The 144,179-nt window shown below is 47.9% G+C and overlaps 1 protein-coding gene and 1 pseudogene across 4 annotated transcripts; one reads left to right on the top strand and one right to left on the bottom strand.

Annotated features, from left to right (window-relative positions):
• Positions 1–30,113: 30,113 nt before the first annotated feature.
• On the bottom strand, positions 30,114–131,711 carry LOC147641351 (zinc transporter). 4 transcript variants are annotated; one of them, XM_086820795.1, is made up of 12 exons: positions 107,088–107,241; positions 106,664–106,856; positions 106,489–106,574; positions 100,133–100,217; positions 99,956–100,034; positions 99,734–99,870; positions 78,343–78,429; positions 47,049–47,161; positions 31,130–31,260; positions 30,806–30,926; positions 30,603–30,634; positions 30,114–30,559 (listed from the first exon to the last, which is right to left on the bottom strand). In XM_086820795.1, the coding sequence occupies exons 1-11, from the start codon at positions 107,222–107,224 to the stop codon at positions 30,619–30,621; spliced, it is 1,185 nt and encodes a 394-aa protein (XP_086676921.1). In that variant the 5' UTR covers positions 107,225–107,241; the 3' UTR covers positions 30,114–30,559; positions 30,603–30,618. The 4 variants fall into 4 exon arrangements, 3 of the variants coding, with proteins under 3 accessions (XP_086676921.1, XP_086676926.1, XP_086676919.1); XM_086820800.1 differs by lacking the exon at positions 107,088–107,241 and adding an exon at positions 131,476–131,711 and having other exon boundaries at positions 30,114–30,634; XM_086820793.1 differs by having other exon boundaries at positions 30,114–30,634; positions 107,088–107,240.
• Positions 52,707–54,391, top strand: LOC147641352 (uncharacterized; annotated as a pseudogene).
• Positions 131,712–144,179: the final 12,468 nt, after the last annotated feature.

The following is a 144,179-nucleotide window of genomic DNA, read 5'->3' as shown; positions in this document are numbered from 1 at the left end:
GGACTCAGATGGGTAGCAGATGCAACAAAGAGTTTTTATCAGCACACAGGCCTTCCCATAGCAGGGACTCTATGAGGTACTTGCAGGATTCGCAGGGTGAGGTTCAGATTGAGCCTGATAAGGTGAGGGATATTGCTTCAGAATTTTATCGGTCTTTGTTGACTGCAGAGGTGCCCTCCCCTCAGAGAGATGTGGCACGGCAGAAAGTTTGGGAGTGCATGCCCAGGCTCATTACAGATGCTATGTGTTCGTCCCTGGATGCCCCGTTCTCGAAGGATGAATTCCATCACGCACTGCATGCTCTTTCCAGTGGTTCATGCCCCGGGGATGATGGTCTTTCTCCTGCCTTCTTTATTCTTTTTTGGGATCACATTGGAGATGCTTTCATTGTTGCCCTTCAGGAAATGTGGTTGTCGGGTATGATGCCTCCATACCTCACGGAGGGGCTGATTCACCTTATCCCCAAGAGTGGGGACAAGACTGACCTGGCCTCCTTGATGATGGCTCTCAATGTAAATATATGGTCTAGTGTGGAGTATGCCTTCCTGAAGCCTGCCTGCCCAATCGCCCTATATCCCTGTCTCTGTGCAAGGGAGTTGATCTTTGACTCTAGAACAGATTCATAAAGATTGGCCAATGTATGACAAATCATATAATAGTCCTCTGTATGAATTCATCCATTGTGACCTTTAAGAGGTAGCACGTGTAAAACTGCATCTTCAAGGGTAGCTTCAGTGGTGTGAGCCATCTGGTGTGGGTGTGTAGGCTAAGGAGATCAGATCGGATGATCTGGTTGGTATCCTGATTGGTGAGATGAAGGAAGGGGGCATATAGGGTGTACAGGAAAGGTGCTAGGTGGTCCACATGGTTCCCTTATGTGAGGAACGAGTTGGTGAGACTAGCATACCAGACCCAATCATGCCCTTTCTCAGCTAGTTGTCGAGAGGACTCCCAAGAAAGCCTCGGTGGCTGTCGAGGGTGTGGAGGCTATGTATGTATGTAACCATGTGGAAAATTGCACCTATTATCAAGGAGGCTGCCCCGAACACTACTAGTGTGGTATCGATTTTCTTTGGATTGTGTGGAAGAACATCATGACATAAAGCCTCTCAATTCTCCTCACCGATGTTAAGAATCATGGGTATCTAGAGCATGCAACAACGGAAGCAATGGAAACAAGAGGAGTGCAAAGCATAAAAGAATGCACAAGCATAAACAACTTACTGAATCATCATGGAGACTCCATAGCTTGAGAGAGGACACAAGATGTATAGAAAGCTTCTTGTATTACTTTCTATTTCAGCCACTCCAAGGTTGGCTTGCCCTTCTCCTTCATGTTGTTACAAAAAGTAGGGTCTCTTGCCCTTTATTAGACTCTACCAAGGACTAACCCTAGATCCCTTTTCCACCCACATGCCCACTTTATCTAAGTGTGTTCACACCTCCATTACCTCTTCCCCTCATCCTTAACCTTGTACATCATATATTTCAACCCCCCCTCTTAATGCCACCATGGAACAAGGTGAGCATTGGACATACAAGTTCCCAAAAAAAGACCCCCTCTCAACCACAGGATAGAAGAAAAGGTAGATAGCCTCTATATGATAGGATTTTACAAAAGAGATGTTATAGAGTAATGTGGTTCACTTTCAACTCCAGCAAACATGTTTCACTCCTCGACTAGAAGAGTTTCTCGCCATGTGAGGAACTTACATAATTTCCCTCAACCTTAGTGATATCTTTGGTACATTCTCTTCCAAAATGGTCTATTTCACCACGCTTGTTACATTTTCACTTTGATGGATCTTTCTTGAAGCTTTGGGCTTCAACATGCTCCCCCTTCTTGCAAAAAATACATTTCAAGTGGGATTTGGACATACCATGTTTCATCACAAAAGCTTGAGTTTTTGATGTAGATTTAGATCCACCCTTTTCTTTGACCCTTATATCTTCCTCAAGAACTGACGCAACAATACCTTCAAATATTGAATCAAGGAGGTGCTTCAATGTGGTTACGAGGCTATCGAATGACGGGGGCATGCTCTTCATGCTCTTCAAGAGCACGGCAATAGCATCACCTTCTTCAACTTTGGCATCAATGCTTGCAATGATGCTATTCATCTTGCTGACAAAGTCTCCAAGAGAGCCACCCTCCTGCATCTCAAGACCAAAAAACTTGACCTTAAATGCAATCTTTGAGTGCTTTGCATTCCAAACCGCTTTTGCTAATCTCATACTTGCCACAAGATGAATGAGTTTCTTATGAATATGAAGGGAAATAATGGCATGAGCGCTCTCATCATCTTCTACCACCTCCGGATCTTCAAGATCCACCTTCTTCGTGCCTTTTAACAAAGGCCATAAACCTTTGAGCATGTATTTTAGTTGAACTTGCCCAGTCTGGAAACCCTCACAATCAAGGCTGCCATCTCCTTTGACATGATTGATAGGGGTAGGAGAGGTCTTACCACTTGCCAGAAAACAAGGGCAGTGTCTAACTCCAAAACAATTCAAGTCTAAAAAATGGTGTGCTTGAGCGGGTTAAAACGCAAACAAATACTATGCACTTTGATGGGCAAAGATGAGTGAGATCACTTTGGCAACCTTTGAGAGAAAGGTTTGAACACCTGAGGTAAACGACCTTTGAAATCAAAGTTGAATTTTTTTCTTTTATTTTCTGAAATGAAAAAAAAAACGCAGCTCACCAGATTCGTTGGATGTTGCTACAGGTCCAGTTGCGCTATGTTGTTGCCTGCCAAAGGAGTCATTGCAAGGCCCTCTACCGTTGGCTCTAGTAGAGGCCGTGGCTGCAGGTCATGTTGCCGGATTTTGCTGCAGGAGCCGTTGTTTGCTATAGTCAACGTGCGCTGATTTTGCGTTGCTGTTAACACTGTCACTCTGCACTGCAGTGAGGAGATGACACTACTGCAAAAGGTCATTGCTGGACTTGCTGCAGAAGGAGAACTTCTGCTGCAAAGGCTCGTTGCTGGATGTTTTGCAGTGAGCAAGCGCTGCTGTTGAGATGGACAACACTGCAGCCGATGTTGAGTTGTAATACCTCCAAACCTCGCGTTTTGGCCACAACAAGGCTCCCTTGCTTGCATTTTGGCTGAGGCAACCTCTTGCTGCCGTCGTCGTTGAGTGTGTTTGGGGCTGATATGCCTCCAACCCCTTGCGTTTTGGTTGAGGGAACCTCTTGCTGCTCTATACGAAGCTAGGCTTTGCGTTTTCCACAATGTCCCTCTGTTGCTTGCAGTTTGGGTCACCTTGAGTAAAACTTGAGTTTAGGTAAGATAGCTCTTTCTTGGCTCACGTTTTTGCAAGATAGCATCTCTCTTGTTGTTGCATTGTGAAGATCTCCTTGCTTTATGGTGCTCCTCTTCCTCCTCTCCTTGGAGGCCTTTTCCACCACCACACCTCTTTTGCCTAAAGAAGGCTAAAGTTTTGAGAATGTCTTAGATTGTGAAGAAGAGATAGAGAGGGATCTCAACCATACATGGCTCTAATACCACGTTAAGAATAATGGGTATCTAGAGCATGCAACAGTGGAAGCAATGGAAACAAGAGACGTCCAAAGAGTGAACAAGCAAGACCACTGACTGAACCCGCTTCGCCTGCGAGCTCCGCTCTCCCCCCCCCCCCGCTGCTTCCCGCCATCGCGCTTCACCTTCCCCCCCCGCCAGCCCTCCGCGGTCTCCTCCGCCCTCTCCCCCGCCTTCCTCATCGCACCCCTCTGCGCCGCCTCCCCACCGCCTTCTGCGCGTTTCTCCCCCGCCTGCACCCCCCCGCCTCCACTCCCCCGCCTCCCTCCTCTTCTTCGCTTTCTTCCCCCCCCGCCTTCTCTTCCTTCGCCTCCCTCCTCGCTGCATTCCCCGCCTCTCCCCCCGCCGTTTTCTTCCTTCCCCATTCCTTCTTCCTCCGCCTCTATCATCCTTCGCCTCCCCCTCTCTTCTCTCCCTCGCCACCTCTCCCCCCTCCGCCCTCTTTCTCCTCCCTTCCGTCCCGCCCCTCCGCCCACCGTTAACTCCTCCCCGCCGCAGCTCCCCCCCCCCGCGCCCCGCCCCCGCTATCCTGTAACCCGCCGCTTCTCTTTTTTCCTCGCAGGGCTGTGTCCCTCCCGTTGGTGACCCCGGTTTCTGGCTTTTTCCCTCTGGAGGACTCCATGGAAGCCGCTCCGACTAACCCTGCCGATTCCGGTCTCCGTCTGGAGTTCACAGCTGAAGATCTTCAGTTGTTTGTTTCCACAGTTTCCGCTCTTGAGGCCTCCTCCTTGGTCTGCAAGATAGTGGGTAGCCGTCCGATGCGGAGAGAGCTTCGCGACCTTCTGCAAGGCAGCCTTGTTGGCGTGCCCGCCAAGATCGTCAGCGTGGATTTTTTGGGACGTGGCTACTATCAGGTGGATTTTGAGTCCCCACAGGCAGCTCAGATGGTGCTGGCTCGGAGCCCCATTGCCCTCCGCTCTTCCCGGGCGTTCCTGGCGCGATGGACTCATGGTTTCGACCCCGCCTCTGACCCGCTAGCAGGCGCGACAGGTTTCCCCGTCACTATCTGTTTTCCTGGACTCCGTAGGGAGTACTTGCCCCTCTTGTCATCCATTGGCAAGGCGTTCGGGCAGGTGGTGGAGACGCCTCAGACAGCGGCTTCAGTGATTGCTCGGGCAGCAGGACTCCCGGCCATTCGGGTTGTGGTTCCGTCACCGGAGTCCCTCCCGAAGACGATCCTTCTCCCTTGTCTTTCTGGAGGACATATGATACAGCGCGTGGAGTATTCGGGCCTCCCCGGCCAGTGTTACATATGTCGGGAGATGGGCCATCTCGCACGCGCCTGTCCCCGCAAGGGGGCTCATCCTTCACGTTATGCCGCCTCCGGACCCCCTGCAGGAGACCCGAGGGGTGGCCATCCACTTCAGAGACCGGACATCCCCGGCTCGTCACAGCAGGCGCCATCATCTGACGAGCAGGCCCCGGCGGAGGATGCCGTGCAGTCCCAGGAGGCTGGCGGATGGCAGGAGGTTCGCCGGCGGAAACGCCCGGCCCGCAGGGACCGTCGTCGCAGACGCCAGCAGGCAGCACAGGCTGGCGGACAGGCGACTCCGGCTGGCGTACAGGCACCTATCCGCACTTATGCTCCTGTCAGGGATAGGCGGCCAGCAGGTCCCACCCCGATGGACGAGGATTCAGACTCAGTGCCCGTTGAGGCCGCTGGTGGAGCCTCCCACGTGGAGACCCCGCTCCCACCTCCCCCCGCGGGGGGCCCCCCACCCTCCTTGGAGCAGATTCCTGAGGATCCTGGGCCGCACTCTTCGACCCCCGGCTCCCCTTCCCCTCACCCGGAGAGCACTCCTTCCACCCTTCCTTCTCCCCCCCCAGCCCCCCCTCTCCCGCCTCCCCCGGCGGCCCCCCCTGACACCTATCCTCTGGCAGATGCCTCTCCATCCTCTCCTCGCTCCCCCCCCTCCTCGCCACGAGCCCCCATCCCTCCCTCGGCCTCTCCAGGATACTTCGCCAGACCACCCACTGCCCCGGGGCAGCGCAGCTGGGTAGGCCAGAGCACAGTCCAGCGGCTGTTCCACCGCCACTCCGGGCCGGTGGAGATGGCGATCCTCGCCTCGCCCGCCACAGAGTTCTCTCCAGCCTCCCCTGGGGGGCCCCCGCGAGTGATGGGGCTACCAGTGGATTACGGTTTTTTCAGGTGCCTCCAGCTGGATGCTGGCCCGTTCGAGACACTGGTCGCGCCCTTGCGAGTTTGCGTGGTGTGCCATCCCTCTCGTTCTCCCTCTGTGGTGAGCAGCATGGTGGCTTTCTCCTTTCCTCTCAGTGTTGCCCCAGACACAGCATGGGATTGCAACTCTGTAGAGGAAGTTTTGCGTGATCAGATACTGGAGTTTTCTCATCACTTCAGTGACTTGGGGCTCACGGACCTATTGCAGACCCGATTACACTCAGCCCGCATGAGCCTGTTTGGTATAGGAGACTGGCGGGCGGATCCGGTCCACACCTCAGTTGAGGCGGTGCTTCTGATTCTCCTCCATGCCGCCCCGAGGGTGCAGCCTACCTTTAGATACATATATGCAGAGGATTGGTCTCACGCCTATGCCCTGGACAGGGCGAAGGCGGAGTGGGGCTGGACACAGAGACAGGTCACCCTCTTTTTGGAGAGACTCCGCACCCGGACAGACAGTGATTATTCTCCCTCCAAGCCGGCGCCCAAGACTCACAGAGTGGAGGGCAGATCATCCGGGCCGGCTGAGAGGGGTGAGCCAGTGGAGGCTGCTTCACTTGCCATAGCTCATCCATGAGGATCCTCTCATGGAACATCCAGGGTCTCGGTGGACATCGCTGCTACATTGGCCGGGGCAGACTTCGCCAGGAGATCCAGAGGGCTCTCGTTGGAGGACCCATCGATATCCTTTTCATCCAGGAGCACCACCTTTCTGCGGGGCGTACCCGCACCTGCGGGAAGATCTTGCCAGGCAGGAGTCACACTTTTTGGTCACCGGCATATGGCTCCCAGGGGAACCAGGGTGGAGTATGCATCTCAGTCAGCGAGCAGCTTCTATCTGAAGTTGTGGACTCTGGCATTCTGGTCCAGGGTCGTGCGCAGTGGATCATCCTTCGGGTTGGGGAAGACCGCATTGGCTTCCTCAACTTCTACGCCCCCAATGGGGCGACCGGGAGAGCCGAGTTCTGGAGCACCATTCGGCAGTCCCTCCCCTTGGCAGACCACTGGTGCCTCGGAGGGGATTGCAACATGCTGGAGGATGCAGAGGACAGGATGGGGGGCAGCCAGGAGACCATTCATGGGCCGGAGCTAGCTGCCTGGGAGGAACTAGTGCTTCAGGTGAGAGGCCAGGATCCGTGGACTCTCCCGGAGTTTGGCAGGTTGCAGGGGAGCCTATCTTTCTCGCGCTCGGATAGACGGGCCACAGGGGTTAACCTATCCCGCATCGACAGGTTTTACATTGATGAGTGGGCCTGTGATAGAGGTGGCACAGTGGGCATACTTGCAGGCTCCTCGTTTTCAGATCACTATCCAGTGCTTCTCCAGATTGAGGACCCCACGAGAGGAGAGCAGAGCCAGAGCGTCCGGATTCCAGATTGTCTCATAGAGGAGCCCGAGATCGCGATCGGAGTTGAGCAGGTCTGGCAGGAGCTGCAGTTCAGGAGAGGATCGGCAGCCAGCGATCTTGCCAGTGGCTTGCAGGAGATTAGCCAGATGCTCAGACAGGCTGCCTTGGACCGGCTGGAGGCTTTCAGAGAGCAGGAGAGGAGCCTACGGAGGAGTCTAGCGTCCCTCCAGAGACTCCAGGAGAGGGATCCTACGAGCCCTTGGATCTCAGAGCAGATGGAGTCAGCTCGCACGGAGATCAGATCCATCGAGGAGAGGAGGGTGGAGTTCCGATTCCATGCTCGGGCTTCCTTTTGGACACAGGCTGGGGACAGAGTGACTCGAGACTTCTTTGAGGCGACAGGGCCTCGCTTCAGACGAGAGGGTCTCAGGCGTCTCCGGCAGGCTGATGGCCAGGTTGTGGTGGATCCCCCCAGGGTTCGGGCTATAGCCACAGATTTTTACAGGGACCTTCTCTCTGCTGAGCCAGCAGATGACAGGGTGAGAGAGGCTCGGGAGGCAGTCTGGAGCTTCACGAGACCGGTTGTGCCGGCCCATTTACAGCACTCCCTTCTCTCCCCCTTCTCGGATACGGAACTGGAGGAGGCTCTTCAGGCATTACCTCGGGGCAAATGCCCAGGAGAGGACGGTCTTTCGGTGGCTTTCTTCCAGAGGTACTGGGGCCTCTTACACAGGGGCTTCAGATTGGCATTCCAGGAGATTATGGAGTCTGGAGTCATGCCGGACAGCATGGCTGAGGGTTTGATCCACTTGATCCCCAAAGAGGGAGGAGACAGACTGGAGATTAGACAGTGGAGACCGATCACCTTGCTAGGCACGGCCTACAAGGTCCTAGCTAAGGCGATCAGCAGGCGGCTTCAGCCTCACCTTCCGGACATCATCCACTCCACGCAGACTGGCTTCATCCAGGATAGGAGCATTCTGGATAACATTTTCTCCTTCTGGGAGGCTACGGCTCTGGCTAGATTTCGACAGGAGGATCTGGCAGTGCTCCTTCTCGACTTCGAGAAGGCATATGATCAGGTGGACTGGGCCTTCTTGGAAGGCACTATGGAGAGGATGGGCTTCCCCCCTCAGTGGATCCGTGGGGTCTCTGCACTCTACTCATCGGCTCATAGCCAGGTGCTGATACAGGGCGTGCACGGAGAGAGGTTCCAGCTCTCGCGCTCGGTGCGGCAGGGGTGCCCCTTAGCGCCCTTTCTTTTTCTTTTTGTGGCGGAGGCCATGAGCACTTTTTTGACGGCACAGGATACAGGTTTGCGGGGCCTCCAGCTTCCCATCCGTACCTCGGAGGAGCTCCTAGACTCGGAGTTTGCGGATGACACTGCTGTCTATCTTCAGGGAGGTGAGGAGAACCTCCGCCGCTTCGCCTTAGCCATGGACAGGTTTTGCAGAGCTTCGGGCGCTTTGATCAACTGGCACAAGTCGTGTGGGCTGTGGGTCAGCTCTATGCCCCCCCCGACTTGGAGGCCAGTTGACGGTTTTCAGTGGCTGCCCCCTGGCACTACAGTGCATTATTTGGGATGTTATGTGGGCATTGACATATCTCCGGAGCAGCAGATAGCCCCCCTTCTTCTGAGCATTCGGAAGAAGCTTCTGTATTGGAGTACCGCTCGTTTATCTCTGGCTGGCCGAGTAGTTGTGGCCAACCAGGTTCTGCTTGCTACTATGTGGTACATCACTTCCTGCTGGGCCTTCTCTCGGGCATGCATTGGCCAGGTGCAGCGGCTCATCAGGAACTTTCTTTGGTCCGGTGGCGACGGGCGGCCCGCCAGGGCCAAGGTGGCATGGGCGGTGATCACTCAGCCGAGGGAGAGAGGCGGCCTGGGCATTGTTGATCCTATTTGCCAAAGCCGAGCATTGCTTGGCAAGTTGGTAGTTCGTGGCCTCCTGCCAGGCGCTGAGCCGTGGAAGGAGTTTCTTGTTTCCAGGATGCTCAGCCGCACCCCCTCTCTTAGCGGCCCCTGGACCCCCAGCATTAGGTGGATCTTTACCGAGCAGCGATCCAGAGGAGTGGGCCTTGGCTTCGAGGAGCGTTTTGCAGCTAGCCTTCTGAGGGCTTGGTCGCATCTGAGGCCGTCACTCTTCCAGACTCCTCCGGGCACCGATGAGGAGCGCCTGAGGCAGCCATTGATCTGGAACCCCTTGATTCGACTTCCCAGTGGCCATATGGTTGGATCGCGGTCTCACGTGTCGTGGGGCCCTTTGAGCTCCGGCCCAGCCCAGTCCCTGGACGACTGGATATGTTTTCAGCAGCTGCCTCTAGAGGCCCAGGAGAGGAGACTCAGTGGGATGAGGGGCAGAGAGTTGATGAGACAGGACATTGAGGCGGCCATCCCCCGGGAGTGGCGGACCCCAGTACAGGACCCTCCACCTCCACAGTGGATGGGTGTCTTTACTCGGCATGAGATCCTTCTAGCGGTCTGCGGCACAGCGGAGAGAGTTGCCCCACTCACTTTCGAGGTGGGAGAGGGTGGCCAGCTTCAGAGGACACGACTAGATTTGGATGGGCTCCAGGGTTGTATTCTTCAGAGGGTGCGGGTGGTCGGCTTTCATCAGAGACAGTGGCATGTAGACCCCTCACCGGCCTCGATAGGAGAGGACTGTTCTTGGAGATTATGGGCTTGGGACAGCAGGCCTCTTATTCGCCTTCAGTGGGATCCAGGTGAGTGGTTTTGGCGAGATCCCTACTTGGCCCCTACCAGCCCAGGCATCCCCTTTTTTCAGTACACAGCGAGGCTGGGGCGGCGGATTCAGAGGCACAGGATAGCGAGCACCCCGGCGGCGGCCGAGCATTGGCGGCGACAGGGGCTCTCCCCTGCCTTTCTTAGGGACTTCTGGCAGCGCCTTTGGGTCAGCTTCCGGCCCCGGAAGGTGACGCTTTTTCTCTGGCTCACAGCGCATAGAGGACTGGCTGTGGGGGCATGGCTAGCTTTTGGCAGACACCCAGCGTCCTGCCCTCGGTGCGGCCATGCACAGGAGTCGCAGCGGCACTGCTTATGGGATTGCCCACAGGCTCAGCAGGTCTGGCAGCGCGCTCTCAGGATGGTTTTTGCAGGCTCACCAGGTGAGATGCTGGTGACGTGGGGTGCGGTGGCTTGGGCCACGGACAGCGGCCCGGCCCTTGGATATGAGGACGTCCCTGGCAGCGCGACCATCCAGGTCTCTGACAGGGCGATGGCGGTGGTTCCGAAGACAGACTTCTCATCGGCAGCCCCTCAGGAGGGGGTCGGGCACAGATGGGAGATGATCAGCAGCATGACGGCTTGGCACATATGGAGAGCCCGATGCAGGGAGGCCATTGACCGCCAGGCGACTCCACCGGCGGAGGTCATACAGGCCCTCTGGGTGGACATCATTCACACATTGAGAGGACACTGGGGGAAACTCCAGGGCGACTCGGATCGCATGAGAGGGCGCCGCAAGGCTTTCCTCCGCACTTGGCACCCTGGCCCTTTCCTCACCGCGAGGGGCGAGGATGTCACTTGGCACTACAGGCCTCCAGTCTGGCTTTTCTCACCTCCCGCATGTACTACTAGGTAGCCCCCCCCAGAGAGCGACCAGCCACGGGGGTGGAGCTCAGGAGTTCACTGTGTTTTATCCCTCCTTGCGAGGTGAGCTTTGTAGCCTTATGGCGTTTTCTCATTAACTAATAGAAGGATCTTTTTCCCGGAAAAAAAAAAAAAAAAAAAAAAAGAGTGAACAAGCATAAACAACTTACCGAATCATCATGGAGACTCCATAGCTTGAGAGAGGACACAAGATGTATAAAAAGCTTCTTGTATTACTTTCTATTTCAACCACTCCAAAGTTGGCCTACCCTTCTCCTTCATGTTGTTTCAAAAAGTAGGGTCTCCTGCCCTTTATATAGCTTTACCAAAGGCTAAGGTTGGGCTAATCCTAGATCCCTTTTCCACCCACATGTCCACTTTATTTGAGTGTGTTTACACCTCCATTACCTCTTTCCCTCATCCTTAACCTTGTACATCATATATTTCAACAACCAAGGTCTGCCCCCGAGAAAGGGGGCCCATACATCACATCTGGGATTTACCAAGGTATCAGTGAGACATCCCTTAGTACTAGGCTTTTGGAATCGTGTTTGAGAGAAGTCTCTCGTGAGTAGGGCTAGAGCTACATAGCCTCTCGTCAATCTAGCCTAGGTTGTAGGACGCTTGGTGAAAATCGGGCCAAAGAAAGTGGATACATAGGATGTGACAGTATCCAGAGGGTCTCCCATGTAGGTGAACTAATGCCTAGATGCTACTAAGTGAGGTGTTAAAGATCATCACACTGATCTTTGTTTTGTACCTAGTACTGATCTTTATGATGTGACAGTATCCACCGGGTCTCCCATGTAGGTGAACTAATGCTTGGATGCTATTCAATGAGGCGTTAAATATCATCACCTTGGTCTTTGATGTTGTGTACCTAGTACTAATTTTTAGGATTAGTGGTCTAATCCAACAAGGTTAGGGAAGCCTTAGGATTAGAGGAAGTAGGCTAATACAGGTGGCTAAGGCTCATGGTTAATAATACCAAGTATGCTGGCTATCTATGACGCGACAGCTATTTATAGCAGCAATAGCCACTATATAAGTGAGACTTGGGTTATTATTGTTCACAAAAAATTATTCACTCTATGGTCTGTGATAGACTAGGATTACCGTTTAGAACATGATTGGATTTGATGGATCACGGATGGTCTTGTCAAAGGCCTCAACAAGCAGATGTTGGTGGTATACCAGTGCTAACTGGTAGGGTTTGTGGGATTGAAGCCGTAGCCTTTGGTTCGGGGTAGGTTTGCGGACGCGAACCTACGGTTGGGCGGTGAGCTAGCCCGAACCCCTCTTAAGGGGTTTAAACTAATCACTCATGTTTTGCGTTTAGGAGATCCGTGGGATTGCAACACTTGGTATCAAAGCAACCTAAATGCAGAAGATCACACAATGCACGGGCGAAGTCTCTGGTAAGCTTTTTCTATTTGCTTTTGATGGTTCCTTTCAAAGACTTGATGGCTCTTTCCCCTCTGTTAGAGGGTTCTGTGGGTTTCACGCCCACGAGGAGAAAACATAGATGGAGGTAGTTTAGTTTGCTTAAGTACCGGGAAGTTGATTTTTGATAGCTTGTTAAATTGTACTTAGTTGAACATGGACGAGGATTCTCCTTGATTGCTCGAATTCATGGTAGACCGATCTGAAAAACTAGATTTGGTAGATAAATATGAAGGACTAGATCTAGACCATGCACGGGTCATCTGAGAGAGAAATCCAAGAGTAGTTGATCTCTTGGAAGGTTCAAATGGAGATACGTATACCTTGGTGTCCCATCTGGTACGCGATATCAGACAGATTATTGTTGTGGATATTTAAGTGGGTCCAGTTGTAGAAGGGTGATTTTCTTCAGGGAAACAACCCTGACTTGTAGAGAAGAATTTGTTGTAGAGAATTCATGCATGTAGAGTTAGCCTTAGTAGTACGTATGCATAAGTAAGCATTGCATTGCATTGCCTGTGGGCTAGCCAATGGGCCAGCCCATGGCCTCAAGAGCCTGTCCAAGGGCTGTTCACAGCCCTAGACAGCATATAGGGCCAGCCGACGGCATTAGGGGGGCACCATGCTCCAGTTGGTCAGTAGTGGGACCATAGGCACAGCAAGTCGGGTCTATAAGTGCAGGCGGCCAAGCATTAAAAAGGGACATACTGAGTGTGCAGCATTAAATGCTGAAAGGCATAGCATTAAATGCTGAAAAGCGCAGCATCCAATGCCTATTATTGGTGTTATTTGTCCACAGCCACTGGCCGACGATCAGCCTGAAGCCATATAAAAGCAGCGCTTCATCCGTCATTCCATCATTCAGTATTTTCAGCCAAGTACAACAGCAGTTCAGCATCCAATCATCTCCACGCTATCATCCAAGGTCCTCTTCAGCATTCAACCAGCATAAGTGCAGTCCTACAACTATCTAGACTTGCATCAGTGGCCCGAAGAGTCTTCAGCAGAGCCTTGGATTGGTGGATACTCCGTCGACGTATGGTCTTCCCCGTCCTTGCGTTGGGCATTCATATCGCTTGTTTACTCGAGCATTGTGCAGCATTCTCCAAAGAATAATATAAGCAAATACTCCTTGCAAAGGGGCCCCTTCAGTTGGTATTTGGGACCCAGTAAGGTGTCATCTACTTCACTCTTTCATTCTCTTCTCTCTCTAATCTCTGAATTGGATGCTAAAGATTCTCACCACATAAAGGTATAAAGAAGGCCATGTTGTGTGTTATCACGATCAACCTTAGTGCATGTAACATTGGTATCAGAGCATCAGGTTGGTGACCCAACTCGACTACCTCAAAAGGTGAGAGCATCTGGTGGATGGTAATACTACGGTCCGGAAAAAACATCCAGGCCTCCACCATGTCGGGAGAGAAATCACATCAAGAAGAAAGCCACAAGAAGTTATGGGGACACAAAGCGTCCAATGTGACACACTAACACCAACAAAAAGTACGCTTCCGCCAAGCATAGAAGAGCTCCTGAGAATAATGATGGAGTAAATAAATTCTCTAAAGATACAACTTGCCGCATAAAAAGAGAAGCCCAAAGAAGGCATCTCAGATAGATCCTCTTCATTATGGAGGAACAAAGAAGAAAAGTCGAATATAGACGTGAAGAAGCAGAAAGAAAAGACGAAGAAAGACGTGAAGAAGCAAAAAGAAAAGCAAAAGAACAAAAAGAACAAAGATGTGCCAAGGAACGAGATAAGCCACACGCAACTATGAGGATGACCAGCGCCATCAAGAAATTGCCGACCGAGAGTTTTAGCAAAGACTCGTCTGGGAGGCTATGTCGAGCATCAGCAGACGATGGCACAGATTCTGACATCTCCCCCAGCCGGCTCCAAATTCCTCGTCCTCCAGCACCCCTACCACCTCTCTCCAAATTTTAGCAAGTATGATGGTAAGTATGATCATGCTGTTGTTACTCAATGTATTCATCAATTTGAAGCACATTTTCCATTAGCTAAAATTACAGATTCACAAGACAAAGTCCATGTGGCAGCACCCCAACTCACTGGGGAAGCTGTTACTTGGTGGCAATATTGGTCACAACTTCACACATACCCCATCACAGGCCAATTCCAATTTCGTTGGCCTACCTTTGTGGCTACCGGGCTACCCTCAAAGGCCGTTTTCTTCCACCACAATATATGACCAATCTTGAGGACAAGTTTTACAAATTCACTCAAGATGGTTCCCCTATTTTGACCTATTCCAACAAGGTCATTACAATGGCCCAGCAGTAGGGCATATCATAACATTAGGTACCTGAAGGGGGCTCAAAATAGCAAAGACCAAAAGGACCCAAAGAAAAACTGTCAGGGTCAATTGGGCAATAAGAAGGATTCTATGCCCAAGAAAACTCCCGAGGAAAAAGCTAAGGAGGGCAACACTAGAGGTTATCTCCAACCGGATGAATAGACACGGTATAGGACAGAGAACCGTTGTTTCTCCTGTCACACTGTGGGGCACAGGAAGAAAGATTGCACTAAGTTGCAGGCTGAAAAGTCTGCTAAGGCATCCATTTCCACAGTAGCAACCGTAGCAGCCCCACCCAGACCTCCGCCATCAACCTCTAATGCCGTTCAGCTTTTGCCCACTTTGAATTCAATACCACCAGTGGTATTTGATGGTAAGCAGGAGGGTGAGGCTGAGGGACAAACAAAGGCTCTCATCCATACCTATCGCACTACAAGGGGACAACATTTCATTGTCCTCTTTGACATGGGCAGTTCTTAGATGACATCCTTATCTTCTTAGGGACTGCAGAGCAGCATGAGCGAGATGTGTCACAGGTTTTGCAACTCTTGCAGGATAATGAGTTGTTTATCAATGCCAAGAAGAGTGAGTTGGAGTACTGGAAATCCATCACCTACGATACATCATCAGTTCATGAGGTATTAGCCTTGATCCTGAAAAGATACAGGCCATTCTCATTTGAGATGTTCCCACTACAACCCAAAAAATCCACTCATTTGTGGGTCTTTGTTAGGCCTACAGCACACACATGGACAAGATTTCTGACCTTGCAACATCTCTCACTGACTTGCTCAAGGGTGTTGTCAAAAAGGGTCCGTCACGGGCAAGCCTTTAGAGGCATTCCAGGCAATGAAGAAAGTTGCCTCTGAGTCACCCGTTCTTAAGTTGGCATCATGAGATGATCCTTTCAAGGTGATTACCGATGCGAGCAGTAACTTGGCCATTGGAGCTATTTTACAACAAGATGGTAGGCCAGTGGCTTATTACAGCCGCAAGTTGAATAATGCCGTTGTATGACAAAGAGCTCCTGGGGCTGATGACCGCTCTTAAGCATTGAAAGCACTTCCTTTACGGGAGGGACTTCATAGTTAAGACAGATCACCAGGCACTTAACTGGTTGCAAACCATGCCCATTGCCCAATGGAGTGACAGGCAGTCCAGATAGAGTCAATTGTTCTAACAATTTGGAGGAATGGTTGAATATGTCCCTGGCAAAAACAACCCCGTTGTCGATGCTCTTACTCAAAAAGGTACAATCCAAACATTGCAGGAGTCCACTATGCTAGAAATTCAAGATAAGACTTGGCCACCAGTACAAAAGCACAGTATCAGGATTCAGAAGAGTTTGGGACTCAATATCAGTTGGCCCTCAATTTAGAACCAGGCCACTACAGTATACAGGATGGTTGGTTGTTTTTCACGAACCGACTTTGTGTACTCAAAGATTCTCTTGTTGGAGGTCATAGGGGTATCAACAGTACCTTAGAGAAGTTAGAGAGGTCATTCTATTGGCCTAAGATGCGACAAGATGCCTACCAACACATCCAATCATGTCAGATATGTCGAAAGGTGAAAGTTCCTCATCCAAAACATGTAGGGTTTTCTTCAGCCTTTGCGTATTCTTGAGGGACCTTTTCACAACATCAGTATGCTGGATCTAGAAACAATGTATGACAATTGTGGACAAATTCAATAAGTTTTGCATGCTCATTCCATGCAACCAGACAGTCACAACCAAGGCCATAGCTTGCTTGTTCATTCGGTTTTGGTATCCCATTGGTGATTTGCCACAGACAATCACATCAGATGGAGATCCAAAATTCACGTCCCATTTTTGGAGAGCATTGTTGACAACTTTGGGACTAAGTTGGAGCTATCCAGTGCATTCCATCCACAAACAGAAATATACAATCAATTGGCCTTTGACGTTCTCAAATCATTCTGCCATGACCAACAGTCGAAATGGGAACAATACCTTCCATTGTTTCGGCAATCCTAAACGATACTCACTCATTGAGTATTGGCTAGATGCCTTATGAGCATTTGGTCACCGGTTCTCATCTCTTTTGACAACACAAGTGTCACCATCTCTTGAGTCCAATAAAACCATCGAGAAATTCTTGGAAATCATGGAGTCAGTTAACGAGCGCCTTGCCAAAGCTCAGGAAGCATATACTAGGCAAGCCAACAAATCCAGGCCAGATGCTAACTTTAAGGAAGGGGATTGGGTATATCCCCGCATCATGAAACAACGGCTAGAGAAAGTGGGCAAGCGTTGTCCCAAACTTTCATTCCGAAGTTTCGGCCCATTTCTAGTCATTCAGAAGTTAAGTGATGTCTCTTTCCTGCTGCAAAGTTAAGCAGGAGGGAATGTCAAGTGCACCCTCTGGGGTACATAGTGACACACTAGCATGATCATCAGTGCACCATTTTAGTACCTTTTGTAGTAATATTTGTCGTACATCGTGACCCCATTGTGAGCCCTTAGTCCAAGGATAGTCAGGCACAAGCTACGTAGGTCAGCCTCCGAAGCCTTAGAGGTCAGTCCTCTTAACCCACTTGGAGAATTCATCGGGTAAGTGCATGTAGAGTCAGCCTTACTGGCCGACTGGAGCATGGTGCCCCTTAATGCTGTCGGCTGGCCCTATATGCTGTCTAGGGCTGTGAACAGCCCTTGGACAGACTCTTGAGGCCATAGGCTGGCCCATTGCCTAGCCCATAGGCAATGCAATTACTGATGCATAATAGGCAGCAAGTCGGTTCTGTAAGTGCATTCGGCCAAGCATTAAAAAGGAACATATTGGTTGCGCAGCATTAAATGCTGAAAGGCATAGCATTAAATGCTGAAAAGTGCAGCATCCAATGACTATTACTGGTATTATTTGTCCACAGCCACTCGCTGACGGCCCTAGAACTGGCCAACCAGCAGCTACAACATCTATCACTGGAGATGTGTCGTTTTGCTAGAAAAGCAAAAACTGGAAGTATTCCCAGAAGACATCTCCATGAGATAGACTCTGTTTGAGAGGCAACTTACAACCCCAAATCATTCGAAGTCTTTGTATCCACCATTTGGTTGTCTTATGCAAATCCCATAAAGCATCAGCATGAGGTTGAATCCAGGGTGAAGGAAGCAACACTTTGTACACATTGTACACATTACTTTGTACACTTTGTACACATTATCCAGGGTGAAGGAAGCAACATTTTGTACACATTACTTGCCGAAAGCGTATTCAATCGAAGAGTGCTAGTATGACCAACAAGTTGCCAATCATGAAGTCTGTCCTGATCAACCAAAAGTGGGATGGGTTCAAAAGGCCGCAACAACATAGTAATAGTTTTCCACACTTGCTTCTGATGCAAACCCAAGTTAAGGAGAGAAGTAAGTTAGCAGGGAAGAAGGTGAGAGCTTAGAAAGAGAGGAAGAGGAGGGGTGGAGGGAAAGAGGAGGAAAGAGGAGGGGTGGACTGAGGAGGAGAAGACAGAAAGAGGAGAAGGGAAGAGGAAGAGGAGGCATGAAGGAGAAGAAGAGAAGGAGGGAAGAGGAGTGGAGGACGAGAAGACGAGGAGGAAAGGAAATGAAGCAGCGGGCTGCAACAAGATGCAACCACAGTCAACCTTGGGATGCGCTAAGTGGCAACGGGTAGCAAAACAAGGGGCGCAAACAACGGCCAAAATTCACTTTTGCACAAAAAAAAACCTTCCGCCCGTTTTTCAACCTTGACATTGGGCAAAACATCGTTTCCATGGAGAGGTTTCGTTTTGTTTCACAATGTTCCGTGCTAGAAACATTTCGTTCCGTTTCAAGAGGGCGAAATGCATTTTTATGTAACCATGGCCCAATCTAGCCCAATATTGAGTGAGCATTAGGGAGATAGTGAATCCTGGACTTCCAACCATAGTAGAAAGCCAAAGATCAGATGCGTTTGTTTGCAAAATGAAATTGTGATGCTCAACATGTAACATATGAGAAAAGCCAAATGTATTATCCTCCCTTTGTGGAGAGTTGTTAAAATCTCCACAAACAAAAGTCTTTCCAGTGGATCCCGAGGGGCACTCCAGTTCGTTATCTTGGTTGAAAAGTGGGCATTGATATCTCTCCTGAGCAGCAGCTTGCCCCTCTTCTTTTAAGTATTTAGAAGAAGCTTTTATACTGGAGTTCTACGAGGCTCTCCCTGGCAGGTACAATGGTGGTCGTGAACCATGTACTTCTTGCCATCATGTGGTACATCACTTCCTGTTGGGCCTTCTCTCGGGCATGTATTGACTATGTACAGCGATTGATCCGGAACTTCTTATGGGCCGGTAATGATTGGAGGCCAACCAAGGCCACGATGGCATGGAGAGTGATTATTTAGCCACGTCGTAGAGGGAGGCTAGGCCTCATTGACCCTGCTATTCAAAGTCGTGCCCTGCTAGACAAGCTAGTTACTAGAGGACTCCTTCCCGGCAGTGAGCCCGGGAAGGACTTCCTCTTGGTCCGGATTTCACACCGCACCTCGAGTCTTGGGGGCCCTTGGCCGCAAGCCGCAGAGCACCAAATGGATTTTCATAGAGATGTGGGCCCGCGGTTTTAGTCCAGCTTTTAAGGATAGATTTGTAGCTAGCTTACTTCGAGCTTGGGATCATCTCAAGCTCGCCCTTAGACATATAGCTCCGGCAGCCTCAGAGGAGCGGCTTCGGCAGCCTTTGGTTTGGAACCCCTTGATCCGTTTACCCAGTGGCCACATGTTGGGGGCCCGGACCACATGTATCATGGGGCGCCTTGAGCATAGGACTGGCCATGTCCCTTGGAGATTGGATCACACAAGCAGTTACCCCCGAAGGTGCAGGAGAGAGGCTTGAAAGGGGTATGGGGTAGAGACAGGCTTAGCATTGACATCGACTCAGCTATCCCTCAGGAGTGGTTGATTCCTATCCCAGACCCCGCCCCCAGTGTGGCTAGGTGCGTTTAATATTCTCGTGGCGGCGGTCCACGAATGAGATGAGGACAGTGGTCTTGCTCACTTTTTCTATTGGATCCCATGGCAAATTAGAGAGATCCGAGCTCCCCTAGATGATTTCAGGGGCTGCACCTAGCAGAGGATGAGGGTGATTGGTTTTCAGGCATAGGAGTGGCACATATACTTACCACCGGCCAAGGTGGCCACGGAGAGATTCTGGCAACTATGGCTATGGGAGTGCCGACCTCTCACATGCCTGCAGTGGGACCCGGGAGAGTGCACTTGGCATGACCCCGCTGATCAGGAGGAGACTCTGGATGCCCCCTTCTTTGTATATATTGTGCGGCTAGGCCGCAAGATCCAGATGCCAGATATTGATGGCATCCCAACAGCAACAGCACATTGGCATATCACAGCCCCACATGCATATCACTGGCCACCAGGCTCATGCCAAAGATGGGAGATTTGCAGCAACTTTGCAACCTGGCACATTTGGCGAGCTAGATGCAACGAGGCCATAGAGGGTACTCATACTCCGCCAGCTGAGTCCATCAGGAGCATTTGGCTCGACATGACCACATGCGAAAGCGGTGGGAAGCTTTCTTGAGGCTCTAGAGGACTAGCCCTTTTCTCACAAATAGAGGTGGTGACCCCACTTGGCATTACAGACCACCTGTGTGGCTGTTTCCCTTCCCCTCCCCCTGTATGAGATAGCTTTCTCCTCACAGAGCAGCCAGCCGGAGGAGAAGTGTCTCTTCCCTTTATGATCATGTGATTCCCGCCCCGTACATCAAGCGAGTTTGTATCTAGCCCTTTGTGGCTGTTTTTCATTAACTAGTAGAAGAATCATTTTCCAGGGGAAAAAAAAGTATTTGACAACCAAGGATAGGAATTGAAGAAATTCCAAATCCTTGGCCGCTCATGGGAAGATTGAGATGATACACTTCTGCAAACTAGAAAATTTCACCTTGCAAAGTACATTGCACAATAATACGTTGGCCCAATGAATCATTATATTCCAATGCTGGCTCTAGTTCATGTCTCAAAAGAAAAGTAACACCCGAGAATTGTTTACGTGCGGCACAGAAAATGTCATATCAAGCAAAATGGCAAAATTGGCCACCATACTCATGCTGATTGTGTTCTTGCAAACAAACTATATCTGGTTTCAAAATATCTACATAATCCCATAAACAACTCCATTTATGAGGATTGCAACTACCCTGTACATTATAGGTGACACGCTTTATTGGAAGCTTCTTATGTACATGACAGAGAAAGATGAAAGGGGCGCAGAGATGGAAGTAGCGAAGAGAGAAAGATGCAGGGGGAGAGGTCGGCACTCCCATTAGAGTGGTGATTATGGAGAGGCGCTCTTCATGACGGCGCGAGACCTATGGGACTACACTCAAAGTCGCTACTTGGAATTGTAATGGATCTCGGTTGCTCTCATGTTTCTATGTTCTTAGTATTCCATGATGAGTTTCCATGGACAGTTTTGTATCACCCTAGTGAGATAGCTATGTTTATGTTTTCTTTCTGTTTTATTTTCCATTCCATGATGAGATATGCGATGGACATTAATGTATCACTTCGGTCTCATAGGCCCATTGGGTCTTTAGTAGACGCTTAATATATCTTTCTTTCTTTCTCTCTCTCTTACACACACACACACACACAAACACACTATTTTTTATTTTATTTTTGTAAAAAGTGATGTTCTATTACTTCATTGTACAAGGAAAGAAGCCCTCAAAAGTGAGGGAAACTTCTTCAAGATCAAAAACAGTGGAAAAACATGTCTAACTACAGCTCATCCATTTCCTTGTAGTCTGTGGCAATCATATACAAGCATTACAGATGTTATCAATGATTTATCTTTGACGTAGAAACCATATTGGGCTTGATGTAATCCTCTGTGCAGTATCTTTTTGACTCTCCGAGTTATCTTAGTGATGATCTTATATATAACAAACATGAGGGTAATTGGATGCCTAGCGGATCATGGTGCGGATGAGGGTAAGGGTGATCGGATTCCATGTACATGAGTGGCACATTGACCCACCACCGTCCAAGGTGGCCAAGGAGAGACTCTTGGCTTTTATGGATTTGGGAGAGCCGGCCCGTCACGCACCTCCAATGGAACCCAGGAGAGTGGACTTGGCGTGATCCGGCAGATAGGGAGGAGACTCTGGGTACCCCATTTTTGGCATACACCACACGGCTTGGCCATAGGATCCAGATGCCTGAGGTCAAGGGCACTCCGGCAGCAGCAGGACACTGCCAGTCCCAGGGCGTTTCACCGCACTTTCTTTGAAGAGGCTATGGGACTGTTTTCGACCTTAGAAGAACACTCTCTTTTGTGGCTACTGGCACATAGGAGTTTGGCCATTGGAGGTAGATCAGCATCATGCCCGAGATGTGGACATCCTCAGGAGTCTCAGCGACATTGTCTTTGGGATTGCCCAAAGGCTTAGCAAATTTGGCAGTGGATTCTTTGCATCTTCACTATGGACAAGGCCTCCTCCTGCACTATTACATGGGGAGGCCAAGATTGTCATGGCTTACGAGAACAAAAGTGTGAGACTAGCCCTTCGGGTCTCTCACCTTCGCATCTCGGTAGTGCCAGTTCCAGCCCCATCGACTGGTCACTGGACTCCTGGTTCCAGCCAGAGATGGGAAATTTGTAGCAGCATTGCCACATGGCACATTTGGAGAGCTTGGTGCAACGAAGCCATCGAAGGCACCCACACTCTGCCAATGGAGTCCATCAAAAGCATCTGGCTCGACATCATTCATACCCTCCGCGACTAGTGGGGGAAGCTTCAGGGTGGTTTTGCCCATACGTAGAATCCTCGGGAAGCCTTCTTGAAGCTCTGGCAACCTAGTCCTTTTCTCATAGATAGTGGTGGAGAGCCCACTTGGCACTATAGACCACCCATGTGGTTATATCCGCCCCTGCCCCCCCCACATTGTATGAGATAGCCTTCTCCTCATAGCCAGCCAGAGGAGAAGTGCGTCCTTCCCCTTTTTCGTTCTTTGATCCTCGCTTCGTACTTGGAAACGAGTTTTTACTTAGCCTTTTAAGGCTATCTTCTGCTAACTAATAGAAGGATCTTGTTTCCGGGGAAAAAAAGAGTAATTGGATGCCAGTCTGAAAGATTGTGACAGAGCTGCTTCTTTGGTACTAATCTGACTAGTCCTTTCGAAGATGCTCGCATCGCACACGACTGCCATGATTGATTAATCATGAGTAATAATGGATTCTCAAGCAGGTCCAAGATTTGCAAACAGAATTCCACAGTCAACCCATCCCATCTAGGAGATTTCCATTTGCCTAAGGTCTTGACTACATTGTGTATCTCCATAAATAGGCTTTCTAGTTCAAAGGCTTCCTACATATCTATTATTTCTTTGACATTCTCGCGCAATTATGTACATGCATGTGTCAAAGAAGGGGTTTCCACAGGAGGTGATGCAAAAACTTGCTAAAAGTGAGTCACACACATTCAGCAAGAACTTGTTGAAAGTGAGTCACACTGCACTACATTTTGTGTTCACTATCCGTTATCCTTTTGCACTCATGAGATGCATTGTTTTTGTCTGCTAGTTAAATGTAAACTTTTAAAAAAAGCTTTAGATGAGCAACCCTTGTCCAAGATAGGCTTCTGTTTGGACCTGACTTGCCACTTTTGCAACTTTATATAATTATTCAATTCAAATTGATGCTATTTGGCCCTCCTCCTGAGGAGACAAAGAATGACCATGGCTAATTTTTCAGCTGCTGAATTTTCTCTCCTCACCCATAAACCATTTACCATAACCTATAATCACCCCTTGCATACGGGATGCAAAATGGTACCAAGCAATATCCGTATCTTCATAAATTTCAGCTATCAAAGCAAGGACTACATCATCAACCATGTCTCTAAAATACTGATGAGTCCTCTCTCTCTCTCGGCCACGATCACCTCATCAACTCCAGATCCAGGACATGCTCCACCGCCATTGAGCTACCTTTCCACGTGACATAGCTGAGGGAGACCTCTCGGTCATACTCGTCAACCCCATGCTTGACATTTTGGAGAGTGGTATACCATCTACTCGGAGCTGATGTTGCTCCCATGTTTTTATGTTCTTAGTATTCCATGACGAGTTTCCATGGACAGTTTTGTATCACCCAAGTGAGATAGCTATATTTATGTTTTCATTTTGTTTTATTTTCCATTCCATGATGAGATATGCCATGGACATTATTGTACCACTTTGGTCTCATAGGCCCATTGGGTCTTTAGTAGACGCTTACTATATCTTTCTTTCTTCTTTCTTCTCTCTCTAGCACCATTGGTGTGAAGCAAGGGTGCCCGCTCTCCCCCACGCTCTTTGGGCTCCATATTGATGAGGTGGTCGATTACATCACACAGGGAGGAGGCTCTGGGGTTGAGCTATCAGGTATTATTGTCCATGTTATGCTTATGCTGATGACATCGTCTTGGTATCCGACACGCAGGTTGGGCTTCAAAGACACCTTGTGGCTCTTGATGACTTCTGCGCACAGCAGGGGCTCACAGAAACCAAGGTTATGATCTTCCACACTTCACCCGCGCTCAGGAGCCACACTACTCTCACATTAATAGGAGGGCGGGTCGAGGTGGTGAGCTCTCATGTTTACCTTGGCATCACATTTACTAGCTCAGCTGGACGCTTCTCCATGGCTCAGGCAGTCCGAGACAGAGTGACCCGGGGGTATGCAGCTCTTGCTGGCCTTGAGCGTCAGTGTCATCAGGCACATTTTCAGGAACCCCGCACGAAGGGGTGGCTCTTTGATACATTAGTGACACCAGCCTTAATGTATGCAGCAGCGGTTTGGGCACCAGGGCTTGCAGCCTCCACATGGGCAGCTGGAGAGACCACAGATCTTGATGCTCTCGAGGATGATACGCAGCAAACCATCCGTCCCGCACGACATTGTTCGAGCTGAGTTTGCTGCACCACCTATGGCAGTGGAGGCATTGTTTCCAGACGATCTCCTTTATATACAGGATGAGGGAGATGCCCACGGAGAGATTATCCCGCCGAGCTTTTGAGGCATCCAGACAGCTGGCCGAGGCTGGACAAACTGGATCTTGGTATGCACAGATGCTACAGTGGTTCTCACATCATGGGATAGACATTGAGCGATTGCCACCTTTTCAATATGATCAGTCTGCTCCACGAGGTTACCTCTCTCTCAATGAGAGGAACAGAGTGATGAGACAAGACATATGGCAGCACTACATACAGGAGACATGGATAGCACCAAAGAGCCCACTACCACCGAAGATGCTGTATTACAGAGACCACTTTATGAGCATCTCAGGGGATGGGTTTATACATCGACCGCGGTACATGGATGTATACATGCCACAGCTCTCGCGTTGCTATTGGACAGCTACGAGTCTCATCACATCAGCTAGAGATAGAGGCTGGGAGAGCGGCACGGGTTCCCAGAGCTGAGCGGATATGCAGATTGTGCCGCGAGGAGGTGGAGAATGAGGATCACTTTGTATGTAGATGTAGAGCCCACCAGGGGGTCAGAGATAGATATGCAGGATTGTTTGAGGAGCACTCTTCACTACATCAGTTGATGGAGGCCTCGGACCAGCGACAGCTTGGCAGACTACTACTAGAGCTTCATAGTTCTCGAGAGAGACTCCTCCAGACACCCGCTCCCACTAGGGGTGGGAGACAGTCCCAGCTCACAGATTTCTTCCAGAGAGCTATGCTAGTGCCAGCTGATGTACCACGTGGGGTGACCGCACAGAGCAGAGGAATTGAGAGCCAGGAGGAGACCTAGACAGACTGGACATAGAGCACCCCGACTCCGTCACCGAGAGATAGCAGCTATCCGAATGAGGCACCAGATGGAGACACAAGAGAGGGTAGCTCGCTTTCATTCAGACTGAGGGTACATGTTCACGCCATTCACAGCCTCAGCATCGGCGATGTATGATATCTTATATCCCTCTTATGGCACTGGATGGAGTTAGACATAGATCTGCATAGCATGCTTGTACTACCCCTTCAGCATATAGAGATGCATCTTGCCTTAGCACTCCATCCACATCCCCACCCCCCCTTATATTGTTTGTATATGGGCTCCATCGATCCATGATGATTCACAATTGTATCCAAACACATGCACACTTTTTCTTTTCTTTCTTTTCTTCCAATGACCGGAAGAACACAGTAGTATTATTTTTTGTCTCCTAGGCCGACTTTGGCCTCTCGTAGACGTTAATATATCTTTCTTTCTTTCTTCCTCTCTCTCTCTCTCTCCCTCTCTCTCTCTCTCTCTCTCACAGGACAGGGTTATATACATAGCTCTATGTTACTTTTCTCCATCAGGATCCTCCTACGTCATTACAGAGGACATGCCACAGGAGGAGGAGATAGAAGCCTCGCCATACACAAAGGAGATTATGCATTATTCTACACTAGGGGAAGTATTTCTTACGGGCGACTTCAATGCCCACACACAGAGCAGACAGTGTGAGGTGTATGACTATGATGACATGGAGATCCTCCACCCTGTGGATCCAGAGGAGATAGGGGCTAGTCCGGCATCAGAGGACACTGGACCAGACAGAGGGCATTATGGGGACCACTTACTAGAGTTGGGAGCCAGGCATCGTCTCGTTATTTATAACGGGATGCTACAGTGGCCGGGATCAGGAGGGCTGACATGCTTCCCACATGGGGGTCATACACGGACCGGAGGCACGGTGGTAGACTACATTATGGGGTCTTTGGAGGCATCGCAGCTTGTTACCTCATTCTCCATTCCACCTCGTCCTATTGGGGCAGATCATACATACTTGGCATTTTCACTAGCCGGATCACCAGTATCACCAGCCCCCCATATACCGACGCCACACACTACCATCTACTTCACACATGACATGGCAGACATATACACTGGCAGAGTAGAGGATGGGCTCCTACTCATGGATCCCCTGGCATCTATGGATACCATTACAGCCCAGCTCGCATCACTCCTACACACGGCTGCATTACAGAGCTTCCCACATCGTGTACACTCAGGAGAGCCTGCGAGACCTGGGACTATGCCCCAGAACAGATGGTATGATGACGAGTGCAGAGCCCTATACTCACGACTCCGCATACAGAGAGCCTTGGGAGCCATCACAGAGCAGGAGTCGAGGAGAGAGATGAGGAGACTTACTCGCCGCAAAAGGCGGGCCTTTGCAGAGATACAGGAGCTAGAGATCTTTCATTTCTTCATGAGTAGAGATAGCCCTGTCTCATGGCGGCACTTCAGAGAGCCCCGGACCCCGACACCTATTGCAGACCCACAGACATGGCACACATATGCAGAGGGTCTATACCATGCCCCACAGCAGCCACCTATACCTCAGCCACAGGAGCCTCGACCTACCACAGCTAGCTTCTTTACCCACTCGATGGTACAGGAAGCTATCCGCCGCCTACAGCATGGACGGGCCGCCGACCATATGGGCCTGCAGGGTGAGCATCTCATATATGCAGTAGATTCTTTAGCTCCTTTTCTTGCACACCTGTTTAACAGGGCACTAGCAGAGGGTTTGCCTGCGGAGTGGACGATGCACACCATTGTGCCGATTCACAAAACAGGGGATATGCTCGATCCGAGCAACTACAGGACGGTTATGGTTGGCCACGTGCTAGCCAAACTCTATGGTGCAGTGCTGGAGCAGGAGCTTAGCTTATATGCTGAGCGAGCAGGTTTACGCTCATCAGGGCAGGCAGGCTTCAGGAGAGCTTTCTCTACCACTGACCATGTATTCACTTTGAGATGTATGATTGATCAGGCCAGAGTGAGGAAGAGAAAGCTCTATTGCTGCTTTGTGGATTTCCGCAAGGCATTTGACACAGTACCACGAGAGAGGCTCTTTCAGCGCCTACAGTCTCTTGGCATACCAGCAGATATGACATGGGGCATCTATGCATTATATGAGCAAGTTTTTGGGCGAGTCAGATGTCCAGGAGGTATGTCCGAGACTATTGCTAGCACCATTGGTGTGAAGCAAGGATGCCCACTTTCCCCCACGCTATTTGGGTTATACATTGATGAGGTGGCTGACTTCATTACACGGGGAGGCGGAGATGGAGTTGATTTAGCAGGTACCTCAGTACATATTATGCTCTATGCTGATGATATTGTATTGGTGTCTGAGTCCCCAGGTGGTCTACAGCAGCATCTACATGCACTCCATGATTTCTGCACACAGAGGGGTCTTACTGTGAACCTTGGGAAAACCAAGGTTATGGTCTTTCATACATCGAGACAGGGCAGGAGTCAGCTGACATTCACTCTCGCAGGATGCCAGGTGGAGGTGGTGACATCATACGTGTACCTAGGGGTTACCTTCTCTGCAGCAGCCACACGCTTTACCATGGGTTCAGCAGCCAGAGCTAGATTGACACGGGGATATGCAGCATTGGCTATGCTAGAGAGACAGTGCCACCAGGCGCATTTTCAGGAGCCCCGGACGAAGGGGTGGCTATTTGACACATTAGTCACACCGGCATTGATGTATGGAGCAGCAGTATGGGCGCCAGGCCTTGCTACTCATTGGTGGACACAGATAGAGAGACCACAGGCCCTCATGATGGCACGCATGATACGCAGCAAACCGTCAGTACCTCATGACATTATCCGAGCAGAGTTTGCTGCGCCTCCTATGATGGTAGAGGCCATATTTCAGACTATATGCCTGCTAGACAGATTCAGAGAGATGACACAGGACAGATTATCATACAGAGCTTTTCAGGCATCTAGACAGTTGGCTGAGGCAGGAGACAGAGGATCATGGTATGCACAGGTCACACATTGGTTCTCACAGCATGGCCTAGACATGGATCATCTACCACCATTCCAGTATGACAGGGATGCACCACATATCCGTCTCTCTCATAGTGAGAGGAACAGAGTATTGAGACAGGATCTATGGCAGCTCTATACACGAGAGACATGGATATCGCCTACAGAGCCTCTTCCACCGAAGATGCTATACTACAGAGATCACTTCATGAGTATCACTGATGATGGATTTATAGAGAGGCCTAGATACATGGAGGGCTTTTTACCACACGGCTCCCGAGTGGCTATTGGTCAGCTCAGAGTTTCATCACACCGATTGGAGATTGAGACTGGCAGAGCAGCACGGATCCCCCGAGAGGAGAGGGTATGTAGATTGTGCAGAGAGGAGGTGGAGAGTGAGGAGCATTATGTATGCAGATGCAGAGCATATACAGCCATCAGAGAGAGATATTCCATTTTATTCAGAGAGCCACATTCCCTACGCCAGATCTTTGAGACAGCAGACCAGCGCATACTGGGGAGATACATTCTAGACATACAGCGCCACAGAGAGACATTATTACAGGCTCAGACAGCTCCAGAGGGGGGGCGACAGACACAGATTACTACATTTTTTCAGAGATCCATACCCCTCCCAGCCCCTACACGGTAGGGAATTACTCTCCAGAGAGCAGAGACACTTAGAGCCCGCAGGAGACAGAGGACACCTGGCTTTCGGACACCACGCCTATACCAGAGAGAGATGACAGAGATCAGAGCTCAGTTTCACAGAGAGGGTGCGGAGCGACTGGCTCGCTTCAGAGCACACCCAGGCATGTTCTTCAGGGAGCTGTGGACACCCCCTTCACTGATGTATACCATTTTATACCCCCAGTATGGTACAGGATGGAGCTAGCTAGGTTGCATATCATGATTGTATACTCCATGCATATAGCTTTGCATTCTCCTAGTAATAGAGCTCCATCCCCTGCACACCCAGATTCAGCTTTTTTATTCAGTACTTTTTCATTTTGTTGGGATGACAGAGGATACCCCATACAGGTACTCCGATTTGTCTCATAGGCCGAGTTCGGTCTTTTGGAAGACGTTAATAAAATCTTTCTTTCTTTCTTTCTCTTTCTCTCTCTCTCTCTCTCTCTGGACATTATTGTATCACTTTGGTCTCATAGGCCCATTGGGTCTTTAGTAGACGCCTCGTGCTCGTTGGCCACGCCCACCAGGATCCCGACCACCGCATCCTCACCATCGCCAAATCAGAGCCATTATCGGAGGCGCCTACCTCGCTTCTACGACCTCTCCACTCTAGACAGCCCCATGGCGGAGATACTTGATCTAAGGAGAGGGCAACACTTCAACTGATCAGCATACATGGATCTACCTAATATACATTTTTCAGTATTTTCCAGTATTTTCTACTCAGTATCATCTCGGAGTCTCAGAGTTCTTTTCTTATATTTGTAGAACAATCAGTTTATTGTACTTTTTAGTCTCATTTAGTTGTTCTCTTTGATGAGACACCAACTTCAGATGTACTCTCAGTTTTGGTCTCATAGGCCATTATGGCCTCTTAGAGACGTTAATATATCATTTCATTTCTCTCTCTCTCTCTCTCTCTCTCTCTCTCTCTCTCTCTCATAGCCATCTACTTGAAGCTCATGCTGCTCTCATGTTTCTATGTTCTTAGTATTTTCCATTCCATGATGAGATATTCCATGGACATTATTGTATCACTTTGGTCTCATAGGCCCATTGGGTCTTCAGTAGACGCTTAATATATCTTTCTTTCTTTCTCTCTCTCTCTCTCACACACACACATGCACTACCATTTCACCATGCAAGCTTTCCGTGAAAAAGGAATAGCACGTTATTCAGCATTCGAAAGACCATGCAACATATATACTTCGGGATAAGTGGGGAAATGTATGTATACATTTTGGTGCATGTAAAAAACTGTCCATATCCATAGACCTGTGTTCTCGTACTGTATACAGAGGCTTGAGCACGCCTTGTACATAACTCCAGCTTTGATTACAAAAACCTACAGCTGCATACATTCAAACACGTTTTGTGTTCTCTTTCTTTTCTAAGAACTTTTGTTGAGGAGTGAGCCTCTCCGAGGGAGTGCAGCCACACTTGGTTAGTTCTCATACTCAGGCTAAGCAGCATCTCCAATTTGGAAACCTTGATGTAAACTAAAGTTCAAACCTTCAGAGTGTTTGACATTGCACTGCCAACCTGAACTCAAAGAGCTGCAGAATAATTCTTTTTCTTTGTTGATGACGACATCACAGCTCAGATGTTACCTTGAAGCATTGTCACTGACTTTGATTTTGATTCACAACAAAGGCTAATTTGGGCAATAACAGGTAACACTACTGTTTTCCAGACCTGCAAGCACAGCTCAAAATGGGACATCGTATGGCTAGGAAGCTCTCTACAAGGCTAAAATATTTCTCCTCCACAATCTCACCATAAGAGGGTTTACATGTACCTCAAAGAACGTGTACACCTATACTTGTTTTGTTTTAATAAGTAGAAAAGGTCTATGGGAAGACATACTTGAGATCGAAAACTGGTGACATAATGAGAGAGTTATGTGACTCAGCAATGTCATCAAACAGCGTGGGCAACTGTACAGGATCTCTCTGAATTTTTTCCAATGGTGTAGACTCAAAGATTCCTATAAACAAACATTTGGACATAGAAAAGCAATCAGAACAACGGCACATAGGGGTTTTTGTTTTGATACATTCAACAGAGACATAATTAATGACAACAGAAAGCCAAGCTCTAGCATTTACAGTCTCCATGCATTTGGAGCACAATGCATATAGCATCTCATAAATTTTTTGTCGATAAAGTTGGTAAAGTTGCTTCACGAACCTATCCCAAGCAATGATGCACAGATGAGAAAGCCTAGAAAGGAAAAATCCATTCCATAAATCCTCTCGAGGATGCTTATGCAGCCGCTTGTCACCAGAAGATGTTTTGGTGAGGCAACAGGAACGTGCAATCTGCACCATACAGTAACCCTGATTTAGAATCCATTGATAAATACACACAAGGTTCAGGTAAATATTACTGCCTTGACATGCAAATGTATGCCACCACAGTGGAAGGCTGCAAAGATCAAATGTACAGCCTACCTGTCTAAAATGCAAGTGTTGATCAGAGACTATAGAACAGCGGGAGTCTCAGACTAAAACAAAAGCATTCACAGATACCTTAACTGCTGTATTATGGGATCATCTGTCTCAAAGAAGGGTACCTGTGCACATGCGGTGCGGGCATTGAAGTCTCCAGCCAGCACGATGTCCCCTAGACTGGAAAACTTCATAATGTCATCATAAAGGGGCAGGTACGGGGATTCTCCATGGGTGGCATATTTAGAAGTGGAGGGTGCAAAGTAGCACACTGCAAGGTCGATGTCCCGGGCCCTTTTTGTCTCAAGAAACCGTGCAGCCTCATCCCACCCGACCACCTGTATCACATGCTGAAGCTCCACCCAACCACCTACTTTGGCCCATCACCGCCACCCGAGATACCACTTCACAAGAGAGACCTCTTCCATCTATTCTGATCACGTCTACCGTGTCCTCTCCGATCTCAACCCCCACATCCAACTTGATGAGCTTACCACACAGCTCGCAGCCACCGTCCATACGTCCCTTGCAGCCGCCTTCCTGCACTCCAGAGCCACCCCTACATCACCAAGAGGGACTGTCCCACAGAATAGCTGGTACGACGAGGAATGTCGTGATACCCGAGCGCGTCTACATCGGGAGATGGCACTAGGATCCACCACTCACCAGCACGCATGAGTGGTCTTCCGACGTCTCACACGGAGGAAGAAGAAAGCCTACCTACCAGGCTTGAGCAAGAGCTATACCAGCTATTTCTTGGGAGGGACTGTAAGGAGGCATGGACGCTCTTCCAAGATCATCGCATACCGACTCCGATTACTTCACCCGGCACCTGGCACACCTATGCTACCTCTCTCTACCATGCCCCCGAGCAGCCACCTCTCCCCCATCCACCCAAACCCCGTCCCCCACACTCTTCCTTCTTTCACCTAAGCATGGTGAGAGATGCTAGTGACAGGATGCACACTGGGAGAGCACAAGATCATGATGGACTCCTCATCGAGCATTTCTCTCATGCTAGGGACACGCTAGCCCCTTTACTGGTTCACATGTTTAACAGGGCTCTATGTGAGGGCTTCCCCGCCAGCTGGTCATCGAATACTATTGTACCTATCTTGAAAGCAGGTGACCCCATGGACCCTAGCAACTACAGGACTATCATGATTGGTCACACCTTGGCCAAGATTTATGGTTTGATTTTGGAGCATGAGCTTAGTAGATGGTCCGGGTAGCAGAGACTCAGAGCACCAGGGCAGGTAGGCTTTCGGAGAGGACACTCCACACTAGATCATGTCTTTACACTACAGGGGATCATTGAGGAGGGGAGAGCTCACAAGCATTGGATATATTGCTGATTTGTGGATTTCTGCAAAGCTTTTGATACCGTCCCACACAGGCCAGACTGATGAGGAGACTGCAGGATATGGGAGTACCAGCAAAGATGCTTTGGGGGATCATTACACTCTATGAGTTAGTCACAGGCAAAGTACGGTCTCCAAGAGGTGAGTCAGAGATCATACATAGCACTATCGGGGTGAAGCAAGGCTGCCCCTTGTCTCCTACTCTATTTGGTCTATACATTGACGTGATCTCGGATTACACAGACAAACAGGGAGGACCATGAGCACATTTAGCAAGAGTCCTGATACTGATCCTCTTGTATGCAAATGATATTGTTCTTATTTCTGATTCACCAGAGAGGCTGCAAAGGCATTTGGATGCATTGCAGGCCTTTTGTGAGGACCGGGACCTCACTATGAACCTTGGAAAGACCAAGGTGATGATCTTTAACACCTTCCCACACTGGATAAGTAGATCTGCAATACAGTTTGCATACAGTGGAGAGCCTGTGGAGTATGTTACCTCATATGTATACCTTGCGATCATTTTTGTTGGACCTCAATTTTCGTTGCGGAAGGCGGCCAAAGCTAGATTGATGTGGGGATATGCAGCCCTTGGCTTGCTAGAGAGGCAATGCTCACAAATACAGTTTTAGGAGCCGAGGACGAAGCTTTGGCTATTTCATACTCTAGTTACACCTGCACAACTGTATGGTGCCCCCATTTGGGGTCCCAGCTTATACCACAAGAGGAGATAGAGGAGAGCCGAGACAGATACAGAGGAGTTATATGATGGGTGGAAGCCGATGGAGAGGCCCCTAGTAGCGATGATCTCGTGCATGATTAGGAGTAAGCCATCAGTGGCATATGAGATTATGCGGGCAGAGATGGGGGCTGCACCGATAGTGACAGAGGCTCTGTTCCAGACAGTGACATACTGGCACAAGCTATGGGAGCGAGCTTCCATTAGATAGATACCCCCGCCTAGCCCTAGAGTCCTCGAGACAGCTGACACTCGAGGGAGATACAGAGTGCTGGTATGCATAGGAAGGCAGCACTTGGTTTGGCATGCACGACATGTAGATGGAGGCACTCCCCCCCGTTCCAATACAGCATAGAGGCCTCGTCTTTTGCTCTCAACCGCATAGAGCGGAACAGGGTTATTAGGAAGGACATTGTCAGACTGGATACTCAGAGGACATGGAGTTCACCTAGTCATCCACTGGGGACAAAGATGGCCCTCTATAGAGATCACCTCCTATGCCTAACAGAGTATGGCTTCATCATCCGCCCACACTACATGGACACACCCCTATCTTTTGGGGTGAAATGTGCGATCAGCCATCCGCAACTCGTCCCACCGGCTGAGAGTGGAAACTACCAGATATGGGCCTAGGGCGGCCGCACTAGAGGATAGGATATGCGAGCTCTGTCACACAGTGCCCGAGACAGAGGATCATTACATATGCCGATGCCCTGTATACTATGAGATTCGGGGGAGGTCCCATCACCTCTTCCGAGGTGGGTTCAAACCACTTTCCAGGATCATGGACTTCCCGGATCAGAGATGCCTGGGACTTTTTCTTCTAGAGCTCCGCAGACATAGGGAGTCTTTAGTGAGATCTAGATCAGCTGTACTTGCTCCAGGACCAACACAGAGACCTCTCACCGACTTCTTCCAGACCAGCGCTCCGAGGGCCGATCCACCCACCGTACCCGGACCACAGGCTAGTGCAGGAGCTCGGCTGAGAGGTGTGACACTCAACAGAGCGACTAAGTTATGCAGAGCTTGACGCCCCAGACCCCATGGGCGTCGCCTACGGCCACACCACCATAGGAGGATCCGGGCCATCATCTCCCATCATTGTAGGTTATTCTCGCACCGGCTCAATTTTACCACCTTGAGCACCATGTCACAGCGGCCCATGAGGGATGTATTAGGGTGATATGAGAGCTGTCTGCTCATGTACCTAGATCAGATTTTATAGTTCTAGATTTTTGTTATCTTTCTTTCTAACTATTTTTTACCTAGGATGATGTACCTCATGGATATGATGTAATCTTTTGGTCTCATAGGTCATTTTGGCCTTTTGAAGACGTTAATACAACTTTCTTTCTTTCTCTCTCTCATGTTTCTATGTTCCTAGTATTCCATGATGAGTTTCCATGGACAATTTTGTATCACCCCACTGAGATATCTATGTTTATGTTTTGTTTCTCTTTTATTTTCCATTCCATGATGAGATATGCCATGAACATTATTGTATCTTTAGTAGACGCTTAATATATCTTTCTTTCTCTCTCTCTCTCCCCCCAACTACTGGAGCTCCCGACTCTCTATGGAGATTAATGGCACCCCGCTTTCCGGGGCAATTGTTGATGGTGGCTCCGAGGTAAACCTAATGCCAGAATGCACACTCCATGCAAAGGGTCTCCAAGCAACAAGACCAGGCCATTTTTGTGTCTGGATGGCCGACCAATGGGAGGTGACTCCCATTGGTCGGCCATCCAGACTATTCTTGCTCGACTTTGGGGTGATCCAGCTATGACTCTAGCTTAGAAGTAAAGGAGTTCTCCATGACTAGGGTTCTGACCTTTTGTAGATTCCCTAGGAGGCTAGGAGCATAGTCTATATGAGCTGAAATTGGAAGAAGGTCTAGACCAAGGAGTTGAGAAATACAAAATTTGAGAAGGCTATGAAGTGTGTGAGAGTTGCAAGAGGGAGCTATGGCGGGTGGAAGATGAAAGAAGGCATCGTTAGAGTATGATCTCAACACTAATAGAGATAATTAAGGTATGAGTCTAGGCTAATCCCAATATCACGACGTGCATTGATGAAAATGAGTTTGCATACATCAATTCGTAGCCAATTGCTAGGTATCCTCCACTTACCCTCTTACATCATCAAGAGTCTCCCTTTTTGCCCTCCTAGACTCTTCTTCACCATTTACACTTTACACATCATTCTAACCTTTGACAACCTTTTCCGTAAGGTTTACACACTCCCATACATTGAATCATACAAGATAACGTATCCGATATCACATTTCGCACCACATTTTCAACACGCCTCCTTGGTGCCCAATTGGATGTCATCCCAAGAAGCTAATGTAACATACATGACATGACATTCTTTGCCCCCCCTTGATGGAGATACATATACATCACTTAGCCTACATCATAGATGGGCTGCAGATAGTTACATCAACATGACATGAGACATAACATGATCATAGACATAGAACATAATCATAGACATCATTATATCTAGAAAAGCTTTCTTTTGAAGCATCATCAAGAGTTGCTTCCACCATTACATTTGATTGTTGCTTCTCCTCTGACCAACTACTCTTCTCAAGGTAGCCCACCTTGCCACATGCATCATATACAAGCTTGGGTTTGTTTCGATGAAAACATTGGGCCATTGCATGTCCCATCATGTTACATTTGACATTGGACTTGTTAAAGAAAGCAATCTCCCTATTATTTGTTGAGCTTTGTTGTGTACCTTTTAGTTTCTTATCCTCTTCAAACAAGGAGGATTCGACACCTTCAAGAGTAAGATTTGGAAGATTATAGTAGTTGTTACCAACGATGAAAACTCTTGAGGAGTACTTTCGATTAAGACGGCTATTGCATCCTTCTCATTCATGGGTGCCTTGACACCTGCAAGTTGTATCATAATACTCTTCATCTTACCAACATGCTCCACAAATGAGTCCTTGAACTCCATGTTAAGCCCATAAAACTGAATTTTCATATTTATTTCTAATTTTTTAGCCCTAGCCCCAAACACTTTCTCTAGCTCATCCCAGGCTTCTCAGACATGCACTTTTTTGCTAATGTGATGAATGATATTATTCCCAAGGCTTAACCCACTGATGGCAATGGCTTTTCTCTCCTTAATTGTCCATGCTTTGACCCGAGTCTCACTCCCTTGAGCTCATCGCCATTTATTGCTCCCCAAAACTCCTTTTGCATGAGTAGAGATACATGGCTTTTGTTTGCCGTGTATGGAATCCTTCACCACTAAGATTTGGCTAGCTGTGGCTCAATGAGGAGGATCGAGGAGGATCTTACTGAGATTTATAGTTGTATCTCCGCAGTGTCTACTCCCTTACAAAGATTTGGACAAGATTTGGATGCTAATCGTGATTAAGATCACTATTTACTCACTAATCCCAAAGAATGTACGTAGCTTTCGGGTAAACCATTGGGATAGTTACACTCACAATTGAACCAAGTAATTTAAGAGGGTGAAATAGCAATAAGTGAAAGAGGGATTAAGCCAATACTAACACACTTAATCAAGGGTTTCAGAAGGTTAATGAAATCTCAATGAAAAGAGAGGTGCAGGTCTAGATCTCACTCTACACACCAACAAATGCAATTCTGAAGCCACCAGCATGTTCAATCTCAATCAAAAGAGAGGTGCAGGTCTGGATCTCACTCTACACACCAACAAACGCAATTCTGAAGCCACCAGCATGTTCAACATGTTCGAAAGCCCCCGGGACCAGCTGGAATGGTCATGAAGGTGCATGGACATGAAGAATGGCCATTTTTCCCCAAATTTCTGAGCACCAACTACAGCGTCAAATTTGCTTGGTTCTTGTCAATTTTTCTTAATTCCTTCAATGTCCGTGGACACCTTGAGGTGCTCTATGTTCTGGCTACAAATGGATGTATGCAAGCTCATTTTCATCAATGCAAGTCGTGATATTGGGATTAGCCTAGACTCATACCTTAATTATCTCTATTAGTGTTGATATCAAACTCTAATGATGTCGTCTTTCGTCTTCCACCCACCATAGCTGTCTCTTACGACTCTCACACACTCCATAGCCTTCTCAAATCTTGTATCACTCAACTTGGTATCAAAGCTAAGCTCACCATTGCATTCTCAGCCTTAGCATTAGAAATAATTATCAGTATTATTTGGATTAATTAAACCACTTACTAATTATAAACAATCTTATCCACAAGCTCAAGTAGTGGCTGCCATTGAGCACCTAGATTTTCGCTACTTCTGCAACCATTGGGCAAGCCCTTTTAGGTCCATGATGTCCAGTATGTAGGATGCCGGGCGTTCCACTGCTTGGAGCCTATCAAGTAGTTCCGACTCATCACCATGAGAAACAAGGCCTTGTTCAGACATGGGACAAGACGTTCGATGGTTGAGGGGGAGACAAAGTAGGGGATATTGTGGCACGACAAATGCCTTGTGTTGAAAATGTGGTGCTGGATATGCTGGATATGTTATCATGTATGAGTCAATGTATGGGAGTGTGTGAACCCTGGGGAAAAGGTTGTCAAAGGTTAGAATGATGTGTGTGAAGTATAAATGGTGAAGAAGAGTCTAGAATCTTGATGATGTAAGGGATGATGTAAGAGGGCGGTACCAAGAGAGTCCAACTCTCAATCAGAGCACTATGAGGTAGTAGGTCTAGAGGAGCCTGTCTCACGGGCTACCACAGAGGGCGCAGGGTGGTCAAACTTCTCTCAAATAAGGTCGATAAGCAATGGGCCCGACCAATCTCCAAATGCCCAAGCACAGAATCTACACAAGTGTCCTTTGAAGAACCTGTCATCCCCTTGGAGGGGAGCATCCAAAAGCTTGGAGGGAAGAACAATATGCCACTTTTCCAACAGCTTACGATCCCACTCTCCTCTCCAAGGCAGCTGTGACAAGGGAACCCCTTTCCCTTCCTCTCCTTTCCTTGCTTCTAAGGTTGTGGGACATTCAATCTTACATATACCCGCTTCCCCCCTCCTTTCATACTCGCCTCCTTCTTGACCTTTTTCATGCTCGCTTCCCATGCCACATTTCATGCTCACATCCCTCCTTTCATGCTCGCCCCTTTCTTTGTCTTTTTCATGGTCACCCCCCTTTCTTCCATACTCGCCCCCCCTCCAATGTCATACTCGTTTCCCCCTCCTTCATACTCACCTCCCCCAATCTCCTACTCGCCAACCCGATGGTCACTTCCCCCGTGCGGCGCACCTTGCTCCTACTCACCTCCCATGCCTTCTCATACTCACCCCCCTCCAACCGTTGCCGAGCACCCATCTCTGCTTCATACCCCCTTCCACCTGGGGGCACGCCCACAAAACTAGTTGCAGAGTCTCCTTCGCCTTCCGTATTGCCCTGTAGCTCCCACCTCTTCCAACTTGACGTTGGTGTGTCGAGGAGACCTTCCTCTATAGCCCGTCTAAAACAAACCACCGTGAGGAGGGAACTATCACCAGCAGACAACACCAAATCAAAGTAGCTGACCACTCCGCTGATATCTCCTTGATCTTCAACTGAGACAGGTGGATACTTGAGCACACTCCAAACTCCTCAAACTAGCCCAGCTGGCGACTCCAAATGTCCTCCCAGGTCAGCTCTGACTTCTAATGGCTTTAATCTTCACTTATAACTCTTCAGCTGACTTTAGTTGACTACCAACTGACCAGAGATACTCTCAGCTAACACAAACTAGTCTACTTCTGACTGTATACTGAGTCGGATAACTGCTGCAGACCCCAGTCAGAAATGAGTCCTCCAAGCTCTCCTAGAATCCTTCAACATCAGCTAGCCTAACACTCACAACCCCAAAAGCTTAACACTTTGCTGACCCTTTGCCAACCTTCTGCTGACACTTGTTTGACTGAACCTGATTGAACCAGACCCGGCTGACTCAACTGTCTCAACTGAAGCAGAAATCTTCACTTACGTGTCGTCTGACCTCCCGTGACTCTCAGGCTGCTCCAATCTCAAAGAGATACCACACCAAAGACTCACCGCTGACTCCAATCTGACTGTTCTGACCAAACTGACTCTGCCGATCCAATTGGATCAGAATTCCTCTCCCTTGTGTCCACTGGCCCGCTTAAGCCCTCAACACACTCAAACCCCACCAAGACTCAACTCCCTACACTCACAGCTAACAATAGCTGACAGTCTTCTGACTCTGGAATACCTTTCCTCAGTTGACACCTAGACCACTACCAGTGCCCAACATATCAAACTGACTTATGACTAGTTCTGATTGTCAGCCCAGACCTCACGAGTGTTAATCAAAACCAGGCCAATGCTTCAACAACATCAGCTGATCTATCCTGACACACAACTGACTCCAACTGCCTCAGTCAGAACCTGCTAACTCAAACACAAGCTAACTGACACAGTTCTTGTTCAACACAAGTCAGCTCTTCACTCACACTTGGTTCTTTTCAACAAACTCTATCAAAACAACACAGCTAAAACCCAAACATAAGAATTCATCAATCCCACACAACTAGACCTTTTGCGAAAATATAAAACCGAGCCAATCTCAGCAACCCTGAGATTTTGGGATTTGACAGATAAGAGAGAACATCATGGACCCAAGGGACTTCCACACAATAATCCTCAACAAAAATCCTATATTTCAACTCCCCAAGACCAACAAAAACAACAAGAGCTACAGCTATACCCTGCACACTTCCAACAACAGATATTGCAGAGGATTGTTGAGCAAGGCTTTGAGCTGGTCCAAGTTCCAACAAAGTTGTAGCTCCAGAGGTCCTAGGGAACCCACCTCCTACAAGACCCTCTCACCTTTGCAACCTCTATTCTAGGCAGACTCAAGTCTCCTCAAACAGATCCCGTGTCGTCTTCTTCTCAAAATTAAACAGACTTCAATAGCCAGCTCTCTCAGTGCTACTTCACCACAGAACACCTTGGCTCTCTCACGACTCTCTTCTCTGCAACCAGGCTCACACACTATACAATCCTTCTCTCTACGCTTCCCGCAACCATGCGCTCTCTTCGTTCTTGAGCATCTCCCTCTCCTCTACTGCACATGCAAGTGCGCTTTCTTCTTTTGGTCTAACTGACAACGGCTAGTTCCATTTCGGAAGGTGGCAATGCAGCAATTATCTTTTCTAAAGTTTCTAACCATGCATCGACGATTTATTTCATTTTCTTAGGGTTGGGGTGGACATCTTTATTGGGCATTTTCTTTGGGCACAAAAAATCCTATCAACGTCTGTACCACCCCACAACAAAAAAAAGAAGAAGAAGAAATCATCTCTACTACCCCCGCCACTCAGTATTTGTACTACCCAACAACACAAGAAAAAAACAAACATTTCCACCATCATCATACTCACCTTGCTTCTCCTTTGAGGCCGTTTTCTTTTTTTTTTCTATCTTCCTCACCAAGGATGGTGAGCACTCTAGTGGTGGACAACCTATAAGGGTGCCCACATTGGATTGTTCAGGACACAGCATCCCAAGCTCATGCACTGGATCACCCAAACCTAGACTGCCACACTATGGATCACCCGGATGCTTGACCATCCCAAAACAGAAGCCCACCACCAACGGATACACGAGAGGTGCATGCACCAACATTGAAGGCACCACAACGTCACCTCCAATGGGTATCTAGCAAAGATGGAAGATTCCACTGAATGCCTTTCCATCTCGTCCTGTTCATTGAGTGTTGTAGTCACTTGTCATTGCCGCCTTAGTGTTGTTCTACTCACTATGACCACTGTTGGGTGTGCACGATACAGTGAAGGGTATGAAACAATGTCTTGGAGTAGTGCAAGTATTGTTTACAGTATTCTTGTCATTGTGCTACACCCATAGTCTAACCTGTCTATTCATGTGTGCACCGTGCCGTAACTATTGAGAGGACTCCATACATATTGTCCGAAGGAGAACCACAACCTTAGTGTGCCGGGAAACCAACCCTACTATAGCAAATGGGTGGTGGTATGGGACGCCAGGTTGGGGTCATCGTGACTAGCAAGCTCGTGGCAATCAGACTTCAAGCTCGAGGGTGGGTCCAGAGGACTCACCCCCATAGGACTCTAGGTTGGGTGGTGAGTTGCTAGCCACAATCCATTGCGGTCATGCGATGCGTACGGCATCAGGTCTATGGAAACCTTGCTAGGGTTTCTCAGGTATGTCCTCTATCCTGCCCACAGTGGTTCTATGTCAGATATTCCAGGGGCACAGTCTAGTGACGACTTTACAGTGGTATCAAAGCCTGTATCTAACGCAGATAGAACCCACGGATGTGGGGATTGAAGGGTTGATGCCGGAAGTGCACAAGAAAGTGCCTTTTCTGGTTGGTTAGCCATCAAAGCTTTGCATGGATGTGCAAACAAAGCGAGGGAAGGAGGAAAACCACCCTACCTCCTTTCCGCCACGCCTTTTCCTGCGCCGCCGCCTCCTCCCAATCGTGAGCCCATCTCCCGTACCAACATTCATTCAGCACCTCCACCTCTCCAACTTGTTGCTCCCAACACCCCCTCCCCCCCAAAATCCTCTTCATTGTCTCCTTGGACAGGTGCTTTCAGCTCACGGGTAGTTTCTCTCTGCGGAAAGTGTTGGCAACTTCTGGTCTTTGAACCTCCAGGAGGACTCCATGGCAGCCACTCCATCATCCCTGACCGAGGCCGCGGTCCCTTGCCTTTCTTTCTCAGAAGCGGACCTCCAGCTCCTCGCTTCAACAGTCGCATCTCTGGAAGCCTCCACCTTGGTCTGCAAGATTGTGGGTAGCCACCCGGCACGTGGACAATTCAGGAACCTGTTTTTCAGGCAAGCCTTCTTCGCAAGGCTAGAAATGGGGCATGGACACCACTACGTTGAGTTTTATTCGCTTGTAGCATCGGACAAAGTCATGCAGCTGAGCCCCATCGCACTCCGTACAGCCCAGGCCTTCTTTGCGAGGTGCCAGCACAGCTTCGACCCATCGTCCGACCCTCTGGCTGGCAACTCAAGCTTTCCCGAGACAGTTTTCTTTCCTGGTCTAAGGAAGGAATACTTTCCTCTCCTCCCAGTGATAGGTGGTGTTATTGGGAGAGTGATGAAATCCCCCCCACCGCCACTTCAGTTCTAGCTCGGAAGGCCGGGATTCCATCTGTTCGTATCTGATAGCCTCTCCAGAGTCAGTTCCTCATGCCATATCGTTTCCTTGCCTCTGGGGTCTACAGAGAGTTGAGTACTCTGGCCTCCCTGGCCAATGTTTCATTTGCTTGCAGATGGGACACCTTGCTAAAGCTTGTCCTCGTCGCCAGTCCAGGAACCCCCCCCCCCCCCCCCCCAAAACCCTGCAGAGCGGCGGCCCCAATTCAGATCCTCATCAGGGGGGTGGGGAGGATACCCGTCCCCAGGCAGCAGAGCACCAAGGCTCGGCCTCTAAGGATCCCACTGCAGGAGAGTGGCAGACTACTAGCCCGAGGTAGAACCACCGTCCAACTTCCGGAGCAGAGCAGTGCCACCAAGCGTGCCAAGTTGACATGCCACAAAAGGATACGGTTTTGTCAAAGAACTGTTTACGAGCATTTATCTCAGTAGACCCCCGACACTGATGCCCACACCCCCCCCCCCAACACACACACACACACACACACACACGGCTCCCTCGACGAACCCGCCGTTGGCCCCTCCTTTTCCAGGAGACCATTGCCTCGGCATGATCCCGCTCCAGGCATTCAGATTCCTGCGAGGCCCTCTAACCCTTCAGAGCTTTCCACGGGCCCGACCTCGCAACCCCTAGCCTCCCTCCCTCGAAGGCGCCTCACCGGATCACTCCCGCCGCCCTCTAGCCACACCTTGCTCGGAGAGGAGGCAGCAGGCTAGTTTGGTTCCTCGTTTGATCCATCGTTGTACGGAGCCAGTAGAGATGACCATCGTTGCCTCTCCAGTGTGGATTGTCCCTCCCAAGTCCCCCCCCCCCCCCCGAGTGCTGGGGCAACAAATTGACTACATCTTCTTTCGATGCCTCCCAGTCGAAAGAGCCAATATTTTCAAGGAGACGGTGGCTCCCATTCATATTTGTGTGGTCCACGCCTTCCACCCCAAAGTAGTGAGATGATCATCTCCTTCCATGGAGCATGGAGTCAGTGTCTGCCACTATTCACAGGAAGGCCATAGAGCTCTCACATCATTTGCATGATCTACGTATTATCGACGTGCTCACTCACTTCTGGCCACTAGCACGGATGGAGGAGGGTGGGTCTGGCCACAGAGACCCAGAAGGGGAGTTGGTGTCCTCCAACCTAGAGGTGCTCCTTTTTTAGCGGAAGTACTCCTTCCTCCCTCCTACAGATACCTACGTCGTGACAAGTGCAGCCCAGAGTATGCATATTCCAAGGCTTGGACGGAGTGGCTCCACATGCATGGTAGGATTCGTGCGGCTTCGCCCCAAGACAGACAATGACTACTCTCCATCCAAACCCACGCCCAAGTCTCCTTCAGGTCTCTCACCTTCATATTTCTGCAATGCCAGTCCCAACTCCATCTATTGGTCAATGGACTCCCATGTTCTAGCCAGAGATGGAGATTTGCAATAGTATTGCTGCGTGGCACATCTAGAGAGCTCAGTGCAACGAAGCCATCGAAGGCACCCTCACCCCACCAGTGGTTCCATCCAAAGCATCTGGCTTGATATCCATTCATACCCTCCGTCAATGGAGATTTGCAATAGTATTGCTGCGTGGCACATCTAGAGAGCTCGGTGCAACGAAGCCATCGAAGGCACCCTCACCCCACCAGCGGTTCCATCCAAAGAATCTGGCTTGATATCATTCATACCCTTCGTCGACAGTGGGGGAAGCTTCAGGGTGGCTCAGACCGCATGCGAAAACGTCAGGAGGCCTTTTTGAGGATCTGGCATCACGGTCCTTTTCTCACTGACAATCACTTGACACTATGACCACATGTGTGGTTGTTTCCCCCTCCCCCTTGTATGACCTCCTAGAGCAGCCAGCGAGAGGAGAAAAGCATCCTCCCCCCTTTCTATGTTTCTTGACTCTTGCTCCACATGTGGAGCCGAGTTTGTACTTAGCCATTATGGCTTGTTTTTCTTGGTAACTAATAAAAGGATCTCTTTCCCAAAAAAAAAGAAAAGAAAAAAAGAGAGAAACAAAATGTATCTTCAGGACTGAAAAGCGCTTCTTGTGATGTGCATCATGCGCATGTGAGAGGGAGCAGAGCGCAAGTAGGCATGGAGGCTGGCTGTTTCTCCAAGCACGAAGAGCATCACATGCTGGACAAGTTTTGCCCCAAAAACTGTCCCGGCTGATGTGCATCATGCGCATGTGAGAGGGAGCAGAGCGCAAGTAGGCATGGAGGCTGGCTGTTTCTCCAAGCATGAAGAGCATCACATGCATGTGATGCGTGGACATGTTTTTCCCCAAAAACTGTCCCGGCTGTGTGCTTTTAGCATGGTGTGCAAGCTTGTAAGGCGCCTTGTCTATGGTACTCAGGATGCCTCTAGAGCGCAGCCATAAAAAGGCCATGATCAGCCCGCACAGCAGCGCATACACTGTGCCCAGAGCCACTAGCCAGCGGCTCAGCCATGCCCAGAGCAACTCACTGGCAGCCACAGCCAGCCAGAGGCTGGGCGGCGGCCAAAATGGGCAGCAGCAGTGCTGAGCCTTGGGCTGGGCTGGCCGGCGCAGGAGGAGTGGGGGCTGAGCTGGGCGGCGCTCAAGGAGTAGAGGCCGGGTTGAGGCTGACCTGAGATGGGCGCATCCAGAGGAGTGGAACATGGTGAAAAAAGCTCGCACCCAGAGTAGATATGGCCAAATATAGAGGGGCAGATATTTCTATTGGATATAAAAGTTAGGTGGAGTTTTAAAACAAAAAAGAAAAGCAAGAGTGTTTTTGCTTGTGTAAAAAGCAAGGAGGGGGGGGGGGGGGGGGGGGCGGGGTATCTTTTAAATCCCTAGCTTTTTAAGAAAACACAAAATTAAAGCTAGCTTTTGAAGAAAACTCACTTGCCCTTGCAAATTCAGCATATACCTGTTTATTGGCTCATATACTTGCAGGGTTCTAGAGGCTTGGAGAACACCATTGACACCTCTACTCTCACAGGGCTGAAAACCTCGTCCACACTCTCTCATCCAACCTTATAAGGTTTTTTTTTACCTTTTACTTCTTTCCCGTAACCTTTCCACCACTCTTTATTTTCTCCAAGTTTGCACACAAGTTTCATGTGCAGGAGAGATATATGGAGTAAGTGGGCAGTAATTCTGTGAGGTCAGTGGACTTTTAGCATGTAAAGCCACCGGGTTGGCTTGGACCATATCCTCCACCATTGATATGCTGGAGAGTGATCACGAAAGCTTTGTGAGGGTCCCATACGGGATGATGACAGTGAGATCACCAGTGAGAAGTGCATTATCCAAGTGTCACTACTCCCACAAACGCATGAACACTACATAAATGAATGCAAGAAAAGGCTTGCAAAAGGACTCGAGTAAATTGAAGCATGTGGAGCATGCCAATCTTGTTATGACTAAGGACAAGCAGTATTCGACATTCTTGATTATAGGAGGTGAGTGATGACTTTTGCAATGTCACTTCAACTTCTAATCATGTTGATTCATGCCATAATATCTCTCAGTGCTCACAATACAAAGCACATGGTTTGGTATATTGATAGTGGTGCTATCATACACATCACTTCATGGAGAGATGCATTCACAAATTTTGAGCCCGCTGCTGGTGGTAGAAGTATATCTTGTGCAGATCCCTCTTTTTACCAAATCAAGGGAATTGACAGTGTGCCCGTGATTTTGCATGGTAAGGAAAGTAGCATGAAGGATGTACTATATGTTCCAAGAATCAAGGAGAATCTGTTGGGCACGAAGAACGATGCCACACACTACCAGCTTTAAAGCTTGTGTCTCCATATGTATGTAAAAAGACCTAGCATGTGCCTCCTCAATAACTGCCCAATGAAAATGTGATCCAAGGTAGAGTAACTACGTCTAAAACAGGCCTGCCCTTCTCTGCAAAAGATCTTAGTCATAGTTTCGCATGATGATTCAGTAATTTCTTGGTTCCATAGACTTACGCAGGTTAACAGACCAAGTCTGAGGAAAACCCTTGTAGACAGCATTGAGAAGATGAGCTACAAAAGGGGCAGTTATCTTCCCCCCACAAGCAACAAATTGTGCCCATACCTTTACCTCTAGCTCCCCCGTCATGGAGTTTCATCGCATCTCTCATAGTACCAAAGGTCAAAAAACAAACGTAGCTCATCCTGGTATGCTTGAGGACAATACTTATCATAAACACCCCACAATAAAGGACACAACTACAGCCCAAACGTGCAGTCATGAAGCAAAATCATATATAAGCATGGGGGTACAATATATCTATATATCACATAATTTCTAAGTTAGAAACATGCTGCACCCAAATGTTTGTACATCAAAGGATGAAAACATCATATTTGCTTAGAAGGCCTAAATGCATTGATACTGCAAATGAAAGAACGTAAGCATAGCAGAGATTGAAAACATGCTCGGAAACAAAGTTATCACCTCTCCTCTGCCATTAAATCCACATAAAATGTGACAACAATACCAAATATGGTGTTAAGCACAATAGTCCAAAATGGTAATGGAAGCCCATCAAGTTTAGCCCCAGATTTTATCTGCATAAGCACACGACAGCAAGGTCGGTAAGTCTCCCTGATTCCCCACACAGGTCAGCAACCTCTCTCTCTCTCTCTCTCTCTCTCTCTCTCTCTCTCTCTCTCTCCCGTCGCCGCTGCAGCAGGGCCTGCCCCTCCCGTCGCCTGCGCCCCCTGCTCTCGGCCTGCGCCCCCTGCTCTCTCTCTCTCTCTCTCTCCCCGTCACCTGCTGCTGCCCCTGCCCTCCTGCCCCCCCCGCTCTCTCTCTCCCTCTCTCTCTCCCCGTCACTTCCTCTCTCTCTCTTCCCGCCACAGACCCAGCCCCCCCCCTCTCCGCTCTCTCTCTCTCTCTCTCTCCCCGTCACTTCCTCTCTCTCTCTCTCTCTCCCGTCGCCGCTGCAGCAGGGCCTGCCCCTCCCGTCGCCGCTGTAGTAGCAGCCCCCTCCTCTGCTCCTCTGCTCGCCCTTACCCTCTCTTGAGTAGGGTTTAAATTCAGTACCCCCCTGAGGGGGAGGGGGGGGGCTCCCTGTGGGCTATTTTCAGCACCCCCGTGATACCTAAACTGAAGTCATTTGCAACCATGGCCTCGAACCCACCCCCCCTTCCACCCCTTATCAAACCTCAATCCCCATGGGAGATCTTCATCATGGGAGAACTGAAGAAATTGCAGCAGGAGGTCTCCACCCTCAAAACTGAGCTGACACACAAGGAAACAAAGATTGCCAGTCAAGAAACAAGGATTGCTGGCCTCGAAGCTCAATTGCAGGACATCAAGAACAAGCAGGAGATTCAGGAAGCAGCCCAAGAAGCAACCCAAAAAATACAGGAAACACAACAAGAAAGCACAAAACCTCAGGTAAAATCAGAGAACTTTGTCAGTGAAGTACTGTCAGTCCTGAAAGAAAATGAAAGGGTCAAAAGCCTGGAAACTTTTGTTCGAATTGGGGGCTTGCCAGAAGATTGGTCAGTAGGTACCAACACAGATGAACAGCTAGAGGGATACATCTTGGATGTAGATATCATAAAGGAACGACTCACTAAAGTGGTACCTTTTATAGACCTTGGTGACCCAACTGACATTCAAATTAAAGGGAAACAGGCTAGGGTTCGATACTATGATATGATTGATAAGATCAAGGTAATGAAGCAGACTAAATCATTGCAAGGTACCTCGGTGTGGATTTCTGATGAGTTGACCCCACTACAACTAAAGAATAGAGCGGGGGAACTGGCCAAAGTCAGAGAAGCAAGGAAACAAGGGAAGTGGGCGGTCTATAGAGGAGGAAAAGCTATCATCAAAGATTTTAAAGGTCCACCCTCCTTTTGAAGGACATGAACTTGATACTTATACATATCTAATCACATTAAGCACATGGTGATTTTACCATTGTAACATGTAACTCTCATGAGTCATGAGAGCTTTGAAGTTAGTTTCTTTTTGATCCCACATGCACTTTTCTTTAACCGATACCCCGAAGTGGATTGTAACCAAAGATGTATTCTGATCTGTCCTATAGGTCAGCTTTGGCCTCGACAGGACGTTAATATATCTTTCTTTCTTTCTTTCTTTCTATATATAGTTGTACATCCAGAAGACATTGACAGTTGTACATTGATTTGTCTCATAGGTCGAGTTCGGCCTCTAGTAGACGTTAATACACCTTTCTTTCTTTCTTTCTTTCTTCTCTCTCTCTCTCTCTCTCTCTCTCTCTCTCTCTCTCTATAGTTGACCACATCTATGAGGACTACCTCTCCCGCCACATTTCAGCTCTTGACTTATCCCTCCCTATTTCAACCATTACATCCCAGCTTTCCTCCACCATCCATGACTCCACCCACGCCAACTTCCCCTACACCACATGCTCCACACCAAGTTTGCCAGTGGGATCCCAACCCCAGAATGGATGGTATGATGAAGAGTGCAAAACCACCAGGCTTCGCCTCTTATGCGAGAGGGAACATGGGCTGATTTCAGCACATAAGATGCAACGCATCTTCCGTACATTCACTCGCCGAAAGAAACGGGCATTTCTCGCCAGACGAGAACAAGAGTTATACCGGCTCTTTTTGAGCGAGGACAACCCAAAAGCTTGGCGCATTCTTGAAGAAAAAAGAGCACTTACACCTATCACAGATCCTAGCCTTTGGGAAGCCTATGCACGACAGTTGTATGATGTGCCAAACCAACCTATACCACAAATGTCACACATCCCCCGGCCTACATCATCTTATCTCTTTGATTCCCCCAATGTCACTAGGGCTCTTAAAAAGTTGCATAATGGAAGAGCAAAAGATCATGAGGATCTACGCGCAGAACATTTGCCCATGGGTACCACGTCTTGGCTCCCATTCTTGCTAGTCTTTTTAACAGAGCACTCAGTGAAGGCTTCCCACCCTCCTAGACTACCAACACCATTGTCCCCATGCACAAAGCAGGAGACCCCACAGACCTAGGTAACTACAGGACTATCATGATTGGTCACACAATGGCCAAAATCTATGGGGCAGTACTAGAGGACATGATGAGCTCTATGGCAGAGAGGATGGGAAATAGAGTATCAGGCCAGGCAGGCTTCAGGAGAAACTTCTCCACGCTGGACCATATATTTACTTTACGGGCTATCATAGAGGAGGCGAGGTCTTCAAAGAGACATGTGTACTGCTGCTTTGTGGATTTCCGCGAAGCCTTTGACTCTGTCCCTCGATCCTGTCTCATAGGACGCTTGCACATGAGATCATATGGGGTGTGATGGCACTATATGAGGCAGTACTCGGCCGAGTACGTGCACCCGGTGGGACCTCGGGAGATATATGTAGCACTATTGGGGTTAAGCAAGGCTGCCCACTCTCACCTACACTCTTTGGCCTATACATTGATGAGATTGCAGTATTTGTGGATAGTTTCAGAGGAAGAGGTTCACCATTGGCTCAGACAGTAGTGCCCATATTGCTATATGCTAACAACATTGTCTTGATCTCAGATTCAGCCGAGGGTTCATAGAAACACTTAAATGCATTGGACAGATTTTGCAGGGAGAGAGACCTTACAGTCAATTTGGGCAAAACCAAGGTTATGGTCTTCAACACATCTTATGCAGTTGCCTCACAATTTTCTTTCATATATAGAGATGCCCCAGTGGAGATTGTGCAGAAGTATGTGTACCTAGGAGTCACTGTTACAGGCCCTTTGTTTTGCATGACTACAACTGCCACTGACTGACTTGCGAGGGGGCATGCCTCCCTAGCCCGTATGGAGAGACAGTGTTTCCAGGCACATTTCCAAGAACCTCACACTAAGTGCTGGCTCTTCGATACTCTAGTACAACCAGCGGCCATGTATGGTGCAGCTTTTTGGGGGCCAGGCCTAGGGAAGGGTCACTGGAGGAGGATAGAGAGGCTACAAGTGATGATGTTGTCACGCATGATCAGGAGTAAGCCATTTGTACCACATTACATTCTACATGCAAAGTTTGGGGTGGGCCCACTAGTTACAGATGCCCTTTTTCAGACTATCACTTATATTCAGCATGTATACACGCTTGACAAAGATCGCCTCCCATGACTAGCACTAGAGTCCTCTATGCAATTATATTGCGAGAGGGAGAGGGACAGGGAGCAATTGAGATGCGCTGGACTGCCCTCCTCCTCAGGGAAACGGCCACCACCATTACCAACACATGCATGGTACTCTAAGGTAGTCGAGTGGTTTCATGCACATGGCATACAGATGGACCGTCTCCCCCCCCCATTTCAGTATAGCCTGGATTCCCCCTAACTTGATCTCTCACGACAGGAGATCGACCAGATCATCCGATTAGATCTACTTGGGCTACACATACACCAGACATGGGTGTCTCCGTCACAGAGATTGGTAAGAAGTATGAGTTCTACAGAGATCACTTCTTGAGACTCTCCGAGGATGGATTCTTTGAGATACTGGGATACATACAGATGCACATGTCACATGCTATGCGTATCACGATCGGCCAACTCAGGGTATCATCCCACCGCCTCAGAGTAGATACTCGCAAAGCTGAGGATATCCCGCATGAGGAGAGGACATGCACAGTATGCATCACAGGAGCAGTAGAGGATGAGGCCCATTATATGTTCAGTTGTCCGGCTTACTATGAAATACGGGGGAGATTCCACTGCCTCTTTCGAGAGGGATTCAGACTACTCACACGCGTGATACAGTTAGAGGATCAGAGGTGCTTGGGCATGTACTTGATGGAGCTAAGACGACACAAGAATGTAGTGTTGAAGCAGCATGCTGAGAGACAACCCCAGCTCCGACAGACAGGACACCTCACAAAGAGCCATTACAGATTTCTTTGTGGTACACACATCCACATCGGAATCCACTGCCCACAACAGTTCCTCTACTACGACATGAGAGCCCACCACCCGTACCCACGGTCTAGCTCCATGCCCCAGAGGAGTTCTTAGCGAGAGAGCTCGATCCATTCTACGAGCCAGACGTCCCCGACCCAGAGTAGCAGGACCCTCCACCACACAGAGATGGATTCGTGAGGTTCTCCGCCGACATGACACGCTCCCATCACAGAGGCCTGACATTCACTCCACCATTAGATCGGTTTTGGCCGAGGCGGGTATCGTCATTAGCTGATCACAGCATATCTCACTCTACACAGGATCATTTGTTGATCACATGTACTGTCAGATGTTTTCATTTTACTTTTTCTTTCACTTTTCCATGGCTCAGTATATCCATGGTATCATAGACCCTTGGGGTCTTCCGTAGACGTTAATATAACTCTCTCTCTCTAAGGAGATATTTGATCTAAGGAGAGGGCAACACTTCAACTGATCAGCATACATGGATCTACCTGATATACATTTTCCAGTACTTTCCAGTAACTATAGGACTATCATGATTGGCCACACACTGGCCAAACTATATGGAGCAGTGCTGGAGGCAGAGCTGAGTACATATGCGGAGAGCGAGGGGCCACACACTCCTGACCACGCAGGCTTTAGACGGGCCTTCTCTACTATCGACCACATCTTCACTCTGCGTTGCTTGATTGATCAAGCGAAGGCGCAGAAGAGGAGGCTTTACTGTTGCTTTGTGGATTTCCGCAAAGCCTTTGATACAGTGCCACAAGAGCGACTCTTCCAGCGACTTCAGTCATTGGGGATACCCACAGAGATGACATGGGCCATCTATGCATTATATGAGCAGGTACTGGGATGGGTACGATGCCCAGGAGGCTTATCTGAGACCATTGCTAGCACCATTGGTGTGAAGCAAGGATGCCCACTCTCCCCTACTCTCTTTGGGCTCTACATCGATGAGGTGGCTGATTTCATTCTACGCGGGGGAGGAGGCGGGATCGACATCTCAGGTACACCTGTCCACACTATGCTATATGCTGAAGACATCATTCTAGTGTCTGAGTCACAGGAGGGACTACAGCTACATCTACAGGCTTTAGATGATTTCTGTACACAGAGAGGGCAGACAGTGAACCTTGGGAAAACCAAGGTTATGATATTCCATACGTCGGGGCAGATCCGACGACACGTGATCTTCACTCTTGCAAGAGACCAGATTGAGGTGGTGGACTCATATGTATACCTGGGGATTACATTTGCTAGTACAACAGGGCGCTTCTCTATGGCACGAGCAGCCAGAGACAGATTGAGGTGGTGGACTCATATGTATACCTGGGGATTACATTTGCTAGTACAACAGGGCGCTTCTCTATGGCACGAGCAGCCAGAGACAGATTGACACGAGGATATGCTGCCCTGGCCATGCTTGAGCGACAGTGCCACCAGGCACACTTTCAGGAGCCCCGCACGAAGGGGTGGCTATTCGACACTCTGGTCACACCCGCACTAATGTACGCAGCGGCAGTATGGGCACCCGGACTCTCGGCCGCCTCTTGGACACAGATCGGGAGACCCCAGGTTCTGATGCTCTCACGGATGATTCGCAGCAAACCATCTGTACCACATGGCATTGTCAGAGCAGAGTTTGCTGCACCACCCATGCTAGTAGAGCCTCTCTTCCAGGTGGTCTGCTTTATTCATCGAGTGCGAGCCACGGCTCCGAACAGATTGTCACGTAGAGCTTTTGAGGCATCCAGACAGTTAGCTGAGGCTGGTGACACAGGATCATGGTATGCACAGATTCGCAGCAAACCATCTGTACCACATGGCATTGTCAGAGCAGAGTTTGCTGCACCACCCATGCTAGTAGAGGCTCTCTTCCAGGTGGTCTGCTTTATTCATCGAGTGCGAGCCACGGCTCCGAACAGATTGTCACGTAGAGCTTTTGAGGCATCCAGACAGTTAGCTGAGGCTGGTGACACAGGATCATGGTATGCACAGATGATACAGCTATTGACGCAGTGTGGGTGGGACATAGATCACTTACCACCTCTTCAGTATGATCTTAATGCTCCACATATGCAGCTCTGACAGAGTGAGAGGAACAGAGTTATGCGACAGGACTTATTGCAGCGCTATATGAGGCGGACATGGATCACACCCCACCAGCCCTTGCCCACGAAGATGCTATACTATAGAGATTGTTTTATGAGCATCTCAGAGGATGGATTTATTCAGCGACCCGGAAATATGGATGTGTACATGCCTCGCAGTGCCCAAGTGGCTGGCCAGCTCAGAGTGTCATCACACCAGCTTGAGATTGAGGCAGGTAGGGCAGCATGGATCCCTAGAGCAGAGAGGATATGCAGACTATGCCAGGAGGAGGTTGAGAGTGAGGAGCATTATCTATGTAGATGCAGAGCATATAGTGACATTAGAGAGAGATACACCACCATCTTCAATGGATATCCCTCACTCTGCCAGATCATGGAATCCGCAGACCGGCGCAGATTTGGCCAGTTCTTGCTAGAGACACAGCGCCACAGAGAGGCAATGCTACGGACTCATACCACAAGGAGAGGTGGACGACAGCTCCAGCTCACTGATTTCTTCCAGAGATCTATCCCAGTGCCTACCCTGACACAGGAGGGGGTTACACTTCAGCGCGCTGCGGACCTCCAAGCCAGACGGAGACTGAGAGCACCACGCTATCAGACTCCCAGACTACATCAGAGGGAGATTTCAGAGATACGGGCTCGACATCAGCACCATATCCAGGAGCGGCTAGCTCACTTACACTCACACCCAGAGATCATGCTCCAAGGTATTTTTGCCTCACCATCGCCTATGTATCACATATTACACCCCCATTATGGTACTGGTTGGAGCTAGACAGATCTGCATTGCATTCTTGTATACCCTACGCATATAGGTTGCATACGGAGCCTTTGGCAGTAGTGCTCCATACATCACACCCCCCCCCCCCCACTAGCTCAGTACTTTCATAGTTTATTTCATGTTTATTTTGTCATTTTTCTAGACATCCAGAGGACATTGACAGTTGTTCATTGATTTGTCTCATAGGTCGAGTTCGGCCTCTAGTAGACCGAGAGCACAAGGCTACCAGACCCCCAGACTACATAAGAGGGAGATTACAGAGATACGGGCTCGACATCAGCACCATATCCAGGAGCAGCTAGCTCACTTACACTCACACCCAGAGATCATGCTCTGAGGGATTTTTGCCTCGCCATCGCCTATGTATCATGTATTACACCCCCATTATGGTATTGGTTGGAGCTAGACAGATCTACATTGCATTCTTCTATACCCTACGCATATAGGTTGCATATACTGAGCCTTTAGCAGTAGTGCTCCATCCATCACACCCCCCCCCCACTAGCTCAGTACTTTCATAGTTTATTTCATGTTTATTTTGTCCTTTTTTTTCTGGACATCCAGAGGACATTGACAGTTGTACATTGATTTGTCTCATAGGTCGAGTTCGGGCTCTAGTAGACGTTAATACAGCTTTCTTTCTTTCTTTCTTTCTCAGACCATAGCCTACATCGGACGCATCAAAGCCATGGGTCCAGAGAGACTACCCTGCTTAGCCCTGGAGTCCTCATAGAGTATTGCCACAGAGGGCCATCACCCATCATGGTATGCTGCCCTAGATGAGTGGTTCTCAGCACATGGGCTCGACATGGATAGATTACCGCCCTTCCAGTATGATGATGAATCCCCATACTTTACACTCTCTCGAGAAGAGAGGAATAGAGTTCTAAGACAGGATTTGATCCAGATGCACACCAAGGAGACTTGGTTGGGTCCCCTTCCCACAAATATGCAGTACTACAGAGATCATTTCCTAAGATTCACACGAGGATGGACTTGAAAGACGACCAGGCTACATGGATGTACACGTCTCACGCTATGAGCGTGACTATTGGTCACATCAGAGTTTGCTCTCACACTCTGGAGATTGAGCAGGGAGAGCAGCACGGACCTCTAGAGAGGATAGAGTATGCAAATTATGCCACAGAGAGGTAGAGTCAGAGGAGCATTACATTTTTTTTTTATTTTTTTTTTCCGAGAAAAGATCCTTTCATTAGTTATATAAAAAACGCCCGTAGGGCTACAAAAGATCTCTCCTGCTCATAAGAGAGACAGAGCAGTGAATACAGCATGGCAGCCCGGGAGACTCTCCCTAGGTGCTACAAAATACAAGCATCAGTACAAAGGACTGAGAGGCTAAATCATACAAGGGGAAGAGCCAAACAGGTGGCCTGTAGTGCCAACGGGGGGATCCCGTGTGTAAGGTGTAGAAGGGGCCACAGCGCCAAGTGGTGTGAAAGGCCTGGCGCCGTAAGATCGCCTCATCCGAGTCTCCCCGGATACGGTCCTACTGTCCTCGCAGGGTGTGGATCAACTCCTGCCAAATCCCCCGTACAGTCTCTGCTGGTGGCTCCAATCTCCCCTCAAAGGCCGTAAAGCACCGGGCCCTCCAGGTGAACCAGATGGTGAGGCTGCTGAGGAGCTCCCATCGTAAATCCCTCTCCTGTGTCCAGCTGGCGGACGAGAAATCCGGTGCCGGAACCAGGCGAGGCTGGCCCCTAATAAATCTGATGGCCTGACTGCCCTGCCCCATCTCATAGCCCATAGCAGGCCCTGACGAAGTCGACCAAGCAGCGGCACCCCACGTAAACATACCCTCTGGAGAGAGGGGGGCCAGAATACGCAGCATCCGCAGCCAAATCTGCTGCGCCTGAGGGCAATCCCAAAGGCAATGTCTCTGTGTCTCCATAGGGTGGCCGCATCGGACGCAGGCCGCCGGAAGACCGCTGTAAACAAGCCAAGTGCCAACTGCTGAGCCCCTGTGGGCGACCAGCCAGTGAAAAGTCGAGATCCTGCGGGCCTGTCGACTAGCCCAGAGCCGAGCCCAAAAATCCTCCAGGAACTCCTGTGAGAGTCCCTGTAGCCGCCAATGCCCTAATGCCGCTGGAGAGACCGTCCTCCTCGCCGTCAAAATATGCCGCCCCAGCCGAACAGTATACTGGAAAAAGGTAATCTCTGTGGCCTCAAGGGATACATAAGGATCATGCCACTCGTACTCCCCGGGGTCCCACTGTAGCCGGGCCAAGGGGCGCGCTGCATATGCCCATATGCGCCAATCCGGGAGTACATTAGCAGGGTCGGGATCAATATGCCACTTCCGAGAAGCGGCGGCCACTACCCGAATCCTCTGAAAGGTGCACTCTACAACCAAAGGTGACTCCACCTCCACTCTCTGGAGTCTGCCCTCATCCTGAATCTCATTGTAGAGGCAACTGCCATCCTCAGTGCAAGCTCTGACAGCAATCAGGATCTCCAACTGTGTAAAGGCTCCCATCCACCATGGGGTCACTGGCTCGAGAGGCGTGAACCACTCCTCTGTGAGTGCCTCCTGAATATCATCCCTCATAATCAACCCCCCTCTGAAGTGACTCAGCCTCTCCACCTGGATCTCCTCTGGTAGACTGCAGAAGGCCTGCCAGTCTCCAAAACTACGAGCTGGGCCTGCCGCTAGAGGCCCCCAGGCTAGACGAGGCCGAGAACCCAGCATATGACCCTGCTTTGTGCGAACCGCTGGGCTCCAGATGAGCGGCTGTCTGGCCCGCTCCTCAACACAAGAAGGTCGTCGCTGAGAGAGCCCCGGTCTTAGCACCTCCCAAGCTCTCAGGATACTCAAAGCAAATCTGTCCTCCCATCCTCTACTGAGGCCTGTCCTCCTCATCTCTATGAAGATCCAGCGAATCTCTGGTGCCCAAGTGCCCCCTGCTGGGGGCGCCCGAGCCTGCAGCCGCTGCAAGAGGAGCTCTTTCCAAGGCTCAGCGCCTGGAAGCAACCCCCGAACGAGAAGCTTCCCCAATAAGGCTCTACTCTGATCGACTGGACCTATAATGCCCAAACCTCCCTGAGCCAGCGGAAGTGTAATAACTGCCCATGCAACCTTTGCCCGAGCTGGCTGACCGTCCCGCCCAGACCACTGAAAGTTCCTGATCAGCCTCTGTACCTGGCTGATGCAAGAGCTCGAGAAGATCCAGCAAGACGTAATGTACCACATGGTCGCTAACAGCACCTGATTTGCCACCACCACCCTCCCAGCCAAGGATAGTCGAGCTATACTCCAATACAAAAGCTTCTTCCGAATGCTCAGAAGAAGCGGGACAATCTGCTGCTCAGGTGACAAATCTAGGCCAATCTGGCATCCCAAATACCGCACTGCTGTGCCTGGAGGAATCCATCTAAAACCGGGGTCCGGGCTCCATGCCGGAGTGGGAGCACTACTGATCCAAAAGGCCACTGTCTTGCGCCAATTGATCAATGCTCCCGAAGCTGCACTAAAAACCTGGAGCGACTGCTCTGCCCGAAGAAGATTGGCCTCTTGGCCATGCAAAAATAAGCCCGTGTCGTCTGCAAACTCAGCATCAAGTAGGTCCTCCCCCCGGACTGGGAGCTGAAGTCCTCTCAAACCGACCTCCTCTGCCGTCAAATACATGCTCATAGCCTCCGCAAAGAAGAGAAAAAGAAAAGGGGCGAGGGGACACCCCTGACGGACTGATCTGGTCAGCTCAAAACTCGGCCCCCGTCCTCCTGCAATCAACACCTGGCTGCGAGCTGTGGAATACAGAGCCGCCACCCCTCTGATCCATCCGGGCTCAAAGCCCAGGCGAAGCATAGTGCCCTCTAAGAAACCCCAATCAACTCTATCGTATGCCTTCTCAAAATCGAGAAGCATCACGACCAAGTCCTCGCCAAGAAATCTAGCTCGGGCCGTCGCGTCCCAGAAAGTAAAGATGTTGTCAAGGATACTGCGCTCCTTGACAAATCCTCTCTGAGTAGCATGAATTAACTCCCCCAGGAAAGGCTGGATCCTCAAACTCAAGGCCTTTGCTAAGACCTTGTAGACAGTATTGAGGATCGTAATAGGCCTCCAATGCCGAATATCATCTGATACTCCCTCCCCCATTGGGGATAAGATAGATCAAGCCCTCTGAAAAGCTCTGCGGCATCACCCCAGTGTCCAAAACATGCTGAAAGCCCCTGCGGAGGCCTGGCCCCAAAAGGTCCCAATAGCGCATAAAAAAGGCCGGCGTCAGTCCGTCCTCCCCTGGGCAACTATGTCGCGGCAGGACCCTCAAGGCCTCGGCAAGCTCAATCTCTGACAGAGGCGCACCTAGAACTGTACGCATACGGTCTGTGACCCTCCTCTGCACATGGGCCCACACAGTCTGTCTGCAAACATCTCGATCCTCAGTGGCAGGCTCCGCTGAAAGCAGGTCTCTATAGAATGCAGTGGCAATGGCTCTGATCTCCCCGAGCTCAGTAGCTACCGATCCATCCGGTCTACCAAGCTGGCGGACTCCTACTCGCGCATGACGGGGCCCAGTGATCTCAAAAAACTCTCCAGTCACTCTATCGCCAAGCTGCGTCCACTGAGAGGCCTGACGACGATAGTAAAACTCATGTCTCTGCTCCTCTACCTCTCGAACCTCCTGGCGTGCCTGGCTCAGCTGGGACGCCACCCACTCACATGCAGGCTGCTGCTCCTGAAGGCGCTGTAGCGAAGCAAGGCTGCGTCTCAGCCCATGCTCTCGCTCGCGAATCTCTCCCAACCGTGTCAAAGCTGCAGCGTGCAGAAAAGAGCTAAGATCGATGAGTCCCTGGGCACACTGGCCCGCTGCATCCTGGTCAGAGCACTGACTATCATGCCAGATCCTCTCAATGTCCTCAACGAGACTGGGATCTGTAAGGACCCTCTCTGGGATCCTCAACTACAAGCTGGGCTCCCGTGTCCTCTCCTCCAATGTCAAGATAACTGGCGCATGATCTGAAAATGAGGTGCCAGCGAGAATGCCAACGGAGCCCCCTCGCTCCCCTAGCCAGTCGCCCACATAAAAGCGATCAATCCGTGATAGATTAGTCCCTCCCTGCCGGCGATCCGACCGAGAGAAACTAAGACTGTCCTGAGACCGGGAGAAAGCCCCATGCTGCCATGCATCAGTGATCCTCAGTGACATGCAAAACCGGTCCCAAGCTGCAAGCTCCGTGCCGTGCACTGTAACATGACTGCCTCCCACCCTATCTGTCGGGTCCTCAAGCATGTTGAAGTCTCCCCCGACACACCAATGTGCGGCCTCTGGCAATGCGTCCGTAACCTGGGTCCAGAACTCTGCTCTGGCACTAGCATGATTGGGCGCATAGACGTTGAGCACGCCCAATAGCTCATCATGCATCCTCAGAATGACATACTGTGCTCTACCAGGCACAATGATCCCTCGATCCACAATGGCCTACCGCCATACATCTGCAATCACCATGCATACTCCTCCCTGTCCACCCAAAGGACCAAACCCTGCAGACCAAAAAGTGTCCCATCTACCAGGCATCACCGAACCATATCTCTGGATCTTGCTCTCACCCAACTGGTGCTCCTGCATCATCAAAATATCAATGCTGCCACCAACCAGGCATCTCTGAAGCTCCTGCCTCAAGCAACCACGATAGCGTATAAAATGTGCTCCGCCAAGGCCCTGTACATTCCATGAGATGATCCTCATGGATGCCCTGCTGAGGTGGATGCTGTCTCAGCCGTACGGCGGGCCTTCGCAAGCGGCTTGGATGGAGAGTAGTCCCCATCCGAGCGGCTGCGAATCTGCCCACCCGGTGTGCTGCAAGAATCCCGGATCAGGCGCCAGTGGCTGTGGCCCATGGCGACTGCCTCCCGCTCTGACAAAGCAACCTCGTGTATACACACATATCCAGGGTCGCGTGCTAAGTCTGCCACTATGCGAACGACGAAATGCCGAATCCCTGAGGTATCCACACTCCCGGGATCCAAGAAAAAATGAGCCAACTCCCAAAGTCGGCCTATCACATCTGTCACCTCCAGATCGCTCATGTGATGAGAAAACTCAACTGCCTGAGTCTTCAAAGTGCTGAGAGCGAGCTCTAGAGTCCACTCCCGGTCGCAAGGGCCACATAGAGGGAACGAGAAGGCCACCGCTGAGTCTAGTGCCTCCTCCCCGCGGGCCGGAGGTATCACTACATGAACTCGGATGGGTGCTGGCTCATGGGGGCCCTCTGCTCCAAAAAGCCGTGTGAAGGTATAATCAAAAGCTTCCGAGCGCTGTCTAATGCCAAGGCGACTCCGCCGATTGCGGATAGATGAAATCCGTGAAGCCCTAATCGGCATAGTAGGTCTCCTCTGTGATGCTCGAGCGAGGTCAGTGCTCAGCGCTCTCCGGACTGCAGGTGAACGCCAGGGAACTGCCAGGGCCTCCCGGGAAGGTGAGGCGGGCGGAGGGGGAGGAGGGGGGGGCGAGGGGGGTGGAGAGGGAGCCGCTGCCGAAACCGGAGCGGAGACGGGAGGAGGCGATGGTGGAAGCGAGGCGGTGGGAGGGGACGGGGGTGGGGGTGGGGGGGGGTGAAAAAGGGGGTGCTGGCATCTCCTGGTCCTCAGTCGTCACCGCGGGGGTCTCCTCCTGGAGGGGAGAAAAGCTGTTCCTCAAGGGAACCGAGTGAGGCTGAGACTGTGGCTGCTGCTTCAGCGGTCTCTGGGCGTGCTGCTGTGGCTGTCTCCCTCGGCGGCGCCCCTGTCCAGGCTGCCACTCCGAGGTCTCTGTGACCTGAGCAGGTGTCCCGGAGGCAGCCTGCCGAGCCGAATCTGTGGGCGGGCCATCAGTAGCCTGCTGCCGTGAGGGTCGGGGTCTCCTGCGAGGGCAGGCCTTGGCCAGATGGCCGACCTGCCTGCAAATGAAGCACTGATTCGGGAGCCCCGAGAACTCCACTCTCTGATCTATCCATCCCCCCCCCCTATCCTAGGTAGCTGAATGACCTTAGGAAGGGAGGAGATGTTAGACACCAACACTCTGACCGAAGGTAGCCCAGCTGCTCTGGCCACCACTGAAGCAGCTGAGGAGATGTCAGACACCAACACTCTGACCGAAGGTAGCCCAGCTCCTCTGGCCACCACTGAAGCAGCTGAGGGGCCAGTCTCTAGTACCGAGCCCACCAGTGCTCCGAGCCTGGAGAGAAGTGGAAGATACTCCCGGCGGAGTCCAGGGAAGCAAACTGTAACATGAAAAAGGCGCTCTCCCTGCTCCGCCGCAGCTGGGTCAAATCCATGCTGCCAAGGTCTGAAGAAAGCCCGAGCACCCCTGATGTCAAGGGGACTCATGGCAAGGACCTTGGCAACGCTCTGGGCGGCCTCGAACTCGATCTGGTAATGTCCACGGCTCAGTAGCTGTACGTCCAGGATCTTGCCCACATCTGCAAGAAGGCGGGCCTGAAGAAGATCCCTGATCTCCCCTCTGCTGGGGCGAGTGCCGACTATACGGCAGATGGTGGAATGAGCCTGGAGGCGTTCCACCTCTGCGGTGAGGCTCGCTTCCTCTTCTGGCGAAAGAGAAAGCCTGATGGGGGTGTCCTCAGGGGCGGGCGAGGGGGCTACGGATGAGTCCCTCTGAGGCGGGGCGGGAGGAGCCTCCATCAGAGTCTGAAGCTGCGGTGAAGGCGAGGCGAAGGCGGGATCCTGCTAGAACCGAGTTGCACACAGAGAGGCGGAAGACGGAGCAAAAAGGAAAACAAAACCCCCTTGGGGAGGAAGCATGAAAAAGGGAGGGGGGGGGGGGGGGGAAGAAGGCGAAGGAGAAACCCTAGGGGGGGAGGGCGGGGGGAGGGCGGGAGCTGCGCGCAAGAGGGAGGTGAGGAAAACGAGCTGGCGGAGGGGGGGGACGGGGCGCTGCAGAGGGGAGGAGGGCGCGAAGAAAGGGGGGGGGGCACGAAGGTGAGGGAGGGCAGCGAGCAGAGCAGGGCGGCGGCAGCGAAGGCAGGCGGAAGGGGGCGCAACAGCGAATGCAGGCGGGAGGGGCTAGTGGGTAGGCGGCGGGCAATGCAGGGCGTAGCAGCGAAGGCAGGCGAGGGGGCTAGGGGAGGCGCGAGGAGCGAGGGGAGGCGAGGGGGCGAAGGGCAGGGAAGGCGCAGCTGTGCAGGCAACGCGAGCAGGGAGGGGGGGCGGGAGCTTCAGCGACCGATGTCAGAGGAGCATTACATATGTAGATGCCCTGTATATTATGAGATCAAAGGGAGATACCACTGAGGGTTTTGGCCTACTTAGCCGGGTGGAGTATTCTAATCAAAGATGCTTAGGCCTTTTGCTCCTTGAGCTACATCGACATAGAGAGAGGCTTCTACAAGTGCCGAGCCAAAAATCCCAGCCACAGATCACTAGCTTCTTGGGGCCTATATGCGAGCCACATCCCCCTCCCCCTGTATCATCTACCTCGCGATGAGGGCTCACACTACAGAGAGCCTCGGAGATAAGAGCTGCCAGGAGACCGCGACTACCCGGACACGGACCACCACTACTCCATCAGAGGCCAAGTCTGCCCAGATCCAGGCACGATACCGCAGAGCTATAGAGGAGAGAGTCCAGAGGCTACACCAGGGCACAGGAGATGTGAGAGTCCTCCTTGCCCCATGCCCCATGTATGATGTACTACACTACACCATCTCCACTGGGTGGAATTAGTAGTATACCACCTAATGTTGCAGCACCCTATGGGAGATATTCTTGGTCGATGCGAGAGCTTGAGGCTCTTTGTTGCACGGATATTTTCTTTAGTTTTACTTTCAATACCATGATGATGTGCTCCATGGACATGATGTAACATTTTGGTCTCATAGGTCATTTTGGCCTTTTGAAAATGGAATTGGTAGCCGTCAAGAACGCCGAGAAGGAAGAAGGGGAGATCAATGAGAACACTCTCATGGCCATCAAAGAAGAGATATCCAAGGAGATCAAAATGGACATGGAGGGAAAACTCGAAGCCAAGCAGTCAGGATGGGTAGAGGTGGTGAAGAAGAACATCCGCAAAGAAGTGAGGGAGGAGACTCAAAGGGAAGAACATCAAATCATTCACACCACCATTGAGGAGGAGAAGATGAGGCATGCCCGCCGCCTCAACATTCGAGTCACAGGTATAGCCGAGACATCCAACTCCACTCCCGAGAAAGATGGACAGCTTCTATGCATGAAGCAGGCTACAGGGAAGAGGACCCTCTCCCCTTCACCAAAGCATGGAGAGCCGGGAAAGACTCAACACGCAAGCGAGCCCTCATCCTACAAATTGCAAGAGAGACAGAGAGGGTCACCTTCATGAGGAAGAGGGTCATACTACGAGGCTTAGAGGGAGCTCCTATTTTCTTGGATGATGATCTCACGAGGATGCAACTAGAGCATAGGAGACCTTGCATGCCACGAGTCTTACACGCGAGGAGAGAAGGCAAAAAGGCCTTCTATCGAGATGGTCGGGTCATCATTGATGGCCGGCCCATGGATTAGCGGTTTCGGGCCTGTGGGACATTTACCAGGCCACTGACAGAGATACACATGGCAGTATGGAACTGTAATGGTTCACTATGGGTGCAGCCTGGACGACTGGAGCATGTTATGGTGGGGAGAGACATCATACTTCTGACAGAGACACATCAGAGGCCAGAGAGAGGGCTACCTCGAGTAGAGGGATTCCAGTGGGAGTCAGCATACAGGAGGACCACACGCCAGGGTACCTCGAGAGGGTCGGGGGGAGTAGCAATTCTATTCAGATGGGAGCTACGGGGGAGGCTGAGAGTGGTAGCATAGGATCCAGAGGCCAGATACATGTGGGTCAGCTTACAACTCTCACAGGACAGGGTTATATACATAGCCCTATGTTACTTTCCTCCATCATCAAGATCCTCATATGTCATTACAGAGGACATGCCACAGGAGGAGGAGACAGGAGCCTCGCCATACACTTGTCTGTCAGAGGAGATTATGCATTATTCTACACTAGGGGAAGTATTTCTTACGAGTGACTTCAATGCCCACACACAGAGCAGACAATGTGAGGTGTATGACTATGATGACATGGAGATCCTCCACCTTGTGGATCCAGAGGAGATAGGGGCTAGTCAGGCATCAGAGGACACTCGACCAGACAGAGGACATTATGGGGACCACTTACTAGAGTTGGGAGCCAGGCATCGTCTCGTTATTTATAACGGGATGCTACAGTGGCCGGGATCAAGAGGGCTGACATGCTTCCCACATGGGGGTCATACATGGACCGGAGACATGGTGGTAGACTACATTATGGGGTCTTTGCAGGCATCACAGCTTGTCACCTCATTCTCCATTCCACCTCGTCCTATTAGGGCAGATCATACATACTTGGCATTTTCAGTAGCCGGATCACCAGTATCACCAGCCCCCCACATACCGACGCCACACACTACCATCTACTTCACACATGACATGGCAGACATATACACTGGCAGAGTAAAGGATGGGCTCCTACTCATGGATCCCCTGGCACCTATGGATACCATTACAGCCCAGCTGGCATCACTCCTACACACGGCTACATTACAGAGCTTCCCACATCGTGTCCACTCAGGAGAGCCTGCGAGATCTAGGACTATGCCCCAGAACAGATGGTATGATGACGAGTGCCGAGCCCTATACTCACGGCTCCGCATACAGAGAGCCTTGGGAGCCATCTCACAGAGCAAGAGTCTAGGAGAGATATGAGGAGACTTACTCGCCGCAAAAGGCGGGCCTTCGCAGAGATACAAGAGCTAGAGATCTTTCATTTCTTCATGAGTAGAGATAGCCCTATCTCATGGCGGCACTTCAGAGAGCCCCGAACACCGACACCTATTGCAGACCCACAGACATGGCACACATATGCAGAGGGCCTATACCACGCCCCACAGCAGCCACCTATACCTCAGCCACAGGAGCCTCGACCTACCACAGCTAGCTTCTTTACCCACTCGATGCTAAAGGAAGCTATCCGCCCCCTACAGCATGGACGGGCCGCCGACCATATGGGCCTCCAGGGTGAGCATCTCATATATGCAGTAGGTTCTTTGGCTCCTTTTCTTGCACACCTGTTTAACAGGGCACTAGCAGAGGGTTTGCTTGCGGAGTGGACGATGCACACCATTGTGCCGATTCACAAAATAGGGGATATACTCGATCCGAGCAACTAGAGGACGGTTATGGTTGGCCACGTGTTGGCCAAACTCAATGGTGCAGTGTTGGAGCAAGAGCTTAGCTTATATGCTGAGCGAGCAGGTTTACGCTCATCAGGGTAGGCAGGCTTCAGGAGAGCTTTCTCTACCAGTGACCATGTATTCACTTTAAGATGTATGATTGATCAGGCCAAAGTGAGGAAGAGAAAGCTCTATTGCTGCTTTGTGGATTTCCGCAAGGCATTTGACACAGTACCACGAGAGAGGCTCTTTCAACGCCTGCAGTCTCTTGGCATACCAGCAGATATGACATGGGGCATCTATGCATTATATGAGCAGGTTTTTAGGCGAGTCAGATGCCCAGGAGGTATGTCCGAGACTATTGCTAGCACCATTGGTGTGAAGCAAGGATGCCCACTTTCCCCCACGCTATTTGGGTTATACATTGATGAGGTGGCTGACTTCATTACACAGGGAGGCGGAGATGGAGTTGATTTAGCAGGTACCTCATTACATGTTATGCTTTATGCTGATGATATTGTATTAGTGTCTGATGATATTGTATTAGTGTCTGAGTCTCTAGGAGGTCTACAGCAGCATCTACATGCACTCCATGATTTCTGCACACAGAGGGGTCTTAGTGTGAACCTTGGGAAAACCAAGGTTATGGTCTTTCATACATCGAGACAGGGCAGGAATCAGCTAACATTCACTCTCGCAGGACGCCAGGTGGAGGTGGTGACATCATACAAGTACCTAGGGGTTACCTTCTCTGCAGCAGCCACGCGCTTCACCATGGATTCAGCAGCCAGAGCTAGATTGACACGGGGATATGCAGCATTGGCTATGCTAGAGAGACAGTGCCACCAGGCGCATTTTCAAGAGCTCCGGACGAAGGGGTGGCTATTTGACACATTACTCACACCAGCACTGATGTATGGAGAAGCGGTATGGGTGCCAGGCCTTGCTACCCTTTGGTGGACACAGATAGAGAGACCACAGGCCCTCATGATGGCACGCATGATACGCAGCAAACCGTCAGTACCTCATGACATTATCCGAGCAGAGTTTGTTGCGCCTCCTATGATGGTAGAGGCCATATTCCAGACTATATGCTTGCTAGACAGATTCAGAGAGATGCCACATGACAGATTGTCATACAGAGCTTTTGAGGCATCTAGACAGCTGGCTGAGGCAGGAGACAGAGGATCATGGTATGCACAGGTCACACATTGGTTCTCACAGCATGGCCTAGACATCGATCATCTACCACCATTGCAGTATGACAGGGATGCACCACATATCCGTCTTTCTCATAGTGAGAGGAACAAAGTATTGAGACAGGACCTATGGTAGCTCTATAAACGAGAGACATGGATATCGCCTACACACCCTCTTCCATCGAAGATGCTATAGTACAGAGATCACTTCATGAGTATCACTGATGATGGATTTATACAGAGGCCTAGATACATGGAGGGCTTTTTACCACACGGCTCCCGAGTGGCTATTGGTCAACTTAGAGTTTCATCACATCGATTGGAGATCGAGACTGGCAGACCAGCACGGATCCCCCGAGAGGAGAGGGTATGCAAATTGTGCAAAGAGGAGGTGGAGAGTGAGGAGCATTATGTACGCAGATGCAGAGCATATACAGCCATCAGAGAGAGATATCCCATTTTATTCAGAGAGCCACATTCCCTACGCCAGATCTTTGAGGCAGCAGACTAGCGCATACTAGGGAGATTCATTCTAGACATACAGCGTCACAGAGAGACATCATTACAGGCTCATACAGCTCGCGTTGCTATTGGACAGCTACGAGTCTCATTACATCAGCTAGAGATAGAGGCTGGGAGAGCGGCACGGGTTCCCAGAGCTGAGCGGATACGCAGATTGTGCCGCGAGGAGGTGGAGACTGAGGATCACTTTGTATGTAGATGTAGAGCCCACCAGGGGGTCAGAGATAGATATGCAGGATTGTTTGAGGAGCACTCTTCACTACATCAGTTGATGGAGGCCTCAGACCAGCGACAGCTTGGCAGACTACTACTAGAGCTTCATAGTTCTCGAGAGAGACTCCTCCAGACACCCGCTCCCACTAGGGGTGGGAGACAGTCCCAGCTCACAGATTTCTTCCAGAGAGCTATGCCAGTGCCAGCTGATGTACCACGTGGGGTGACCGCACAGAGAGCAGAGGAATTGAGAGCCAGGAGGAGACCTAGACAGACTGGACATAGAGCACCCCGACTCCGTCACCGAGAGATAGCAGCTATCCGAATGAGGCACCAGATGGAGACACAGGAGAGGGTAGCTCGCTTTCATTCAGACTGAGGGTACATGTTCACGCCATTCACAGCCTCAGCATCGGCGATGTATGATATCTTATATCCCTCTTATGGCACTGGATGGAGTTAGACATAGATCTGCATAGCATGCTTGTACTACCCCTTCAGCATATAGAGATGCATCTTGCCTTAGCACTCCATCCACATCCCCACCCCCCCTTATATTGTTTGTATATGGGCTCCACCGATCCATGATGATTCACAATTGTATCCAAACACATGCACACTTTTTCTTTTCTTTCTTTTCTTCCAATGACCGGAAGAACACAGTAGTATTATTTTTTGTCTCATAGGCCGACTTTGGCCTCTCGTAGACGTTAATATATCTTTCTTTCTTTCTTCCTTTCTCTCTCTAGTTGCTCTCCACCGATCCATGATGATTCACAGTTGTATCCAAACATATGCACACTTTTTCTTTTCTTTCTTTTCTTCCGATGACCGGAAGAACACAGTTGTATTATTTTTTGTCTCATAGGCCGACTTTGGCCTCTCGTAGACGTAAATATATCTTTCTTTCTTTCTTTCTTTCTCTCTCTTGTTGCTCTCCTCCCACACCTATTACCGACCCTCAGACCTGGCATACATATGCAGAGAAACTTTATGATGTGCCTGCACAGCCCGCTATACCACAGCCCACAGAGCCATGCTCCACAGTCTCCACCTTCTTCACCCCACCTATGGTTAGGAGGGCCATATGCCGACTCCAACATGGACGGGCGACAGATCATACAGGATTACAGGGAGAGCATCTCATCTATGCTATTGATACATTGGCACCATTTCTTGCTCATCTCTTCAACAGAGCTCTGTCAGAGGGGTTTCCGGCTGAGTGGACGATGCACACTATTGTGCCGATCCATAAAGCGGGAGATGTACTAGACCCTGGGAACTACAGGACCATCATGATTGGCCATATATTGGCCAAACTATACAGGGCAGTTTTGGAGGCAAAGCTGAGCACTCATGCAGAGGTTGGGGGATTGAGAGCAGCAGGCCAGGCAGGCTTCCGTCGAGCCTTCTCGACCATCGACCACATTTTTACATTGAGGTGCCTGATTGATCAGGCCTAGGCACGGAGGGAACGGCTCTATTGTTGCTTTGTGGATTTCCGCAAGGCATTTGATACTGTGCCCAGAGAGCGCCTCTTTCGGCGACTACAGACACTAGGCATACCTTCAAACATGATGTGGGGCATATACAGGCTATATGAGCAGGTGTTTGGGAGAGTCCGATGCCCAGGAGGCTTGTCCGACACAGTTGCTAGCACCCATTCCCACCCGCCCCCTTGGAGCCAACCATGCCTATCTCTCCTTTCGCCTCAGTTTTTCCCAACCATCCTCACCACCACTGCCCATCTCCCACTACACCCCGGTTCACTTCCATCGTGATGGGAACTCTGTCACAAACGGGTGCGTGGTTATACAGAATTTAACACTTAAATCACAAAATTACCATCCTTTGATCACAACCATGTCCCACATACACAGCCATACCTCTTGTCAAAAGTACATGGCAATTGATTATACAATTTGGAAATACGAAAAGAAATGACACAGCACTAGGGACAAGAAGGTGGATTGGTTCCCCCCCCCTTTCGCCCTTGAAGGATATCTATTGCGTTAAGGGAGTAAGAGTTTCACAAGTATATGAAACAGATGGCCTGGCCCAGCTATACACCACCGTCTCTTCCAAAATAACCGAGCATGAAAACACCTCACAAATGCTATACTTGCGCACAAGTAGCCCAGAAACACAAGATTGACCAAACATTGAATGCTTAATCTCTATTTTACCAAAGTCACCTGCAGATTTAATGAAGAGCTTGGATCTCACTGTAGACTTAATCAAATCAAAATCTGTCTTCACCAGCTTGTAGAGCACACCTGAAAACCCCTAGGACCAAGAGGAATTAGAGCCATTGCATTTGATTAAGCAGAAATCTCAGATTTTCTCTATAAAAACGACACATGCTAAATCGAGTGAAACAGCAACGTGCGCTGGCGGTTTGAGCTTCTGTTTGGATGGGCTGGAGCACAAGGATGTTAGCTATGTTTGGCTAAAGTGGCTTGAGCTAATTTGATGTATGATGGGAGATAGATCTCCTCCACCAGCTAGGGATATAGAGGGTTTGTTGAAAAAGAGGTAAAAATATTAATTATCTACTAATCCTAATTAGCCAAGTGATTAGCAAGATAATGGGCTCACTAATTGATGGATTCTAGGCTAGGCTCTGATACCATGTTAAAATTACAACAATGTGATGAGCTATGGTGGATCAAATGCTAGAATCAACATCATTAACAAAGAGATTAGATGATAATTAAGACGTGATTAGTGAGCAATTAACTGATAGCTTAATATAGGCATGGATAATCAAATACTCATTAGGCCAATGCTTCAATTTATAGGGTTTACATCCAAGTATCCAATCCCACTGATTTCTCCTTGATTCACTCCACCTCTTTTGCTTGATTCTCTCCACCTTCCCAGAATATCTCCACACCTCCTAAATCTCCTCAAGCTACCCTTTATTTTCTCCCAGTAGATGCTTCTCACCTTTTCACAGGTTCTCTCACATTTATAGATTCTCTTTTATAGCCTCTTGCCAAGGGCTTGTTCCCGCACACACCCTATTCACTTGTATATTTCAACAATGTTAACATGGAGTCTTACTCCTCCCTCCTACTACTTGCTTCCATAATTGAGCATTAAAGCTTACCAATTGCAAGTAGAGTCGATGTCAACGGAAGTCTTTGCGATGGAAGTGCCTGAAGTGTTGAAATCTTCAATTTGTCACGATCCTTTGAGACAAAAGTCTCCAAGTAGTTGCACGGAACCCTCGGAAAGCTTCCCCTATGGTCCAACTTGAGAAAGGAAGGCTAAAATTAGGGTTTTCAGCCAAAAGACCAAAAATTATAGCAAATAAAAGGACTATTTTGCTGAATTTCAGCTATTGGGAGTGTGTAGGAGAGTGCTTATGGCCTGAAAACACCCTTGGAAGCTTGGATATAGTGTAGGGAAGGAGGAAGTGCAGAAAATACAGCCATAGAGCCTCTTCAAAGGGACACCAACTACTAGAGAGAGGGGAGAAGAGAGAGATGATGAGCTGTCCACCACCAGGCGGCAGAGAGGAAAAGTGAGTTGGAGTCCAAGCAAGGATTGACACATGGATGGTTTCTCTCTTTGAACAAAGGGGATAAGGTCTGGGAGGTGGATATTGAGCTTTGTCCACCTCGGGACATCAGTGTGTGGAACACAAGGCTAGTCATAATTTATAAACTTAATAAAGTGTGTACACACTCACTTATAAATTTATGCTAGATAACCAATACTTACCACCTATCACATGCCACATAACCATGTAGTGGACAATTTCACACACACAGCTCGCAGGCGGGCATTTCCTTACCCGGAGCTACATATTGGTCAAGCAAGCATGAAAACTGCATGCAAATTCAATTTGCACGCAAGCACATAAAGATGCTATGCAATGCAACATTGGTATGGACAATACCCGTTCATGAGACTATACCAAAATAGATGTGTTCCAGGCAAGTACACGAGGTACCAGACCCAAAGGAACACCAATCCTCCGGGCATTTCCGAGCATGTACACACAAGTACAAGTCTAGGTGGAAAGCCAAATCCACAATATCACATGATTGGCATCAATCCCCTCCATAACTTCCATGGACGCTAGTCCAATGTATATACATAATGAGAAAGCAAGGGTGGACCAATTGGGTGGCCGAATGGTGACAGAGGTTGTTGAGGGGAGGTGTGGGGCTTGTTGATGAAGTTGACGGAACTTCAAATAGTAACAGTCTTTATCTTTGTCCCCCTTTTTACAGAAGAAGCAGTACCCCCCTTTTGGGCATTCCTGGACAGACAGTGTGTCCCAAAGATGGGCATATGGCACACCACAACCCCTTACTTCTTATTGGGTCTTGAGTTCCTCAATCTCCTTGTTGAGATGGAGCAAAGTGCTTTCCACATTTTGAGATTTTTGGCTCACTTTGAGTGCCTCCAGCTGCCACTATATAGCTAAGCCACTAGGTCATCCAGTGATGTTGTCGTTGGAGGTGTAGATCCCACATCGCGCTCAAACATGAGACCTTCATTTTCTCATTGGGATGCTAGGTCCTGAAGGTCCAACAAAGTGGCTGGTGGCGGCCGACTCTCCTGAATCTCCTATTGAGTGGACTTGGGCAAGGCCTGTGTCACCCATTGACACACCATGAAGTCGCCAGGGTAAATCACCAAGTGGGCCACCAGCACTATGGTTCGTGTCATGAGTCCTAACACGCTCTCCCCTAGTAGTAGTTGCAGTTTCCCTAGCTCCTGGAGAAGGCGGTCCTCGTAGTTACCAAGTCGAAAGGTGCAGAGGAAGGTGTTCCTCAGGGTGGCCCTGTCCACAAAGTGATCAGTTGGGAATTGACTAACCCATTTGTCTACATATCCCATAGTCACCAGAAACGGGAAACGGAAACAAAAACGGCACCTCCCTCGGGAATGGAAACGGAAACGGCAATCGCGGGAAACGGGAACGGCTAGGAAACGGCACATATACTTTGATTTTAAACTATAGAACCAAAAACTAGTAATTACAAACTCAACAGCGAGACTTTCTCAAATTTGCATAAAGGACACCTCAAGATGAAGTCAATTTCTTGTTGAATTAAGAATAGAAAGTACAATGCAAATACATCAACCAAGTTTGGAAATCATGAGTAGACTCAAACTTGCGAGAGATGCACATCGTCTGAGCCCAAATCATCATAATCTAGAAAGTCGTTGGAGCCGCTATCCCCTGCCTCGCCCAAAGTAGCTATCGGCGTAGGCGGTAAACTGGCATGCTCCTCTGCCTTTGAACCCTTCTCATCCTCCTCTGACCAATGCTTCCAAGATTGGGGGTTCTCATTTCGCTCAAGAAGAAGCAAATTGGCACTCACAAAAATTAGATCATTGGTCTTTTGAGTGCAAAGCCGGTTTCGCTTCTTTGAAGCGATATGGCTAAATGAGCTCCATAGTTGCTCCAAACAAGACGAACTGACCGCTTGGCTCAGAATCTTGATGGCCAATTGTTGCAACTCTGGAGTGTCTGCCCCATAGTCCTCCCACCAAACACATGGATCAGTGGTGAAGCGATCTGCCAAAGCATTGGCTCTTCCAAACCTCCTCTTGCAAGCCCTGTAATCTGCCAGTTGATCCTTGATAGTTCTCTCTTTTGCAATGTCAGGCTCAAGTCTCTCCAAAATCATGTCCCATCCATTTGCCACCTCTGAATCTTTGTATTGATTGCCTGCTTGAAATTGGGGATCATCCATGAAACCTACTGCATGCATAGGTGAATGGTACATATTCCATCTATCTTGGCATAGCTTCCTTAAAACCTACTGCATGCATAGGTGAATGGTACATATTCCATCTATCTTGGCATAGCTTCCTTAAAACCTGGTATTTCTGTTCATCTTGCTCAATGTGCTCCAACTTTTCCACCATCTTGTCCATCCCCTCATAAATCTTTAATGCATGGCTGAAGTGAATCTGTCATCCTCAACAAGTGGACTGTGGATGATCGGCTTCCCCAAAGCTATGATGCGTCTCACCTACTCCCACCAAAGAGGGTTCCCAATATTTGACGCACATGCCTTCCCTACAACGGTTCCATACAATGCATGCCTCTCATACTCATCACTCACCATCAACTGCTTTAGGGCACAAGAACACTTGTTAAGGGACCCCAACATGAGGAAGTTGTATCGGAAGCGAGTGTCTGAATACTTGCACAAATCTCTAGATGACTTCTTCTTGAACTCAACCAGCAAGAAAGTGTGCCTGTAAATGAAGGATACAATCTAGGTGGCTTACTCTATGATGGGGGCAACCCAATCCAACTTCCCGATGTCCTTGAGAAGATTGTTGAGGCAGTGCGCCATGCATACAGAAAATGTGATACGTATCACACAACAATTTGCCGGCTGCCTTGTTCACATTCTCTCCATCAGCTACAAAGTGGATCACTTTCTCTTCACCCAGCACTTGTACGGCTGCTGACCACTCTAGGAAGAGTGCTTCTGCACTTTTCCCGGTCTCGGATGCATCATGCGATGAGATAAAGTAAGATTGCCCTCTGGAATAGGCAATGACACCATGAATGGATCTGGACCGAGTGTCGCTCCAGCCATCTGCAATAAGCGTGATGCCATTCCTGTCCCAAGAGGACCTAACAATCTCTGTTGTTGCAGCAACTGTGCCCTTCTCCTTCGCTAGTAAGGTGGTTCTCAATGCCTCTGATGATGGAGGAGTGTAGGTGGATCCATACTCTGCAATCTTGCGCACCATGTCCTTGAAGTAGAAGCTACGAGCAGCCTGAAAGGCAATGGCATCATGGTAGAAGAAGCGTGCAACACTACCATCCACCTCCTCCTTCTTTGGGTCCCATCTACTCTAAAGTGTACTCTGCCTAGATCGAACAGTACCCCTCGCGCCCACTACTGGTGGTGGTGCACCAAATGGACTTGCAGTGGGTCCAAAAAATGAAGGCATTCCACCATATGAAGACCTAGTGGTTCCAGAGGTTTGTCCTGAAGTGCCCACATATGTGGAAGGATCTACTCCCACCCCTGCTCTCCGAGCCAATGAAGATGCCCACGTTGCTTTGTCTTTCTGACGAAGCTCCTCTCGTGCTTCACTAGTGATGTTGGTACAGAATGCAATGTCTTGTCCATGCTCATGAAACAGGTGTGCTCGAATACGAGTTGCACTACCTGACTTCGTAAGGAGACAATATTTGCATGTCCACTTTTTCGCGCCTCCTGTTTTGCAGGCACCCTCCGCCAGGACCTCATCCCACCAAGACCACTCCGTAGATTTAGACTTCTTTGAGGTGGAATGATCCATGGAGGCCATGGATGCAAAGACAACAAAGAAGGACCGAGGAACAAAGGTCATTGCAATGGACAATAAGGAAAAGGTGCCATGAGAGTCTAAAAAAAGAAAGTACACAATAGAGCCAACAAAGTTCGAAGAAAAATAAATTTCTTTATTCATTTAAAATTAGCAAATAGTTACAACAAGTGACTTTCTACATGGGCTTTATGGTCTTGATCCTCATGACTAGTAGGTGCCTCGCATCAACTAGGACCACAGCAGGTTCTTCTACAAGCTGTAGGTTTTGCCATATGGGGGCTCGTCTTCAAGTGTGTCTTGGGACCATTTCCAATCGCAAGCAATCTTCATCATCCCAAAACCACATGGGAGGGCAATGACATCGTTGAGCCCTCTTAGAGATTGCCTCTTGCAATGTCAGGCTCTCTCGAAGAGGCAAAGGGCATCGACAATGAGCTGTCTCGATGTATTGTCGCTCATCCACGCATGAACAACAACCACAACCCCGCTCATAGAATGCCATTAGTGCAAACTATTGAATGCAGTACAATAAGAAGAAGAGAGGGATTAATTGAAAAAGGACTTGTTATATTAATAAAAAAGGTGCAATTTAATTAAGAAGCTTCCCATCTATTTTTTAAATAGTCAATGATCATTTTAAAAAAAATCAAGGTTCATTTACAAATTATTATTTTTTTAAACACTTACTGATTAAAAGTTATTGATTGTGGAGGACCAAGTTGAGAAGTGCCTTGCTCCAACCTTAGCCTTGCTCCAACTTCAGCCTTGCTCCAGAAGGGGAGAAAGGGAGGGTAAGAGAGAAAGGGGGGGAGACAGGACCATGCTGGAGCTTTGGGATTTGAATCTCAGCTCTAGGGACTTGTGTCACACTCACAGGAAACAAGTCTTGTGTACAAGACAAGTACACTGTACAAAACAAGCTTCGTACTAGAGATTATATGGTGTGGTGTTGAGACAAGTTGCAAGGAGAGCAACGGGAAGGAAGCAACGGGCAGGAGGCGACGTGTTCATTTTTCCTCAACGGGCATCACATGTGGGCCAGCCAATGTTTTTTTTTTTTAATGCCACGTGGGCTGCGAATATCAAAGGCGGAGCCTTACAATTTATTTTGGGCCAGCCATCGTTTCTCAACGGCATCGCTACTGGGACGGCCAGCCAACGTTTTTTTTTGTATTATTTTATGCCACGTGGGTAGCGCATATCAAAGGCGTTTTGCCATCGTTTTTTTTTTAATTAAAATATGCCACGTAGGCAGCGTCGACCAAGGTGCCCCATTTGTAGCCGTTTCGGTGAGTTCGACGTGGGGAAACAGCGTTTCCCCGTTTCGGGGCACCGTTTCCCCCGTTTCCTATGACTATGGCATAGCCTTCTAGAGTGGACGAAAAAAGTACCAAGAAAGAATCCTCCCGCTCTAGACCTGGACTCTTGCACATAGAAATGAATCGCCAAATGTGGTCATCTACATCTTCAACAGTAAATCCTTTGAAAGTGGAAAGCTGAACGTTTACCAGGCCCAACACCATGGAAAGGGGTTCCGGGCCAAGAGAGTTTCCTAGGCCAAAGATGAGATTACCAAGGTTGGCCGCCATAGGGAAGGGTGGAAGGGGGTCCGTGGGTGGTACGTAATTGAACCTCTTCTGGCTATAGCAGCGTATTGAGAGGAGATTCTTGGTGGGCTCACCCGACTAGCACGAGAGTTTGTACTGGGCATATAGAGAGGACACAGAGACAAGAGGTGACCTAACAAGGCTCCAAGTTTGGAGTGTCCCATTGGCGTCCCAAGTTTTGAATGTGCTTGTAGCAAGGTTGGTTGCCCAGCACAATAAAGTAGTGGCTCTCCTCTAAACACTGTCCCGGAGGCCTCAATACTCACCACACAATGTACACAAGAACAGACTAAGACAGATTAGAATATGAGCATAGCAAAATGACAAGAATACTGTAGACATTACTTGCATTGCTCCCAAGAAGCTGTTTACAAGCCCTTCACTGTATTGTGCACACCTAGCAGTGGTCACAGTGATTAGGATGACACACAAGATGGCAATGACAAGTGACTACAGCACTCAATGAATACGCTGGACGTTTACCAGGCCCAACACTATGGAAAGGGGTTCCGGGCCAGGAGAGTTTCCTGGGCCACAGATGGGATTACCCATAGGGAAGGGTGGAAGGGGTCCGTGGGTGGTACGTAATTGCACCTCTCCTGGCTATAGCAGCGTATTGAGAGGAGACTCTTGGTTGGGCTCACCAGACTAGGACGAGAGCGTGTGCCGTGTATTGGGCATCCAGAGAGGACACAGAGACAAGAGGTGAGCTAACAGGACTCCAAGTTTCGAGTGTCCCATCGGGCATCCCAAGTTTTTAATGTACCTGTAGCAAAGTTGGTTGCCTGGAACACTAAAGTAGTGGTTCTCCTCTCGACACTGTCCGGAGCCCTCAATACTCACCACACAATGTACACAAGAACAGACTAAGACAGATTAGAATATGAGCATAGCACAATGACAAGAATACTGTAGACATTACTTGCATTGCTCCCAAGAAGCTGTTTACAAGCCCTTCACTGTATTGTGCACACCTAGCAGTGGTCACAGTGAGTAGGAAGACACACAAGATGGCAATGACAAGTGACTACAGCACTCGATGAATAAGACTCAATGAACAGGACTAGATGGAAAAGGACGTCTCCAAGGATGAGCTGAGGGGCCATTTTAAATGAATCATACGAGGCAGTGGAGTCCGTTGATGCCCATTTGAGTGACAATGTGGTGCCTTCAATGCCGGTGCATGCACCTCTCATGTATCTTTCGTTTCTGGATAGTCCACCGAATGCTCTGAGATGGTCCAGTGGAACAGTTCACGATGATCCAGTGTGGCACACTAGGATGGTCCGACATGGCACCCTGGGATGGTCCACCGTGGCACCCTGGGATGGTCTGGCCGGAACAGTCCAGTGTGGGCACCCTTAGTGGCTACACCATGTTTCTAGCCACAGGACAAGTGGGCTCTGCTGGTATGGGAAACAACGATTAGCATGGTTGTGGTGTTGGTATACCCTCTAGCTTGGGGGTGCTCTGGACACACCTATGCTTTGGTGGTGAGCCCCCGGCACCATATCTATGCTTGGGAGTTAAGGATTTGTTTCGAATCTGGATCTTGAGACCATGAAAGGTTCATGAGGATGACAAAAAAGTGGCTAAAACTAAGGGTCTCCAACGAAGAAAATCCACGTTTTGTCAATCTTTTCATCAAAACCTCCCTAAAACATTTGTTGATCGACCCACTAACCTTGTCAGGAAGAGATCTTGGGCATGAATATTTTCAAATCTTAGTCAGGTCCTGGTAGCCTCTATTATATCCCACAACAGCACATTTGTGTATGATCTAGTGACAGTTTCTGTTATCTTATTGTTTATTGTTTAATCAACCAATCTATTCAAGCATCTAATACTAGAAGTTAAAATGCTAAGCAGACTTGCACAAAAAAACTAGAAGTTTCAAGAATGGGCATGTCACCTGTGTTGCTTCAAAAACTGCTACAGGAAAGAGGAAGCAGGCTGCTGCGGTAACAGTCACAACATGCAAGCGCCTTTTCATTTGTGTCTGGCACAAGCAACACCATCAAATAATCCATATCAGGAATGATACCCACAAAATCAACCAAAAGTGAGCCATGTACTTGAAGTGCTTGACAAAATATTTCACTAATCTTTGATATATTTATAGATGGCAAATAAACATTTGTTTCTAGTGACCACAAGTTTACTAATTTATGATAAAATAATGCCACTTGATAACAAAGGCACTATGGGCAGGAAATGTAGCGTCTAAATTCTCCATGTCATGATGGCCAGCTGCAAATAGAAGGTCATGGAACCATGCAAGTTAGCAGTGATCTCTTGATGCTTCATGATCTGTCGAAATGTTCATGCGGTCATGTTTTTGTTGGAGTTCATATCCAGATTCTGGGCACCTCTGTAACTGCATGCAATGTAACCCAACTGCTTGTTAAGTGTGCCACTGTTCAGGAAGGTCTAACACCTCTGAATTGTAACTATGTGTGGGACAACGCACCAACTGACACCACGTATGTAATGTTAATTAAACAATTAAACAAGCATTGATGCACAGGAAAACATCAGAAAGTTGAGAGCATCTCTATTGCATGAGAAGTTGATGATTACAATTGTGAGAGGTTGATGCATGTACCTCTTCATGGCTGATTATTACGAAGATCACATTCACAATGAATGCCCTTAAGTCACTTAATAATGTTAACACAACTTCTTCCACCACAATGCTGATCTTCATCTCTGATATGTAAATCTGAGATTAAATGAAAAAAATCCTACTACGAGCTCGCTGAAGCTCCCGCCGTCACCCCCTGCTCGCGCTGCTCGCCCCTCGCCTCCCCTTCCTCGCGCCCTGTCCCCCGCCTACCAGCGCTTTTGCGCCCCCCCCCTCTTCTCGCCATCGCGCCCCCCCCTTCTCCTCGCTTTCTCTCCCTCTCTCGCACTGAAGCGCCCCCCTCCCCCCCCCCTTCAGTTCGCCTTCGCGCCCCCTCCCCTCGTCAGCGCCCCGTCCCCCCCCTCCGCCAGTCCTCTCTCCCCCACCGCCTCTCCTTTCGCGCTGCTCCCGCCCCCCCCTGTTTCTTCGTCGCCTTAACCCCCCCCCCCCCCCCGGCTCTTGCTGTTTTTTCCGCCCCCTAGGGTTCTTTTTTTTTTTTTATCCTCCCGCCTTCCCTCTCCGTGCAGCTCGGTTCTTGCAGGTATCGCATTCGCTCCGCCTTCGCCACAGCTTTAGACTCTGATGGAGGCTCCTCCCGCCCCACCTCAGAGGGACTCTTCTGCAGCCCCCTCGACCGCCCCTGAGGATACCCCCATCAGGCTTTCTCTTTCGCCAGAAGAGGAAGCGAGCCTCGCAGCAGAGGTGGAACGCCTCCAGGCACATTCCACCATCTGCCGTATAGTCGGCACTCGCCCCAGCAGAGGGGAGATCCGGGATCTTCTTCAGGCCCGCCTTCTTGCAGATGTGGGCAAGATCCTGGATGTACAGCTATTGGGCCGTCGACATTACCAGATCGAGTTCGAGGCCGCCCAGAGTGTTGCCAAGGTCCTTGCCATGAGTCCCCTTGACATCAGGGGTGCTCGGGCTTTCTTCAGACCTTGGCAGCATGGATTTGACCCAACAGCGGCGGAGCAGGGAGAGCGCCTTCTTCATGTTACAGTTTGCTTCCCTGGACTCCGCCGGGAGTATCTTCCGCTCCTCCCCAGGCTCGGAGCATTGGTGGGCTCGGTACTAGAGACTGGCCCCTCAGCTGCTTCAGTGGTGGCCAGAGCAGTTGGGCTACCTTCGGTCAGAGTGTTGGTGTCTGACATCTCCTCCCTTCCTAAGGTCATTCAGCTACCTAGGATAGGGGGGGGGAATGATAGATCAGAGAGTGGAGTTCTCGGGGCTCCCGAATCAGTGCTTCATTTGCAGACAGGTCGGCCATCTGGCCAAGGCCTGCCCTCGCAGGAGACCCCGACCCTCACCACAGCAGGCTACTGATGGCCCGCCCACAGATTCGGCTCGGCAGGCTGCCTCCGGGACACCTGCTCAGGCCACAAAGGCCTCGGAGTAGCAGCCTGGACAGGGGCGCCGCCGAGGGAGACAGCCACAGCAGCACGTCCAGAGACCGTTACAGCAGCAGCCACAGTCTCAGCCTCACTGGGTTCCCGTGAGGAACAGCTTTTCTCCCCTCCAGGAGGAGACCCCCGCGGCGACGACTGAGGACCAGGAGATGCCAGCACCCCCTCCTTCACCCCCCCCCACCCCCATCCCCCCCCACCGCCTCGCTTCCACCATCGCCTCCTCCCGCCTCCGCTCCGGTTTCGGCAGCGGCTCCCTCTCCACCCCCCTCGCCTCCCCCTCCTCCCCCTCCGCCCGCCTCACCTTCCCGGGAGGCCCTGGCAGTTCCCTGGCGTTCACCTGCAGTCCGGAGAGCGCTGAGCACTGACCTCGCTCGAGCATCACAGAGGAGACCTATGCCGATTAGGACTTCACGGATTTCATCTATCCGCAGTCGGCTGAGTCGCCTTGGATTTAGACAGCGCTCGGAGGCTTTTGATTATACCTTCACACGGCTTTTTGGAGCAGAGGGCCCCCATGAGCCAGCACCCATCCGAGTTCATGTAGTGATACCTCCGGCCCGCGGGGAGGAGGCACTAGACTCAGCGGTGGCCTTCTCGTTCCCTCTATGTGGCCCTTGCGACCGGGAGTGGACTCTAGAGCTCGCTCTTAGCACTTTGAAGACTCAGGCAGTTGAGTTTTCTCATCACATGAGCGATCTGGAGGTGACAGATGTGATAGGCCGACTTTGGGAGTTGGCTCATTTTTTCTTGGATCCCGGGAGTGTGGATACCTCAGGGATTCGGCATTTCGTCGTTCGCATAGTGGCAGACTTAGCACGCGACCCTGGATATGTGTGTATACACGAGGTTGCTTTGTCAGAGCGGGAGGCAGTCGCCATGGGCCACAGCCACTGGCGCCTGATCCGGGATTCTTGCAGCACACCGGGTGGGCAGATTCGCAGCCGCTCGGATGGGGACTACTCTCCATCCAAGCCGCTTGCGAAGGCCCGCCGTACGGCTGAGACAGCATCCACCTCAGCAGGGCATCCATGAGGATCATCTCATGGAATGTACAAGGCCTTGGCGGAGCACATTTTATACGCTATCGTGGTTGCTTGAGGCAGGAGCTTCAGAGATGCCTGGTTGGTGGCAGCATTGATATCTTGATGATGCAGGAGCACCACTTGGGTGAGAGCAAGATCCGGAGATATGGTTCGGTGATGCCTGGTAGATGGGACACTTTTTGGTCTGCAAGGTTTGGTCCTTTGGGTGGACAGGGAGGAGTATGCATGGTCATTGCAGATGTATGGCGGCAGGCCATTGTGGATCGAGGGATCATTGTGCCTGGTAGAGCACAGTATGTCATTCTGAGGATGCATGATGAGCTATTGGGCGTGCTCAACGTCTATGCGCCCAATCATGCTAGTGCCAGAGCAGAGTTCTGGACCCAGGTTACGGATGCATTGCCAGAGGCCGCACATTGGTGTGTCGGGGGAGACTTCAACATGCTTGAGGACCCGGCAGATAGGGTGGGAGGCAGTCATGTTACAATGCACGGCACGGAGCTTGCAGCTTGGGACCGGTTGTGCATGTCACTGAGGATCACTGATGCATGGCAGCATGGGGCTTTCTCCCGGTCTCAGGACAGTCTTAGTTTCTCCCGGTCGGATCGCCGGCAGGGAGGGACTAATCTATCACGGATTGATCGCTTTTATGTGGGCGATTGGTTAGGGGAGCGAGGGGGCTCCGTCGGCATTCTCGCTGGCACCTCATTTTCAGATCATGCGCCAGTTATCTTGACATTGGAGGAGAGGACACGCGAGCCCAGCTTGCAGTTGAGGATCCCAGAGAGAGTACTTACAGATCCCAGTCTCGCTGAGGACATTGAGAGGATCTGGCATGATAGTCAGTGCTCTGACCAGGATGCAGCCTGCCAGTGTGCCCAGGGACTCATCGATCTTAGCTCTTTTCTGCATGCTGCAGCTTTGACACGGTTGGGAGAGATTCGCGAGCGGGAGCATGGGCTGAGACGCAGCCTTGCTTCGCTACAGCGCCTTCAGGAGCAGCAGCCTGCATGTGAGTGGGTGGCGTCCCAGCTGAGCCAGGCACGCCAGGAGGTTCGAGAGGTAGAGGAGCAGAGACATGAGTTTTACTATCGTCGTCACGCCTCTCAGTGGACGCAGCTTGGCGATAGAGTGACTGGAGAGTTTTTTGAGATCACTGGGCCCCATCATGCGCGAGCAGGAGTCCGCCAGCTTGGTAGACCGGATGGATCGGTAGCTACTGAGCTCGGGGAGATCAGAGCCATTGCCACTGCATTCTATAGAGACCTGCTTTCAGCGGAGCCTGCCACTGAGGATCGAGATGTTTGCAGACAGACTGTGTGGGCCCATGTGCAGAGGAGGGTCACAGACCGTATGCGTACAGTTCTAGGTGCGCCTCTGTCAGAGATTGAGCTTGCCGAGGCCTTGAGGGTCCCCTTCAGCAGAGGTGAAACCAGCCGTCCTCCCTACCTGCACAGCTGCAGGATCATCAGCATCTGCATCAATACAGCACCAGCATATTCATCACGCCCCCCCTCTCCTGCAACAGAAATCAACCTGCAAATCAGAAAAAATCAGAAATTTCAGAGGTATTTGCCTCTAATTTTTTGCGAATTTCTTATCAATTTAATCAATTGAGCAGGTACAGGTGCCCAATTGCTCAATTTTTGAGCAAAATTGGCAAAATTGGGTGACATTGGTCACAATCAGGATCAATTTGCAGGAAATTGGTCACAATCAAGTTCAATTTGCAGGAAATTGGATGTCAAAATTTGGGGCTTTTGATGTAATTGTGCAATTAAGCACTCATACATGCTGTATGATGTGAAAAATCGCACATTTGGGCAAAATTGCAGCAAATTGCAGTGCAAATCAAGGGGCTTTTGTGCCGATTTGGTTGATTTGCATGCAGGCAATCGCATTTGATGCTGTGGAAAATGTGCTGATGCCTTACAAGCACTCAATGTGCCTGTAAATCAAGGGGCTTTCATGTATTTGATGTATATGTGGCCAGGGGGAAGCATCGTGAACACTCTGGATGCCTTCATGTGCGCCAATGTACCATGCATGATCAGAAATTGATCTCAAATCAAGGGGCTTTTCAAGTTCGTATGCTTGTTGAGCTTGGCAAAGCAGCAGGCAAGACATTTATGCCTTGAATCCTCAAAAATCAGCTTGCAGTCAAGGGGCTTTTGCCCAATTTCTGTTCGGAACTGTTGTATGCAGTGTACAGGGCTGTAAAAGTCTGATTTTCACTCATTTGGACAGCCAGGAGAGCATTTATTGCTATTGTACCTGCTGGTACAGATTTGGCACAGCTTTGTGCATGTTTTGGCATGGCTGTACACTGTTTTGAGTGACCAAAAGATTCAATTTCAGCTGCTGAAATTGCCGGTACAGGTTTGGTACATCATTGGTGAGCACTTGGTACTGCTGTACAGTACTTTGGAAGGGCAAAAGAGCACATTTAAGGTGCTGTCCAAAATCTGCAGCAACCAGATTTTGGTGTTTTCATCACATAAAGTGGGAGAAAAGTTGCATTTGTGCTTCCGCAGTGGGAGATAAAGCTTGGGAGAACATTTGTGAGCACTTTGTGTGCTTTGGGTGCAGTGTTTGCACATCTTGGGTGCAGTGTTTGCACATTTGCAGGGAGTCAGGCATTAAAGGTTGCATATTGCTATGGCAACCACAGGTGAGAGCTCTTCATTGCTTCACATCAAGAAGCTTGAAGGCTCGCAGAATTATAATATTTGGCAAACCCAGTGCTACAATGTGTTGCTCCAGAAAAAGCAGCACAAGCCTATCAAAGAAAGGGGTGTAATGCCCGCTTCTCTTACTGCTGAAGAGTGGGAAGATATGGATGAGCTGGCAAGATCTACTATCATGTTGTCTGTGTCAGACTCATTACTTTTCAGCATTCGTGAAGAGAAGACAGCTTGGGGAATGTGGCAGAGATTGCAGGACTTGTATGCCCAACAAAGTGCCTCAAGCAAAGTGTATTGGTTGAAGAAACTCATAGGTCTTCAGATGAAGGAAGGGGCGTCTATGACAGCCCATTTAAATGAGTTTAATGGCATTGTCAGCCAGGTCATTAATCAAAAGTTGGCAATGGACGATGAGTTCAAAGCCACCTTTTTGTTATGCACTTTGCCAGAGAGTTGGGACACATTCAGGACAGCCACTAGCAATTCGAATGCTATGCTGTCATATGCAGATGTTGAGGGTGCTCTTCTTCAAGAAGAGATGAACAGGAAAAACAACTCTGTTGGAAAGTCCAATGCAATGAATGCACGTGGGAGATCCCAGCAAAGGGGGAAAAGCCAAGAACGGGGAAGGAGCAAGTCTCGCTCCAAAAAGGATTTGGAATGCCATTATTGTGGCAAGAAGGGACACATCAAAAAGCAATGCTACAAATGGAAAAATGATCAAAAAGAAAAGGGAAAAGGCAAAGACAAAGAGAAGGATGAAGCCAAAGATGTAAAGCCAAAGGGCAAAAGTGGAGTCAAGATCGAAGAAATCAATGTGTCACATGCAGGTGGCAGTGAGGATGAGGTCCTCTTTACGTCTTCACTTGATGCCCATTCACTTCTTACAGGTGGTCATGGTATGCACTCATGGATCATTGATTCAGGTGCCTCCTTTCATGTCACAGGTTGCAGAGACTTGTTTGTCAGGTATACTGCTGGCAATGAAGGAGTGGTTTATTTGGGTGATAACCATGCATGCAAGATTCTTGGTAGAGGTGATGTGAGGCTTGTATTTTCAGATGGCTCACAGCTTATGCTCCATGATGTCAGGCATGTGCCTGAGATCAAGAAGAATCTACTTTCTACTGGACAGCTTGATGATGCTGATTATGTTACCACATTTGGTAGTGGAAAGTGGAAGATTAGTAAGGGCTCACTGGTTGTTGCCAGAGGCTCTAAGGTGGACACTCTTTACTTTATGCATGCAGGTGTTTGTCACCATGCTAATGTAAATGCAACCGAGCTGCCGGAAATTTCTATGTGGCATAGCCGGTTGGGACACATGAGTGTCAAGGGAATGGAGCAATTGTCTCGTTTGGGTTACTTGCCTTCTCTAAAGTTTTCAAGTTTTCAGTTTTGTGAGCATTGTATATATGGTAGGCAACTACAGTGCCCCCACAAGAAAGCTCTTGGACAGAAAGATGCTCAGTTAGAGCTTGTGCATACAGATGTATGTGAGATGCCTCAGCTTTCTTTGGGAGGGGCAAAATACTTTGTGTCTTTTATAGATGATGCCACACGCAAGGTGTGGGTTTATCCTCTTCGTTTGAAGAGTGATACATTCTCAGTGTTTCAGAAGTTTGTTGCTCTTGTTGAGAATCAAACTGGCAAAACACTGAAGGCTTTGCGTTCCGACAATGGTGGAGAGTATACGTCCAAACAGTTTCAGGACTTTTGTGATGCTAAAGGCATCAAGAGGGAGCTCTCTACTCCTTATGATCCTCCACAAAACGGGACAGCAGAGAGGATGAACAGGACCATACAGGAGAAGGTCCGTTCTATGTTGTCACATGCTGCATTACCTCATGGTTTTTGGGCTGAAGCTGTTATGACAGCCGTTCACCTTATAAACAGGTCACCTAACACGAGGCTTGGTGGGAAAGTGCCAGAAGAAGTATGGACAGGGAAGCCTCCGTCATACAAGCACTTGAGAGTGTTTGGTTGCGTTGCGTACGTGCACATACGCAGGGAAATGCGCACCAAACTTGATCCTAAGTCTCACAAATGCATATTCCTAGGATATGGTGACAAAGGTGAAATGGGGTACATTTTTCTTTGGGCCCGCTCGCTGAAGCTCCCCGCCTCACCCTGCTCTGCGCACCCTCGCTCCCCCCCCCTCCTCGCGCCTGTTTTCCTTCCGCCCCCCGCTTGCTTCCCTCTGCTCGCCGCTGCGCCCCCCCTCTCCTTCCTCGCTGCTGCGCCGCCCCCCCCTCCTTCCTCGCCGCTGCGCCCCCCTCTTCGCCATTTCGCCACCCCCCCCCCCCGCTGCCGCCTGTTCGCCATCACCCCCCCGCTGCCGCCTGTTCCCCCCCGCTGCCGCCTGTTCGCCATCCCCCCCCCGCTGCCGCCTGGTCGCCCCCCCGCCTCTTCGCCTGCTCTCGCCGCCTCCATTCAGCAGCGCCCCGCCTCCCTCCTTCTCGCGTTGTCGCCGCCCCCCCCCCCCCCCCCCCCCCTCTGGGCCTCTCCTCTTTTCGCCGCCCCCCCCTTCCCTCCTTTGTCGTGCTGCTTTTCACCCCTTGGGGGTTTTGGTTTTTTTTTTCCTCTTCGTCTTCCGTCCTTCCGCCTCTTGGTGTGCAGCCCGCTTCTTGCAGGTTTTCCGCCTTCGCCTCGCCTTCGCTTGAGCTTCAGACTCTGATGGAGACTCCTCCCGCCTCGTCTCAGAGGGACTCTTCCGCAGCCCCCTCGCCCGCCACCGAGGTCCTCCCCATCAGGCTTTCTCTTTCGCCGGAAGAGGAAGCGAGCCTCACCGCAGAGGTGGAACGCCTTCAGGCTCACTCCACCATCTGCCGTATAGTCGGCACTCGCCCCAGCAGAGGGGAGATCAGGGATCTACTTCAGGCTCGCCTTCTTGCAGATGTGGGCAAGATCCTTGATGTACAGCTCTTGGGCCGGGGACATTATCAGATCGAGTTCGAGGCCGCCCAGAGCGTTGCCAAGGTCCTTGCCATGAGTCCTCTGGATATCAGGGGTGCTCGGGCTTTCTTCAGGCCTTGGCAGCATGGATTTGACCCAGCTGCGGCGGAGCAGGGAGAGCGCCTCTTCCATATTACAGTTTGTTTCCCTGGTCTCCGCCGGGAGTATCTTCCGCTCCTCTCCAGGCTCGGAGCACTGGTGGGCTCGGTTCTTGAGACGGGCCCCTCAGCAGCTTCAGTGGTGGCCAGAGCAGCTGGGCTACTTTCGGTCAGAGTGTTAGTATCTGACATCTCCTCCCTTCCTAAGGTCATTCAGCTACCTAGGATAGGGGGGGGGTGGATAGATCAGAGAGTGGAGTTCTCGGGGCTCCCGAACCAGTGCTTCATTTGCAGGCAGGTCGGTCATTTGGCCAAGGCCTGCCCTCGCAGGAGACCTCGGCCCTCACCACAGCAGCAGGCCACGGATGGCCCGCCCACAGATTCGGCTCGGCAGGCTGCCTCAGGGACACCTGCTCAGGCCACAGAGACCTCGGAGTGGCAGCCTGGACAGGGGCGCCGTCGAGGGAGACAGCCACAGCAGCACGCCCAGGTACCGCTGCAGCAGCAGCCACAGTCTCAGCCTCACTGGGTTCCCGTGAGGAACAGATTTGCTCCCCTTCAGGAGGAGACCCCTGCAGCGACCGAGGACCAGGAGATGCCAGCTCCCCCTCCTTCACCTCCCCCACACCCATCCCCTCCCACCGCCTCGCTTCCACCATCGCCTCCTCCCGCCCCCGCTCCGGTCTCGGCAGCGGCTCCCTCTCCTCCTCCCTCGCCTCCCCCTCCTCCCCCTCCGCCCGCCTCGCCTTCCCGGGAGGTCCTGGCAGCTCCCTGGCGCTCACCTGCAGTCCGGAGGGCGCTGAGCACTGACCTCGCTCGAGCATCACAGAGGAGACCTATGCCGATTAGGGCCTCACGGATTTCATCTATTCGTAGTCGGCTGAGTCGCCTCGGCATTCGACAGCGCTCGGCGGCGTTTGATTATACCTTCACACGGCTTTTTGGAGCAGAGGGCCCCCATGAGCCAGCACCCATCCGAGTGCATGTAGTGATACCTCCGGCCCGCGGGGAGGAGGCACTAGACTCAGCAGTGGCCTTCTCGTTCCCTCTATGTGGACCTTGTGACCGGGAGTGGACTCTAGAGCTCGCTCTCAGCACGTTGAAGACTCAGGCAGTTGAGTTTTCTCATCACATGAGCGATTTGGAGGTTACAGATGTGCTAGGCCGACTTTGGGAGTTGGCTCATTTTGTCTTGGATCCCGGGGGTGTGGATACATCCGGGATTCGGCGTTTGGTCGTGCGCATAGTTGCAGATTTGGCGCGCGACCCAGGATATGTGAGCATTCACGAGGTTACTATGTCAGAGCAGGAGGCAGTCGCCATGGGTCACAGCCACTGGCGCCTGATCCGGGCTTCTTGCAGTACACCGGGTGGGCAGACTCGCAGCCGTTCGGATGGGGACTACTCTCCATCCAAGCCGCTTGCGAAGGCCCGCCGTACGGCTGAGACAGCATCCACCTCAGTAGGACATCCATGAGGATCATCTCATGGAATGTACAGGGCCTTGGCGGAGCACACTTTATACGCTATCGAGGCTGCTTGAGGCAGGAGCTACAGAGATGTCTGGTTGGTGGCAGCATTGACATTCTGATGATGCAGGAGCACCACTTGGGTGAGAGCAGGATCCGGAGATATGGTTCGGTGATGCCTGGTAGATGGGACACTTTCTGGTCTGCAGGGTTTGGTCCGTTGGGTGGACAGGGAGGAGTATGCATGGTTATTGCAGATGCATGGCGGCAGGCCATTGTGGACCGAGGGATCATTGTGCCTGGTAGAGCACAGTATGTCATTCTGAGGATGCATGATGAGCTATTGGGTGTGCTCAACATCTATGCGCCCAATCATGCTAGTGCCAGAGCAGAGTTCTGGACTCAGGTTACAGATGCATTGCCAGAGGCCGCACATTGGTGTGTTGGGGGAGACTTCAACATGCTTGAGGACCCGGCAGATAGGGTGGGAGGCAGTCATGTTACAGTGCACGGCACGGAGCTTGCAGCTTGGGACCGGTTTTGTATGACACTGAGGATCACTGATGCATGGCAGCATGGGGCTTTCTCCCGGTCTCAGGACAGTCTTAGTTTCTCTCGGTCGGATCGCCGGCAGGGAGGGACTAATCTATCTCGGATTGATCGCTTTTATGTGGGCGATTGGTTGGGGGAGCGAGGGGGCTCCGTCGGCATTCTTGCTGGCACCTCATTTTCAGATCATGCGCCAGTTATACTGACTTTGGAGGAGGGGACACGGGAGCCCAGCTTGCAGTTGAGGATCCCAGAGAGGGTACTTGCAGACCCCAGTCTCGCTGAGGACATTGAGAGGATCTGGCATGATAGTCAGTGCTCTGACCAGGATGCAGCGGGCCAGTGTGCCCAGGGACTCATTGATCTTAGCTCTTTTCTACACGCTGCAGCTTTGACACGACTGGGAGAGATTCGCGAGCGGGAGCAACGGCTGAGACGCAGCCTTGCTTCGCTACAGCGCCTTCAGGAGCAGCAGCCTGCATGTGAGTGGGTGGCGTCCCAGCTGAGCCAGGCACGCCAGGAGGTTAGAGAGGCAGAGGAGCAGAGACATGAGTTTTACTATCGTCGTCAGGCCTCTCAGTGGACGCAGCTTGGTGATAGAGTGACTGGGGAGTTTTTTGAGATCACTGGACCCCGTCATGCGCGAGCAGGGGTTCGCCAGCTTGCTAGACCGGATGGATCGATAGCTACTGAGCTCGGGGAGATCAGAGCCATTGCCACTGCTTTTTATCGTGACTTGCTTTCAGCGGAGCCAGCCACTGAGGATCGAGATGTATGCAGACAGACTGTGTGGGCCCATGTGCAGAGGAGGGTCACAGACCATATGCGCACAGTTCTAGGTGCGCCTCTGTCAGAGATTGAGCTTGCCGAGGCCTTGAGGGTCCTGCCGCGACATAGTTGCCCAAGGGAGGACGGACTGACGCCGGCCTTTTTTATGCGCTATTGGGACCTTTTGGGGCCAGGCCTCCGCAGGGGCTTTCAGCATGTTTTGGACACTGGGGTGATGCCGCAGAGCTTTTCAGAGGGCTTGATCTATCTTATCCCCAAGGGGGAGGGAGTATCGGATGACATTCGGCATTGGAGGCCTATTACGATCCTCAATACTGTATACAAGGTCTTGGCAAAGGCCTTGAGTTTGAGGATCCAGCCCTTCCTGGGGGAGTTGATTCATGCTACTCAGACAGGATTTGTCAAGGAGCGCAGTATCCTTGACAACATCTTTACTTTCTGGGAGGCGACGGCCCGAGCTAGGTTTCTTGGCGAGGACTTGGTCGTGTTGCTTCTCGATTTTGAGAAGGCATACGATAGAGTTGATTGGGGATTCTTAGAGGGCACTATGCTACGCCTGGGCTTTGAGCCAGGATGGATCAGAGGGGTGGCAGCTTTGTATTCCACAGCTCGCAGCCAGGTGCTGATTGCAGGAGGTCGGGGGCCGAGTTTTGAGCTGACCAGATCAGTCCGTCAGGGGTGTCCTCTCGCCCCTTTCCTTTTTCTCTTCTTTGCGGAGGCTATGAGTATGTATTTGACGGCAGAGGAGGTTGGTTTGAGAGGACTTCAGCTCCCAGTCCGGGGGGAGGATTTGCTTGATGCTGAGTTTGCAGACGACACGGGCTTATTTTTGCATGGCCAAGAGGCCAATCTTATTCGGGCAGAGCAGTCGCTCCAGGTTTTTAGTGCAGCTTCGGGAGCATTGATCAATTGGCGCAAGACAGTGGCCTTTTGGATCAGTAGTGCTCCCACTCCGGCATGGAGTCCGGACCCCGGTTTTAGATGGATTCCTCCCGGCACAGCAGTGCGGTATTTGGGATGCCAGATTGGCCTCGATTTGTCACCTGAGCAGCAGATTGCCCCGCTTCTTCTGAGCATTCGGAAGAAGCTATTGTATTGGAGTACAGCTCGACTATCCTTGGCTGGGAGGGTGGTGGTGGCAAATCAGGTGCTGTTAGCGACTATGTGGTACATTACGTCTTGCTGGATTTTTTCGAGCTCTTGCATCAGCCAGGTACAGAGGCTGATCAGGAACTTTCTGTGGTCTGGGCGGGACGGTCAGCCAGCTCGGGCAAAGGTTGCATGGGCAGTTATTACACTCCCGCTGGCTCAGGGCGGTTTGGGCATTATAGATCCAGTCGATCAGAGTAGAGCCTTATTGGGGAAGCTTATTGTTCGGGGGTTGCTTCCAAGCGCTGAGCCTTGGAAAGAGCTCCTCTTGCAGCGATTGCAGGCCCGGGCGCCTCTTGCAGGGGGTACTTGGGCACCAGAGATTCGCTGGATATTCATAGAGATGAGGAGGACAGGCCTCAGTAGAGGATGGGAGGACAGATTTGCTTTGAGTATCCTGAGAGCTTGGGAGCTGCTGAGACCGGGGCTCTCTCAGCGGCCTCCGTCTTGTGTTGAGGAGCGGGCCAGGCAGCCGCTCATCTGGAGCCCAGCGATTCGTACAGAGCAGGGTCATATGCTGGGTTCTCGGCCTCGTCTAGCCTGGGGACCTTTAGCGGCAGGCCCAGCTCGTAGTTTTGGAGACTGGCAGGCTTTCTGCAGTCTACCAGAGGAGACCCAGGTGGAGAGGCTGAGTCACTTCAGAGGGGGGTTGATTATGAGGGATGATATTCAGGAGGCACTTTCAGAGGAGTGGTTCACACCTCTCGAGCCAGTGGCCCCACGGTGGATGGGTGCCTTCACACAGTTGGAGATCCTGATTGCTGTCAGAGCTAGCACTGAGGATGGCAGATGCCTCTATTATGAGATTCAGGATGAGGGCCGACTCCAGAGAGTGGAGGTGGAGTCGCCTTTGGTTGCAGAGTGCACCTTTCAGAGGATTCGGGTAGTGGCTGCCGCTTCTCGGAAGTGGCATATTGACCCCGACCCTGCTGACGTGCTCCCGGATTGGCGTATATGGGCATATGCAGCGCGCCCCTTGGCCCGGCTACAGTGGGACCCCGGAGAGTACGAGTGGCATGATCCTTATGCATCCCTTGAGGCCACAGAGATCACATTTTTCCAGTATACTGTTCGGCTGGGACGGCATATTTTGACGGCGAGGAGGACGGTTTCTCCAGCGGCAGCGGGGCATTGGCGATTGCAGGGACTATCACAGGAGTTCCTGGAGGATTTCTGGGCTCGACTCTGGGCTAGTCGACAGGCCCGCAGGATCTCGGCTTTTCAGTGGCTGGTCGCCCACAGGGGCTCAGCAGTTGGCACTTGGCTTGTTTATAGCGGTCTTCCGGCGGCCTGCGTCCGATGCGGCCACCCTATGGAGACACAGAGACATTGCCTTTGGGACTGCCCTCAGGCACAGCAGATTTGGCTGCGGATGCTGCGTATTCTAGCCCCCCTCTCTCCAGAGGGTATGTTTACGTGGGGTGCCGCTGCTTGGTCGACTTCGTCAGGGCCTGCTATGGGCTATGAGATGGAGCAGGGCAGTCAGGCCATCAGATTTATTAGGGGCCAGCCTCGCCTGGTTTCGGCACCGGATTTCTCGTCCGACAGCTGGACACAGGAGAGGGATTTACGATGGGAGCTCCTCAGCAGCCTCACCATCTGGTTCACCTGGAGGGCCCGGTGCTTCACGGCCTTTGAGGGGAGATTAGAGCCACCAGCAGAGACTGTTCGGGGGATTTGGCAGGAGTTGATCCACACCCTGCGAGGACAGTACGACCGCATCCGGGGAGACTCGGATGAGGCGATTTTACGGCGCCAGGCCTTTCATACCACTTGGCGCTGCGGCCCGTTCTACACCCTACACACGGGATCCCCCCGTTGGCACTACAGGCCACCTGTTTGGCTCTTCCCCCCCCCCATTGTATGATTTAGCCGCTCAGTCCTTTAGACTGATGCTTGTATTTTGCAGCACCTAGGGAGAGTCTCCCGGGCTGCCATGATGTATTCACTGCTCTTCTCTCTGTTAGGAGCAGGAGAGATCTCTTTTGTAGCCCTACGGGCGTTTTTTTTACATAACTAATGAAAGGATCTTTTCTCGGAGAAAAAAAAAAAAAAAAAGGTGAAATGGGGTATAGACTTTGGGATCCCATGAATAGAAAGATCATACGCAGCAATGATGTCATTTTTGATGAAACATGCATGTATAAGGAGCCTGCAAGGCAACAGGAGCCTGGCAGAGTCATCTTTGATGATGATGGACATCATGGACAACAACAAAGGGCTGTAAATCAGCCATTACAGCAGGAAAACCAGCCCTTAAATGGTGCTGAAAATGGTCCAAATGGACAGCCAGAGATGGCAGAAGATATCCCTATGGATATACCACAGTTGGAGGAGATACCGGGCATGATATTTCAGCCTTATGGCATGGAACAGGAGCCACCAATGGGTGATATGCAGGCTGGACAGCAACCTGCAAATGATGGTCATTGGGTACGGAGGTCCACTAGACCCTCCAGAGCCCCTGACAGGTTTGTTCCAGGGGTTGACTACTTGATGCTCACTGACTGTGGGGAGCCCTCATGTTACAAAGAGGCTTTACAGAGGGCAGACAAGGCTCTTTGGGAGCGTGCCATGAAGTCAGAGATGGATTCTCTGCATAAAAATGAAACATGGAAGTTGGTGCATTTGCCTACAGGCAAGAAAGTTTTGCCATGCAAGTGGGTATACAGGCTCAAAGTTGCACCAGATGCAAAGCCAAGATACAAAGCCAGGTTAGTGGCTAAGGGCTTCAAGCAGGAATATGGTGTGGACTTTGATGAGATCTTCTCTCCAGTGGTCAAAATGACCACACTTAGAGCTGTATTAGCTTTGGTTGCACATGATGATCTGGACTTGATTCAGATGGATGTGAAGACTGCTTTTCTTCACGGTGATCTCCATGAGGAGATATATATGCAGCAGCCAGAGGGTTATGCAGTGAGTGGAAAGGAGAAGCTTGTATGCAAGCTGAAAAAGAGTCTTTATGGGCTCAAACAGGCACCAAGAGAATGGTATCATAAATTTGATACATTCATGAAATCTCAGAAATTCAGAAGAAGTGACATAGATCACTGCTTGTACACCAAGAAAGCTTTGGATGGCAGTCTATTGATTCTCATTTTGTATGTTGATGATATGTTGATTGCCGGGAAATCTCGTAAGGAGATGGATGCCTTGAAGCAGAGGCTGCATCAAACCTTTGATATGAAGGATTTGGGTGATGCAAATCACATCTTGGGTATGCGGATACTTCGGGACAGAAATCAGCATGTGTTGTATTTGTCTCAGAAGGAATACATTGGCAAAGTCTTGCAGAGGTTCAATATGGACGGGGGGAAGAAAGCTAGTACTCCTTTGCCTCCATATGTGAAACTCAGTGCTATGGACAGCCCACAGTCAGATAGAGACAGGGCTGATATGGCCAAGATTCCGTATGCTTCAGCTTGTGGCAGTCTCATGTATGCCATGGTTGCTACTAGGCCGGACATTGCATTTGCAGTGGGAGTGGTTTCTAGATACATGGCCAACCCTGGCAAGAAGCATTGGGAAGCAGTGAAAGGTGTCATGAGATACCTGAAGGGCACACAGGATTTGTGCATTTGCTTTGGCAAACAGGATGCATTAGTGCATGGTTACACGGATTCGGATTATGCCGGTCATCCAGATAACCGAAAGTCTACTACCGGTTATGTGTTTACATTCACAGGAGGTGCTGTGTCATGGATATCCAGGATGCAGAAGTGCACTGCCTTATCTACTACAGAGGCCGAGTATATTGCAGCCACAGAGGCTTGCAAGGAGGCATTATGGCTATCTCGGTTAGTGGTTGATTTGGGCTATACAGGGGATATTCCATTGTTGCATTGTGACAGTCAGAGTGCCATTCAGTTGGCAAAGAACCCTGTTTTTCATGCAAAGACGAAGCATGTGGATGTGAAGTATCACTTCATCAGAGAGGTGATAGAGAACAAGCAAATTCAGCTTGTTAAGATTCATACGGATGACAACCCGGCTGATCTGTTGACGAAGAGTTTGCCTCCGGAGCGGTTTGCTCATTGCAGACACTTGATGGGCATTGGATGAGGCCAGTTTCAGCCTTGATATGGTCTTGTATATTATCATGTACATGCTGATTTTTTCTTTTCCTTTACTTAAGGGCACTTTGCCTTTAAGTGGGAGGTTGTTGGGGTAAAGGCGTTATGCCCACCCTTATAGTGTGTACAAGCCCATAAGTTATAGTACATAGTACACTTAGTACTTTTAATGTACTAAGTGCACTATGTGTACTAGTGCAATATACATGTGTGATAGGGGAGTCACACAGTCATGAGTTGACTTATCCCCACAACGGGAAGATATGGATGAGCTGGCAAGATCTACTATCATGTTGTCTGTGTCAGACTCATTACTTTTCAGCATTCGTGAAGAGAAGACAGCTTGGGGAATGTGGCAGAGATTGCAGGACTTGTATGCCCAACACGAGCCTACAGTATCCTCTCTAAATTTTGCCAATCACTGTGTCCTAAGTCTGGTCTCCAAAAATCTATCCCATAAGAATACTCGGGGAGTGACCAAGGTATCAAAGAGCCACACCTTTGTGCTTGGTTCCTGGAAGTGGGCCTGGAAACACTGCCTCTCGAACCTAGCCAAACATGCCCTCGCGCCATCCGTGTCTTTGTTGTTGGCCTCATTGTGAAGATCAATCCTGAGAAAGTAATGCCCAGATATTGGTATGATTAGACTCTCCACCACTCCGCAACCATATGTAAACCGATTTCTCTTTGTTGTTGCCCTAGATGTGTTGAAAATCACTTCGGTTTTTCCAAGGTTCACCTTGAGGTTATACTCCTCACAAAAAGCCCCCAAAGCATCCAAATGCCTCTACAGTCCCTCCTTTGAATCTGAAAATAGGACAATTTCATCGGCATAGAGGAGTGTATCAACCAGTGTAGATCTACTTCCAATCTGTCAATGAAGTTCTCAATCTCATCAACATACAGTCCAAAGAGAGTGGGAGATACTGGGCATCCTTGTTTCACCCCAATAGTACTCCTGATCTCCTCTAACATACCTCCGACTGCCCGTACTCTCCATGTCACCGACTCATATAGTGTTAGTACTCACCATATCATATCCGCTGAGATCTCAAGCTCCTCGAGTCTCCTGAAAAGATAAGCCCATGGGACACTATCAAAAGCTTTGCGAAAATCCACAAAGCAACAGTACACCTGTGTTCCCTTATTCTGGTGTCAGTGCGGCTAGCCTACTTGCTCCTTGCAGTCCCATTACAGGTTTTGGTGTACCATTGTGCCTTGATATCAAGGTGCCCAATATTTCGGAAAGTATGTATCCAGGTTGTATAACTGGATTGACATTAGTTATAGTCTTGAATCAGGTGGCATTCTATGCTCCTTGTATTGAAGCTTGCATAATTGCAAAGGCACTATGTTTTCAGGGAGTGGTGGTAAACGAGGCGAGGCTTAATAATTCTCTATGAATTGGAACCTTGAATAGGTAGCTTCCTCAATAATGGCCCTCGAAGTGAAGATGTGATCTAAGGTGGAGAAGGACTACTACACACTGGGAGGACTACTACACACTGGGAGGTGATGTTTGGTCGTTTTGTTGGAAAGATATTTGGCTGCCCATACAGCATGCACCTTATTCAATACTGGTCCTTCTCCACTGAGAAGGTGGAGAAGGACTACTACACACTGGGAGGTGATGTTTGGTCGTTTTGTTGGAAAGATATTTGGCTGCCCATACAGCATGCACCTTATTCAATACTGGAAGAAAGTATTATAGCATGTGACATGGAATGGCTGTGTGACATGGTGCAAGGGAATTCACTGAGGGCTGAAAGCATACATTGGACTACGGCTATTGCCCACCCGTTGGCTTTCACACAGCCAAGAAAAGCTTTCTTCTTGGCAAAAAAGGGCATGATTGAGATCCATGACGTGGTGGACCAGGCTGGAAACATTAAGTCCTTCCCTATGGCTCGACGTGCCTTGGGATTGGGTATGCATTATAGACCTTTGTGGCGTGAGATATGTGAGTTGTTGTCCCCCCTTTGCACCAATACCACCGCTTCAAGTGCATGACCGCCTAGCTAACTGGAAAGTCTTGGGAGTGCCCTTGGATGCCATCTCGGCTAAGAATTTATATGTGAGGCTGCAACCACCGCCATGGATTACGCTTGTATGTAATGATATGTGGCACTTACAAAAACCATTACTATGGTGGAGGAAATGTTTGAGAGGGATCTGGAAGAGCGTCTTGCAATTGAAAGAACACATGTTCCTCTGGAAATGTATGCTTGGAATTCTCCAAGTGGGTGTGCTCCTGCACTTGCGGCGTATCTGTGTCTCCCCATGCCGCCACTGTGGTGCGTAGACTGAGACGGTGTCGCACCTTCTTTGAACCTATCCACCTTTCAGACTGCTCCTAGACAGGGTTTCAACTTGCTTGCGCATTAGATTTCCCGCACACTTTTTTGGGAAACAGTTTTGGATATTTGGAGTGCTAACAATTGCACTCCGGCCTTATGTTGCATTCTTCTCCTGGGTATGGTTCTGGGCTATGTGGACAATTTGGAGCAGCCGGAACCGATTCATGTTCGGACAGCATATGTCAGACACCTCCTCCTTCACGCTCTCCTTGCGAGACAAACACTACACTGTTGTTATGCGAGCCAGGATGTTGATTTGCAGACTTTCTCCCTTTTCTTTGACTGTTTTTGAGGAACTTTAGTATGGGCCCTTTTGGGACACGCCATTGTAAAGTGCATATTCCTTCGTGGGTTTTCACCTCATACTGAGGTTTCCCACTAGTAATATATCATTACTAAAGGAGAAGGAATTCTTGAACCCCACCTGTCCCTTGGCTAATCACCTTCTTCGAGTACTCAGCCCAACTAGGCTGGCAAATCCTTCTGCAGCAGCAGATCAACGGCTCCCCCACCGCCACCACTCACTGGCAGGCTCAAGGGATCCCGATCTCCTTCCTCGAGGATTTCTGGCAAAGCTTCCGCCCCCAGCAAGGTTTCCTATTTCTTGTGGTTACTAGCTCACTGGAGCCTGGCGGTTTTTGCGGGCACATGGCTCGCGATCTCGGCACAGGAAGCAGTGTGTCGCAGATGCGATGCCCCATCACAGCGGCATTGTCTTTGGGATTGCCCGAAGGCCTGCAAATGCGAGGGCCCATGACAACGGCATTGCCTTCGGGATTGCCCAACAGGTCTGGCGGCACATTCTCTGTCTTTTTACTTCCCACCGTCACCTGGGGGCGATTGCCTATCCGGTGGAGGCCGGCCCAGCACTATTCTATGAGGACAACGGTGGAGGCCTAGCCCTTAAGCTCTCGCATCACCGCATTGGGGACGCCTACAATGCCTAACAGGGGACTCCGGTTAGGGATGCCTACAGTGCCTAACAGGCCTAGCCCTTAGCTCTCGCATCACCGCATTGGGGACGCCTACAATGCCTAACATCAGCGCATGCAGACATGGAGGGCTGCTTTCTGCTGCACCTAGAGCACCGGTCCCGTGTTCTCCAGAGAGGAGGGCATGGTCACATGGCATTACAGGCCACCGGTTTGTTTGCCCCCCTCCCCCCCCCCCCCCCCCCCAAACCCGTATGATGTAGCCTCCCTGGAGAGTGGCCAGCCATGGAGGGAGCCTCCCCTTCATTTCTTCAGTTTTTTCACTGTTTTGGACAGAGTTGTATTACGCCTCTTGGCGGACTTTCTTTTAACTAATGGAAGGCTCTATTGGGGACATCTCTCCTACTCCTTCCCTCTCCCTCTCGTGCACCTCACTCCTCTCCCCCCTCCTTCCTTCAACAAAACCCATCTTCCCTTATCTTCTTGCAATATTCTTGGCTTTTCTCTAGAAGATGGAACCCTATCTTAATATACCTCAGTAGCAAGATCGAAAAATAAAAAAGAGCCATAGAAGAAAGAAATCTCTAAAGGAGAGTAAACCTGCTGAGAAAATAGAACGGGTAAACTTGGGAGCATCCGATGAACCAATCTACGTGAATGAGACTGATGAGGATTTTGATTCAGTCAGCACACAGATTGACTCTAAGCAAACCAAGAAAAACCAAAGGAGACCAAAAAAGCTGAGAAACAAATAGTCAAAAAACCAAATCCGTAGTAATTTCCTATGGATTTTTTAGTACCACATTGGTGTTTATTTCAACAATTTTCATCACCAGCCTTGAGAGCTAGGAGATTTTACAAAAAATTTAGAGCCATTACCCTCTATGAAACCCAATTCATTAACTGAAAGGTGGCACACGTGGCAAGGACTCCTGTAGAAATATCTATGGAGTCCACTATTCATGCAAAATGTGAGGCACCCAAATAAGGCATCCTTCATTGCAATATGGGCTTCTGCCAATACAAATAGATCATAAACATACTAAGACATCCAGTAGAGGAAATAAAATCCTTAAAATCACATCAACTACTTTTTGAAGATACAGCTTTCATATTTATAGCTCCTCAAAATAGGATAATAAAACTTCATAATTATGAGGTCAGAAGTCAAACCTTTAATGAAACACGCCGAGCAATTACTCTACAGAGGCCTGCAAGTACGCCTGCTGAAATCGCAAGCAACATTGAAGAGAACCCCATGTAGCCCTTTTCGTGAAAGCTTTCACCTGCACTTGTATCATTCCTATACGGTAATTTCCGGTCAAGGTTGATAAATGTCATAACATCAAAAGCAGTTATATTTGTCATTTATATATGAGAGGCATTGACGGATATAAAACGGTGAATAAGTTGACATGGCCCATCCTTGAGAGAGAAAAAAGTATGATGCAAGCATTGCCACCAAGCCTGCTACCTGAACATCAAGAACACACATCATCACAGGACCCTTACTAGAGCAAAACACACATTATTAGTGGGGACTCTAAGTCTTGTATCTGGAGTTGAAGTCACCTTTTTCCACTTCCCACCGCCCCTACCAAGAATGAGAGTTGATGTCGCACCAAGCACAGATCCTACATATTCCGCCATTACCGTTCTGAAGAAGAGATTAAACAGAAGACAAGAAAATTAAATACTTAAATTTTTTAATGATTGGCACAATATAATAAAAACTAAATTCTTGAGAAAGGAGATTTGGTTTCTTGACTATTAGAGCTCCACCCTCATAGGCCCGCATTTTGGCTTGCTCTACTATGAGCTATGTGGTGCAACTAATTAATGAGCACACAATGATCTTTCCATACATGCTCAGATGCACACAACACAATAGGATAGAGAAGAAAGGATAACTTTATTGCTGAATTTTTGTAAATCAAATGTCTGAAGCCAAGGCCCAAAACCCATGAACACCAGAAGGAGAAGCTTTGATGGCTGTAATGGGAACTTGTCAAGAAGCCTGCAGCGTGCTGGAGATTCAAGAAGGGAAGGTGATTGCACAGGCACGATAGAGGCAGAAGGATAAATGAGGAAGTTAGGGAAAGGACGGGTGTTGTAAAGGGAACCCAATCCCTTTTTTTCCCGAAAAACAATCCTTCATCGCAGAAAGTGAACTACAAAATAGCCCCAAAATGGACACTGATATGTATATCCCTCAAAGCAGTGAAACAAAAAAAATCAAAGAGTGGGCTCCATCTCCATCTGGCCACTCTTGGCGGAGGTTACATCGGGGGAGGGGTAAGAAAAACAACACTGGGGGCCTATAGTGCCAAAAAGGTCCATCGTCCCCTCAAGTGATGAGGAAGGGGCCTGGACTCAATGTGTGTAACACAGCGACACAGTGACACTGCATCCACTCTGAATCACCAATAAGGTGCTCCCAGACCTCCACAAGGTGTGAATGATGTCTAACCATATGGAGCCGATCATCTCCACAGGAAGAGTAACAGTGCCATCAATCCTTCTATTAGCTTTAAAAAAGCAGCCGGAGGGCTAAATGTACATGCTCAGAACCCTCAAAGGCAGCAAATCACAAACTGGGGAGGGGTGTTTCTATCCTTGGCTGGCTGCTCTCGTAATGAAAACCACCTCTACAAAAGCAGTTGGGGGGAGGGGGAAGGGGGAGGGCCACACCAATGCTAAGCACTCTCGCCGGCCCAATCAATGAGAAACGGACCCCTGCGCCATGTGCCCAAGAAGGCCTCTCGCCGTCTCTACATGCAATCCGACCCGCCCTGAAGCTCCTTCTTGGGCACATGGCAAATAGATTTTTGGTCCATAGGAACATGCGAATTGTAGAGAGAGAACATACTAAAGCCTATCTAAGTCTATCTAATCCATGTGAATTAAGTGACACTTGTTTCTAGAGAGAGAAGAAATAAACTTAGAGAGAGAGAGTGATTATAGAGTGCAAAAATTACCATACGAACATAAGATTTGATACACAGTTAGGATAGCATGAGGACAAGAATAAAAGAGGTTATAATTTAAATTGTTAATAAATAATCATGAGAGACTCCGCCGTGTGGGTGTTGCACGACTGGGGATCGGACAAATTATGGATCCCTGATGCCACTGGGCCATGAGAGCTCAAGCTGGAAGGAGGGCTGGATCAAGAAGTACGTGGTAGCACAGTCACCGCCACAGTGCCCACACCAACCGACTCCAATGAAGAGTAAGGCATCATGCCTTACACAGAAGATGCAGAATTGCTAGACTGGCTCAAAGCAGCTAGCACCCTGGCATGCCAAATGGTAGAAATCACTCCACTACCCCCTTCCAGCTTGGAGAAGACGGAAGCAATTGAGGCCATGGGATTGGGAGAAACCATAACTGATCGAAGGCATGGCAAGAAGCATCCCTCTACCACTACCCATCAACATCTGCCAACCGCCCCTCCTTTGCATAATCATCTCAACCGCCACCTCGACATCGCCAACATGGTCTTCTGCGCGTTCCGACCAGAAGCTACCCTTCTGCATTATGTCGTCCTCTCGCTGTCTCTGTTCTATCACTCTCTCTCTTCTCCCTCTTCAACCACATGCTTCCAGATGTTAGATTCTCTCTTTGTTCCCCTCTCTACCTCATCTACATAGAGTGTCTCGTTTCTCTCTATTCGACAGAAAAAGTCTCCTTCTCTCTCCTCGTCATAATTGTCCCCTTTTCTCTCTCTTTGACAAAAAAATTGTCCCCTTTTTTCTCTCGCACCCTAAGAGTCAGACATAAGTCCCCTTTCTCTGTGCTCAACAAAAAGTGTTCCCTTTCTCTGCCTTCCCCTCTCTCTTCCCTGCCATGTGCTCCCCTCACTCTCTTTGACACTTTTTTCTGGAACACCACTGTTGTATCATGCTTCCTCTCTCTCTCTCTTCGCCATGCCACACACTCTCTTCAAAAACACGTGTTCCCTCCTCTCTATTCGCCGACAAGCGCTCCCCTACACTCCATAGAACCGGATATGAGACCTCGCACCAGACGAGCAGCTCAGTTTCTGCAAAAGGGCTAGACATAGGGCCCACGAATGTTGCTGAGATCCAAGTTGGGACAAGAAAGAGAGTCCTTCTAACTTAATAAAGTAGGAAGCACATAGTAGAAAGAGAGTCCGAACCCATTGGGCTTAGGCATTGACAAATCCATTTTCGATCAGTAAGCGACTGTCTTGTCCGTCGGATTGACCACCTACACCCAAGAAGATGCATTTATGGCTTTTGGCATCCAATTTGGTCCTCTAAGCATTTGGAACATCTACATCTGAAAACTTTCAAGTGTGCAGCTGAAGGTTTCTTACCCGAGGGGACCTATAATGGAGTCATCCCTTTAACAGCCTTCATTGTACTCCTATCAAGAATGTATACAGCCGTGTTAACTACCTCAGCCCAAAAGGATTTAGGTAGATTCCTGCCATTAAGCATACTCCTTGACACCTCAACAACGCGATTTTCGTGCTCTAATTCTTGCGCTCTGCAGCACCATTTTGTTGCGGAGTGTCCAGAGCAGTGAGCCTCTGCTTTATGCCTCTTTCCTTGTAGAAACCTAGGAATTCATCAAACATGAATTCTCCTCCTCGATCTATTCTGAAATGCTTCAATTTTGTTCCCGTCTCAATTTCAACCAATGCAAAACTTTCCAAAAGCCCGATACTTTTCCTTAAGAAAATACACCGAAATCTTCCTATTGTAATCCTCTATTAATGTGAAAAAATAGGAAGAACCTCTAAGTGCACTTGTACTCATCTTTCCACAGAGATCAACATGTATGAGCTAAAGAGAAGCCTTGGCCCTAAAAATAGCACCTTGTGGAAAGGGTTTTCACTGTTGCTTATCCATCCATATACATCCAGACTGTCAAAAATTGGTGGCAAATACTCAACTAGTTTACTTTTCTGCATCTCTAAAAGAGTGTGCATACTGGGATGCCCATATCTCTCATGCCAAAGTTTGTTGCTACCCAAATCGGCCTGGACTGCAAACGCCGAAAGCTCATAGAAGTTGTTCCTCCAAATCATAGTCACAGGAAACGGCCGTTTCAGTCCCTAGAAACACGTTTCTCCGTTTCAAAACCCCATCCGTTTCCATTGCCGTTTCTCGTTTCCCAAGTCATAGTATCACAGGAAACGGCCATTTCCACCCTTAAAAAATCATTTCCCCGTTTCCATTCCTTGAACGTTTCCGTTCCCGTTTCTCGTTTCTGGTGACTATGCTCCAAATGCCCTTTGCAATGACCTTACTATCTCCATCAACAATGACTGCACCATTCTTGTCGAAGTGAACGTACAAGCCATGGTCCGTGATGGCCAAGGCATTTCTCTTCATATCTAGAACCCAAAGAACATTTGAAAGACTTTTTGTACAACCTTCTTTAGACATAAGGGAAATAGTACCTAAACCTTTTATTGGGCACTTTGCATCATTGCCCACTACCACCATGATGTCATCTCCCACAAGTTTTAGGGAGGAATACCAATCCTTCTGACTGATCATGTGCCTAGAAACCCCACTGTCGATGATCTAAGAATCATCCTGTGCTGCAACATTAGGTGTCTGACTACACACTTCTTCAATGGCACCAATCAGCTCTATTTCTGCAACACGACTAGATTCTTCCTTAGTCTTTAGAGTGCCCTTCCTGGCATCTGCTTGCTTTATTCTACGTTCTTTGGCTATGTGCCCTTTCTTGCTACAATAAAAGCATACCTTTTTCTTTTGATTTGAAGAGTTAGAATCCTTACCCTTCTTTATGTTAGCAGAGAAAGCTTGGTCTCGAAGCTTGGACAAGGTTGCCGTCTGCATTCCTTGTTGGTGGGGAGTGAACATCAACACCAATGACGGTGTCCTAGAGCTCATAGGAGGAAAGAATGGCCTTAAGCTTGAACTTTCAAGGAGGATAATTGGTGTTGTTAAGCTTTCCATCAACACCGAATGGTGGTGAGCGGACTACTAGACATCAATTAATAAAGAAGCTTTGTACCAAGCCAGAGCTCTGATACCATGTGAGAGGATACAATGTGCGGTGTATACAAGAAAACACTCACAAGAAGTAGGATCTCTCACAGCACAAAACTTCATAACTCAAATTGCACAATAACACAGATAGAGAAGAATACTCTATTACTGAAGTGATACAATAGATGGCAAAGCCCCATGCCCATGTGCTCCTATGAAGGGAGCTTCGATAGCTGATCTAGAACTGCTAGGACAGAGGCATAACTCAGACACACACATATGAACCTACTCATCCACATCCGATTTTTTCCCCAATCAATATACACCATTGGGCTCTCTAGCCTACTTGACTTAAACCACGAACCCAGCCTTACTTCAACAGCTGGCCTCAGACTGGCTTTCACCCATGAACGCAGCCTTCCTTCTATAGCTTGTCTTAGACTAGTGTTCACGCATACAACTTGCAAGTGACGGTGTGTATTCTCATGCCTTCCTTCCATAGCTTGCCTTAGACTGGCGTTCACTTTAGTCTCTTACAACTTGCCAGTCATGGTGTGTATCCTCATGCCTTCCTTCCATAGCTTGCCTTAGACTGCTGTTCCCTCCTACAGCTTGCAAGTGCCGACGTGTATCCTCATGCCACCATGTATATTGTTGTCTTTCAGACCTCCCATCCTCGAGCATTTTGCTTCATATCATGCCTTGCTCCACCAATCCTTGCCAAAACCATTATTTTACAGGTCTTGATCCACTTGATCCTTCCCAATTTATCAGCCAACTAGTTTAGGGTCGTGACATACACTCATTGAAAGCTGTCTGATGCTGAACCAATTTATTATGTGTTAACAATCTTAACATGTATGATCCCACACTTTCTCATTGCTTTAAAAGTTGTAATTCCTTTGCCATCTTAATCGTGTTCAAAGGTTAATGGGCTATCAAAACAGATCACTAAAAACAAAGATGTGCTCTTTCAAGAAGAGCAAGAGGAGCAAACTATAATGTGGATGATGTATGTCCTTTGGATATTCCATGTTATCAAAGAGCAGCTCATGGGGATCTAATCAACTCTGCCTTGATGATCAAGGTATTGGAGATTTATAGCAGCAACTCTTTAAGAAGGGCTAAAAGTCCGTATCAAATGGATGTCATACAGTCAGGATATGACTCCACTCTCAAAAACAACACTTAAGATTTTATGCAACGTCCATAAAGTGTAAGGTCATTTGCTATCACATTCCATTTGCACCATCAACTAGATTGACCTCAGGGTTGCACTAATGAAAGCGCGATTCTTTCAACTACTTTGACACACAAAACTGAATGCATGCCAGATGATGTGTTGCAGCTGCAACCAGACAATCATGATGATGTTGATCATGTTAAACATATAACTGTTGTTGGACAACATGCACATTATGACCTACAATGTGCAGCCAGCACATGATTATGATTGTGGACAGCATGAATCTAAAAATGAGTCACCCAAGTGCTACACTGTGTACTTTCAATGATATGGACAGCAAGTACAACACCTTGGAATGAGCATGTGTATCCTGCCAATGAGTCATTAATGAATGCAAATACAAATGTTAAAGATGCTTGGTTGTTGGATTCACATGCCAGTAGGCAGGTGACACATTGGAGGGACTGAGAGATAGATCCAATGATATGGACAGCAAGTACAACTTTGGAATGAGCATGTGTACCCTGCCAATGAGTCATTTGAGAGAGATCCAAAAAAGGTAACAGTTCCAAGTCATGAACAGCAATGCACATGGTACCACTATCATAAAGACCACGCAAACAAAAATCAAATGTGTTGCCAAAGACGAACAGGTTGACAACACAAATCAACAGAATAACAAATGGCACGCATCATATCTATATCTATAAAAGCATGAAACGCTAAGGCTTGGACATAGAGGTTACCTAACAGGACCACAAGCTCGCAATCCTTGTCCCCACAGTACAAATGAAAGTGCTAGTAAAGCCCCATTGATAATTGTGGGCACAAGCTGTTCTTCAGAATCCATAAGCATCATCAGTTGCTTAGTCCTGTAATGAGACTCATATACAAGCAGCAAAGCTTAAGTTGATATAACACCTGATAAGTGGTAAGCAGGCGACCTCTCCAGGGACGGTGCACAATTAGAAACACAATTGCCGCTGCAGACAAGCAAAGAAATGTGAAGATCACAACGGAGCTGCCTGACGATGTAACATATTGGTACACGACATAAACTGAAAGTAGCCGGAAGAATCTTCCAATTAGGTGGATCCCATGCAATGGAAATACCCTGCAATCCAACATATTAATTAGCAACTTAATCAGCATTTAACTAGCATTAATCACTTAAACTGCGAATACACAATCTGGACACTTGAATGTTGTGAGTTAACTTCTACTGCATGCATAATGACTAAATCGGATGCTCCATGTGCTGTCCTAGGGCTGCCTAATGTGGATCTAGAACTAAGGACTAGTCCAATTGTTGAATGATGACCCAAAACTTGCAATTCATAGGTACCTAACGGTGGTGAATGGAGCATTAATTGGGATAAATGCTGGAGATGAACACAGTCCAACACCTCCTCTCAGCTCCAGCACGGTGGACCGACTCCAATACAAGCCAGGAGCTGATCGATAGAATCTCAAGGAAGACATTTAGTGAAGAGGTCAGCTCGGTTGTCCTGAGAAGAACAATACACCAAAGAAATGATGTCGTCAGCAACCAGCTCACGAACAAAGTGAAAATGGACCTCAATGCAATTGGCCCTACCATGAAAAGATGAAGTTCAAGCCAACGCCAAGGCACTCTCGCTGTCTGTAAAAATGCAAACAGAGGAGTCTCAAAGAACATCAAGATTACTCAGCACCGGCATCAACCATAACAGCTCACAGCAGCAGGTATCCAAATAAGCCCGGTACTCAGCCTCAATAGAAGAAATTGAGACTATATCCTGCTTCTTGGATCGCTAGGAAACGAAGCCGGGACCTAAAGTGAAGCAATAACCAGAAGTGGACCGCTTGGTTTCTTGATCGCCTCGCAAGCAGGGGCAAAGCAGCTCACAAGCAGGCGCAACAGGACAAGGGAGAAGCCCCTCCCCCGGATCTCCGAAGGACTAACTTGCTAACACAGTGCTAACAACCCCTGAGAATCACTTCACTTACAACCTAATCATATTCTCCACCGTGATCACCGAATCACAGCCGTGATTTTTTGCAGAATCACGGCCGTGATTTCTCATCCCCAAAATCATGTCACAACATTGGCCCAAGTTCATCTTAATGACTCCTATAATGCATCATGAACCACTCTAAATCCCAACATGCCCATAAACTCACACTCATGTCACCATGATTCTAAATGAATCATCAGGTCATGATTCTCTTGGGATCAAATTTGGATCTGTCAGAATCAAGGATATGAACATAGGCATCACAACCGAAAATCCTAAAATGAGAGACGGAAGGTTTCTATCCTGTAAAAGCCTCCTCTAGAGTCATATGAGAAACCGCCTTTGTAGAACGGTTGATGATGTAAACAATAGTGCTCACAGCTTCTCTCCACAAAGAGAGAGGAAGATCAGAAGAAGAAAGCATGGCACGGAACATCTCCTGAGGAGTCATGTTCTTACGTTCAACCACACCATGAAGCCCGTTGAAACCGGCCTTTAGTAGAAACCAAAGTGTGGTAGACTAGCAGTCACCAAAACACAGTTGTAATTCAACAAATAAGACAGACAAAAAGGGGAGCTAAAATGCTCCTACACAAAGACAACGACACCTGTTGGCCCCAAAGCTTGGCGCCCCTTTCAGTATTTCTTTATTCACATTCAATGGAAGAGTTCAACCGAATACATCATGGCCATACATGGCTTATACATATGCATGTACAAACTGTCAATCCTCTTGTCCTCTTAGCACAGAGATTTCACACAGCCCTGTGCCCAAAACACCACACTGTTATTCACCTATAATCTGCCAAGAAAATACATCCACAAGGCCCTGTAAACACAATCAATTGGCCTATGCACCTGCACTCTTGTCCTCTTAGCATAGAGATTTCACACAGCCCTATGCCCGAAACACCACACTGTTATTCACCTCTAATCTGCCAAGAAGATACATCCACAAGGCCCTGTAAACACAGTCAATTGGCCCATGCACGTAGCCAAAAACACAGCCATGAAACAGTCCATGAACCCTTCCTGAAACATTCAATTGTTGCTCCTGTTTCTGCCCTCTTGGGCTGCAAATCCCTCCCCTCACAAGGACCAGACAAAAGAACCCCCGAACAGCCCTCTGACTGGAAGAAAAAGAAGATATGTACTCCTTAGGCTCGCATGCATGTGATCAAAGCAGCCATCATCCTTGCCTCAATCTCCATCTTCATCAAGACTGATCGAGAGAGAAATGAAATGAAATGAAATGATATATTAACGTCTCTAAAAGGCCATAATGGCCTATGAGACCAAAACTGAGAGTAAATCTGAAGTCGGTGTCTCATCAAAGAGAACAACTAAATAAAACTAAAAAGTACAATAAACTGATTGTCCTACAGTTATAAGAACATAACTGTAAGACTCCGAGATGATACTGAGTAGAAAATACTGGAAAATACTGAAAAATGTATATCAGGTAGATCCATGTATGCTGATCAGTTGAAGTGTTGCCCTCTCCTTAGATCAAGTATCTCCGCCATGGGGCTGTCTAGAATGGAAAGGTCGTAGAAGAGAGGTAGGCGCCTCCGATGCCGAGTAATAATGGCTCTAATCTGGTGATGGTGAGGATGCCGTGGTCGGGATCCTGGTGGGCGTGGCCGACGAGCACGACATAAGATAACTGCTCTATCAGTGGTGACTCCCTGGGAGCGTGGTCGGTGCCCTGATGGCCCAATGGAGGAGGTATCAGGAGGTGTGAGGGCTGGGTTGCTGGTGCTGGTGCCGAAGAAATCTGTCACGGTCCTCTGTCTAGGTACATCATGGCTCGGCCTCCTATCTGCCAAGAGGGTCTCTCTGTGTCTCTTGAGCTCAAGTAGAAACAATCCCAGGCATCTCTCATCCTTAAACTCCATGACCCTGCGTAACGGCCCAAAACCCTCTCGGAAGAGGCAGTGATATCTCCCTCGGATCTCATAATAGACTATACATCAGCAAATGTAGTGTTCCTCTGTCTCTACCTCCTGGTAGCATAGCTGACAAATGCGGTCATCCAAGATCTATTGCACATATCGCCCTGTCTCAATCCGCAGCTGGTGTGATGAGGTCTGGATCTGTCCAATGGCACAATGTATCCCATGTGATAGGTGTACATCCATGTATGTCGGGTGGGTGATAAAATCATCTCGTGAGAGGTGTAGAAAATGGCTCTTGTAATGAGCCATTTTCGTGCCTAAGGGCTCAAGGGGGCTAGTCCATGTCCTCTGTGTGTCCACTCTGATGATATCCATCCTGATCACACGGTTTTGCTCTAAGAGGGTGAGATCCAAAAATGGACAATCCAGACTGTACTAAAAGGGTGGTAGTGCCTCTATCCGCAAACCATGTAGGTCAAACCATGATCTCATCTGAGCGTACCAGCAATGAGTATCTCCATCCTCTGTGCCAACTGTATGGATGAGTTCAATGCCAATCGCAAGTACCTCTGCTGAGGGAGCTCCCATAGCCACTGTAAAAAGGTAACTGCCTGGAATAGGGCCTCGGTTACTACTCGTGGGGCACCCAACTCAGCCCGAACAATCTCATGTGGTACTGCTGATTTGCTCCGAATCATGCGGGCAATCATCATAATCAGTGGTCTCTCCATTTGCCTCCATCTCTCATCTGTCCCTCTCTGAGATCTATGATGTATACTGGGCCCCCAAATTGGAGCTCCGTACAGGAGGGTCGGTGTGACAAGCGTATCAAATAGCCACAATTTGGTGCGTGGCTCCTGAAACGGTATGTGTGCACACTGCCTCTCAAGTGCCCCCAAGGCTACATGCCCTCGAGCTAATCTAGCTGCTGATGCCTCCTTCAGGGAGAAACGCGGTCCTGTGAAAGTAACTCCCAAGTAGACATATGACCTGACGTACTCTACCGGCTCCCCTCAAAAAGTGAACTGAGGCTCTGATCTCGTCACCCATGCCTGTGTGGTGTTAACCACCATAACCTTGGTTTTCCCAAGGTTCACTGTCAGATCTCTATCCGCACAGAAAGCCTGTAATGCATCCAGGTGTCTCTGTAATCCCTCCGGAAAGTCTGAGATTAGAACAATATCATCAACATATAACAAGATGGGTATCAACACCCCTGCGAGGCATGCCCCTGGGCCTCCTAATCTGTCTACATAATCAGAAACCGCATCAATGTAGAGTCCAAAGAGGGTGGGCGATAGCGGGCATCCCTGCTTCACCCCTATCGTGCTGGTCACCCTATCAGATAGTCCGCCTGGAGCTCGGACTCTACCTGTCACAGACTCATAAAAAGCACATATCCCCCACTGCATATCCTCGAGTACCTCAATGTCATGCAATCTGTGCATAAGCTTGGCACATGGTACAGTATCGAAGGCTTTGCGGAAGTCCACAAAGCAGCAGTATATCCTTCTCTTCTGTGCCCTACCCTCTTCAATAAGTGCCCAAAGTGTCAATATGCGATCCAAGGTAGTAAATCCTCTCCTGAAGCCAGCCTGTCCATGTGCTCGATGACCATGCCTCTCTACCCATCGGCTCAGCTCCGACTCCAATATAGAGCCATATAGTTTGGCCAAGTAATGACCAATCATGATCGTCCTGTAGTTGCCTGGTACCACACCTTCGCCTACAACCTGAGTGTAGCTTCGAGCACTGCCCTTGCAGTCTAGCAACTCACGAAGAGAGAGAGAGAGAGAGAGAGAGAGAGAGAGAGAGAGAAGATGGGAGAGAGAAACCTGCCGTCCTGACCGCCGGCCTTCTCACAAAGAGAGAGGGTTGTTCACCTACAGGCTGTCCACCCTGTGCTTTTATGTAGCCAGCCAATCGTCGAGAGAGAGAGAGAGAAAGAGAGAGAGAGAGAGAGGGCCCAGCTCCCACTGTCGACCCTGCCCCTCTGTCCAGCCTATGAGCAATCCAGCCTACTTTCTCTGCAGCCAGCCTGTCGCCAGAGAGAGAGAGAGAGAGAGAGAGAGAGAGAGAGAGACAAAGAAAGAAAGATTTTATTAACGTCTTCCAAAAGACCGAACTCGGCCTATGAGACGAATCAGTGTACCTGTGTGGGGTATCTTGTGTCATCCCAACAAAATGAAAAAGTACTGAACTAAAAAGCTGAATGTGGGCGTGCAATAAGTACAATGAGTGGGGGAGGTGATGGAGCTCTACTACTAGGAGAATGCAAAGCTATATGCATGGAGTATACATACATGATATGCAACCTAGCTAGCTCCATCCTGTACCATACTGGGGGTATGAGGTATAGGTGGCTCCTGTGGGGCGTGGTATAGGCCCTCTGCATATGTGCGCCATGTCTATGGGTCTGCAATGGGTGTCGGTGTCCTAGAGTTCTTTCATTTCTTCATGAGTAGAGGTAGCCCTATCTCATGGCGGCACTTCAGAGCTCTGTGAAGGCCCGCCTTTTGCGGCGAGTAAGTCTCCTCATCTCTCTCCTCGACTCCTGCTCTGTGATGGCTCCCAAGGCTCTCTGTATGCGGAGCCGTGAGTATAGGGCTCTGCACTCGTCATCATACCATCTAATCTGGGGCATAGTCCCAGATCTCGCAGGCTCTCTTGAGTGGACACGATGTGGGAAGCTCTGTAATGCAGCCATGTGTAGGAGTGATGCCAGCTGGGCTGTAATGGTATCCATAGGTGCCAAGGGATCCATGAGTAGGAGCCCATCCTCTACTCGTGATCCGGTTAGTGAAAATGCCAAGTATGTATGATATGCCCCACTAGGACGAGGTGGGATGGAGAATGAGGTGACAAGCTATGATGCCTCCAAAGACCCCATAATGTAGTCCACCACCATGCCTCCGGTCTGTGTATGACCCCCATGTGGGAAGCATGTCAGCCCTCCATATCCCGGCTACTGTAGGAGTTCACGATCGTAGACTGAGTAATTCTTTTCTGCGGGCAGTAACTTATGAGACATGTAAGCTACCGGATGACCATTCTATTGTAATACACCTCAATTTGCGATGTTACTCGCATCAGTGATCACCTGAAATGGCTCATCCCATGAGACAAGTGCTAAACAAGGCGCTGCTGATAAAGCCACATTGAGGTTCTTGAATGCCTCCAACGCTCGTGGAGTCATTCGAATCCGTTGCCTTCTTGTCTTAACACCCTTTAGCAGATCGGTGAGATCCGCCGAGAGGTCAGAAAACTTGTCTATGTGGGTGGAGTATGCCTGGCATATACCCACAAAGGATCTAATGTCATACGAAGTCTGTGGTACTTCCCAATTGACAATCTCGGCCACCTTGGCTAGATCAAGTCGAATGTGCCTTCTGCACTAATTATATATCCAAGGTAATGAACCTCGAACAAATAAAATTCCGACTTCTTCTCATTGACGTAGAGCTCGTTGCTTTCCAACAACTTCAAGACTTTCTCCACATCAATGTCATGCTGCTCAATCGTAGTTGAAAATACTAGTATGTCGTCCAGAAATATGAACACACATTTTCCAATTAATTCCCAGAACACACGCATCATCGTGTGGTTGAATGTGGCATGTTCGTCAAACCAAAAGGCATGACCACAAATTCATAGTGGGCCCGTTCTGTACGGAAGGCTGTCTTGGGGATGTCTCCCTCCACAATCCTCACCTGGTGATACCTACTCTTTAAATTGAGTTTCGAGAACACCTTAGCCCTATTCAGCCGTTGAGTGGTAGTCTTCTTAGGACACTCCCGAGAAGTGTGTCCTTTTGTATGACAAAAGAAACACCTACCCTCCTTCTTGTACTGAGCAATCTCCTCAGCACTCAACTTGCCACCAGTCTTGCTTGCCTCCGCTTTCTGTTCTAGAGTAAGCTTGGACACATTGGTCGAGTTCTTGGAGCCAGAGGCTCCCGTGCTCTATCCTGGGGAAAACCCCATCTGGTTCTAGCCTTTTCCCCTCGAGGAGGTAACCTTGGGAGTAGTCGGCTGGGAAGTCTTGGGCCTGCCACCATTGAGCTTCATTTCAGCACTCAGCGCAAGCGAGAGTACGTCTTCGAAGATGGCTAGTCTAAACATACGCACCTCCCACTAGATTTGCATGTCAACGCCATACAAAAATTGTCCTTTCTTGTCCGTATTAGATAAGCCTAATTGCAAACATAAGTTCGAAATTCTGTTGGCAAACTGAAGGACTGGTTGCACGTTCTGACGCGCTCCCCTGTACTCGTCTTCAAGTCGCTCAAGGTAATGGGGTAGTAGAAACCGCTGCTTAAGGTCGCGAACAAACTCGTCCCAAACATAAGCTGCCATACCTAATGTAGTGTGGACATGACCCCACTGGGTCCACCAAGGAATGGCCTCACCCTCCAAGTACCAACTGGCTAAGATCACTCTGTCAGTATCATTCTTTCTAATTACGGCAAAGTAAGCTTCAAATTGATGCAACCATGAATAAAGAGTTGTGGGATCGAGTTTACCATTATTCTTACTGAAGTTCATTTTCTCGAAAAAATGATTCGAGAAAGCCACTGGTGTAAATCTTGCGTCCAAAGCCGCAAGGTAACGCTCATGTTCCACGTGTCACATGGCTTCGTCTTCGCGTTGTCGGATCTCCAATGCACGTATCTACAACTCAAGCATCGAACTCGGCTGCAGTCATGACCCTTCGAGAGGGTCCCTGTGTAGAGGATCTAGAATTTGGGATACGGAAGAAGAGGGAGGAGGAGACGAAAAACGCGGCACTTGAGAACGGATGCGCTCTTCCAAAGCGCCTTCTGCTCTTCCAACTTGATACTCTGGTCTACGATTGCTCGCATCCTCTGTTGCCTGATGTCCTAGCTGGGCTGCCTGGTGCACTTTGGTCCCAAGGTTCTTGGTCTCTCTCGTCGTCGAAGCTCGCCATAGCAGGAAAATGTACCTCCTTTCCGAAGCGCAATCTGACCATCCACTATGTGTGCGGGAGACTTCCGGAGGCTGAAAACCAACCGTCCTTCGAGGGACAGGAGTCACTCCGAAAGGGGTGGTCCACCGGAGTCTGAAAACCAACCACACGAGCGAGAAAAAATTTCTGGTTTCTTGCTGAATCTTTACACTTCAAGTAGACTCTGATACCACTATAACATGCGGAAGCTTCAGGGGAGATCGGTAACTTCAATGCTCAGAAATCAGCACACTTGTCACGCACAAAACTGAATGTAGATGTGCATAAAAATAGAGAGAAAGAAAGAAAGAAAGAAAGAAAACTATATTAACGTCCTTTAGAGGCCACATCTGACCTATAGGACTACTGAAATAAAAGATTGAACCTGAACCTTCTTGGCTGAGGAGAATTGTAACACGTGGAAGCTCTGGGAATCTTCTTTCAGCCCTAAACACCACTGAGAACATGCTGATGCAAAACGCAGACAAAAGGGACAGTAGAGAGAGAGAGAGATATATGCTGGAAATTCAGTATATTCCTATGGTACAAAAAGGTACCTAATTCTGCAGCCCTAGGCTGCGTTCATACAAAAGGTGGTATACACCCAAAATCTGTCCTAGACTAAGGACCCTAAGGACCCACCCCTTATGGGAGTGAATGAATACAATGATGAGCCTTGAGTGCCTTTTATAGGCCCTTTGGAATTTGAAGTGCTGGCCGACCAGCAGTCGGCCAGCCAACTGGACCAAATAAAGAAAACGCTGAAGCGCCTGCCCTCCACCATGCAGCCGACAGGTCCTGTAATCAGCCGACAGCATCATCTGGTTCTTCTCCAAATCCACACTAGCCAATCTGCACTCTGTGCTCCATGTCCTAGCTCTAATGGTTTTTTCCTTGGCTGCCCCTTCTGGATTAGCCTCTGAGAATGGTCATGGCATTTCTTGCACCTAACAAGAATCCTCTGCACTTGACCTTCAATCCTTCACCCCTTTGCGTTAGCTTCTCCTTGGTTGTCTTGGCCCTTTGATTGACTTCAGCACTTGGTGAAATATGAGATGAATGGACTGAATTTATGCTATGGGTATTTATACCCCTTCAGGGTGCTGGTCGGCTGGTATAAATCCAGGCGGCTGACTTAAAAAGCCTCACGACTGCATTAAATAATATTTAATGCTGATAAAAATCTGCACATCACTCCTATGGAGAGCTGGCCCCTAAGCGCATGGCTTTTGGCTGCTGGGCAGCCTGTGTGGGCTGCCCCACACCTGGCTGACAGCCTCTAAGGGCTGGATGCCCTGTCGGCTGCCTGTCCAGAGGCCCTAGGACTGGTCTACAGCCCTTCCAGCCCAAACTAGAGCAAGTGGGCACAACATGGGGCCCTCCTGGCCCCTTGGGGTGGCTCTAAACCTCCCCATGCCCACTAAATGAGCCTTATGCTTGGCTCTGGGGGGTAGCCCTATAGGCTGGCCCCTATTCTACATGCAAACCTACATGTCTACACAGAGGTCTGGCATCCAACATCATACGAGATACATAGAACCACTGACATCATTCCAGAGGGAGACTCACAGCACGCACTAGCACTGTTTCATGTGCAGGACAATGCACACCTGACCTCGGACGACTAGAGTGGAACCCTGGCTCACTTGTCCCGGACTGGGCTCACATGGGATCAGTTTTCCACCCCAGGTCCTACACCTTCCGTATAGATATGTCTACGTGGCATCCAAGTGCGGGATGCACGTGACACTACCATGCATCAACAAAAAGCCATCCCTGAGAGTATAATGATCATGCCACTCACCCTCAGACATCTGATCATAAACCTTGCCAAAATCCTCATCCTGCGCATACTGCTCTTTCATCTCATCAAGCTCATGATGATAAGCAAGTGAAACTGCTGAGACCTGTGGCTTGCGTGACAAAGTATCTGCCACAACATTCTTTTTGCCTTCCACGTGTACAATCTGAAAGTGGAACATAGACAAAACGTTGGCCCATCTCATATGCTTCTCAAAAAGCTTAGTCTACGTGAGGAAATAACACGTCTACGTGAGGAAATAACACAAGGTCTGATGATCTGTCTGCACAATGAAATCAACCCCAAGCAAATAGTGTTTCCATGTAGAAAGAGCATGGATTACAGCCAACATCTCTTTCTCATAGACCTGTAAATGCTTCTAGGCATTCTGCAATATACGACTCTATCACATATCCTTCTTGCATGAGAACTGCGCCAATGTTGTTCCCACATGCATCACATTGGACAACAAAAGCCTTTCGGAGATCCGGTAGTACCAATACGGGATCTGAAGTAAGCTTTTCTTTAAACTTCTTAAAGGCTGCAATTTCCCGATCAACCCATCGAAACGCAGTTCCCTTCTTTGTCAAAGCATGAAGGGGCGAAGCAATCTCAGCAAAATACCGTACATGTAACGCCTGTAATAGGAACACAATCCCAAAAAGCTGCGTACATCATGCACGATCCTCAAATCTGGCCAATTGAGAATTGCTTCTACCTTCGAAAGATCCATACGGACTCCATCTTTAGACACGATGTGCCCCAAGAAGTGTATTTCTTCCAAGAAGAACTCACTCTTCTTGCTATTTATGACCAACCTATGCTTCCGGAGTTCTTCAAACATTGTGGCCAAATGGTCCCTATGCTCCTCCTCTGAGCGTGAATGCACAATCATGTCATCAAAGAATGTGCCCACAAATGCTCGATGAGGCCGGAAAATCCTATCCATCATCCTGTTAAAGGTGGCGGGAGCATTTGTCAAGCCAAAGGACATGACCAAGAACTCATATAGCCCAAAGGTGGTTCGAAATGCTGTCTTATGCACATCCTCGGGTCTAATGCATATCTGGTGATACCCGCTTTTCATGTCTATCCGACTAAAGACTGTGGAGCCCTGTAAGCGGTCCAAAATGTCATCGATTCTCGGAATAGGGAATCGATTCTTGATGGTATTCTTGTTTAGTGCCTTGTAATCTATGCACATGCGCCAAGAACCATCTTTCTTTTGCACTAAGAGCACAGGTGAGCAAAAGGGAGATGAGCTTGGCTGAATCAACCCCTTTTTCAACAACTCTTGTATCTGGCTCGTAATTTCCTCTTATTGGGCTGCACTAACACGGTACGGCAGTCTATTTGGTGGGGGGTACTCCCCGGTGGGGTACTCCCCGGAATAAGATCAATAGCATGATCTTCTAGCCTTTCCGAAGAAAGTTCTCCTAGCAATGACTCGGAAAAGCAATCTTGGTACTCACATAGGAAATCGGTCCTGTTTTTATCTAGCATAGACAAATTAGATTGAGGTTCATCATCTTTTGCATCCTTAACAAAAACCAAGTACGCGGAGAGATGCTTTTTCATTACTGATGAAATGGCCGAAGCCGATATAATAGGAACGGATTCCCCTTTAAGCTTTACATCCAAAATGTGCTCTTTCCCTCTATGAGTCAAAGTAATCTTCCTGTCATACGTATCCACCACCGCATGTACTCTATGGCACCCTGGCATACCCAACAAAACATCACACCCATCAAGTGGCATAATATAAAATTCCTCACTCTCCACATAACCCTGCACATGAAGCCTCAGCTTCCCAATGATAGGGGTAATGGGTTCTACATACCCAAGACAAGCCATATTAGCCTCATACAAAGGCCCCATCTCCTCTGCACAGATCCCCAATCTGCCAGCCAAATTTAGTGAGATAAAGTTGGCTCTAGCACCTATGTCAAAGAAAATCAAAGCATTATGATCTCTAACTTTGTCCCATGCTCTGCACAACTCAGTCTCCTCACCACCTGACTGTTCCCCAACAAGATCAGGAACTAATCCTGCAGAAGGCTTAGCTTTCTTGGACTCCCCTTTTGTGTCAGAGTCCTTGTTGGACTTATGCTTGGGATAATTGAGAGAAATATGTCTCTCTTCGGTACAGAAAAAGCATTTCTTGGCATCCAACAAAGCCTGCTTCTGCTCAGGAGTTTTCATGGGCATTGGCAATATCTTACGCCGCTTCTCTGTAGCCACTGTTGCATCCTGAGATGCATGCCCTGACTTCTCAGTTTTCTTGCCAATGCTTTTGCTACCCTTAAATCCAGTTAAAACCCCAGTGAGTAACGCATTTGCCGTCATAGCATTCTCTATCATATGTGACATTTGTTACTTGGGTCTTAATGCAATAGTCACGCACTTCCTTGGGCAACCCACAACAATACTTCTCAACCTACTCAGACAGTGGCACTGCATGATAAGAAGTAACTGAAGTAACTGGGAGCAAAGCTTTCCAAAACTTCTTGTTATAATCTTCAAGATTTTCACATTTCGATGCATCCAACTTATGCCACGTTGTCAGTACATCCACCTCAAACGTAGATGTGAGCCACACGGAAGAGAACACTTGTTTAAACTGTACCCAAGTAGATGGTGCTATGCCTTGCAAAAGAAGAATGGACCACCACTGCAATGCATTGCCCTTTAGAAAAGTCGCAGCTTTTCTCACTTTCGAGGACTCTGTGTAATTTCCACCAGAAAAAGCAACATCAAACTGTTGTAAAAAGATAAGAACCTTGAGCCTATCTTTGGCCCCACTGAACGTGTCAAATTTCACTGCAACTTCCCCTTCCCCTTCCTTATAATCCTTTGCCTTACCCATAGGTGTTAGATTATCGTAAGGAAGTGGCTTCACAAGATTGCTACTCCCTGCATTCATGCCCATACTAGGGTCAACATTGCCAGTTCCCACACCTTGCATACCATGCAATCCTGCTCATCCTCCCATGTTTCCAAACATGCCACTATGCAAACCGGGCTGCATGCCCCCATACATGTTTCCTTGCATTCCAGGCTGCATGCCCCCATACATATTCCCTTGCATTCTAGGCTTCATACCACCATACATGTTGCCTTGCATACCAGGCTGAAAACTAGCTCCTTGAGGGTAACCCCCAGTCATAGATTGGAACACAATACCACCGCCAAAATAGCCTGGATGCATCGACTGCTGCGAAATAGGTGGCTACCCGAAAAAGGAACTCTGTGGGTTTGCACCATAAGTGTTCTTCATGTTGGAAAACTGTCCAAAAGCAGGATCCTATGGGAAGGCACCACTGTTACCCTGAGGTGGGTTCCTAGAACGCACCTTCTTCTTCTTCTTCTTAGGCTCAGAAGGGGCCCTCATAAATTCAGCAAACTTCTCACTTTGCGTGAGCTGCATGAGCACATCCACTGCCCCTGCCAAACAAGCTTTAAATTGGGCATCCTCTTCCTCTTTACTTGGCATATCTTCTAGCAGCGTTACATCCTCATAACGTGCATCTGTTGCACCCTGTTCTCCTGCAAGTACATCTTGAGATTCAATCCTCTCAGGAGTAGTCTCCTAATCTTCCTCATCATCATAGTCATAGTCATCCTCATAGTTTGACATCTTGCTAAAATTTTCAGCAATGACTTTCCTCGAGACAACCACGAGTTCACCCCATTGGGAAAGTTGGTGATGGTCCCGGCATCGGAACCTTGAAACCAACCTTTAGTAGAAACCAAAGTGCGGTAGACTAGTAGTCACCCAAACACAACCGTAATTCAACAAATAAGACAGACAAAAAGGGGAGCTAAAATGCTCCTACACAAAGACAACGACACCTGTTGTCCCCAAAGCTTGGCGCCCCTTTCAGTATTTCTTTATTCACATTCAATGGAAGAGTTCAACTGAATACATCATGGCCATACATGGCTTATACATATGCATGTCCAATCTATCAGTCCTCTTGTCCTCTTAGCATAGAGATGTCACACAGCCCTGTGTCCAAAACACCACACTGTTATTCACCTATAATCTGCCAAGAAAATACATCCACAAGGCCCTGTAAACACAGTCAATTGGCCTATGCACGTAGCCAAAAACACAGCCATGAAACAGTCCATGAACCCTTCCTGAAACATTCAATTGTTGCTCCTGTTTCTGCACTCTTGTCCTCTTAGCATAGAGATTTCACACAGCCCTATGCCCGAAACACCACACTGTTATTCACCTCTAATCTGCCAAGAAGATACATCCACAAGGCCCTATAAACACAGTCAATTGGCCCATGCACGCAGCCAAAAACACAGCCATGAAACAGTCCATGAACCCTTCCTGAAACATTCAATTGTTGCTCCTGTTTCTGCCCTCTTGGGCTGCAAATCCCTCCCCTCACAAGGAATCGAGAGAAGAACCCCCGAACAGCCCTCTGACTGGAAGAAAGAGAAGATATGTACTCCTTAGGCTCGCATGCGTGTGATCAGAGCAACCATCATCCTTGCCTCAATCTCCATCTTCACCGGGACCCATCGAGAGAGAGAGAGAGAGAGAAGAAAGGCTTCAGCCCACACCTCCACCTGCAACCTGAGTGTAGCTTCGAGCGCTACCCTTGCAGTCCAACAACTCACGAAGAGAGAGAAATGAAATGAAATGAAATGATATATTAACGTCCTCAAAAGGCCAAAATGACCTATGAGACCAAAAAGGTTACAACAATTGGTGGATCTGATACAATGTCTGTGTAAGGAAAGCTAAAACAACTAAACAACTAACTGAAACTGAAACAACAACTATGAGGAAAAGTAAGGTACTAGGAGCTCCTAATGGATAAAATCTGGGAAGGAAAACCCCAACAACAAAGGTAAGCATCATATACATCACTATCCAAAGATGTCTCTCATCGGTCGATGGGGGAGAGAAACCTGTTGTCCTGGCCGTCGGCCTTCTCACAAAGAGAAAGAGTTGTTCACCTGCAGACTGCCCGCGCTATGCTTTTATGCAGCCAGCCAATCGTCGAGAGAGAGAGAGAGAGAGAGAGAAGGAAAAGTCTCTTGCCCAGCTCCCGCTGCCAACCTACTGTCGACCCTGCCCCTCTGTCTAGCCCGTGAGCAGTCCAGCCTACTTTCTCTACAGCCGCACTGTCGAGAGAGAGAGAGAGAGAGAGAGAGAGAGAGAGAGAGAGAGAGAGAGAGAGAGAGAGAGTAAAAACACCTGCGCGCGTGTCTTCAGCCAGCCCCCTCCTCCACGTGCAGCATGCAGCCCGACTTTTTCCCAAAGAAAAAAAAGAGCTCCAAAAATAACGTGGGCCCTCCCCAAAAAGGGCCATGATGCTCTAAAAGGGGTTCCTTTAATTTTTAAAGGTTTTTAAAACCTTTGTCCCCCATGGGTTATAAACCTTTGTCCCCTTGGGACCCTTCAAAATTTGAACACAAGTGTGAACATTCAATAAATGTTTACACACTTGTGTTATGCATACTGACCACCATGCCCATATGTTCGCTGCACAAATTCACAGGATTGTGACATAAATTCACAAGGTCGTGACACCCGTAGGTGATCTACAATGGTAAGAAGCAGAAGCAGTTGCTAATGACCTCAACTGGATGCAAAAAGAATGAGATAAACTAGGGGAAAAGGGGTCAGCCCTTATACACTTCCCTAGAGTGCTGGTCGGCTAGCTGTAGGAGGCCGACAGCAGGACAGTAGCATAAAATGCTATAAAAATGTTGTAAAATGCCTTAAAAATGGTAGAAAAATGCTGAATAATATCTAATAAGATATGCCAATACAGGGCCTCATAAATGGCCAATACAACCATGAAAATGGTGATGTAGACCATCTAGAGATGATATAATCCAACAATTTCAAGTCGCGAGTGGTTATATAACATTGGTCCATCTTTGTCTAGAAGTTATTTACATAATTCTTTTGAGTTTGAAGTAGATGGTAAGAAAGTGCATTTGCAAGGTGAACACGATGTACCCTCCTTACCTCTCATATGCTCTATGGAACTCAATCGACTTGTAAAAGCTAATGAAGTAGAAGATATCTTTTTGTGTTACATGATTCTTGATAATGTTTTTTCTTTTTCCGCATGTGAAAACATAAGTGGTTTGAGCGAGCACAGTGTTTACATGACTTCTTTTCAACCAAAGCATGTTAACAATAAAGAGGTTAATGAATCCTTAAAGCAATTGTTACAACAATTTAAAGATGTGTTTCCAAATGAGTTACCAGAAGGATTACCACCTGTCCGAGATGTTGAGCATCCGATCGACGTAATACCTGGCTCAAAGCCAGTAAGTAAGCCTCCTTATCGGCTTAGTTCTAAGAAAGCACAAGAAGTAGAACAACAGTTAATGGAATACCTTAAAGGTGGATTCGTTCGACCAAGCACTTCGCCTTGGGCTTCACCGATTCTATTGGTGAAGAAAAAAGATGGGTCTATGAGACTATGCGTAGACTACCATGGTTTGAATGCGGTCACGATTAAGAATAAGTACCCTTTGCCCCACAAATAGATGAGTTGTTTGATCAACTCCAAGGGGAAAAGCACTTTATGAAAATCGATTTACGATCCGGATATCATCAAGCGGATGTTCAAAATACTGCTTTTCAAACTAAGTTTGGTCACTACGAGTTTTTAGTCATGCCCTTTGGTTTGACTAATGCTCCGGCCACATTCATGACGCTCATAGATAGTGTCTTAAAACCTTATTTAGAAAAATTTATCATGGTTTTCCTAGACGATATCCTGATCTATAGTTGCACCAAGAAAGAACATCTCGAACACTTACGGCGAGTATTTGAATTACTCAGGAAGCATTCACTTTATGCCAAAGAGAGCAAATGTGAATTCTTCGTAAAAGAAATCCAATACTTGGGACACATAATCTCGGAAGATGGCATTCGTATGGATCCAGCGAAAGTTGAAACCATATTGAAATGGCCACATCCCACAAATTTAGAAAAATTACAAATTTTTCTTGGTTTATCTGGATTCTATAGAAAGTACATTCAAGATTATGCTAAGATAGTTGTTTCGTCATGCTTAAAGGAAAGGGAAAGACCTTCGTTTGGATGGATTCCCAACAAAGAAGTTTTGAGAAACTTAAGGTAGCTATAGCTACGGCTCCCGATCTAAAAGTGGTCGATCCGAATCAACCCTTTGTGGTAGAGACGAATGCAAGTAACGATGCAATAGGCACAGTCCTCTTACAAGGGGGAAAATCTATTGCATTTGAAAGTGAAAGGTTGGACAAGGCTCAACAGAATTATTCAGCTTATGAAAGAGAGTGCTATAATTCATGCCTTAAAGAAGTGGAGGCATTATTTATATGGTGCCAGATTTGAGATAGTCTTTGATCATGAGAGCATCAAATGGCTATCTAGTCAAAGAGAGTTGAAAGAATGCAAAGCTCGATGGGGCAGAGTTGCTCCAGGAGTTCGACTTTCAACTTAGATATAGAAAAGGATGTTACAATGTGGTAGCTGATTCACTAAGTCGATGCCCATGGTTAACGAGTTGAGTTTTACTCAAATTAAGAGTGATTTTCTTGAATCACTTAAGGGGAAGTGCGTTGATGATCTGCATTATGCCCATGCGCGGAGTGTCGTAGAGAAGAGGGGTCCCTTGACAATAAATAAAGATATCCCCGTTAACGAGACAGACACTTCCACTAGCAACGGTAAGTCTCGAGAGATGTCTCAAGGAGACATGTCACAAGTGATGAAAGAAATCATTGGAAGAATTTTTCCATCGATAACGGTTACTTACTTTACAAAGGTAGAGTGTATATACCTTCAGACTCAAACCGCGTATTTTATATGAATTTCACGATAGTCCAAGTGCTAGTCATCCTGGAATACAGAAGACATATACACTAGTTAAGAGACAATTCTATTGGTCTGGCTTAAGTAAGGACATCCAGGACTGTCCTAAAATGCCAAAAGTGCCAGGTCAATAAAGCAAACGCCTAAAAGTAGGTGGTTTACTAAGTCCACTAGAGATCCCAAATGGCAAGTGGGAGAGTATCTCAATGAACTTTTGTTACATGCGGAAGCTCTGAGAGTCTTCTTTCAGCCCTAAACACCATCTAGAACACACTGATGCAAAAAAATGCAAACAAAAGGGAGAGTAGAGAGAGAGAGAGAGAGAGAGAGAGAGAGAGCTGGAAATTCAGTATTTCATATGGTACAAAAAGGTACATCTATCTTGCAGCCTATGGCTGCCTTCCATGAAAAGGTAAATCACCTAAACAAAGCCCTAAATTTATGCCCCAGCCAACAAGGGGCTGAATGATCAAAACGATGAGCAATTATGCCTATTTATAGGCCTTGAAGTGACCATGTGATTTGGCCGACTGCTAGTCGGCCAGCTCTTGGACATAAAATAAACATATGCTGTAGCCGCCTGGATTCTCTTCTTCTGTGTACTGGCCGACAACCCCCATGTCCTCTACTGGTCAACTCTCCTTGCCAAAACAGCATACCATGCTCCAAATCTGTGTTTCTAGTGAGTCTTTATCATGTTGCCTTCAAGATTAGCCCTGAGATTAGCATGTACATGTGTGTGCACATGACAACTTTATAGTTGGATTACCTAAAACGAACAGAGGCCACGTTTCAATTCGGGTAGTCGTGGATAGGTTAACAAAAATGTGTCGGTTTATTCCGACAAAAACAACAATGACTACGCCTGAGTTAGCACGGTTGCTCGTTGAGAATATCTATCGATTATATGGGTTACCTACCGATATAGTTAGTGATAGAGATACAAAGTTTAATATACATTTTTGGCATGTTGTGTTCGAGAGATTGGACACCATGCTAAGTATGAGTACGGCTGAACATCCACGAAGCGATGGTCAAACCAAGAGAGTCAAACAAGTCTTGGAAGACATGCTATTAGCATATGTAAGCAAAAAGCAAACCAATTGGGAAGAATATTTACCCATATTGGAATTCGCTTATAATAGTGCCAAACATTCAACAACGGGATTTAGTCCATTCATGTTGATGTATGGTTTCCAACCACAAGCCCCAGTGGCCACTGGACTCCAGAAAGAAAAGATACAAAAAGTTAAAGATTTTCTTCAAGATCTCCACGAGATGACGAAAATCATGAAAGATAATGTTGAGAGAGCACAGGATCATGCTAAACATTATGCAGACAAAGATCGTAGACAGATCATCTTTGAAGAAGGTGACAAAGTGTTTTTAAAGGTTCCTCAACACTCTGAATCTTTGAAAACAAGAAGAAGTCCGAAGTTATCTCCAAGGTATTGTGGTCCATTCACAATACTTAAAAAAGTAGGTAGTCTTGCTTATAAGTTAGCTTTACCAAAAAGCTCTAAAGTTCATCCAGTTTTTCACGTCAATAGACTGAAAAAGAAATTGGGAGATGATGATAATCTCGTCAATCAAGAGATCCTAGTAGAACTTGTCGAACCCCCATCTTTACCACACAAACCAAAAAAAGTCTTGGATTTCCAAGAGAAAAGGACTCGACACTCTATACGACAAGAGTGTTTAGTCAAGTGGAAGGATAGACCAAAAGAAGGTTCTACTTGGGAAAAGGTAAGCACACTCAAACAAAGGTTCCCAAATTTCATTTTTGAGGACAAAAACTCCTCTTAAGGGGGAAGTAATGTCACAACAGCAATAGTCTTGGGAGCCTAGAGATCTCAACCGTCCCGACAAGGCACCGGCGGGGTTCAGTGGAAGCCAGCATGACCAAGCTAGAGAACACATGGTGGTGCGCACTAGGAAAGTGTTCACACACAATTAAGGGGTAGTTGGCTAAGCATGGCCAGGTAGCCTAGAATAGAAAAGAATGGTGTCAAAAATAGCTGGAGGGGGTCGTGTAGTAGGCGTGGTTGGGTGGAGAATTCAAGAGCTCTCAGCCCTTTGGTTCTCTCTAGAGGTCGGCTGGTCCGGTCGGCCTAATAACTTGGCAATGGGACATGGACAGAATTGGGACCGGCGAGTTTTCAGTTGTCGATCTCCATCCAAGATTATACAAAAGCCCTAGATTTCTTGATTATGGATCCAAATAGGGTTGATGTTATTCGAGGGAGGAATGGTTTTACAACCATGATGTTCATGTCGATTGGAAGGGTCATACTTTGTCCTTTGTTATGGAGGGTCTCCCTATTCGTCTTCAGGGTGATTTTGTAGTCCCACCCTCTACTTTTGTAAATTCAGCAGAACTACATAATATTATTGGAAATTCAGATTATGAGGTGTATCAGTGTGTTCTTGATCTCCTTTCATCTAATGTTAATTGTAGTTTGAATACGCTTAAGTTGGATGTTTGGGAGACACAAGCTTTAGAAGACATTAAGGCAGATTTTGTCGATGTTTTTCCTACTGAGTTGCCTTACGGTTTACCGCCCAGTAGGTCAGTAGATCATAAGATTGATTTGGTTCCAATGGTTCCAAGGTCTCAACCTATGAGTATTGCACCTTACAAGATGAGTGGAAGAGAACGAGATTGCCCAACAGTTGTCGGAATATCTCCAAATGAGACGGATACGTACGAGTGATCTCCCTGGGAAGCTCTAGTGCTTTTGAAGCACAAGAAGGACGATACTTGGTGGATGTGTGTGAATTCTAAAAAGTTGAATAAAGTTACAATGAAGAATAGGCATCCTCTTCCCACAGCAGATGACTTGATGGATAGATTGCAAGGTGCTGCCTATTTTATGAAGATTGACCTTCGTTGTATATCCGAGGAGGATGTCTTTAAGATAGGTTTCCGTACGCGATATGGTCATTACAAGTCTCTCGTATTACCTTTTGGACTCACGAATGCTCTTGCTACTTTTCAGCAGATGATGAATGATCTCTTTCGAGATTATTTAGGAAAATTCGTTGTAGTGTTCTTAGATAACATTTTAGTTTATAGTCATACCCTCGAGGAGTATGTTGAACATCTCAGGGTAGTCTTGGGGATTCTAAGACGAGAACGACTATATGCTAAACTTTCTAAGTGTGAGTTTTCTGTAAGGAGCTCACATACCTAGGTCATCGAATTTCTCGAGATGGTATGAGCATTGATCTTGAGCGAATCAAAAGGTGTTCGATTGGCAAGTTCCTTGAAAAGTGAGGCAACTTCGAGCATTCTTGGGATTCACTATCTTTCTAAAAAAGCCAATGAAGGATTTCGAATCTAACTGTTTCCTTTACGAACCTTCTCAATGAACGGGGACATAAGTCCTATAGTTCTATTACCTAGAATGAAAGGCTTGACGAGGCTTTCTAGACTCTCAAGCTTAAGATGAAAGAGGCACCTATTTTAGCCTTACCAAATCCTGGTCAACCATTTGTGGTTGAAATTGATGCCAGTGATTATGCGATTGGGGCTGCCTTATTCCACGAGGGCCGACCTGTGGCTTCTGAAAGAAAGAAGCTTGATGATAGCCAAGTCAAGTGGCATACTCAAGAAAAAGAGTTGTATGCGGTGATACATGCATTGAAAATTTGGAGACATTTATATGGATCCAAATTTGTTGTCTTGACTGACCATGCGTCAATCAAGTACATCTGTGATAGACCTCAATTGAGAGAGGAGAAGGCACAGTGAGCAGAGCTTATGGAGAACGATTCAGTATAGGAAGGGTAGTTTGAACCGGGTTGCAGATGCTTTGAGTCAGATTGGAGAGGTGAATCTTTTGAGTTTCACCAAGATTAGTGCTGACTTCTATGATTCCCTAAGGGGGCTATGTTGGACCAATGGGCATTTCAATCGGTATTGGCTAGCAGCAGGTTCAGGCACGGAGTTCCATAGTTTTAGACCAGGACTTGGGGGTCATCCCACCTATTAGAATGGCTAATAGTCAATATTTGATTCGGAATGGATTATTGTTCCGGGATGATAGAGTCTGTGTACACGATTGTTCTAAGATTAGGAGGAAGATTCTTCATGAATGTCATGACTCTCCTACTGCAAGTCATTCAAGTGTACACCAGACTTATGATTTAGTAAAACGGATGTTTTACTAAACTAGCCTAAAATGAAGGCGGGAGTCCAAGACTATGTGGTGAAGTGTCATCAATGTCAGGTGAATAAGGCCGAGCGTCTTAAGAACTGGAGAGTTGTTACATCTTCTAGAGATCCCTTTTGGGACGTGGGAAAGAATTTCCATGGATTTTGTTACCACGCACCAACAGACAGGACATGATGATAACTAGGTGGTGGTCGTCAGGCAGACAAAGATGGCAAGGTTTTTATCTACAAGGTCAACCGTGAGAGCAACTGATTTAGCTCCACAATTTGTTGAGCAGCTGTCCAGATTATATGGGTTGCCTTGTGACATAGTGAGTGACTTGGATTTCAGGGAGAGGAAGCTTAGGAATAAGTTGATCCCTCAGTATAAGATCAAGTTGAAAGACAAGGTGGTGGAGGACTCGACTTGGGAGACAGTTGCTAGTTTAGAGTGGAGATTCTGTGATTTTGTTTCCTAGAGAGGAAAGATCTTAGGAGGGGAAGTATGTTATGTACCTAATTAATCCTCGAGATTAGGGCCTAATCTAGTTAGCATTGGGAAGCCCTGAGATTAGGGGAAGGCCATATGCAGGTTACGGGTGGCTAGGGTTCATTATTTTTTATAATTGTTACTGGCTATTTTTAGTTAGACTATTTCTTATAGTGGCAATAGTCACTATATAAGTGACTTATGGGTTATTGTTATTCATTCAACCATTGAGTTGGCTGTTGGTCTGTGCTTCGGACTCCTGCCATGAACATGGCAGTTCACAAGAGATCTTGCCGAAGGTCCCTTGGGACAGGCTCTGGTGGTATGGGATGCCAGGGCTGACTAGCTTGGCCTGTGGAGAGTGGAACTCTAGCCCCTAGCTCAAGGGTGATTCTTGATGGAATCTATGGTTGGGAGGTGAGTTGCCTCCACCCTTCTATATGTACTAACCTTGTGTGTTAAGCTTGTGTATTAGGTGGTCGTGTGGGGGGCTTTACACCTCACCACCTTGTACTATGATTGACATTGGCTAATCCACCCAATCACTTCAATCACTTCTACAAGGAGAGGCTACTCCGAAAAGATTGTGGAAAGCTTACTTGGTATGTCTGATCTGCAAGATCTATCACTACCTCCGTCACACGCATCAATCCTTGATGCATGTGCCAAGACAACCTTGAGGATTACAAGGTAGAATAGGGCAATTAGGATCAAGCACACCTTTGCGAGCCCTCACAAAAGGGACGTGGTCGACTAAGTGACTGTGAGTAGGCTTTGCACACAAGGTAGATGTAGGCGCACCCCTATGAGGGGTTAGGATGGCCCGCGCATGGCCTATGAGAATGATCAAGCCCAGAATCAAGAGCAACAAAGACCTACGTTGAAAACTACTAGTCCCACTAGAGCCAGGATACGTCCCACCTACATAGAGGTTGGATAGTGCATGGGATATTATTGCTAGCATTACAACCTGGCACATTTGAAAGGCTAGATGGATTGAGGCCATTGAGGTCACTTTGGTTTATGATAGATGCATGGGACCATTGAGGGTACTTTGGTTTATGATACAAAGTGCATCTACAGGATTTTGAGTAATATCATTCACACACGTTCATGGCCACTTAGGACCTTGTTGGCAACACAAGGCACCTAATTGGTTGAGATTTCCCCCTTGTTTGGTTTGAAAATATCCCTTTTGTATATTTTTTCATACCAATAGAAGTCTCTTTTCCGGAAAAAAAAAAAAACTATTGGTCCCCGTCAAAAATGTGGGATGCTTGCCTTAGGGTAAAATCATTAGCAAAACGGCATGAAGCAAAAATGGACAAGGTTGGGGTAGTTTTAGACCAGCTTTGGGCAGCCTAAGCATGTGCAAACCAGCCTAGCCAAGAGGCCTAGGGTGTTGCACCATTTTAGCCCACTATGAACATGTTCAGTGATTTTTATTGCACTTTTTAAGGACTTGTGTCAGTTGAAGGGCATTTTTCCTACAATAGGCCCCAAGTCCCCTCCTCCTACATCATCTTCCACTTCAACAACCCAAAGCAGCAAATGCAAGCCCAAACCCTCGAAATACATCAGCAGCAGCCCACCTCTTCAAAGCAGACTGATTTGGACCAAAAGTGACTGACAGATCCGGACTCAAAGTGACAAACAGAAAATGACAAATGGATCCAGATGAAAAGTGACCGACAGATCAGAACAAAAGGTGACACGCAGTGGTTTCCGGTTTGGTAAAGTATTGAGAACACAATGAGGTAAAGAAGACAAAGTACAACTCCATCTAAAGAACACAATCGGGACCTCCGAAGTACCACAAGGTCATTGGCACCAAGTGGGTTCCTAAACTAAAGTTCGAGTTTGACAACAAGATGGAGAAATTCAAGGCCAAACTTGCATGCTAAGGAAGATGCTCTAAGGACTAAACAAGACCCTAGCAACAAACTTAGGAGAAACTAAAGAATGTCTTCAAAGCGTGCACTAATGCAAAGGAATCAAGGGTCAAATAGCTCCTTCATTTGTCATGAGCATTGAGAGGTATGCTAGAGAGGTAGTCATGGAGGCATTCACCATGACCAAATGCAAGCCAAAATATATCCGTACAAGGTTCTTTACCATTTGTGTATGAGACACTCTATCATGACCACGTTTACCTTGCCAACACCCCCCCACGGGACATCAGCTTTGCAGTTGGGGTTCTCCGGAAGCCCTTGAGTTAAACCATTGGGAGAGGTAAGAATGCCCGTGGTTAAGCATTATCAAAGGCACACAAGACTTTTGACAATAGGGCAAGACCTTGTACCGTTAGTACAGATTACAAGGCATAAACTATACATACACTTACACAAACCTAAACTTGTAAGCAACAATGAGGAATACTAAAACAGAGATGTAGGGCTTGACGAGTTGAACAAGAGCACTAAGGGCTCAACATGCAAGGCAGCCCTTGTAAGAAGAGTGAATTTTTTCATGTGCATTTATAACTCAGACATCAGTAGAGATTGTGTAGAATGCATGGTTAGTGTGTATCTTTGAGGCCTTGTAAAATGACTCCTGTCTTTTTGTTTGGAAGGGAAGGCGCACCTGGTAGATCTGACGGATCCCAGATTGTATTTGCTTAGACGAGCTCGTCCTCGGACACCCCCGTGCACGACATCGCGCTCCATCATCATCACCTCAAGCACAAGGATGTGCGAGATGGCACCAAGTGCCAGGTCCTACAAAAAATGGCACAACAAGGTACCTCCTATTGGTAACTCCGGGTGGCCACTAGACCTGAATCTTTGCCTCATCCAAAATAATCGACTTTTCAAGGCTTCTTCTCGTTGTATCTATTCACTCAAATTGTAGTTGTATCTAAATTTTGTTTCAGGTATCTACATTCATAAATCGCCCCTGATTTATTAATCTTTACTAAGGCCATCTCTTACCCGGTCCTTGCATGCATGCACGCATGCTTGCCAAGTGGCACCCTCCTCTCCTCCTCCTATCGATCGAGCAAAGTTTTAGAGAGAGAGAGAGAGAGAGGTGATTGCCCCTCATGCTTGCTCCACAACAGATAAAGAGAGGCAGCCTCTCTGCAAGCAAATCGAGGAGAGAGACAGAGAGATGTTGGGATGCTACAATGTGTATATGAAAGAGAGGGAGGGCATAGACCCTGTGTGCAAAGAGAGAGAAAGAGAGAGAGAGAGAGAGACAGAGAGAGACAGAGAGGGCACATACCCTATGGGTGTACTCGTGAGACGGTGCGGGGAACGTGGCAAGCACGTAGTAGTCATGTAGATAAAATAGAGATTTTATTCGATTTCATACTAAAATAGATTTTTTTATTTCATATCAAAGGTTAGAGAAATAAAAACCTAAAATCATGCATTGATTAAATAATTAATGCCAAACCAAAAAAGATTTTGGTGGCCTATTCACTCAAATTGTTGTGGTTGTATTAATTAAATGCCACTGACATGGCATTTAATTAATACAACCGTAGTACATGAACCCCTCGTCCTCCCTCCCTTCCTCTACTCTACTCGTAGAATGAGCCCTTTTATGGAGAATTGTGAGACCTTAAATAGAAAGGATATAGGTGAATGCATGCAAATGGGTATAAGCACCTTAACATGGGACACTTTTCATGTTAATAAGCATACAAAAGTAGGACCTATTACTCCAAGAGCCAAGGTAGATTTTCTGTAGATTTTGGGAGATTTTTTTTACATGTGTGATACGTCACTTTTGCATGACAGCACTCCACTTGAACTAATTTTTACATGCAATGCTTGTTCTTTTTGACCTTTTAGTAGGCCCACTCGGTCTATCTGTTATAACCACGTTTGAATTTTGAAAGGATGGAGGCATAAGAAGGGAATGGGCTCCACTGCAATAAAACGTAGGCGCACGAAAGTACGCTAGAACCTTGAACAAGAGATACACCACCGAGAAAACCTACTAAAGAGAAGAGGTCAAAATAGATAGCGACTACAGCATAAGTGTAGCTAAAAGGCAAAAGAAGAAAAAAGGAAGAATGGAGCGCAGCGAATCCCCACCAACAAAGGGTAGACCCAGTACTAAAAGGATTTCTTCTACATAAAAGAGGAGAGGATCATTGGACCACTCCTCTAGTGCAAGTGTGTTGTTTGCTCTCTCTTTTTCTCTATTTTCACTTTGCAGCAGCTAGCTGCATGCATAAATGATTTTACTTTAGATGATAGAGAGGGAGAGAAAGAGATAGAGAGGGTGTGTGTATGTGTGTGTGTGTGTGTGTGTGATTTTGAAAAATCTAAATTACTCCCCCTGAAACAATGTAACTGGCATTCTATTCTTTGGCCTGTTCAGGTGGTGCATTCCGGAGATATTGTCAGGCATTTGGGATACCCATAGACACTTTTTTTTTTTTGTAATATCCAGTGCAGTATATTTATATGCTCATAAATTTACAAGATGGGAAGTCTCCGAAGCGGAGAGTATCCCAAATGTTAGAAACACAAAGAGAAAAGCTCTAAACAAGAAGCATCCATTTCACCCATATGGCAGGCATCATATAAAGATTGCCGCAATGAGGCTCTGAAGGATTCATATGACTGGTGATTCTGCCGACCCAAGTATGCCAAATTATGCTCACTCCAGATTGTCCAAAGAGCCCAATATCTCACCCAAGAGAGAAATAGTGAGTATTGGGACAAGGAGCGCATGTATCTGCCAAAAAGCCAGAAATGTTTCCCAAAATTGTGACTAGGGAAACGGAGCCGAAGAAAATCTGAAATTCTCCTGAGGAGGATCCTGGAACAAGGGCAGTGCCAGAGCAGATGAAGAACAGTCTCTGAGGGAGCCTGACATCTTAGACATGTGGAAGGTGCAATGTGACGTTTAGCAAGTATGACCCCCACTGACAATGTACCTGTCAAACATCTCCAAAGAAAAAGTCTTTGTTTCAATGGCATTTTACACTTCCACAACATCCGGAGATTCTTTCTCCACCATGACAAGAGAACTTTTATAAGCCCACTATTCTACTCCAAGACTTTCTGCTTTCCCTCTCTCTGTCTGTTTTCACATACATATGTATGCATAAATGAATTAACTCTTGTTGATAGAGAAAGAGAGAAACAAAAAGAGAGGGAGTGTGTAGTTAGGGTGCACTCAAATCTTATTAAGGCTATTTATGCTAATAAGGCAGCTTTGAGTGATGGTTAGCATACATTATATAGCTTCTGTCAAAGCTTTGTATGTTAATCTATAAATACAAGAGAGATTTGGTTGTGTCTGTTTTTCATTTTGGTGCAGCATTTTAATGCTTTGTTTTTATTCGTGTAGGCCATTGGGTAGCACCAAAGATTAATTACCCAACTCAAAATAGGTTCACCATATGCAAAGAGGAATTCAATAAGGAGTATGGGCTGAGCTTAGAGTGTTTTGATCCAAAACCCTCAAGGACTCAAATTTGACAAAGCATGAGTGACCAAGCATATTCAAGCATCCCATGGAGGATGGTGAATATCGCATCAAGTGCAACGTTATTTGAGACAATGCATACAAAGACCTTATGTAGTTTCATTATAAGGTGTACCAGAGAGAGTCTACTGACAAGAAGATTCCAATTCATTTTGCTTGGGGTTACATAAAGGAGTTTGGTGTAGTTGCTCAAAAGTTTTGGAAGCAAATTACTTTCAATTGGGCATACTTTGTAGAACAAGTTAATGTCAATAAAAAAACGGGGTATACAATTCCTTAGTTCCATTGTGCTGAGAGCAGTTTGCAAAATCTTTTTCTCAACCCTTCCTTGCTCATTCAACCTCTCACGCAGCTCTCTTTCTTAGTATATCACTTTTTGTTATGTATCACTTTTCTAGTTATTACTTGGATAACCATTCAGGATTTGGTTCTAGTTCAATTCTTTTTGAGATCGACTTTAAAGTATGCCAAAGGAGTATGCCAAGTACACCTTCCTTAGTGTGCCCTCTTTAGTTAAAATAGATAATTGTGAAAGTGAAAGTAGTTTAAACAAAAAACAAAAATAATACAAACAATAAAAAACAAGAAGAAAGGCTTAAAAAGATAACCATTGTCATGTGCGATCTAGGTACGACTTTTGGCTCTTAGTGATGGTGCCTTGGGACTGTAGCCTTAATCTCCATGGGATGGGACCTTGCAGCTAAAAATCTACCAATAAAGGGCTTTTAAAAAAACCGTCGTTGTAGATGTACTTATCAGTTCTTAGATACTCTTGTATGAGATCTTTGGGCCATTGCTTGGGTCTCTATAGGGGGTGATGCCCTAATTTTACCATTTTTATCTTCTTATTAAATTTAAAAAAAAATCAAAGGCGAAAGCTTATAATAATCACTTAGCAATTTCATTTATGAGGCCAGATAATAGCTAGAAATGGTTTCACCAAAGTGATAATGTGTAGAGACTAGGGTCATAACCCAAGGCATGCTCTTTGCTCCATCTTAGTTTAGATTGAATTTGGACCAACCTTAATATTACCCTTGTCTTAACTATAAAATTTTCATTAGTCACAACAATATTTCCTCACTACTTGACTAGGTGTTTGCATTGTGCTGCTTAAATTTCAATTATTTTCCACAGGAACACCTTACTCATTATACCATGTTGCCTTGTAGGCCTTACAAGATCTCTAACATTTCCAACACCAACACCCATCCAGTATACAGCCTCGACGTATCTTCATTAACATATTTCAAGAACGAAATTTGCATCAGGATAAGAGGTATGTTAATCCCTACCGGAGACCTCTATGGCGTTGATGCCAACCACCGTATCATTTTCACCACCTTTGGGCCACAATCGCCAGAATTCACTTGAAAACCATGTATTGTATATTTTATGTGTGTGCTCATCGCTTGTTTATTAAAGGAGCCCCACGGGATTTTAGGTAGAGAGTACTATTTGTGGATTAGGTGTTACACAAGCTAGAGTGGCCGAATGATCCCTAGGACCTAATTTATAACTTTGGCCGCCCAAGAGTGTAAACCCTAGTAGCCACACATAAGAGGTAAAATATAACTCTCACAACTCATTCTTTTATGCTAATTCAATAGAGTGCTCTTCTTCTCTATATACTATCTTATGCTATTGCTTGTTTGAGCTCTTATGCGTGCTTGCTTGCTTGTATGTGAGAGAGTGAGTGTGAGAGATTAACTTGTGAGGAGGGTCGAGCTTCCATTGGAGTGCGGCAGTAGCGGCGGCAGCAGAGTGGAGCTTTCGAGGGCGGCTACATGGCAACATCATCTCCTACGAGAATCCTAGGTTTTCATGAGGTGAGTGACACACCCCAACTGTGCATTTGTGTGCTAGGCCATAGTAAATTGGTTTCTCGATTGAGCTGTTTATGCTCCTGAGTGTGGTCAGGCAAATCCCGACGACATTGGATTGTTCCTTGCATTCTTTCTATGGCGCACGGGCTTTCGAGTGACGATGGACACTCTTCCACAAAATATTGGGACAAGGTTTGCACTATTATTCACGATGCCAAAATCACATCCCTATTTGTGCTCAACACATTTGAAACAAAAAACCAACAGCGGAACCAACTCGCCTTGAGTTAGAGGTTCCCAGAGAGAGACCACCTTGCTACATGTTTTTATCTTAGGAGATGTAAACCTCATTAGGCCACCCACCCCTTGCACCATCCACAACTACCATCACTACTCGTTTGGTGATGAACAATTCCCAATCCATGACCATCGATTATTTTGAATTTGAGTTTTATACCCGTATCTTGTAGGTGTGACCCCCTCAAAGTATAAAAAAAGAGGACATCATCCTCAAGAGTGAATGGATTTTAACCCCACCACTGATAGTCCTAGTGATTATTAGTTAGTGGAACAGAACTATAACACTTGAGCTTCCCCATGGAATAGTCACTATCGTATCCTTTGTGAGGCCCCCATCCTCCACTTATAACTCCACTTATAAGCCATCACGTCAAGTAACCCCTACACTCCTATTGCCATCCCACACATTAGACCATGGCCTTAAACCATTATGGAGATCTAAATCCTTGCTATTAAGACAAAGACCACCCCTCAAAGGTCATCTTGTGAATGACCCCTATATTTAGGCTTGTAAGTTAAGAAAACCCACACCACAAGCCTCTACAACCATGCCATTAAATGCCACCATGACAAAGATGGAGTGAGGGACCAAAACCCCTGCCAATAGACCAAAGATGGAGTGGAGAGACCAAAACCGATGCCTCCAACACTAATCCCAAAGCAAGTAGGAATGGAGAGCAATGGTTTTCCACCATGACACATGTGCAAACACCACTTTAGAGTGTGGTGGGAGGAGTCCATGGACACTACGCAACAAGAGGCAATACCAGCTTCATGCTAGGTGTCCTTAACTAAACCCCATTCCCATTAAAAAAAGGCACCCATGGTGCCAAACCTAAAGAACAAACACTTTTACATTTTTGGTGTGCATATTCAACCCTCTTCATACACATCATTTTGCCATCAAAACTAATATACATAGACCCAAAAACTTTAATCTACCTTGTGGCCTACCCTTTACGAATCCATGCATCCATGCCTCTTCATCGATCCCACCAATGGTTTCAATCACACCTTGTCTAGGTACTCTGACATTGGATCCCATTCTTGCAATTCACATCAATGCCCATGCCATAACTTTGCACGCTTACCTTCAATCCTAGTTGTCTTGGTTTGTTCTCTTAATTGAGTCTTGTTCTTACTAAGATGAGCTCTCTTTCCATCCATTATTCAAAATTATGGCATCTTTACCTTCAATCCTAGTTGTCTTGGTTTGTTCTCTTAATTGAGTCTTGTTCTTTCTAAGATGAGCCCTCTTTCCATCCATTATTCAAAATTATGACATCTTTGCATGGACACTACGCAACAAGAGGCAATACCAGCTTCATGCAAGGTGTCCTTAACTAAACCCCATTCCCATTAAAAAAAGGCACCCATGGTGCCAAACCTAAAGAACAAACACTTTTACATTTTTGGTGTGCATATTCAACCCTCTTCATACACATTATTTTGCCATCGAATCTAATATACATAGACCCAAAAACTTTAATCTACCTTTTGGCCTACCCTTTACGAATCCATGCATCCATGCCTCTTCATCGATCCCACCAATGGTCTCAATCACACCTTGTCTAGGTACTCTGACATTGGATCCCATTCTTGCAATTCACATCAATGCACATGCCATAACTTTGCACGCTTACCTTCAATCCTAGTTGTCTTGGTTTGTTCTCTTAATTGAGTCTTGTTCTTACTAAGATGAGCCCTCTTTCCATCCATTATTCAAAATTATGGCATCTTTGCATGCACAAGGGCTACTAGCCTTCCAATCCATTCACAATGCAGAGACAAGGAATCCATAAAGATGTCCACTGTAGAATTATCCATCTTGCCCAATCATGGGTCCATAAAGTGCACTTTATGGAGCCTTTGGATCCATGCACCACAATCAAAGGTTTTTACACAAAGCAATGATTCCATCAACTAGCCTTCACATCTCCCTCTAAGTCATGAAATTGGCCTATAACCACAGTAATCAAATGAGTTAGAGATGCCCACAAGGTCAAAATAAAGCTATATACACCCAAGGTTAGCATTGTCCAACAATCTAAAATTTCACTCGGAGATATACAAGCACTATATGGCTTCACTTTGTTTTGCCAACATTGTCATGCTTCATACTACAAAAGGCCTGATTAGCCACCAACACTTCAAAAAGAGGCTCAAGAATCGCTCGCATCTATTTGGCCATGTATGGCATGCCATCCATAGCTTGTGGTTTATCAACGTAAATGCCATATTAGATGTCCTAAATTCTTCCATTCTCATGGATAACCCAACCTCATTCACAAGGCTAGCCTTGTTACGCATCAACACTCAATCTCCTACCCCAAATCATGTGTAAGAGTCAAATAAGCCCAAAAAATAAGTGTCAAAGAAAGCGGTGTGTTGGAGTTTTCACGGGAAGGAGCTTCTACACAAGATTACCATCCTTGCCCATGCATGAGGGACCTCTAATATACACATGGGCTCTACATTTAGTAGACACATCTAGTAGGAATGGGCATTTGGTAATCTCAAGCACCTACACCTCCTCGTCTCAATGCCACCCTCTAGGTACATCTCTAAATGAGGGGACCATGGTTGGGCATCAATTTGTTCTACCTTGTGGTCCATTCGGGACCAATCTACACATCCTTTCTTCTTTGGTTGCACCCAATGCTCTCAATCGTACCTTGCCTAGGCACTTCAACATTGGATCCATTCTTGCAACAAGCTGCATTAATGCCCATGCCAACACTTTGCATGCTGAACTTTAATCTGGTTGTCTTGGTTTGTCCTCTTGATTGAGTTTTTTTCTTTCTAGGACCAACCCTCTTTCCATCCATGAATTATAATTTTAGTGTCTGCACACTCACAAGGGCTCCTAGCCATGTGTGCATGGCACGGAAGGACTCCATAAAGATGTCCACCTGATAATTTTCCATCTTGCCCAATTAAATGGGCATTGTTACCTCATTTTGTACATCCAAAATCTCTATCTCTAGCTTAGGTATAGTTCACATTATGTATGGTCGTGTGGGCCCAATAATGTATGGGTAGAGATAGGCAATGGGCAGCCACTTAAGCTGGGCAACTGAGAAAATTCCACTTGTATATATACAACTTTTGATAATGTGAATGGGAGAATTTAATCATTTCTTAAGTGTAAGGCTTTCTTCTTCTTTTTAGATCTTACCTTGTTGATTTCTTACATGCTTATGTGTGTGATTAGAATGTGTTAAGTGGGCATGCTTGCTAGCTTGAGTGAGAGTGTGATTGAGCAAGAGTAGAGTAGAGGGTGGTTCAAGTTTCCTAGCTTACATCACCTTTTAGAAGGATTACTTAGGAGATTGAGAGTAGAGAAAGGGATTAAACAAGAGGGATTGACACACCTCTTGGCCTCTTTTGCCTCTCTAATTGGGCCTTCCACGATCTAAAACAAGAGGTCTAACAACTAACACTCTGGTTCCTAGATAGCAAGAAGGTTTTTGACATGAACAAATTTCACCACTGCTAGGGATTGAATCAGTCTTGGAGGAGGGAAGGAAGTGGAGCCATCATCTACTAAAAAATCTTGTTTATTCTCACTCTATCTTGCTCTTGGATGTAAATGCTTGGTTGAATGTTGAGATGTATTCTAGAGTAGTATTTGAGTGATTATGTGTGTTATTTAGGTGTGGTTAGAGAATTGTTGATAGGATATTTAAAAAGTCAAAAACCATAACTTGACATAACGTATTATTAACACAACAAGAAGAAATACCAAGCTCAATTCTAGAGAGGTTGAAAATGACCATCAACATGAGCGTTCTCAATATTTATGTCTCTCTCATCATCCAACAAGTCCACCCTTGGTTGCTTTCCACAACTTTGTATTTGTCTTACACATGTTAAAAAAAGCAATGAGCAACTCAAGACAATGACCAATAGTTAGTAGATGCCTACATTAATAAAGAACTCGACTAACCTCTCCTTTATGTAGGTCTCTTTTTCTCCACCGCCTTATCAACCAACTTCTCCACCTCGATAGGCTGTCCAAGCTTGAAATGCTAATGGAGCTCCTTCTCCTGCTCAAAAACATGACCCTTCTCAAGGTCAATCCACCAAGGACACATCTCCAACTCCCACTTGGACAACTTATGCATACTTTGGGGGTACATACATAGAGCTTCATTATCCAGAGCCAACCATTTCTTTGCTCTTACAGGCATAACAATGACTCCTTTCTTTTAAACACATGAAATATCTGAAAACATTGAAAAGAAACATATGATTGAGAATGGATTTTTGATTTAAAAAGAATGTAGCATTTACTTATGAACATTTCCAACACTACTCTTACAGGCATAACAATGACTCCTTTCTTTTAAACACATGAAATATCTGAAAACATTGAAAAGAAACATATGATTGAGAATGGATTTTTGATTTAAAAAGAATGTAGCATTTTCTTATGAACATTTCCAACACTACTCGTAAAAAAGATCAACCTGTAAATCAACCTCTGGGCAGCTATCTAGACCATGTCAAACTTCTTTGTTACCTTTTTAGCATTCTCTTTTTCCCTTGTGTCTTGGCCTATCTCATGAGGGAACAATTGCTTCCTCTTCTCAATCTTTATCTCCTCGTAATAATCATAGAGCAAGCAATCATTGGGCACCACCAGGCCATTAGGCTCATCCACAAAATCTTTAAGGAGGATAGCATTTTCCCTTTGCAAAATCTTTTCAAGAGTGACCTCTTTTCGAAGCCAGCTTCAAAGTAAAAAGAAATCACATCACAAAGGAAAGTATGCATATGACTTATTTGTAGAAATTGTAAACAACTAAACACAACAAGCAATAGAAATTGTAAACAACTAAACGCAACAAGCAATAGAAAACCATGACTTACTGTCTATAGATATGATCTCCGCACATAAGGCCAAACATATTTTTGGTTATCTTGTTTGCCTCCAATAAACCCAACCAAATGATTTTGGACTCTATTGGTTATCTTGTTTGCCTCTAATAAACCCAACCAAATGATTTTGGACTCTATTGGTACATTACATAATGCTAATAAATTCAGCTTATCTAGTGTTGCAAAGCTATCCACATCCCACTCTAAGGACCACACTTTAGCCCACCATGCTTAGGATCAATAATGTTAAGGATCTACATAAATAAGAATCATTCTTAATACACTATGTCCAAAATTAATATTGTCTTGAAACGTAATTAGAAACACACTATATTAATCTCAATAGTCATGAAATTCACCATTGTAAAACACACTACAAATTACCTTCCCTATGCAGTCACCATATCTTGTGGCCAATTCCTCTATCTCCTTAGCTTCAATTTTTTTCACCTCATCTTCTCCCATGGTCAAGCGCACTTGCTCAAGCTTTTTGTTCAAGGCTTGAGTAATTTGAACCTTCACATAACATCGAATCTCATCACATGACAATTTAAAGCAAAGCACGAGTATTAAGCAAAGCTTAAGCTAATAAATACTCACATTATAAACAAGCTTGCCCAAGTATCTACGAGTAAGAGGGTACCAAGGCTCGGCTCCCTTTGTATTCTTCTTTCTAATCTAAGTAATTAATTTTCTATCTCTCTCTGGGCAAATCTTTCATGTAATCATCACATGATTGGCAGCACTAATGTTGGCACAGTTTACAATCTCGTCCTGCAAGGTTGTGATTACCAAAGCATGAGTATTTAAGCTTTAAAAAACGGACATAAAAAATTACACTGCCCGAAAAAACACCACATAATCAAGATCTCAAACATAAATTGATAAGCAAATTACTGATTCATCCTTTGTAGGCTTGCTAAGAGAGCGATCTTGCTCACAAGTGTAGGATCAATGATCGAACACAGTACACGATGGTGCTTTGCTCTTGTTTGAGAAATTCTTTCTTTGATAGCTTGTGTCCAAGTCATCGTACAATGGTTGCCCTCCCACACATAAAGCATCCTACCTTCAAGGATTTGCAACTCTGGTCTACTGCTAACCTCCTCCTCAAACTCCCTGTTAATGTCATACCAAATAGCATCCCATCCACTAGTAATCTCATCATTCACATAGGTAGTCTCTTTTTCACATGTCTAAAGAGAAACTATAAATGCTCCCTTTTCTCGCACATATCCCTCTTTGCCAAATGAAATCTTTAGACCAGAAACATCTTCCCTTAAAACCCTAACATGGGCATAAGGAATAAGTTTACACACAAAGGGATCGTAGGACATTGAAAACAACTAAACAATCTAATTTTTTGCATGATGTCCTCACCTTTGTCAATGTAAATCTTATTCTCATCTTTGTTGTCCTCCAATGGAGGCACCTCCAATCTCATCACATAAGGCACAATCTTTTAAAAAAAAGCTTCTTTGCCTGTCCACTCATCCACAATATTAAGAGAGGTACCTAGTAAAGTGCTACCACACTTTTCTTGAATGCTGCCTTACGATAATGGGTGAAAGCATGATAAGGTGTGGTACACTTTCTACCAGTTGCATTGGTTGCTACCACACTTAAAGATAACCAATATTAGTAGATTTAATATCATCATAAGATGTATTTAGCAATTCATCTAGTGCCTTTTAGATATAATAAATGTGAAACAATATTAAACAACCATGTTTAATATCTCAAACTCTGCATAAAAGTGTTTCACAGCCAGTTGTAAACCATTGTCAAGGACACAGGTTTTCAGTCCACCTTATCATGCTTTCTTCACCCTAATATCATCAATAGCCATATGTGAGCTACCCGAAAAAGAGTCAGTCACTGTCTGACTGTCAACCTCCTCTCCAGCATCCTGAACACCCTCAAAATTAGTCTCCAACACTCAACTAATTTGGTTTAAGCTAACTGTCGCTGCAAGAGACTCCCCTTCCTTTTCAACTGCTTGTACCCTTTCTCTCTTGGTATGCTTTCCCCCGCCACCAGTGGTGGATTGTCTACACATCAAAAAAATACATGACCATTAATCCTTCCAAACATAACCATTAATCCTTCCAAACATAACCATTCAACTATGCATCACCACCAAACATGACCATTCTTCCTTGTTGCAAACACATGACTATTCATCCTTGCAAACACATTCATCCTTATTTTTGGGCCTTTTTTTCATGTGTTGAATCAATCTTGCAAAAACATGACCATCAATGTTACATATTTAAACCATTAACATGACCACCACTTCATTCACACCTATCAAAATAACAACTTTTGTGAAGTTTTGATGTGGGCAGATGGCATATAAAGAGGCTAGTCCTCGATGAGGGAACTTGGCCAAGACATTGTGCCCTTCATTGAGAGGACTTCATTGGAACATGTGGTCATCATGTCATCACTTATATCATTAATATAGAAGCACTACATGCTACTGTGCCCCTTGTTTGAGAAGAACATGGCAATGGAGGAAATTGACCACGTGGTCCATTTCCTCCATTTTTCTTCTCTCTCACTTAACAAACTTTCCCACATGAACTCGTCCATGGTGCTTACAAGTGAGGAAACTTATGCCTTGCCTAGATATTTTTGCATGGAACATCTACTCTATAATTATATTGCTCTCTTACTCGTTAATATTTATTCATTTATCATTGAGATTTCGTAACTTATGTTGATAGCATGTGCTCCTTATGTTAGAAGCATGTTAAAGACCAATACACAAGTTCACAAAACAACCATAACATTCGTTATTATTCTCTCTCACTCATGTCTCTCTTG

This window comes from Cibotium barometz, chromosome 2 (genome assembly GCF_041138505.1).
Source record: "Cibotium barometz isolate CiBa-2024 chromosome 2, ASM4113850v1, whole genome shotgun sequence".
NCBI lineage: Eukaryota > Viridiplantae > Streptophyta > Polypodiopsida > Cyatheales > Cibotiaceae > Cibotium > Cibotium barometz.
Note: the sequence above shows the minus strand (reverse complement) of the source record. Positions and strands in the feature narration are given on the sequence as shown.

What these genes read in the sequence shown, in the direction of transcription:
- LOC147641351 (XM_086820795.1), bottom strand. Translation starts at nt 107,224, where the DNA reads ATGTCTTCCTTGAGATTCTATCGATCAGCTCCTGGCTTGTATTGGAGT. An exon ending in CAGTTTTTGAAGCAACACAG is followed by an intron (nt 47,162 to 78,342) that starts GTGACATGCCCA and finishes GTGCTTATGCAG; the next exon opens with ATAAAATCTGGGGCTAAACT. An exon ending in GATTTAATGGCAGAGGAGAG is followed by an intron (nt 31,261 to 47,048) that starts GTGATAACTTTG and finishes TGTATGGTGCAG; the next exon opens with ATTGCACGTTCCTGTTGCCT.